Raw genomic sequence first — 144,179 nt, forward strand, 5'->3', positions numbered from 1 at the left:
TGTAACTCGAAAAAATATATTTCATATATATATGAAAAAGGAAAAGAGGATCAATTCTGTGGCTCAACAGGCCCATGCATTGGCTACATTTCTGAACATGGTGGGAGGTAGGCTGAAAACTGGACACATCTGAGTTTATCCCCTGGAGCAGATTTGAGATCCTCTCTACAGAATTAGGACAACAAAATCAGAAGATGAGAACCTGTGGATTGCTTCCAGGCGAATATGGTTTCATAGACCATGCTCCCCTGAAAGGTCACTGTGAACACCCTCAAAAAATTACTACATCCAACTGCTGACTGAGATGAACCTAGCAAAAAGGATACACCATAAAAGACCCGACTAACAGCGCTCCCCCAATCAGCAGGAAGCAGTATGGACAGAACTATGCCCACATTCCCAAATATTGTTTATAATTGTTCTTTTACATTTAAAGGGGGATATACTATAGAGATTTGCATTGATATGGATCTTGGTTTATTGATACAAATTTAAGATCAATTTTGTTATATGTATATGTATTTCTGATCTTGATTAAGGTATTGTGATTTTGTAGCTCATTTGAAATGTAATGTATAATTAAGAAATACAGATTAATAGATAATCATCTATAATAGTCAAGCTTGTTAGTAAGATTTTCTAGATGTGCATAGATATATTTCAGATAGATAGGCATTCTTCATATCTTTCAACAACTACAGAATATGGCATTTAAAATGTTTTAAGAATTTAGGATTATTCATGACAATGAGAAACATCTGCAGCAACAATAACTTTGAGAGGAAGATGGGCATTGAAGAGGCTCCTTAGCCATTTGGGCAAGAAACTGCTCTTGCTTGAACTGCTGAACTGGACATGCAGTACCTGCAGAAAAATGACTGCTGAACTTGCCTAAAAATGAGATGATCCTTCTGGGTTCATGCTTCATGAAAGACTGCAAGACATTCTGCAGGATACAGAAAAAAAGTGACTGAACTGTCTTTAAAATCTCCTGCTTCATCAAAAAGTCTGCCAGATAATATGGGCCTGAAGGTCAAAGATGGATGCCCCAACGGTACAGAAGAACTTTGAGCGACTGTCCAGGCAGTGGTACAATGCACTTCCTGCTTACTTAGGTAATATTATATCCTTCTGGAGTCTTTGATGGAGTTGTATAAATAGATAGTTATAATTATAGCTTTCCTTAGTTATGATAAAAGATAAAGTAGTTATAAATATTGTAACTGCCTTTCTTGCTTGATACCTGTTATATGTAATTTTATTATGTTAACGTTAAAACCTTCCTTTTTATTTAAACAGAAAAGGGGAGGTGATGTGAGAGTACCCTCTGTGCGTTGCTTGTAATGGTTAATCAACAAAGAAACTGCCTTGGCCTGATAGGGCAGAACTTAGGTAGGCGGAGAAAACAGAAGTGAATTCTGGGAGGAAGAAAGCAGAGTCAGAGGGACGCCATGGACCCGTGGCCAGAGATAGATGTGCTGAAACTTTTCTGGTAGGCCACAACCTCGTGGTGATATAGATTGATAGAAATGGGTTAAATAAAGATGTAAGAGCCAGCCAATAAGAAGCTAGAGCTAATGGGCCAAGCAGTATCTTAATTTAAAAAAAAATCCATAAATCCAGGGGAATCTGATGCCTTCTTCTGATTTCTGAGGGCACCGGGCACATAAGTGATTCAAAACATACATGTATGCAAAATGCTCGTAAACATAGAATTAAAGACAAGAAGGTGTGATAGCACAACTCATCTAGACATGTAAAACCTGAAACTGCTCAGTAAGTTCTAGGTTTCAAAGCATTTTAGATTTTAAACTTCTGAATGAAAGATATTCAACCCGAGGAAGACAGATTATTACCTGATTATGTAACCAGTAGGGGGGTGGAAACCATATTGGTGACAAAGACTTTACTGTGGGAAAGAAGTATTTCTAATTGTCATCAAATTGGAAAATACGAAATGATATTCATGTATGTATATACACACATATATATCAATGCACATGTGTATATGAATATGTGTGTAGAAATTCATATTTGCTTTGGACTCATATATATATTTGTGGGTGATCTATGTGTGCGCACTGGTGTGTGGGGGTGCTGACCTGTGCATATGGAGGCCAGAGGTAGACTAGATACCTTCCTTTCCCTTTCTACATTCTGTTCTCAAGACACAGTCTCTGGTTGACCTCAGAGCGCCCCATTTTGGCTAGATTTGGAGGCCATCAAACTCTGGATTTCCGACTGATTCCATGTCACCTCATCCATTTTTTTATATTAATGTGAAGTCTGGCGATCTGAACCCAGGTCGTTTGCTATTGCAGCAGCCACGTCACTCATTCATCTCCCCTAAACCCAATCGTGTATTTTTCTGACACAGATGAGAAACAGAGACTGAAATATCAAGTAAAAAATAGCACTACTGCCCTTTCAGATAATGAAGGATATTTGGGGAAATTCAGACAACTTTAAGTGACTCAATCTTACTGTTAAATTCAGGAATATTTTATTATAAAAATTTTTTTGTGGCGGCGCAAATGAATGTAGACAGATTATATAGATATATACAGCTTTAATAAGGAAATAAACTTACAGGACCACAGGTTCCCGCGGTGTACCGGAAAAGCGGAGCAAAAGAAAAGGCCTGCTGGGCTCACGCCCGGCAGATTTATCCGTAAACATTAGCCCGAGGCGAACACGCCCCCAATGGGTGGGGCTATGTCCCTACATCTCCCCCTTTTGTCTAAATAAGATAAAACCAAACCAAATACAACTATATACAATAATAACAAATAATAAATATAACAAACAATATTGAGAACAAAACTTTTGCTAAACATTCTATCTCAAGGAGTCTAAATAACATAGAGAGTAACTACAATTATATAATCTTCAACTCCGCCAAAGATCTGAGAAGGGAATAAAGATTACTTAACAATCGAGAGATATCCAAAATGTGCAACAATTGACAGAGACAACTGACTACCTGGGCAATCACCCAAAGTCTCGTTTGCAATGTTGAGTCAACCAACTTTGGCTAAGGCCTAACATAACTGGCATACCATTATTAAAGGCAAGGAACTTTCTTAGGACTATCCTACCCTGTCTTGGCAAGATAAGACAATCCTGTTTCATCCACTTAGGGATATTCTGTATCTTTGTCAGAAGTTGAGGTATGGGCTTTTCTTAACCCAAAGGCCAGTTCTGCCAAGAAGACAAGCTCCCAGTGGAGTGTCTTTGGTGCTCAACGTTCTCTTGGGAGTAGAGTGGTGTTGCCAGGAGTAATTGTGTCTCTTTGGCATAGAAATTTTAGGTTAGATTAAAGGCCATTTTCTACAGCTCTTCGAAGAGGCTGAAGATCATACTATCTATACTAAATATAATCTCTATGTAACTAAAAGACCTGATAAACTTAAAAATAAATATGACAAACATATAATTCTCAATACCTATCTAACTTTGAAGACTAAAAGAATAAACAACTATGCAATATATGAAGACAATGATCTTCAACTGTAAACAATGTCATAGTATCAGAGGTAGAAATGTACAATGTAATATGGTAGATGTATCAATACAATATGGACAAAGTTATAAGCATACTCATACAAAAATAGAGGTAGGAACACTCATATTCAATATTCAACATATCAATATACAAGAAACAGTACCAGTACAATTTTCTATAGACAGTAATTCACAAATACCAATCATCCCAAAAAAAACAGTTACCCCCTTCTTCTTCTTCCTCTTCTTCTTCTTCTTCTTCTTCTTCTTCTTCTTCTTCTTCTTCTTCTTCTTCTTCTTCTTCTTCTTCTTCTTCTTTTTTTTTTTCCAAAAAAAAAATATCACCCCATCCCCTCAACCCTAAACCAACCATTAAAAGATGTCCCCAACCCTGAGGGCAAACTCTGTTGGGAGAAGGGATGTCGTCCTCTAAGATTGCTTCTAGCTGACATGGGGGCGACGTTCTTCTTAGGGGGTCCTGTGAAAGCAAATGATGGTAAAATTCCCAAATTAACCTTTGACCTAAGAAAATTATAACTAGTCTCAGAGCGTTTTGAGAAGGTCCGACCAGAGTGTTGTCAAAAATGTGCACCATTCAAAATTGTCTCTTGTAGTTGGTACCAAAAAACAGGTCTAATATTAGCGCTTAAAAAAAAAAAATTCATGACGTCATAAAAACCAGATGAAGTTGATGTTGTGGGGCCCCATCTTCATCCTGGAAACTTCAAAGATTACTGTAGGAAAATTTGTTGCTTGTTATGGGAAATTTAAACATTAACAACAAGGACATATACTGACATATAAAGAAAGACACAGATATGAGGAAAAGCAAAGAAAGTTTAAGACATATATATATATATATATATATATATATATATATATAAATTAATACTTACAGAACAAGTCCCTCCATCAGTAATTAAATATTAGGGGTACCTTAAATTCTTTGAAGATGGATATTTTCCTGTGGAGATAAGAAGAGAACCCTACCCCCAACCTATCTGTATTACTTACCATCAGTATGATTGCCATCCATGTGATTGAATTGTTATTTATCTTTCCCAACTGGCTTCTCTTCATCAAAACGAACCTTTATCAATTTTGTTGGAATCCACAATTTTTCCTCACCTGTGGAGACAAGAGCAAATCCCCTTCCCCAACGCAGCACATCTCCTGGCTTCCATTGTGAGGTCAGCACATCCTTGAAATAAACTGGTTGATTTAGTTCAGTAGACTTTTCCATTATCCAATGTCTTTCTGCAGCCGATGTTCCCTTCTCATTAGCGTTGAGGAAATTCAAGGTTAACAAAGCATTATGTAACCTATTTCTGGGGGTGTTTTCCACCCCTTTCTGTTTGTTCAACATATCCTTTATAGTTTGATTTGATCTTTCTATGACTGCTTGACCTGTAGGATTGTATGGTATACCTGTAACATGCTTGATATTGTAATAATCAAAACCGTTTCATTTTCCTAGAGACATAAGCAGGACCATTATCTGTCTTTATTTGTGTAGGTATACCCATGATAGCCATGACTTCTAATAAATGAGTGATAACTGAATCAGATTTTTCTGAACTTAAAGCCGTTGCCCACTGAAAGCCTGAATACGTGTCAATGGTGTGATGAACATATTTTAATTTGCCAAATTCTGCAAAGTGGAACACATCCATCTGCCAGATTTCATTCCTTTGGGTGCCCTTTGGATTAGCCCCTGCAGGCAGTGGCGTTTGGTTATAGAAAGAGCAAGTAGGGCATTTCTTTACAATCTCCCTAGCTTGTTGCCATGTAATAGAAAACTCTTTCTTCAAACCTTTGCTATTAACATGATGTTTTTTATGAAATTCAGAGGCTTGTAGCACACTACCAATCAATAATTGATCAATTTCTGCATTACCTTGTGCTAGAGGACCTGGCAGACCCGTATGGGATCGGATGTGTGTTATGTACATAGGGCAAAGCCTGTTCCTAATCAAATCTTGCACCTGGATAAACAAAGAGGTTAGTTCTGTATCATCAGGTATAAATTCAGCAGTTTCAATATGTAAAATAACTCTTTCTGCATATTGTGAATCAGTAACTATATTAATAGGTTCTTTAAAATCCCTTAGCACCATAAGAATGGCATATAATTCTGCCTTCTGGACAGAATCATAAGGACTTTGTTCCACCTTACCCAAGTCTTCTGATTTGTAACCTGCCTTCCCTGATTTATTGGCATCAGTATAGAACGTACGGGCTCCAGTTATTGGAGTATCACGGACGATTCGAGGAAGGATCCAAGAAGTTCTCTTTATGAAGTTAAGCCTCTTGCTTTTTGGATAGTTGTTATTAATGTCTCCCAAGAAATTAGCACAAGCTCTTTGCCATGGTTCATTATCTTCCCATAATTTCTTTAGTTCATCAGCAGTGAAAGGCACTATAATTTCTGCTGGGTCTATGCCTGCTAGTTGACGAAGTCTCAACTTGCCTTTTATAATTAACTCAGAGACTTTTTCTACATAAGTTTTCAGTTTCTTACTTGGTTTATGTGGTAAAAAGATCCATTCCAAGATAATATCATCTCTCTGCATTAAAATTCCTGTAGGGGAAATTTTTGACGGTAGTATGACGAGAATACAGTCGAGCTCTGGATTTACCCTATCCACATGTGCCTGTTGTAATTTTTCCTCAATCATCGTCAGTTCCTTTTCTGCTTCAGCTGTTAATTCTCTGGGACTGTTTAAATCTTTGTCACCATCCAAGGTTTTGTTCAAATGAATTATTAGATCAGGTGTTATCCCAATAGCTGGCCGTAGACTGGAAATGTCCCCTAATAGTCTTTGAAAGTCATTAAGAGTCCGTAGGCGATCTCTCCGAATTTGTGCCTTTTGTGTCTTAATTTTTTGTAAACCTATTTTATAACCTAAATAATTAACAGAATCTCCCTTCTGAATCTTTTCAGGAGCAATTTGCAATCCCCATTTTGGTAAAAGTATTTTTATTTCTTCAAACAGTCTGTTCAAGGTATCCATGTTTGAATCGGATAACAAAATGTCGTCCATGTAATGATATACTATCGATTTGGGAAATTTCTTGCGTATTATTTGCAATGGTTGATTCACAAAATATTGGCACAGGGAGGGGCTATTTAACATACCCTGGGGGAGGACGGCCCAGTGGTACCTCCTCGAAGGTTGAGAATTATTATAAGTAGGCACTGTGAAGGCAAATTTTTCTCGATCTTCTTTTTGTAAAGGTATAGTGAAAAAACAATCCTTTAAATCAATAACTATGAGAGGCCATCCTTTTGGCAATAAAGAGGGCAAAGGAATTCCAGATTGCAGAGGGCCCATAGGTTGAATAACCTTGTTGATAGCCCTGAGATCTGTCACCATTCTCCATTTACCTGATTTTTTTCTTAACCACAAATACAGGAGAATTCCAAGGGCTGGTAGATTCTTCTATATGTCCAGCATCTAATTGCTCTTGTACCAACTGTTCTAAAGCCTGTAACTTTTCCTCAGCTAAAGGCCATTGCTTTGTCCATATTGGTTTCTCAGTCAACCATTTTAAAGGCAAGGCTATTGGTATCTCTGAAGGGACATCAATTGCTTGTTCTTGTACAGCCCGAATGGCCGGTTTTCTCCGTTTGTAATATCTTTTAATATTATCCCCAGAAATATAGGCTCTAGAAGTAGCAGGAATGTTAATTTGGGTATTCCATTGTTGTAATAGGTCACGACCCCATAAATTCATTGCAATATTGGCTACATATGGCCTTAATTTTCTTATTTGTCCCTCTGTACCTATACATTCAACCCATCTCGTGCTCTGCCTTACTCGAGATAGGGTTCCAATTCCCAGGAGCTGAACATTTACATTCTGAAGAGGCCAATATGGATGCCAAGATTCTGGGGTAATGATACTTACATCCGCACCTGTGTCCAGCAGGCCAGTAATAAAAATGCCATTTACACACACTCTCAGCTTTGGTCTTTGGTCATTTATAGAAGTTTGCCAAAACACACGGAACTCATCTTTCTGATCATTATTGCTTGTAACAGTAGGCATGGGGCTTTCTAATTGTCCTGACGAGTCACGTTCTCTGTAGTAACTGGAAATGACTGAACCATGTTTGCCATGGGGGCCTGTGAGGCCCCCCTTCTCACGTTTCCCGTCTGTATCAGGTTGCCTTGTCTATCTCTTGTAGACCTGCACTCATTCGTCCAGTGTCTGCCCTTTCCACATCTTCTACATAAACCTGAAGGCTGAGTCCTCCTATTTCTGTTATTTCTAGAAGATGCATTATTATTATTTCTGAAAATCCGTTGTCTACAATTCCTTTTCATATGACCCATTTTGCCACAATTAAAACATTTGGTATTCTGATGTCTCCTTTTACCATTGGAAATTGCTTCTTCTACCCATGCTTCAGTGCCATAGTCAAATGTATCAACATCTAGTGTATGCAAGACCCATTCTTCTAATGGCGCTGATCTGAGCTTTAAAGGTCCCAAAATCCTTTTGCATTCCACATTTGCATTTTCATAAGCCAAAGTCTCGATCATTATACGTCTTGCTTCTGGGTCAGATATCCCTATTTGTACAGCTTTAGTTATTCTTTGTAAAAAGTCACTAAAGGGTTCTCTCTGACCCTGTTTAACTCTGACAAATGATTCCATCCTCTGTCCTGGGTCTTGCACCCTGTCCCAAGCCCTTAAGGCTGCTGTAGTACACACGGAGAGTATGTTTTCATCCAAATTAGCTTGTTCCTGAGGCTCAGAAAATAGCCCCTCTCCCAAAATTTGATCTATGGAAATCTCAATTCCCTTTGCTCTTTCCTGCTGTTCTAAAAGTCTAGCCTCTTGCCTGAATAAGCATTTCCATTTCAATTGCGTTCCACTCTCAAGGACAGCAGAGCTCAGTTGAAACCAGTCATTGGGCGTGACCCTATTCGTCGTGGCCCAAGATCTTAGCATCTCTTTAACAAAAGAGGCATTCATTCCAAAAGTCATTACAGCCTGTTTAATTTCTTTGAGATCATTCATACGGACAGGTTCCCATGTATCTTCCTTGATGACCCTAGGGTTTCTGGAACCAACTACTTTCTCAGTTGTTACAACTGGAAAGGCAGGTAGAACTGTAGGTAGAGCTTTGTGGGAATTGTCCCGGAGGGATTTACCCACAGATTTAGTTAAAATATGCCTTTCTACCTCTTGCTCTTCTTCCTCAGAATTTAGAAATTCCTCAATCTTTTCAATTCTATTCACCATTGCCTTCTTTAATGTCTGAATCTCCTGTCCAGAATTATGTTCTAAAGCCTTCATTGAGGATTCTAAAGTATGAAGTTTGTCCATTAGAGATAATGTCTCATCTTTGGACATAAGTTTTATAGCATATACCGTGCCTTCTTGTATAGATAATCTTTCTGTCAATCTGTCATAAGCTTTAGACAAAATCCGATTGTCACATTCAGCAGTTTTGATTCTCTCAGTTAATGTTTCTGTTCCTACTGAAAGGGACTGAAGCTTACGATCCAAATCAGCTGTTCCTTCTTCCACAGTAATGAATTTCTCCTTAATATCAGCCGTTAATGTTTCAGAAAGGGACTGAAGCTTACGATCCAAATCAGCTGTTCCCTCTTCCATAGTAATGAATTTCTCCTTAACATCAGCCTGTACCTCTTCTAAATTTTTTTCAGTTTGTCGAGTTGTGTTAAACAAAGATCTGTTCTCTGCCTGGAGAACTTCAAACTGATTTTTGAGAAGATTGTTGTCATTCTCAATTGTTTTTAAACGTTCAACCTCGTCTCGTAAAGACTTTATCATATTTCTATTATCAAACCATACAGTACCAAGGAAAACTACGAATCCCAGAAAGATCCATATCTGTGGGCTGACAGACACTTCTTGTAAAATCTCCCACATGGTACAACTGAAAAGGCTGTTAAAGTCTTGAATGGTAATGTTTTCAGACATTTTTCTTATTTATAAAAGAAAATTATGTACCTGTAATGAAGTTTTCCTGCCAGTGGTGGCTAAAGAAATGCACCTGAGTCCACGTGGTCTAAGCCAGAGCCGGTCTGAAACAATTAACTCAAAACAAAAATTATTGTACTGCCTGTTAAGGGAAGGGGTTTGGTGGCTTTTACTTCAAAACCTCGGGTGCTTCACTTAAATCAGGCAGTGAGGGTTTGGAAGAAGCAGGGAGCTATTAACTGCTCTGTGGGGGGTCGCTGCTCTGCGACTGTAGTGGCCTGGAGTGGGGGAAGGGAAAGCGAGCAGGGAGCGCGCTGTAAATCGCCTTCCTGAGCTCAGGCAACTAGCCGGGAAAGGTGGAGCTTGCGCCCCCCCTGTGCCGGGTCGGGGGCAAAATAGCCGGACGTTGGGACACCAAATGTGGCGGCGCAAATGAATGTAGACAGATTATATAGATATATACAGCTTTAATAAGGAAATAGACTTACAGGACCACAGGTTCCCGCGGTGTACCGGAAAAGCGGAGCAAAAGAAAAGGCCTGCTGGGCTCACGCCCGGCAGATTTATCCGTAAACATTAGCCCGAGGCGAACATGCCCCCAATGGGTGGGGCTATGTCCCTACATTTTTTTCTTTAAAAAAATGTTCATACAGTATATTCTGATCATGGTTTTCCCTCCCTCACCTCCTCCAGATGCTCTCCACCTCCCTCCCCATCTAACCCCATGCCTTCTTTCTCTTTCTCTTCAGAAAACAAGCAGGCTAATAAAGCAAACTAGCCTGAATTTTTAAAAACAAAGGTATGAGAAACACACACATAAAAAATACATAAAAATACAAAACTGGAAATCATTATATACAAGAAAAGGACTACTAAAGTTAAAAATGCTCAAGCAAAGCAATATGAGAAAAATCTCCAAAAAAATCAGAGTTCAGTTTGAGTTGGCTGTCAGCTGGTGAGCACGGGGCCTGCCCTTAAGGGGTTAGCTTATATACCCTGTGAGAAACTATTGAAGAAAATTATACTTTCCTTTATAAGTTGTTTTCGATTGGAAATAACTTCTCGACTAGGGTTGTGCCTGCTCTCCCCTCTCAAGTGCTCCAGGGTCTCAAATCAAAGAAAATTTTTGAAGGCAATAATAGACTTATAGCCTTGGTGGTGGCTCATGCCTTTAATCCCAGCACTCAAGAGGCAGAGGCAGGTGGATTTTTTTTTTTTTTTTTTTTTGGTTTTTCGAGACAGGGTTTCTCTGTGGTTTTGGAGCCTGTCCTGGAACTAGCTCTTGTAGACCAGGCTGGTCTCGAACTCACAGAGATCCGAGGCAGGTGGATTTCTGTGAGTTTAAGGACAGCCTGATCTAAATAGTAGGCTTGACAAAGAAACCCTCTCCTGAAAAACAAAACAAAGAAACAGAAAAAACCAACAACAATGACCTTACATACCTAAGAATTGTTGAAATGGAGGAATCCAAGGAAATCAACGTGAATTCTATTTAACATTATACATGTACATGATATCATAATATACATGATATGTTACAGCATGTCAATGAACTAAAAGATATAACATAATCAAAGCATCCATTATTCAAAAACTAGTCCATGAATTCAAGCAATTGTAGACAATATTTCAATAAAAGATTTCACACACACAGATTCAGACAGCTATAAATTGTGAAGCTAAATCTCATGTTTATAGAGTATAAAGCAGAAGAAAAAAGTCAAGAGAATTTTGAACTGCATGACTATTAGCACTGAGGCACACCACTGGCTCTGCTCCTTGGGTACCTGCCACAGTGCATCAAGCCCTGCGCCCTGCCTCACGTCTGGCAGACAGTACTCTGTCCCTTTAAGAGACAAGCCCTGCCTACTCCTGCTGTCTTCCTGCTCACCTTTCTTTCGTCTGAGGAGGCAGCATTCTGTCCTTCTCTGTCTCTCTCTTCTTCTTTCTCTCCCCCTCCCATTCCCTCTTTCCTCCCCATTCCCTTTGTCTCAGTAAACTCCACACTCAAGGTCTATTTGTATGCCATATGTGTCCCTTACCAGCCAAGGTCCCGACTTGCCCTCTTATCATAACATGGAGGATTTGCAATAAATGCATGGAAACAGAGCCATTGCCTACACAGAAAATATTTCCCCCTACAGTAGCAAGAGTTAGTCTCCACTCCAGGTCCCCTGAAAACGCAACACCAGGGGTCTGTTGCTGTCCCTATATTGTCCATCATCATGTGGTCTTTTTTCAAGCACTCCACCCCATTGTTTGTCGCTTACCCCACCCTCGCCAACATCCACAGTGTCAAGGAAAACTCTTGGGTGTGGTCAAAGAGGACCCCATTTTCATTGTGCAGAAAATGTCACCCACAGGGAAGGATAATGGGGTAAGGGATGGACAGCAGCAGAGTCATTTATGGGGCATGTTGGTGTTAGGGTTCCAGAAGTAACCCATAGTGACTGATCTTCAAGGAGCCTAACAGTGCCTGGGTCTGATGCTCCTCTTCCTGAGGCAGCCACTGTGCTGGCCTCACCCCCTGCTTCAGGTAGGCCTTACATCTCTTTGTTCTTCAAAGAGACAGAGACAGACTTCTCCTAACTCTAGCTTAAAATCTGTGTCTTTATAGACACAAGACAATTTCAAACCAAACCTGTACTGCTGACTGATTCCGGTCAACTACTGTAGAAAATCCATAAGAAACTGCCTTATGGTCCTTCCTAGGCAAGGATTCACCCTTTTAATGCTGTATAGTTTGAAAGAAAACGGCCCCCAAAAGGGAGAGGCACTATTAGGAGTTGTGGCCTTGCTGAAGGAAGTTTTTCACTGTGGCAGAGGGTTTTGAGGTCTCATATATGCTCCAGCCACATCCAGTGAGACAGTTCACTTCCTATAGCCTGCAAAATGTAGAACTCTCATCTCCAGCACCATAAACGCCTGCACCCTACCGTATCCCACCATGATGATAACGGATTAGCCTCTAAATTTTAAGCAACCTCAATTAAATGCTTTTCCTCTTCATAAGAGTTGCCAGGGCCATGGTGTCCCTTCACAGCAATAGAAACCCCGACTAAGACAAATGCCCCAAAGAAGTTTTGGGAGCAGAGCTGGGGATGCGGATAAGAGAGTAAAGCCTGGAGATGGTAGCATCCAAATTAATACAAGAATAAAGCCAAAGTTAGGGAGACTGGAATCTTCCCCATCCGATCTTTACAAAACAAAGACTGAGTCCTGAGTGTGTGTGCTGTGTCTTTCCACAATGTCAGAATTTGTCACTTTATGGGGTCCATGGGAGGGAGGGATATGCTTTGCTTTTCTCCATCTAGTGTCTGATAAGACCTTGGGCCTGGTTTACATGATACGGTAGGACTATGCCATGTGCCCTCACAGTTCCAATTCTCCCCCATTGGACTCACAGGGTGGCTCCCTCTCTATTCCCAGGGATAAGTTAACAGCCGTTGCTTGATGGGGTGATTGTGCAATGATGATTTTTCTGGGTCTACCTAGCAGCAGAATGAAGTCAAAAGCCTCTTAGGGCAATGCGCAGTGTGTGTGGAAAAACCTGTATTATACAATTCGAGGTACCTTAGTCCTTCCTCTGATAGGGATCACCTATCAGATAATTTACATGATGATTCCTTACAGAAGCAGGATTACAGTTATGAAATCGCAATGAAATAAGTTTTTGGTTGGGCTCACCACAACATGATGAGCTGCATTAAAGGGTCCCAGCTTTAGGAAGGGTGAGAACCCCTGTAATAAACGGATCCTATTTCTGTTTTAACCGTGTCCCTGGTCTAATCAGAACCGTATATTTTAATGGGTGGCACTGAGAACCCAATTTGGATCATCTGGCGGAGAAACCGAAGCTCAGAGCATGAGTAAGTAAATAATTTTTATTTATTTCTCTCGAAATATGATGGGAACCGTACACTGAAATGGAAACCCGGTTGCCCTCAGAATACGTCAGAACGCAAAGCATGAATTACGGCTATCCAGAGACCCTTATTAAATACAGTGATCATAAGAAATAACGTTAAAAACCCTAAGGACATTAATTTCCCAACGTGCAAGCAGAAAGAGCACACATCCTCACCGCACAGGGACGCACTGCATCCCGCAAGCCGAGACGCTGCTGCAAGCCAGTACCGCTTCACCCCAGAGCCCGGCACGGCGGCTGCAGGGACTCCCGCCGGCACACTTCCGGCGTCGTCGGGGCCGCCTGAGCCGGAAGTCTCGCGAGAGCAGCCGCCGGGCCGCGGAGACTCCTGATAGGCAGGTGGCTGGCATGGCCCGGCCTTGGGCTTCCGGGAGCCGAATGGACCGATTGCTGGAGCGCGATGTGTGTGAGCTCGTCCGGCGGGTCACTGGCCTGCGGGACCAGGCGGACCCCAACTTCCGACTGGCGCTGGACTTCGTGTGGTCCAACTTCAGGTGTGGGGTCGCGGCTGCGGGCGGGCGGGCGGGGGTGCGGCCTCCTGGGAGCCTCCGGCTGCTGCTGTGCCTCGGTCTCTCCGAAGTGCCCCTGCGAGAAACGTGCTTTGAAAACGGAGTCAGCTGTTGATTGATTCCGCTCTCACTGCACATCAAAAGTATTTTTTTAATTGCTGAGAAAATGAATGTTAAGTCTCAGCAACTCCCCTCTTCTTGCTCAGGCCGCTTGCAGATTTCCCCGATTCTGTGTCCTCCTTTCGCATAAAACAAACTCAGGCTCTACTACCGAGCAACACGTAGCATGCCCAGTAAAATTCTCCTTGAACACGGAACAGTTTGTCAAAGTCTGCGATCTTGATTTATAAGCCTAGACATGAGTATCTTCCTAGTTTGCGAGGATACAGAGCTCTCAGGTTCATGGAAAGCATGCCAAGTGTCCAAAATCACAAGTGCAATTTTTAGTTGTAACCTATAATGATTCATAAGTCATGGAACTCAAAAAGTAATTGTGTCTTTAGCAATTTTTCCTCATACTTCTAGCGGCAGGAGACAGGTGTTCATGTTTGAGTTGGGAAAAAATTAAGATGTTGCATGGTATAACAAGCAGTAGCAAAAGCATATCTGTCACCAGGAGAAAAGGTGTCTTTCACGTTGTATTACAACTACTTAAGGTTATTCCCAAGTGTTCTTTATTATTACATTAACGACAGTCTTTGATCCCACTGCTGATGTTTAGGTTCTATTGTTTATGTGTATGAGTGATTTGCCTTTATGTACATGCGTGTGTGTGTGTGCCATTGCCATGTGTGTGCCAGGTGCCCGTGGAGACCAGAAGAAGGTAGCTGCCTTGGAACTGGAGTTGTAGACAGTTGTGGGTACTGTGAATGGAAACTGGGTCTCCCGGAAGAATGGCAAGAGCTCCTAACCTCTGAGCCATCTCTCCAGATCCTTACCAAAGCTTTTTAAATATTTGGTAATTGTACTTGAATATGCTTGCTTTTCTTTGTATTTCATTTTGTGTGTTTAAAACACGACATTACTCAGAGGATGGGTGTTAAGACTTCCACAGGACTTCTCTCTTATATTGAAAAGACAAAGAAAAGCCAGGCATAATGATGCATGCCTGTCATTGCAGCACTCGGGTGGCTCAGGCAGGAGGATTGCTGTGAGTTGCAGGCTATCCTTAGCTTCCCAGTGAGTGCCGAGCCACATAACAAGACCTATCAAAAACCCTAGGAAACTTTGTTATACTGAACGTGGGATCTGGAGAACAGGGTTGTGAGGAGTATCGGGCGTGTGTAGGAATACAGAGAGCTATGGCTCAAGCATGCATGAGCTATAAAGCAGAACTGGCATTAAAAATTGCATTTATCTTTACCAGATTTCATCGTTTCTTGGATGTCAACAGTCACAAGATACAAAAAACAATAGAAGGGTATGTTGAGTCTTTGTATATCTGCATATATTCATTCATTAGTGTGTTTTCATCAAGATCCTTTGCTATCAGTTGATTTTTAAAAAAATATTTTAGGATTTATGAAAAATTCACCATTCATTCTGACCTCGGCAAAGCTGCTAGTTGGAAGAGAATAACCACAGAGTTTCTCAATGCGCCACTCCCTGGTGTGGAGAAAACAAAGGTGAGCCTTCAGGTGTGTGCTCTCCTTCAGGCGTGTGCTCTGTGCTGTGTTCGTTCTTTCCATGCTGTGTTTGTTCTCTATGGTGCGGTTATCATCAGCTCGGCATCTCTTCCAGACATCCCCTGGCTGGAACAAGTTAGCTGTTGTTAGTTGCTGTGAAGTGAGCAACGTGCTCTTGTTTGCTCTTCTCACTTGGTATTTGCTGCAGTTATGAAATACGCGGTTGGCATAGCTTACATCATTGCCTGGTTGCCTTAAACTTTTCAGATAGCACCTGCTACATCCCAAATGTCAGGAGCCCCAAGGTCTCCCTTAGGTGCGGTGATTTGCTACAAGAACTCTTAGAATTTCAAAGTCTGGTATTTTCATTGTTGCGGTTTATTACCATTTACAAATATAGACTGCAGTCATGAGAGACTGTGGAGGTGAATAGAGCAGAAACGAGCACGTATGTGATAGACTGTGCCTTGAGTTGGTGTGAGTTTACTCTGTAAGGCTCACCCAAGACAAAACTACCTAATGCTGTACTGTCTCAGAATGTTAAGTGAGTCTTGGTTGGTGAAATTGAGATTGCATCATTTGTTTGCTAGAGTGAGGTTGTGTGTGTTTGTGTTTGTGTGTTCTTGCATGCTCTCCCTTATTTTTGTTGTTGGTGGTGTTTACTATGTCTTTTGAGAATTTCCTACAATGAGTTTTGACCATGTTCACCCCACACCAAATCCTCCCAGATTCATTCCTTCTTCCCTACCCACCCAATTTTGTGTCCTATTTTATTTTAACCCATCAAAGCGAATTTTTAAAAATAATTTGTTTAGTTTTATATCATGTGCATTGGTGTTTTGCCTGATGTATGTCTGTGTGAGGGTGTCAGATCTTGTTGTTGCCATGTGGGTGCTGCAAACTGAACCCAGGTCCTCTGGAAGAGCAGTCAGTGCTCTTAACTGCTTAGCCATCTGAATCCCCCCATCAAATCTAGTTGTGCTGTCTGTATAGTCGTGGGTGTGTGGCCTTCCACTGGAACATGGTCAGCCTGCTGGCAATACTCCTAAGGCAGTGATAGTGTACAGTCCTTTAATTCCAGCACCTGGGAGGCAGAGGCAGGCAGATCTCTGAGTTCAAGACCCACCTGATCTACAAAGCATGTTTGAGGACAGCCAGAGCCAGAGATATTACACAGAAAATTTCTGTCATGGAAAACCAAAAAGAAAAGAAAAGAAATAGAGAACCAGACTTAATGCCATTTAGATTTCATATCTGTGTAAACATTTGGACTGTGAAGAACGTTTAGAGATAAGAATTTATTGGATGGTAACTCATGTTTTTTGAAACAAGGAAAGTGCAAATGTAAATTACTCTCTCCTGCTGGGTCTACTCTGAGAAATGCTCACGAGCCATCCTCACTTTCTTTTTACAGACGGATACCCATTATTCCATACTGTCCCTCCTCCTGTGTCTGTCTGATTCTCCTTCCAACAGCAGCTATGTGGAGACGCCAAGAGACAAAGAAGTGGGTATGTTATCAGACACAGAGTGATTCATTTCCTAGTAATTGTTTGGATTTTTATTGAAAGTTGTAGAAAATCCTTGGCAGAGCTACACAGAGAAGCCCTATCTTGAAAACCAAAAAATTTTAAAATTGGGAAATTAAATTATTTCTGTTGCTTTGGATGGACTTGCAAAATTTCACTTAAAATGTAAGCTCTGTGTGCTTGGAGAGATGGCTCAGTGGTTATGAACACTGACTGCTCTTCCTGAGGTCCTGAGTTCGATTCTCAGCAGCCACAAGGTGGTTCACAACCATCTGTAATGAGATTTGGTGCCCTTTTCTGACATAAAGGCATACATGCAGGTAGAACTTTTTATGGTGAATTAATTGAAGTGATAAAAGATACGTTAAATTTGGATTTATTGTTTCTATCTTTTTTCTTTCTTTTTTTCCTTTTTAAGACAAAGTTTCACACACACCAAACTGGCTTCATGCTCACTATGTAGGCAAGGGTGGCCTTGAATTTCCTTAAGTTCAAGGATTACAGGAGTTCGCTGCTGTGCCCAGCTAATGCAGCATTAAAGAGCCAGCCTATGGCTTCGTGCATGCGAGGCAAACATCAGACACTGCCCCAGTCAGAAGTGTCTCAATATTTGTTAACATGGTTTTTTGAAGGTATTTTGAGTTTCATGTAGATTTCTTTTCCTGTAGTTTTGTGATGCTTAGGATTTTGTTTGTTTGTTTGTTTTTTTTGCCAGATATTTATGATAAAGCTAATGAGGTTCCTTTGTTAAATTTTAGAAAAGAAAGATGATTTTGACTGGGGGAAATACTTGATGGAAGGTGAAGAGATTGGCCTTGGTCCAGATGTCGACACACCAGTAAGTGGCTGTGGTTTTGACACTGCACATTATATTGTAAGTACATGCCCATTAGGCAGCAGTAGTCTTAGTGTGTCTCTCTGCCATAGAACATGCTATTTAAACAGGACTTCTCTTCACTAAGCCAGTGAGTTTGGCTTCTCAGGTAAACCTTAGTGCCAAACCTGAACACCTGAGTTGGATGGAGAGAAGCAACTTGTGCAAATTGTCCTCTGACCTGCACATGTGAGCCATGGTGAGCAGCTCATTCGTGTGTGTGCATAATACTCAGTGTCTCTGAGTAAAGTTTAATAAAGTCATGCTTTAAAAATTAACTATGGAAGATTTATTAGGATTTTGGGCCAAATCAATGTATGTCAATACACTTACAGATTATGTAATACTGTAGTAGAGCTATTTGGTGTGTTTTTAAACAGAAGAAAAAAAGAAAACTTCTCAGGTTACAGTACCCTTCTATAGAACAGAAAAATGTAGATAGGTCAGTGCAATGAATGTACCCAGTGACTGATCACGTTTAGTTCCTCAAAGAATAGCTGTACCCAGTGACTGATCACGTTTAGTTCCTCAAAGAATAACTGTACCCAGTGACTGATCACGTTTAGTTCCTCAAAGAATAGCTGTACCCAGTGACTGATCACGTTTAGTTCCTGCTGTACTGTAGGTCAAAGAATAGCTGTACCCAGTGACTGATCACGTTAGTTCCTGCTGTACTGTAGGTCAAGGAATAGCTGTACCCAGTGACTGATCACGTTTAGTTCCTGCTGTACTGTAGGTCAAGGAATAACTGTACCCAGTGACTGACCACGTTTAGTTCCTACTGTACTGTATGTAGGTCAAGGAATAGCTGTACCCAGTGACTGATCACATTAGTTCCTGCTGTACTGTAGGTCAAGGAATAGCTGTACCCAGTGACTGATCACGTTTAGTTCCTGCTGTACTGTAGGTCAAGGAATAACTGTACCCAGTGACTGACCACGTTTAGTTCCTACTGTACTGTATGTAGGTCAAGGAATAGCTGTACCCAGTGACTGATCACGTTAGTTCCTGCTGTACTGTAGGTCAAGGAATAGCTGTACCCAGTGACTGATCACGTTTAGTTCCTGCTGTACTGTAGGTCAAGGAATAACTGTACCCAGTGACTGACCACGTTTAGTTCCTACTGTACTGTATGTAGGTCAAGGAATAGCTGTACCCAGTGACTGATCACGTTAGTTCCTGCTGTACTGTAGGTCAAGGAATAGCTGTACCCAATGACTGATCACGTTAGTTCCTGCTGTACTGTAGGTCAAGGAATAGCTGTACCCAGTGACTGATCACGTTAGTTCCTGCTGTACTGTACTATTGGTCAAGAAAATTGAAAAGCAAAACTTACTCTCATAGACACTGCCTCAAAGAAATAGTGCATGCTGAATTCTTTAGAATTCAGAATTATTTCTTGCTATTTCTAGTCTCAGAAATTTGAATTCACATATCCACAAAAAAGTAAAACTGATGAAGTTCAAACTAGGAAAAATTGAGTTTTCTGTAGTCTTCGTGACTGACTCACGGACACTTTCATTTGCACTCTGTCCTTCCTTGTCACCTGTTAGTCTCGCTAGGTCTCTGTTCTGAGATTCGCCTTCATCTGCACTACTCACATACATGTAGATGTCATACTTCAGTCTTGATTTTTATCACCTCAAACTATTCTATTCCCATTATGGGAACTTTGAAAAGACAAAATTTTATTTGGCTTTTGCTTCTCTATGGAACTGTTCATTGTTTTTACAACTAAGTCACTGTAATTGCCACAGCCTCAAGATCTCTTTCTCCTTCACTCAGAACTGGTCTGAAGACAGTGGTGATGAAGACGCACAGCAGCCCTTGAGCAGAGAAGACTCAGGGATACAGGTAGACAGGACCCCATTGGAGGAACAAGACCCCAGCAGAAAGGGAGGACGTCAAGTCGCCTGGGAAGGTATTCTACATGGCTGAGGGCTGGTTTCGTCTCACTAGAGGTCTCAAGTGACAGGTTTAAGACTGCTGGTGTTGTTGAGACTGTTGATAGCCCTGATAAGTAGCAGGTTTAAGACTGACAGCATTGATGAGGCTGTTGATAAGCCCTGACATTGTTAAAGAAACCCTAAACTGTCTTAAGTGCATCCCTAAGAAGTAGCACTGTAGCTTTTATCCCTTATATCACTTCAAATAAGAAAAACAGCACTATGAAATGTAGAATGTAGGGTTTTTCTAAATTTTTGTTATTATTTTATGTGGAGGTGTTCCTTGTTCCTCTGTGTACTATGTGCATGCCTGGTATCCAGAGGTCAGAGGAGGGTATCAGAGCCCCTAGAACTGGAGTTACAGATGGTTGTGATTCACCGTATGGGTGCTGGGGGTCACTCGGGTCCTCTGCAAGTGTAGCCAGTGTCCTTAACCACTGAGTCCTCGTTCCAGCTCTGAAAGACAGGTTTTCAGAAGTAGTTCTAACTGCCTAGTCTGAATATTCTCTTTGTTGTTATTGTGAAACCTCTCTCAGCAAGAGGAGAAAGAGGAGAGTTTATGTTTTACTTGAATGCTTATCTTTTTGTCAGTGAGCAACATGAATTGGTAGAAATTCTAGGAAACTGGAAGATTATAATGTCATCCTATTGTACATATCTTGTCAGCTTTTCTCTGATTCCCAGTTTTATTTCCTCTTTCCTGTCAGCTAGTTTTAACACTTGTTCTAATGTGTTTGCTGTCCATATGTGCCATTGTTTCTGCGTTGTGAAACATGTTGGCTGGTGTGTTAAATTCCATGATTACCAGTAACTTGTCTCTGACCTTTCCTTAGGTCTCTCTCCTGAGACTCGCCCACATTGGTATGGGACTTTCCTTCCTCTGTTCTTAAGCTTCCTGAAGTGTGGAAGGTGCAGTTTCATGATCTCCTCTCATGTTCCCTTTTGATAGACCTCAAGTTACCTGCACAGTCTGGACTTGTGTGAGAATTTGGCTGTGATCCACGTTCCTGCCCCCTTAGTCTCCTAAGTGTTGGATTAGGTCTGCTCCTCTGACTGGTTATTTAAAGTTCATGTACTTGGTGACTTTTCTGTGTATTTCTTGATAACTGCTATTGTGTACTTGTTCCACTGGAGTTTAGGTTGTTTCTAGCTAGGGTCTCTTTGTAACTTGAGCCCATCCTCGTCCCTCCTCCTCCTGAGTGCTGGGATTAGAGAAGTATACCATCATGCCTAGCTTCATCTGGGTTTCCTATCTGTTGCCCTCTTCCCCAGAGCTCTTTTTTGTGTCTGTAAACGGAAACTGCTTGTTTGTTTCCCAGCCATCCGGACCCAAATAATCACACAAAACTTTATTAATTACAACACTGTTTGTCCTATTATCTCAAGCTTCTTAAGTAACTCTTACATCTTAAATTAACCCATTTCTATTAATCTGTGTATTGCCACAAGGATGTGGCCTACTGGTAAGGTCTCAGCTTGTCCTTCCCTTGGGTAGCTACATTTGCCTATTCTCTATATCTCTTCCAGCCTGACTATATTCTGCCTTGCCATAGGCCAAAGCAGGTGTATTTGTTAACCAATAAGAGCTGCAAATATACAGAAGGACCTCCCACATCAGGTGTCAGTTCTTAGGCCTTAGACATTTGGCAAATAGCTTTTACTCTTCTGACTTAGATAAAAAGAGAAACTGTTCTTTTTTTAAAAAAAAAAAAATCAAATGTGAATTTGAGCCACTGAAGAAGTGGCTGAGCACTTACTTAATAGAGCTTGCTGCTCTTCCAGAGGACCTGAGTTCTAAGCATCCAGTGAACTGCTCACAACACCTGTAATCTAGCTCCACAGAATCCAGCACCCTCTTCAAGCTTCCCTGGGTACTGTAGATGCATGTGTGCACACACATACTCACTCACACATGCACATATAAACATATATACACAAATATACATGCACATAAATAAAATTTAAAATCTTAAAAAACATTTCAGGTGGTCAGTGTGTGGTCTTGGGATTTTTGCTTAATACCAACATTTCCCTGTATTTCTATGTTTGTTTTATTATAGTTTCATTTGGGTATGGCTTTTGGTTTTATTTTTTGAGATTATAATATAATCGCGTCATTTTTCCCTTCCCTTTCTCTCTATAAACCTTCCCTTTGTTCTCTTCCAAATCCATAGCTTTTTTCATTGTCATTACATATATAAATACAGCTTACTCTGTATGTTTCTTGTATGTGTGTTTCCAGGGCTAATCATTTAGGGGATGACCAATTGATGTGCTCTTCCCTGGAGAAGACTACCCTCTCCAGCTCTCATCTCATTCCTTAATTGCTTAGAGTTCTGTGTGTGGGACTGAGGCCTCATGAGCTCTCTTGAATCCACATTAGCATGTTTGTTGGTGTTGTCCTTGTTCAGGTCATGTTTAGGCAGCCATGTTGGTGGGACTTTATGTATATATTTTCTGACATTCCTAGAAGACACAATCTCAAAGCAAACTTTCTCTTCTACAATGATCTCTGAGCCTTAGATGCAGTCGGCTTGTAGATGCATCAGTTGCTATTGGGCTCCACCGATCTGCCTTTGGCTGGCTGTGGTTTTCTGTAGTGGTTTCCGTCTCTTGCAGAGAGGTTTCCTTGATGAGGGGGAAGGCTGCACTCATCTGGCTAGAGCCTGGAAAGGATCACGTTTGGATTGTTAGGTCCGAGGTCTACTTCTTTATATGACACCAGGTTGAAGGATCTACTTACTGTCCAATGAGGCAGTTTTTCCAGCAGCATCGTTGTTTGGTGGTTTTATCTTGATTGTATATCAAGCTTTCATTTGTACTTTTTTACAGATCTTCTGTTTGTTATTTTAGTGTTCATCTACCCAGGAACAGACTCTTTGTTTTTGTGGCTTTGTTGTTCTGTCGTAATACATAGCATAGGTATCCCATCCTTTCCTCTTTGTGAACTTAGACTCTTCCATGGACATTTAGAAGCAGTGTGTTAGACAAATCCAACTCGATTTTTTGATTAGCTTAAATTTGTAGAGTTAGCTTGGGGAGGCCAACAATACCTCCATTGTTTCTAATTATATTAAACTTAGAAAAGTTAATTATTATTTGCTTGGAAATTAAACATAGAGCATTGTGAATGCTGAGTAAATGCTATGCCCTGAGGTATATTCCAGTCCTATGAAATTTTTTGGGTTTTTTGTTTGTTTGTTGGTAATATTCTTTTCTAAATTCTCAAGTATTCATCTAGTGATTTCTGCGTGTGCTACAGTTTTTATTGCTGAGAATCTTGAGCAGTTTGTTTTGCTTTGTTTATATAGGGATAGGAGAATACTGTTGGTTTCTGCAGTTTGTCTGTTAGACGTTCTTGGTAAATCTTCATCTTAAATTTGGTAGTTTTTTTTTTCATGTAAGTGACTGGTATTAATCCGCAGACCTTCTAATTTTTAGACCTTGCATCTTCTTTGTGACAGCACAGGTCAGTCCTCTCACTTACAGTCCAGGTAGGGGCCATGTGAAGTCCTCGTAGACAGGGACTCATCCCAAGTGAGCACTTCCTGTCACAAGATGAAAGGACCTAGCACACTATGAAAACTGATACCTAGTCGCTTCTTCTAGCAGATGAGCCAGATAGCCGGAGCTGGCTGGAGCAGCACGTCGTCCATCAGTACTGGACAACCAGGTGCTCCCGGATCCCACACAGTCTGCATTTGCATTCCAATTTAGCTGCTGTCTGGTAAGCTAAACTTTTTGTTTAATATAATGTTAAATGTTTAAAGATTTGCTTTTGGTTTGTGATGTAATCAAGTCCGAATGTTAGTTTTAAACAGCTGTAGTGGAGTACGTATGCAAGCATGCATCGTGTGGTGCTGGGATTGTGGTCGCTGGCCTTAGACACATGAGACGCACAGTTCCGCTGAGCTGAGTCCTGCTCCCTTGAGCAGTTTGTGATTAGTATTGAGTATGGTGAAATTGCTTAATAGTAGTATTTTTATTATCAGTGTAAGTGGACTGGTGTACGCTAATGTATATCTAGTTTCCATTTTAATGTACTTTCTATAAAAATACGCTGATTTTTTAAAAAAGCATTGCATAGTTTTAAGCGTTTGCTTATTGAATGATAAACAATTGTGATTGCTCTGACCATGCTTCACTAAAGATTTCGGTGACTGGAGAATTAATGTGGAGTGCACTGAAGGCATTTCCTGTGTTTATTTGCTGATTGCTGAGTATAAAATTGCAGATATTCATTGAGTCAAGTAATATTACCTAAAAACTTTTCTGTTGACCTTTTGGTGTTTGCTCTTTAATAGGGACCAACACCTGTACAGCAGTGATCCACTGTATGTTCCAGATGACAGGGTGGTGGTTACTGAGACACAAGTTATTCGGGAAACCCTATGGTAAGATCCATTTGCCTGGGAGATTTTATTATTGAGAAGTAAAACAATATTCTTTTTCTTTTAAGGACTATAACCAAGAATTTCCATCTGCAGGCTAGAAATAGGCCTTAAAGATGAAGTTCAGATTTCACTGTGACAATTGTGTGATTTTGATATATTCTTTCCCATTTTAAATAATTGAGATTGAGTTAGACCATCATTTTTGAATATCTTAATTCAGAGCAAGATTTGCTGCATAGTGCGTTGATCTGAAATGTGTCTGTGAGGGTGTCTGTGCTAGTTCCCCAACACTGCAAGTCCAGTGCAGCCTAAGATAGCCCTGGGCCCAGGGGCTCCTGCCAAGAGCTGTCCTGCTCACATTCTGTCAGCATTCTGACTGTTGTAGACATGCAGTGGTCTCTTTGTATCCTCAGGAATGTAGGAGAGGTGTATGTGCGTGCGTGCATGCGTGCATGCATGCCTGTGTGTATGTGTATGTAGGGGTGACTGTTGAAGTTTGTTTGTTTGCTTGCTTGTTGAGACAGAGATTCTCTTTATGGAGCTCGATTTGTAGACCAGGCTGCCCTCAAATTCACAGAGATCCTTCTTCCTCTGCCTCCCAAGTACTGGGATTAAAGGTGTGCGCCACCGCCGCCCAGCTGACTGTTGAAGTTGTAGAGTAATGCTAGAATGTCTTGAGTCTCAGCTCAATCCCATGATGTATGATCTTGTCATCAAGCTGTTTTGTTTCCCAGTTCTGGGTTTTTAAAATAAATTTCTCAGCCATACTTTTAGTGGTGGTTTTAGTAAAATTTGAGTATATTGATCTTTTTATTTCATTTCAGGTTACTTTCAGGGGTAAAAAAGCTGTTTATATTTCAGTTGATAGATGGGAAGGTAACTGTGAGAAGCAATATTATCGTAGCTCATTTGACACATGTAAGTATTTGGATTTATTGTCACTTAAAAATTATAACTAAGCAGTATTTTAAATGGTAATATAACTTTAGAACATTATACAATATCACATTTATTGAATATAGTAAAATTCATTTATTGAATTTTTACAATTATACAATATCACATTTATTGAATATAGTAAAAATCAAAATTAAGTCGTGCATCATTGCAGGGCTTAGCCGGTTCTTAAGTATTATTTGTGACATTTAAGTTTCATTTCATTCTCTCCTTTCTTTAATCTGTACTGAGAAAGCTGTATAGTGTAATGATTTTTCCTGTACTTCCTGTGTGTTTCTGAAAGGTGTAAGTCGTAATTGACGTTCATTGTGTCTTTTGAATATGAGCTAAACTCATGTTACTCTGTCCTGTACCAAAGTTTTAAACAGTTGTAGGAGCAGTCTTTTTCAGTGTAAGAGAGGTTAATGTAAACATCTGTGGAAGATGAGATAGGAATAATTATACCTGGCTTTTGTTGCAGAGCTGTTTGCGATCTGTGCTTGAGCAGATAGCAACATATGGCCAGGTTGTGTTTCGGCTTCAGGAGTTCATTGATGAAGTCATGGGGCACAGCTCTGAGAGCCTGTCACCCGGAAATGGCTCTGGACCTAAGAAGGCTCCTGAAGCTCCATTTAGAACATACCAGGCGTTCATGTGGGCCCTCTACAAGTATTTCATCAACTTCAAAGAGGAGCTCGCAGAGTTTGAGAAGTGCATCATCAGTAGCGGTAGGGAAATTTCATTTAATTCATAACCTATCAAATTCGTTTTGAATATTGTTGAAGTTATTTATTTTTGATAAAAGGTTTCAAAATTATATTGCAAATCAGTAATCCTCATGAATTTGATTTTTTTATTTTTTGATTTTTTTTTTTTGATTTTTTTTTTTTTTTTTTTTGGTTTTTTCGAGACAGGGTTTCTCTGTCCTGGAACTAGCTCTTGTAGACCAGGCTGGATTGATATTTTTTTTAATTGAAAAAAATTTTCGCCACCTCCCCGCCTCCCTTTTCCTTCCCCCTCCACCCACTCCTCTCCCTCTCCAGTCCAAAGAGCAGTCAGGGTTCTCTGCCCTGTGGGAAGTCCAAGGTCCTCCCCCCTCCATCCAGGTCTACTAAAGTGAGCATCCAACAGACTACACTCCCACAAAGCAACAGGATCAAAGTAGATCCACATGCAGTAGGATCAAAACCCAGTGCCATTGTCCTTGGCTTCTCATCAGCCCTCATTGTCCGCCATGTTCAGAGAGTCCGGTTTTATCCCATGTTTTTTCGATCCCAGTCCAGCTGGCCTTGGTGAGCTCCCAATAGATCACCCCTCTGTTTCAGTGGGTGGGCACACCCCTCGTGGTCCTGACTTCCTTGCTCATGTTCTCCCTCCTTCTGCTCCTCATTTGGACCTTGGGAGCTCAGTCCAGTGCTCCAATGAAGGTCTCTGTCACTATCTCCATCCATCGCCTGGTGAAGGTTCTGTGGTCATATGCAAGATATTCATCAGTATGGCTATAGGATAAGGTCATTTCAGGTTCGCTCTCCTCAGCTGTCCTAGGAACTAGCTGGGGACATCTCCCTGGACACCTGCGAGCCCCTCTAGAGTCAACTTGCCAACCCTAAGATGGCTCCCTTAATTAAGATATATACTTCGCTGCTCCCGTATCCACCCTTCCTATATGCCAACCATCCCATTCCCCCAAGCTCCCCCCATCCTCCCCTTCTCACTTTTCTCTCCCCATTTCCCCTTACCCCCATCCCACCCCACCCCCAAGTTTCCAGGTTTTGCCCGGCAGTCTTGTCTACTTCCAGTATCCAGGAGGATAACTAAATGTTTTTTGTTGGGTTCACCTTATTTGTCTTCTCTAGGATCACAAATTATAGGCTCAATGTCGTTTATTTATGGCTAGAAACCAATTATGAGTGAGTACATCCCATGTTCCTCTTTTTGGGTCTGGGATACCTCACTCAGGATAATGTTTTCTATTTCCATCCATTTACATGCAAAATTCACGATGTCATTGTTTTTTTCCGCTGAGTAGTACTCTAATATGTATATATTCCATACTTTCTTCATCCATTGTTCCATTGAAGGGCATCTAGGTTGCTTCCAGGTTCTGGCTATTACAAATAATGCTGCTATGAACATAGTTAAACAAATGCTTTTCTAATATGATAAGGTATCTCTTGGGTATATTCCCAAGAGTGGTATTGCTGGGTCCAGGGGTAGGTTGATCCCAAATTTCCTGAGAAATCGCCACACTGATTTCCAAAGTGGTTGCACAAGTTTGCAATCCCACCAGCAATGTATGTGTGTACCCCTTACTCCACAACGTCTCCAGCAAAGGCTATCATTGGTTTTTTTATCTTAGCCATTCTGACAGGTATAAAATGGTATCTCAAAGTTGTTTTAATTTGCATTTCCCTGATCGCTAAGGAGGTTGAGCATGACCTTAAGTGTCTTTTGGCCATTTGAATTTCTTCTGTTGAGAATTCTCTGTTCAGTTCAGTGTCCCATTTTTTTCATTGGGTTAATTAGCATTGTAAAGTCTAGTTTCTTTCTTGTGTTCTTTATATATTTTGGAGATCAGACTTTTGTCTGTTGCGGGGTTGGTGAAGATCTCCCAGTCAGTAGGTTGCCTTTTTGTCTTAATGACAATGTCCTTTGCTTTCCAGAAGCTTCTCAGTTTTAGGAGGTCCCATTTATTCAATGTTGTCCTTAACGTCTGTGCTGCTGGGGTTATACGTAGAAAGTGGTCTCCTGTGCCCATATCTTGTAGGGTACTTCCCATTTTCTCTTCTGTCAGGTTCAGTGTGTTCAGACTGATATTGAGGTCTTTGATCCATTTGGACTTGAGTTTTGTGCATGGCGATAGATATCGGTCTATTTTCATTCTTCTACAGGTTGACATCCAATTATGCCAGCACCATTTGTTGAAGATGCTTTCTTTCTTCCATTGTATACTTTTAGCTACTTTATCAAAAATCAGGTGTTCATAGGATTGAGTGTTAAAGTCCGGGTCTTCTATTTGGTTCCATTGGTCGACTTCTCTGTCTTTATGCCAATGCCAAGCTGTTTTCAATACTGAAGCTCTGTAATAAAGTTTGAAGTCAGGGATGGTAATGCCTCCAGATGTTCCTTTATTATATAAGATTGTTTTTGCTATCCTGGGTTTTTTGTTTTTCCATATAAAGTTGATTATTGTCCTTTCAAGATCTGTGAAGAATTTTGATGGGACCTTGATGGGGATTGCATTGAATCTATAAATTGCCTTGGGTAGAATTGCCATTTTTACTATGTTGATCCTCCCAATCCAAGAGCAAGGGAGATCCTTCCATTTTCTGGTATCCTCCTCAGTTTCTTTCTTCAGAAACTTAAAGTGCTTGTCAAATAGATCTTTCACTTCCTTGGGTAGAGTTACCCCATGATATTTTATGCTATTTGTGGTTATTGTGAAAGGTGATGCTTCTCTGATTTCCCTCTCTGCTTCCTTATCCTTTGTGTATAGGAGGGCAACTGAGTTTTGAGTTGATCTTGTATCCTGCCACGCTACTAAAGGTGTTTATCAGCTGTAGGAGTTCTTGGTGGAGTTTTTGGGGTCGCTTATGTACACTATCATATATCTGCAAATAATGAAAGTTTAACTTTTTTTTTTCCAATTTGAATCTCCTTGATCCCCTTATGTTGTCTTATTGCTAGAACTTCAAGCACTATATTGATGAGATATGGAGAGAGTGGACAGCCTTGTCCTGTTCATGATTTTAGTGGAATGGCTTTGAGTTTCTCTCCGTTTAATTTGATGTTAGCTGTTGGATTGTTATAAATAGCTTTTATTATAGTTAGGTATGACCCTTGTATTCCTAATCTCTTCAAGACATTTATCATAAAGGGATGTTGAATTTTGTCAAATACTTTTTCAGCATCTAATGAAATGATCATATTGTTTTTTTCTTTCAGTTTATTTAAATGACAAATTACATTGATAGATTTGTATATGTTGAACCAGCCCTGCATCTCTGGGATGAAGCCTACTTGATCATAATGGATAATTTTTCTAATGTCTTCTTGGATTCGGTTTGCCAGTATTTTGTTGAGGATTTTTGGGTCGATGTTCATGAGTGAGATTGGCCTGTAATTCTCTTTCTTAGTTGAGTCTCTGTGTGGTTTTCCTATCAGGGTAACTGTAGCTTCATAAAAGGAATTTGGCAATGACTTCTCTTTTTCTATATTGTGAAATACATTAAGGAGTATAGGTATTAGGTCTTCTTGGAAGTTCTGGTAGAATTCTGCATTGAAACCATCTGTTCCTGGGCTCTTTTTGGTAGGAGGTTTTTGATAACAGCTTCTAATTCTTTGCGACTCACAGGTCTATTTAGATTGTTCACCTTATCCTGGTTTAACTTTGGTATATGGTACTTATCTGAAAAAGTGTCCATTTCTTTTACATTTTTCAATTTTGCGGCATACAGGCTTTTGTAGTAAGACCTAATGATTCTCTGAATTTTCTCAGTGTCTGTTTTTATGTCCCTTTTCATTTCTGATCTTATTAATTTGAGTATTCTCTCTCTGCCTTTTGATTATTTTGGATAGGGGTTTATCAATCTTGTTGATTTTGTCCAAGAACCAACTATTTTGTTTCATTGATTCTTTGGATTGTTTTCTGTGTTTCTGTTTTGTTGATTTCAGCCCTTAGTTTGATTATTTTCAGTCCTCTACTCCTCCTAGGTAAGTCTGCTTCTTTCTTTTCTAAAGCTCTCAGGTGGTCTGTTAAGTCTCTAATGTGTACTTTCTCTGTTTTCTTTAAGTGGTCACTTAGTGCTATGAACTTTCCTCTTAGGACTGCTTTCATTGTGTCCCATTGGTCTGAGTATGTTGTATCTTTATTTTCATTGAATTCAAGGAAGACTTTAATTTCTTTCTTTATTTCTTCCTTGACCCAGGTGTGGTTCAGTAGTTGACTGTTCAGTTTCCATGAATTTGTAGGCTTTCTGGGGGCTGTTGAATTCTAACTTTAATCCATGGTGATCCAATAAGACACATGTAGTTACTAATATTTTTTTGTAACTGTCGAAGTTTGCTTTGTTACTGAGTATGTGGTCAATTTTTGAGAAGGTTCCATGTGCTGCAGAGAAGAAGGTATATTTATTCTTATTTGGGTGGAATGTTGTATATATGCCTGTTAAGTCCATTTGATTCATTACCTCCATTAATTCTCTTATTTCTCTGTTAGGTTTCTGTCTTATTGACCTGTGCATTGTTGAGAGAGGAGTGTTGAAGTCTCCTACTGTTAGTGTGTGCGGTTTTATGATTGCCTTGAGTTTTAGTAATGTTTCTTTTATATAAGTGGGTGCTTTTATATTAGGGGCATAGATATTCAGGATTGAGACTTCATCCTGATGAATTGTTCCTGTTATGAGTAAAAAATGTCCCTCTCCATCTCTTATGATTGATTTTAGTTTGAAGTCAACTTTGTTAGAAATTAGTATGGCCACACCCGCTTGTTCCATATGCTTGAAAAATCTTTTTCCAACCCTTTACTCTGAGTAGATGTCTGTCTTTGTGGTTGAGGTGTGTTTCTTGTAAACAGCAGAATGTTGGATCCTGTTTTCGTATCCAATCTCTTAGCATGTGCCTTTTTATAGGGGAGTTGAGTCCAGTGATATTAATGACCAGTGGTTGTTAACTCCTGGCTTTTTTTTTTTTTTTTTTTTTTTGGTAGTAGAGTTTGTGTGTTTCCCTTCTTCGAGTTGTGCCGGTGAAGGGTCATTAGATGTGTGAGTTATTGTGGGCATTGTTGGAGTCCTTGGTTTGTGATTTTCCTTCTATTACTTTCTGTAATAGAAAGGCTAGATTTGTGGCTACATATTGTTTAAATTTGTTTTTATTCTGGAAAATTTTGTTTTCTCCATTTATAGTGAAGGAAAGATTGGCTGGGTAGAGTAGTCTGGGCTTACATCCATGGTCTCTTAGTTTCTGCAACACATCTAGCCAGGATCTTCTGGCTTTCATGGTTTCCCTAGAGAAGTCAGGTGTAAGTCTGATAGGTTTACCTTTATAAGTAACTTGATCTTTTTTCTTTGCAGTTCTTAGTATTCTTTCTATATTCTGTATGTTTTGTGTTTTGATTATTATATGGCGAGGGTAATTTTTTTTTTTTATCTAGTCTATTCGATGTTCTGTATGCTTCTTGAGCCTTCATAGGAATATCTTACTTTAGGTTGGGAAAATATTCTTCTATAATTTTATTAAATCTGTTTTCTGAACAGTTGAGCTGTACTTCTTCTCCTTCTACCCCTATTATTCTTATGTTTGGTCTTTTTATTGTGTCCCTGATTTCCTGAATGTTTTGTGATGAGAATTTGTTTGATTTGCTGTTTTTGTTGATCAGTGCATTTATTTTCTATATGATATCTTTAGAATCTTGAGTTCTTTCTTCTATCTCTTGTATTCGTTTGGTTATGCTTGTTTCTGTAGTCTCTATTCGTTTACCTAGATTTTCCATATCCAGCTGGCCCTTGGTTTGTGTTTTCTTCCTTGCCTCCATTTCAGTTTTCAAGTCTTGAACTGTTTCCATTATCTGTTTCATTGTTTTTGATTGGTTTCCTAGGATATCATTTACAGATTTACTCAATTCTTCAAACTTTCTGTATTCTACATCCATTTCTTTAAGGGAGTTTTTCACCTCCTGTTTAAGGGCCTCTGTCACTTTCATAAAGTCAGTTTTTTCTACTTCTACTTGATTAAGGTGTTCATGTCCTCCTGTTGTAAGTTCGCTGGGTTCTGGTGGTTTCCTGTTGTTTTTCAGATTGTTGGAGGAATTCTTGCATTGGCGCTTACCCATCTCTTCCTCTGAATGCTCCCCTATGGATCATCTTTTACAGGATCAGGTCTTCTTGCCCACAGATGGATCTTCTGGTACCTAGATCAGGTCTCCTTGCTGGCCAGGTAGCTCGCAAACAAAAGGCCTACCTTGCTTGCTGCAGGCAGGCTATTGAAACAAAGTGACTCCTGCCTGCCTGGTTGCACTCACGACTTGGTCCCAGCACCTAAACAGGCTGAGCTGAGGGATGTTATGTGCCCGAAAAGGGGAGGGAGGCAGAAGAGAGGGGTTTTCTGGATGCAAGCTGGGTGGGGTAGGAAGAGAGAAGCAGTAGCTGGGGATAATAGCCCCTGCAGGAAGTTCAGGAAGTATAAGGGGATGAGGAATGTCTGTGCTCCGTCTCCCGGGCAGCCGTGGTTCAGGAACTCACTCACCCCACTGATGGCTCTCTGGCACCAAGATCAGGTCTCCTTGCTGGCCAGGGCTGTACTGTCTATTTTAAAGAAACATGTTAACAGTTCTTTGAAAATTTTGTACATAATGATCATAATTTTATAATGATAACACTTCAAGGTTCACCCTCTTCCATATTCATTGAAATTTTGTTTGGTGTGTGTGGTGTGTGTGTGTGTGTGTGTGTGTGTGTGTGTGTTTAACCCCATATATAGAATGGGGTAGAAAGAGACAAGCTGAGAGGAGCAACAGGTGGTATGGCTGGAGGTCAGTGTGTGCTTTGTATGCTAAAAGACACCTCAGTTATCCATTTCTGTTTATTTTTGTTCATGCTAAGGGTCAACAGATCTCTTCTGTACTTGTTTCTTGAATGAAATTAGGATGTCGTGGTCATTGTTTAGGAAGGTTTGAGTGTCAGTAAAAGTCAGGAGTAAGGAGAAGGTTCTCCTTTAGGGACATCTGTCTTCAAGCCCAGGTTTTATTGGACCAATTGGACCTAGCAAAGGGCAGGCCTCTTTGAAGCAGTCTGGAATGCTGGTTCTGAAGGAGCACATGGGTGACATGTTGTAAGTACTTTGGAACATCTTTGCAGTTGATTAAAAATCTTCTGGGAAATATATAGTCTAGAGACAGAAGGCAAAATTTTGGCACTCAGGGGAAAATCTTTACTTTAGCTATATACTTGAAATTTCTGGTTTGTGGTCACAGTATTTGGTAGTATGGAAGTAGTCCCACCACAAGGAAAGGAGAGAGGTAGGTGGGGAAGACTCCACCCCTAGGAATAAGCAGAAGGGAGGAAGCTTAGGTTGTTCATTGACAGAAGTACTTATCTGGAGTCAATTTGACTTAGGACTAGTAGATCGAAGCTATGTCTCCCTGAAGTATATATGATTTAAGTTTGAGAAAGAGATAAAGGTTTTAAATAAGTTATCATCATCACTGTTTATGATCTATATTGAAAATCCTTTCAGAGAGAAATCAGAGTGTTTGTAAAATAGCAGGGGTAGACTCATATATTTGAGTCATAGAAAAACTACGGTTTTGAGTTAAAAGCTTGAATACCCCTTTCTCTCTCCATGGGTTTGGACATATATGGACTTTACAATTTTTAGCACAATGAGAACTACTTTTAAGGAAACAGTCAAAGAAATTCACAACTTTGAGCTTCTGATACAGGAGGATTTAAACAGAGATTCTATTAAATTTCCAGCACATGTGGGGATGGGTTAACAAATCCTCACCTAAGCTGAGGAGCATACTTGCTTTAGATGATCACACTTGTAATCAAACTTAGACTAGTTTGAGGAAAATCTAGGATTGGTGTCCACAGGGAACTCCTTGTGGGACTTTCTTTGACTATGTGGAATGAAGTTCATGTTTACGGAATAAGGAGGTGTTCCTGCATGAGTGTGGAGACATTCTGAAGTATATTAAAGGTTTTCAGTGAATATTTGAGTCCCTAAATCATGAGAGTATTGACAAACTACTGTGGAGGTTGCCTGCCAACTTCTTTGTATAGGAATGAATACAGCTGTGACTAAAATGGTATCTCTGTAAATTTGCTTGTATACAAGAGTATTCTTGGTAATTAATATGTAGCTGGTGTTCTCCATAAAGACCTCTGATTAATCAAGTCAATTAGAGAAAACATAGGAGATGGAGCATGATATTAGCTTGACATTTCTTAGAGCTTCCAATGGGCAATGTCAGACAGAAAAGAGAAAAAAATATGATGAAAAAGTAATAAGAAAATGGAGGCTGAGTGAAGGACATGTTTGGTACCTAATTCACCAGACAAGAGGACTGTGCTCACCAGAGATTTAAAGAAAAAATCAATTCAGCAGGGATTGGAAGACTAGTATGGGAGTTTACTAATTCCCAAAGTAAGGCATGATGTTTTCAAGACAGCCTAAGCTTTGGCAGCCCTAAACAATGTAAAATGGAACACAAATTGAGTTTCTAATGTTCTGATGTTATAGAAGTTGATGAAAAACAGACCATGGTTTCTGTCCAGTTACTCAAAAATAATATGGTGAGATTCCTGTGATGCTGTAGGGAAAGTAGTAAAAAGCCTGATGTGCTTGTGATTTTTGGGAGGTGTTAAAGCCTAATCAGCAGTTCGGCAAAAAGTTAAAAGCAGTGGGAAACAGGGAAGTGCAAGAAATTCCCAAGGACCTCCTCTATGGAGGAAGGAGATGTCCTGCAGGGGGAACCAGCTAAGGACTGCACTGATTTCTCTGACTGGATAGCCAAGTTTCTCTGGGAATGAGGACACACTTTCCAATTAAAGGTATTTAATTTCCCTTTTACAGTGCAAAATACTTGGGCTTTGGTGGACATGGAGCTGAGTGAACCTTAAGTCATGGCTACCCACAAAACCAATAGTGGCAATGGGAGCAAGGCATAGGTAAAAAGGACTAAGACTGTCTTGAAGATGGCCAAAATCCCCCCAGAGTAAGCTGTGTACATTTCTCCCCTGGATAATAAACACTGGACATATTTTTGCCTAACCTGAGGAACTCATGGCAGCCAGAGTAGCCTGAAGGAGAGACAGGGGAGTGGCTACAGCTGCAGCTCAGGAAAAGCATCTACCTCATCCATAAAGGCAGGCACAGCTGGCCATGCTTGGACCTGGGTTAAACCAAACAGCTTGAAAGCAGTTTCAACCAAGCCCATGGGAATAAGGGTATACCTAGAGGACATGGAAGGTGTCCCATGTGGTGAAGAACTCAGACAACTGACAGTTAATGAATCTTTTCACACTGCAGTGGGCCTTGCTAATACTTTAGACATTCCCTAAGCAGCTATATCCAAACAAAAATTTGCACTCCCTTTGAGTGATCAAGAGTGGATACTCCCTTGAAGTTACCTTCCAAGTCTACTTGTGATTTGGATAGTGACCTGAGGATTTGCTTTGTTAACTGGTCTGCAAGTGGTTTCAATGCATAACCAAACTTATTTTCCTCTCCCTCTTTTCCTCCCACTCCCCCCACATTCTCCTCACCCTGACCCCCATCTATTCTAAAGTCTGTCATAACACTTGGGAGTAGGACCCCTTGTATCTAGGCTGAGCAATTTATCCTTCTACAGGAAATGGGCTCCAAAGAACCAGTTCATGCACTAGGGAAAATATTGGTTCCTTTGTTAGTGGCCCAAGTCACACAACTGCCACCCACATTTAGAGGACCTAGATCAGTCTTATGCAGGATTGCCAGCTGTAAGTCAGTGCATTCCCACTTGCTGGGTTCTTCCGATTCTGTGGGTTTCCCCACCATGTCTTGGCCCATTTTCTCTTTTATCACTCCATCCTCTCTATGACTGAACTCTATGAGTTGGGCGGAGTGCTTAGCTGTAGATCTTAGAATCTGCTGTTATCAGTTATTGGATGAAGGTTCTATGATGACAATTAAGGTAATCATCAATCTGATTACAGGGGAATGGAGGGCAGTTCAAGAACCCTCTTCACTATTTCTTAGCTTCTTAGCTTGAGTTTTTTTCAAAGCCTGATTACAAAAGTATCTAAAAGACACAGCATCTGAAGAAAGAAGAATGAGAGATCAATCCACACAAGGAGCAAGGATCAATCACAGCCTGAATATTCTTGGGCAGATTATACTTTAGTTAAGTATGATAACCTGACCCAGTCATTGAAAAAGGTCCACAAAAGCTTTTACCTACAAATAGAAAAGAGTTGCAGGTATTCCCATGGCTGTTGGAGGATTGTATTAGTCAACCTTGTCCAAAATAGCTGTCTTCGTTAGAACTTGATAAGGAGTGGTGACACATGAGACTGGGACAAAATGTCTTGTGAGGATTTGAATGCATTGGGATCCTGGAAGGGTATGCTAAACATCTGTGTGCCACATTGCCCCAATGTTCCTTCCTGTCAGAAGTTACCAGAAGCTCAAAAGTGGATACCTAGAGGCTATAGCAAAACACACCAGCACACAGTTCCACTCATAATTTTTCTCAGATATGTAAAGTTGCTTAAGTTTTATACATACTGCTTGCACACAACAGTTTTTTATTTATTTATTTTATTCTTTTTTAATTTAAATTTCTGCCTCCTCCCCATTTCCCATTTCCCTCCCCCTCCTCCCACACATTGCCCCCTCCTCCCACTCCCCTCTCTCTCTCCCCACTCCTCTCCCAGTCCCCATACTTCATTCCCCCTCCCTCTCGATACTGAAAGGCAGTCCAAATTCCCTGCCCTGCAGGAAGTCCAAGGTCCTCCCACTTCTATCTAAGTCCAGGAAGGTGAGCATCCAAACAGGCTAGGCTCCCACAAAGCCAGTTCATGCATTAGGATCGAAACCTAGTGCCATTGTCCTTGGCTTCTCATCAGCCTTCATTGTCCGCCATGTTCAGAGAGTCCAGTTTCAACCCATGCTTATTCAGTCCCAGACCAGCTGGCCTTGGAGAGCTCCCAATAGATCAGTTCCACTGTCACAGTGGGTGGGTGCACCCCTCACGGTCCTGACTTCCTTGTTCATGTTCTCCCTCCTTCTCCTCATTTGGACCTTAACAGCTCAGTCCGTTGCTCCAAATTGGGTCTCTGTCTCTATGTCGATCCATCGCCAGATGAAAGTTCTAAGGTGATATGCAAGATATTCATCAGTATAGGATAGGATCATTTCATGTTCCCTCTCCTCAGTTGCCCAAGGTACTAGCTGGGGATCTCTCCCTGGACACCTGCAAGCCCCTCTAGAGTCAAAGCTCTTGCCAACCCTAAGATGGCTCCCTTAATTAGGATATATATTTCTCTGCTCCCGTATCCACCCTTCCTATATCCCAACCATCCCATTACCCCAAGCTCCCCCCATCCTCCCCTTCTCATGTTTCTCACCCCATTTCCCCTTCGCCCCATGCCACCTCACCTGCAAGTTCCCAGTTTTTGCCCGGCAAAAACATCCAGGAGGATGACTATATGTTTTTCTTTGGGTTCACCTTCTTATTTATCTTCTCTAGGATCACAAATTATAGACTCAATGTCCTTTATTTATGGCTAGAAACCAATTATGAGTAAGTATATCCCATGTTCCTCTTTTTGGGTCTGGGATACCTCACTCAGGATAGTGTTTTCTATTTCCAACGATTTGCATGCAAAATTCATGATGTCATTGTTTTTTACCGCTGAGTAGTGCTCTAATATGTATATATTCTACACTTTCTTCATCCATTCTTCCATTGAAGGCATCTAGGTTGTTTCCAGGTTCTGGCTATTACAAACAATGCTGCTATGAACATAGTTGAACAAATGCTTTTGTCATATGATAGGGCATCTCTTGGGTATATTCCCAAGAGTGGTATTACTGGATCTTGGGGTAGGTTGATCCCAAATTTCCTGAGAAATTGCCACACTGATTTCTAAAGTGGTTGCACAAGTTTGCAGTCCCACCAGCAATGGATGAGTGTGCCCCTTACTCCACAACCTCTACAGCAAAGGCTATGATTGGTGTTTTTATTTTAGCCATTCTGACAGGTGTAAGATGGTATCTCAAAGGTGTTTTAATTTGCATTTCCCTGATCGCTAAGGAGGTTGAGCATGACCTTAAGTGTCTTTTGGCCATTTGAATTTCTTCTGTTGAGAATTCTCTGTTCAGTTCAGTGCCCCATTTTTTAATTGGGTTAATTATCCTTTTAAAGTCTAGTTTCTTGAGTTCTTTATATATTTTTGAGATCAGACCTTTGTCTGTTGTGGGGTTGGTGAAGATCTTCTCCCAGTCAGTGGGTTGCCTTTTTGTCTTAGTGACTGTGTCCTTTGCTTTACAGAAGCTTCTCAGTTTCAGGAGGTCCCATTTATTCAATGTTGTCCTTAATGTCTGTGCTCCTGGGGATATACGTAGGAAGTGATCTCCTGTGCCCATATGCTGTAGAGTAATTCCCATTTTTTCTTCTGCCAGGTTCAGTGTGTTCAGACTGATATTGAGGTCTTTAATCCATTTGGACTTGAGTTTTGTGCATGGCTATAGATATGGATCTATTTTCATTCTTCTATAGTTTGACAACCAGTTCTGCCAGCACCATTTGTTGAAAATGCTTTCTTTCTTCCATTGTATACTTTTAGCTCCTTTATCAAAAATCAGGTTTTCCTATGTTTGTGGGTTAAAATCAGGGTCTTCTACTCGATTCCATTGATCAACTTCTCTGTTTTCATGCCAATACCAAGCTGTTTTCAATACTGAGGCTCTGTAATAGAGTTTGAAGTCAGGGATGGTAATGCCTCCAGAAGTTCCTTTATTGTATAAGATTGTTTTTGCTATCCTGGGTTTTTTGTTTTTCCATATAAAGTTGATTATTGTCCTCTCAAGATCTGTGAAGAATTTTGATGGGATTTTAATGGGGATTGCATTGAATCTATAAATTGCCCTTGATAGAATTGCCATTTTTACTATGTTGATCCTCCCAGTCCAAAAGCAAGGGAGATCCTTCCATTTTCTGGTATCCTCCTCAATTTCTTTCTTCAAAGACTTAAAGTTCTTGTCAAATAGATCCTTCACTTCCTTGGTTAGAGTTACCCCAAGATATTTTATGCTATTTGTGGCTATCGTGAAGGGTGATGCTTCTCTGATTTCCCTCTCTGCTTCCTTATCCTTTGTGTATAGGAGGGCAACTGATTTTTTGGAATTGATCTTGTATCCTGCCACACGACTAAAGGTGTTTATCAGCTGTAGGAGTTCTTTGGTGGAGTTTTTGGGGTCGCTTATGCAAATAATGAAAGTTTAACTTCTTCCTTTCCAATTTGAATCCCTTTGATCCCCTTATGTTGTCTTATTGCTATCGCTATAACTTCAAACACTATATTGAAGAGGTATGGCGAGAGTGGACATCCTTGTTGTGTTCCTAATTTTAGTGGGATGGCTTTGAGTTTCTCTCCATTTAATTTGATGTTAGCTGTCGGCTTGCTATAAATAGCTTTTAATATAGTTAGGTATGACTCTTGTATCCCTAATCTCTCTAAGACCTTTATCATAAAGGGATGTTGAATTTTGTCAAATACTTTTTCAGCATCTAATGAAATGATCATATGGTTTTTTCTTTCAGTTTATTTATATGATGGATTACATTGATAGATTTACGTATGTTGAACCAGTCCTGCATCCCTGGGATGAAGCCTACTTGATCATAATGGATAATTTTTCTAATCTGTTCTTGGATTCGGTTTCCAGTATTTTATTGAGGATATTCGCATCGATGTTCATGAGCGAGATTGACCTGTAGTTCTCTCTCTTGGTTGTGTCTTTGTGTGGTTTTGGTATCAGAGTAACCGCAGCTTCATAAAAGGAATTTGGCAATAATTTCTCTTTTTCTATATTGTGAAATACATTAAGGAGTATAGGTATTAGGTCTTCTTAGAAGTTCTGGTAGAATTCTGCATTGAAGCCGTGTGGACCTGGCCTTTTTTGGTAGGGAAGTTTTTTATAACAACTTCTAATTCTTCGTGACTAACAGGTCTATTTAGATTGTTCACATGGTCCTGGTTTAACTTTGGTATATGGTACTTATCTAAAAAAGTGTCCATTTCTTTTACATTTTCCAATTTTGTGGCATATAGGCTTTTGTAGTAAGACCTAATGATTCTCTGACTTTTCTCTGTGTCTGTGGTTATGTTTCCCTTTTCGTTTCTGATCTTGTTAACACACAACAGTTTTTTTTGTATAGAAAGCATTAAGCCAGTAAGCTACCAATGACAGCCTCAAACAACTGCTTTATATAGGTACCATCTTGGGGTTTCTTTTGCTGTAGTAAAAGCCCATGACTCAAATAAATATGGGTGAAAGGGTTTATTTGGAGTAATGCTGATTATTGGTGTACTCATCGGGACTTGATTTTTTAATACCATCTATGTCACCAGCCAAAAAGTGGCACAGCACACTGTGAGTTGGGTCGTTCCACATGAATCATCAATCAAAAACATCTTCTCAGAATTTCCCACAGGTCAAACTCTTGGTACTTTTCCCAACTGACTTCAGCTTGTTCAGTTGACATAAAATAGCTACCACAGGTGCCCACAAATATTGGCAGGGTTGTCATTTCACAGAAACAGTTGTACAAAACATGGAGGATGATAACCAAGATCAATGATATTTCAACCTATGTTACAGACCTAATGGGACTGGGTTATTGACCAGAATGCATTGTTAAATCAGTAACTAACCAGGCTAAAGAAATAATTCAAACTAGAAGTACACATTGCTTCTGGTTCCCAGAACTCATATCAGGTGTCTGTATCTCTGTCTCTATCCTGTATCTCTGTCTCCATACAATCAGAACCCCAAGTGCCCTCACAAAGCACCCATGCTCAGCTGTACAAATGCAGACTCAAACACATACATATAAACAAAAATTAGAAACTAAACAATGCAAAAGAAGAAAAGAAAAATAAGCAGCCAAATACTCTAAGTTCAGAGAAAACCTTGCATTTGTGAAATAGAAACTCCTTGAGGCCATCAGGTTTCCAACTGAAAATACCAGGGGTAGGCATGTTGTTAGTCAAAGAGATCCTCAAAGCCCCACATAGCATAAAGGTTACTGCCACTACTGTATAAGATAGTAACGTATCCCAGAAGTAGACTGAAGGCGAAGGCGTAAGTCACAAACCATCTCACACTAGTTTGGAATTATGATTAGTAGAATGGTTATTTATTAAAAGGGGAAAAAACTTTCAGATCACCGTCCCAGACCACAGCCCTCTGTGCAATCAGGGAGTCTAGTCGCCGGAGTGGAGCAGGAAGTAAGAGATTGAGGAGGCAAGTGGCAGCTTTTTTAAAGGGAGAGAGAGACCACGCCCCAATGGGCTGGTATCTCGGCGGCTATTGGCTGGAGGAGCGGAAGGACCTCCCGCAACAGTAGACAGTGACACCCTTTTGCTGAAGACACAGCATGATTTATTTTTATGACATAAAGAAATGTAGCTGGAGATAGAGTTGTGATTGTGCTTCACACTCTCTACTTTCTGAGTGGCATTCATATAGTCAGAAACTGTTCATATGAAGTGCTAGAAGCGAATTATCATCAACTGTCCTGCTTCGCTGCTGACATCATGTGCTACAGAACCAGAATTCCATGCAAGACATGCCTGTTGTTGCATAGAGGCTCAACCATCTTGAGTACCACCAATAGATTCTGATTAGATTTAAGATCACTCCTATAGAGCACTATAGTAGGGAATTCACATCTGGTAATATAATCCAGGACAAAAAAATTATCGCTAGAAAAGTTATAGGCCCCAGTGGAGAGTCTTTTTTTTTTCATCTTGATAATGGTCATGGTGTGCCTATCAAGCTGCTTTCTAAATATTTATGCTTTTGCTATTGTTGTCCTTTGTTAGTTTTCCTGAAAGGAAACTTAATTTTGCAGTAGATGGCGTGTTTCAGAGACCCCCAAATCACTGACATCATCCTTAGGAACAAGTCACTGTTGCAGTGTTATACATAGGTGTTTTTATCACTGACTCTAACTTTGAGAATATCACAGAAAAGATGGTAGAAAGAATATAAATATTCAAAGGAATGGAGTGTAGCAGTTTCTCTGAGCAGAAACATTCTCTGATTAAGGGAGCTCCTGAGGCTCAGTTAGGACCTACAAGTCCTGGAGTGCTGAATCAAGATTCACAAAGGCCTCTCTCAAGCTTTTGGAAGTAGTAAACCATTTCTGATGAGAGCATTTTCTGACCAGTTATGTGATATGGAAGAGATTATCTGCCTGTAAATCTAGCAGAGAGCTTCAAGCCCACAGCATTCAGGATTCTTCACTCATGCTGAGGTGAACTTTCTGGTAATACAGCAACATTTGAATCATCTTAGTTGAAGAAACACTGGCCCACTCAAGCATATGGTTCTGGCTGGCCTTGCCCTTCTTCCCAATTCTCTCCACCTTTCTAAAGAATCATTAGATTGTAAATGGGGTTTTATTGTTCCACAGCTGTTCTCAACCATTCAGAGGTTTATAATAATTATAAATCCTGTGCTCAGACTCATTACTAACTAGCTCTTACATTTTAAGTTAACCCATATTTCTTATTTACTCTCTGCCATGTGGCAGTAGCTTTATTAGCATGGCATGTTCATCTCCTGCTCTGTCTGCGTCTGCTGGCAACTCCTCTGACTCTGCCCTTCCTCATCCCATCATTCTCAGTTTGACTTTCTTGCTTAAATTTATCTTTTTTCAGGTATTGGCCAGTCTATTTCTTTATTAACCAATGAGAGTAATACTTATTCACAATGTACAGAGGGATTATTTTACAGCAATTCCCCCTTCTGTCTAATTAAAAAGGAAGGTTTAAACTTTAACATAATAAGATTATATACAATGAAAAAGTCTACTTCTGGGATACGTTACTATCTTATACAGTAGTGGCAGTAACCTTTATGCTATGTGGGGCTTTGAGGATCTCTTTGACTAACAACATGCCTACCCCTGGTATTTTCAGTTGGAAACCTGATGGCCTCAAGGAGTTTCTATTTCACAAATGCAAGGTTTTCTCTGAACTTAAAGTATTTGGCTGCTTATTTTTCTTTTCTTCTTTTGCATTGTTTAGTTTCTAATTTTTGTTTATATGTATGTGTTTGAGTCTGCATTTGTACAGCTGAGCATGGGTGCTTTGTGAGGGCACTTGGGGTTCTGATTGTATGGAGACAGAGATACAGGATAGAGATAGAGATACAGACACCTGATATGAGTCCTGGGAACCAGAAGCAATGTGTACTTCTAGTTTGAATTATTTCTTTAGCCTGGTTAGTTACTGATTTAACAATGCATTCTGGTCAATAACCCAGTCCCATTAGGTCTGTAACATAGGTTGAAATATCATTGATCTTGGTTATCATCCTCCATGTTTTGTACATCTGTTTCTGTGAAATGACAACCCTGCCTGGGTCTGAAAAAGCATAGGATCAAACCGGACTCTCTGAACGTGGTGGACAATGAGGGCTGATGAGAAGCCAAGGACAATGGCACTGGGCTTTGATCCTACTGCATGTACTGGCTTTATGGGAGCCTAGTCCCTTTGGATGCTCACCTTCCTAGACCTGGATGGAGTGGGGAGGACCTTAGAATTCCCATAGGGCAGGGGACCCTGACTGCTCTTTGTACTGGAGAGGGAGGGGGAGGGTATGGGAATGGGGTTGGGAATGAGAGGTGGGGAGCAGGCGGAAATTTCTAATAATAAAAAGTAAATAAAAAAGAACTGAGGAAGGAGAAGAATCCCAGATCAAATTCCCAGAAAATATTTTCTGCAAAATAATAGAAGACTATCATAATAACATCAAAAAGAGATTCCAATAAAAGTACACGATTCAAGAACATAAAATAGATTGTACTAGAAAAGAAAGTCCTCCTGCCCCATGATGATCAAATTACTAAACATGCAGAACAAAGAAAAAAATGAATTAATAAAAGCTAATGAAAAAGACCAAATAATATGTAAAGAACTCTTAATAGAATTACATGTTCTCATTGGAGACTCTAAAAGCCAGAGAGGCCCAGATAGAAGTCCTAAAAACTTTAAAAGATCACAGATTCCAGCTCAGAAAAACTTTCAGTCACCATAGATGGAGAAAACAAGATACTCCTTGATAAAGTCAAATTTAAACATTGTCTATATACAAATCCAGCCCTAGAAATGTACTACAAGGAAAATTCCAACTCATGGAACTAAACTACACCTATTAAAACATGGACAATAAATAATCTCACACTAGCAAAACAAAAAGAAGTGAAGTACACAAACACAACACACAAAATAGCAAAAACTCAGGAATTAACATTCATTGGTCGCCGGGCAGTAGTGGCGCACACCTTTAATCCCAGCACTCGGGAGGCAGAGGCAGGCGGATCTCTGTGAGTTCGAGACCAGCCTGGTCTACAAGAGCTAGTTCCAGGACAGGCTCCAAAACCACAAAGAAACCCTGTCTCAAAAAAAAAAACCAAAAAAAAAAAAAATTCATTGGTCAATGATACATCTTAATATCAACAATAAAAGATATAGACTAACAAAACAGATACAAAAGCAGGAATCATCTTTCTTCCCATCATAGATATTATCTCAGAGTAAATGGTTTGAAAAAGATTTTCCAAGCAAATTTTTTCTCAAGAAATAAATTATTGTAGTCATTCTTATATCTAACATTATAGACATGAAGTCAAAGTTTATCAGCAAGACAGGGAAGGGTATTTCATAATCATAGGGAAAATTTATGAAGATGAATTTCCAATTCTTAACAGTAATGACAAGTCACTAATGGTTATCAAAATAAAGATTACTAAAGCATAAATCACACAGTGACCCTCACACATTTATAGTGGGAGGTTTCAATACCCCACTCACAGCAATGGACTGGTCAGCCAGCCAAAAACTAAATACAGAAATACTGAATATAAAAAAAGTATATTTAGCAAATGGTGCTGGCTTAACTGGATATCAACCTATAGAAGAATGAAAATAGATCCGTATCTATCACCATGCTCAAAACTCAAGTCCAAATGGATCAATGATATCAACATAAAACCAACCACATTGAACCTCATAGAAGAGAAAGTGGGAAGGAGACTTGAGTGCATTAGTACAGGAGACCTCTTCATAAATATGATCCCAGTAATACAGACACTGAGAGCAACATTAATAAATGGGATCTCCTGAAATGAAGAAGTTTCTGTAAAGCAAAGCATATGATCAACAACACAAAATGGCAGACTACAGAATGGGAAAAGATCTTCACTAACCCCTCATTGGATGGAGGACTGATCTCAAATATATATAAAAAACTCAAGAAATTATTCATCAAAAGAATAAATAATCCAATAAATGGGGTCTAGACCTAAACAGAGAACTCTCAACAACTCTCAGCAAATGTAAAATGACTCAAAGACTCTTAAGGAAATGCTCAACATCAATAGTATTCAGAAAAATGCAAATCAAAACAACTCTGAGATTTCATCTTACACCTGTATGGCCAAGATCAAAAACACTGATGATAACTTACGCTGGAGAAGTTGTGGGGAAAAGGGAACACTTCTGCATTGTTGGTGAGAATGCAAGCTGGTACAGCCCCTTTGGATGTCAGTGTGGCGATTTCTCAGAAAATTAGGAAGCAACCTACCTTAGACCCAGCAATACCACTTTTGGGTATATACCCAAAGGATGCTCAATTGTGCCACAAGGAGATGTGCTCAGCTATGTTCATAGCAGCACTATTTGTAATAGGCAGAACCTAGAAACAACCTTAAGGCCCCTCAACTAAAGAATGGATAAAGAACTTGAGGTTCATAGTGGAATGCTACATTGTGGAAAAAAACCATCTTGAAATTTTCTAGCAAATGGATGGATCCAGAAAACATCATATTGAGTGAGGTAACCCAGATCCAGAAATTCAAATCTAATATGTACTCACTAATATGTGGCTTTTAGACAATAAAAGCCTATAATACACAGTCCCAGAGAACCTAGACAATAAAGAGGGCCCTAATCTACACGGGAAGTAGAAAAAGACAAGATCTTCTGAGTAAATTGGGAACCTGGGGATTATGAGAAAGTGTAGAAGGGGAGGGGGAGAAACACAGGGGATGAAAATTATATAGCTCAATTAAAAACAATAAAAGAGAAACTTTATAAACCAAATGTACCTAACAGGTAAAAACAGAACATTTCACCTAACTCAAAAGAATATTCTTATTTTCAGCATCTCACAGAACTTTCTCTTAAATTGACCATATACTTGATCACAAAGCAAATCTCAATAGATACATGAAAATTGAAATAATATCCTGTATAATATCCCATTAAAGCTGGAGTTCAAGAACAACAGAAACAAGAGAAGACTGACAAACTCATGGAAACAGAGTACTCTCTAATGAATGAAAACTGGGTCAAGAGGGAAATTAAGGACTTCTAGAATTCAAGTAAAATGAGTACACAACATGCCCAACTTTATGGCACACAATGAACATGATACTAAAAGAACTTGTTATAGCACTAAGTGCTTACATAAAAATTAAAGAAGTCTCTCACTAGCAACTTAACAGCATACCTGAAATCTCTAGAAAAATAGGAAGGAGGCATATCGAATAGAAGGGGACAGCAGGAAATAATCAAACTGGGGGTAGAATCACACAAAAGAGTAAAAGAGAACAACATAATGAACAAAAAAGAGTGTTTTTTTGAGGAAATCAACAAAACAGATAGACCCTAATCCAAGATAAATAATAGGAAGTAAGAATATCCAACTTAATAAAATCTGAAATTAAAAGGGGGTTATATCAATAGGTATTAAGGAAATACAAAGAATGCCTAGCTCACACTTTAAAAACCTGTACTCCACAAAATTGGAAAATATGGAAGAAACTTATAATATTCTTAATATATCACATTTATAAACTTAAATCAAGAACAGATAAACATTTTAAATACACAAATAATCACAGTGGAAATATAAACTGTCATTAAAAGTCTCCAAATGCAAAATAAAAATCCAAGATTAGCCGGTTTCAGGACAGAATTCTACAAGGCTTTTAAAGAAAATGTAAAATCAATACTCCTCAAATTATTCTAAAAATAATAGCAGAAGGAACATTGAAAAATCAATTTTATCTGGTCACAGTTACCCTGATGCCCAGATCACACCAAGATTCAACAAAGAGAATTGCAGACCATTTTTCCTCATAAACATAGATACAAAAACATTCAAAAATACTTGGAAACTGATCCCAAGAACACATCAAAAACATCATCCACTATGTCTGAGAAGACTTCATCCTAGAAATGCAGAGGTGGTTAAGCAAAATACAAAAATCTGTAAATGTAACCTACAATATAAACAAACTGAAAAAAATGCCATGTATCTCATTATATTATTAAAAGTGCTTTAACAAAATCCAGTGCACCTTAACCATAAAAGTTCTGAAGATAGTAGAGATGTAAGACACATACTTCAACATAATAAAGGCAATTTACATCAAACCTATAACTGACATCAAATTAAAGGGAGAGATACTCAAAGCCATTCCAGAAACATCATAAATAAGACAAGGCTGTCCAATCTCTCCATATCGATTCAATATAGTAATGTTAGAGCAGGAGATACAAGACATCTGAAAGAGATCAAGAGGATACATATATGAAAGGAAAATGTCAAAGTTTCATTATTTGTAGGTGATATGATAGAATGCATAAACAACCCCCAAAAATCCTACTAGGGAATTCCTACAACTGATAAGCACTTTCAGCAGAATGAAAGACCTTCTTTATGCAAATGACAAAAGGACTGAGAAGGAAATCAGCCAAACAACCCCCTTGACACTAGCCACAAGCAATTTAAAAACATTAGACGTGTATTACCAGATATCTGGTAATCATAGAAATCACACATTTAATAATCATCTTTTGAAAGAAATTACATTTTTATTAATCATGTTTGTTCCATCTCCTTCTTACAATATTCTGTCATGCCGGGCGGTGGTGGCACACGCCTTTAATCCCAGCACTTGGGAGGCAGAGGCAGGCGGATCTCTGTGAGTTCGAGACCAGCCTGGTCTACAAGAGCTAGTTCCAGGACAGGCTCCAAAACCACAGAGAAACCCTGTCTCGAAAAAGCAAAAAAAATAAATAAATAAAAAAAATTCTGTCATGATAGAAATTTAAAATTAACAAGCAAACAAACAACCTAACTAGTCACAGTAGGCATAAAAATATTAAAGTATGTGACTTTGTGTTTGCATCTAGGAAAACTAGTGCATTCTGTGACCCATATGTAATCCTTTTTCAGATTTATAGATATAGGACATATAGAGATGTTACACTACACATTACTTATATATTCCTATTTGTATTTCCAATTCCTTACATAGAGCACATATAAGACACCTTCTCAAAACATTTAAATGCAAGAAAGAGGAAGGGAGAAGGGGAGTGATGGGGAGAGCTTGAGGGAATGAGATAGTTGAGGTGGAGGAAGGACAGACATGAGAGCAAGGAAAGAGATATCTTGCTTGAAGGAGCCATTTGGGGGTTAGCAAGAAACCTGACTCTAGAAAAATTCCCAAGAATCCACAAGGATGACCTCAGCTAAGACCCTATGCAATAGATGATAAGGTCCCTGAACTGGCCTTGCCCTGTAGTCAGACTGATGAATATCTTAAATATCACCATAGAACCTTCATCCAGTAACTGATGGAAACAGACACAGAGACCTGAATCGTATCACTGAACTGAGCTCACAAGGTCGAATTGATTTGTGGGAAAAGTGAGAATATGAACAAAGAGGTCAAGACCATGATGGGTTCACCTCCTGAAACAGTTTACCTGAGCTAATGGGAGCTCACTAAATCTAGCCAGACAAGAAAGGAAACCACATAGGTCCAAACTGGTCCCTCTGATTGTGGGTGGCAGTTGTATGGTGGGGCATACTGCAGGGCCACTGGCAGTGGCAAGAGAATTTATCCCTATTGCATGTACTGGCTTTTTGGGAACCTGTCCTCTTTAGATGGATACCTTGCTCAGCCTAGATATAGTAGGGGATTCTTGGACCTTCCTCAAAGAAATGTGCCTCATTTTCTCTGAGGATTGGATGGCGGGTGTGGTGGATGAGTAGATGGAGGGGATGGAAGGAGGGGAAGGAGTGGGAACTTGGATTGGTATATAAAGTGAAAAAAGGTAGTTTGTTTTCTTTTAAAAAATAATTTTGGAAAGCATTTTCTCAATGGAGGTTCTCTCCTTTCAGTTAACTCTAGCTTGTCTCAAGTTGATACAGGCTAGACAGCACACTCCTTTAATTGTTGAAAATCTGAAAGTAAGTTTTTACTCAAGAAGCTGCTTTCGGCCAGTGGCTTAATAGAATATAGCCCAACTGGAAGAGATATTTAGAGAGTAGATAGAGCCATGGAGATGCCACGTAGCACCACCAGAGACAAATCCATGGTATAGAACTTTACTCTGTAAGCCACAGTCACATGGCAATACACAGATTAATGGAGATGGATTAGTTTAGGATATGAGAGTTAGCCAGAAATACGCTTAAGATATTGACTGAACAGTATTGCAGTTTATATAATTTCTGTGATTACTTCTGCTCTGGGCAGCCAGGAACAAACAAGCGTCCTCCCCCAACACTAGATAGTCTTTACCTGTAATGCTAGAGAGAGTATTTAAATTGTAGAAATAGGTGGATTTTTACCCAGATCCCTATATGTATTGCTGAGGCTAGGGCACTTCTTTTAAGGTTAAATAAATTTATATTTCATGGATATCTTCTCTAAATATCCTTAAAAGAATTTTATGACAAATTTTTGGTTATCTTGTTTAAGACACAAAGGTTGATGGTCTGGAATCTGGTGCTGTGTATTTATATTAATATTAAGGTTCTTCTCAATGTAGAACTTAGATTTAAAGTAGTAGTTTTTTAGAGTAGGGTGCTCACGCAGTGTCTTAACACAATTATGCACACATGCCCAACACATAGGATTAAATGATGAAATAGATTCAAACCCTCTAAAACCTTTAGTATAAATTTTGGTATCGAGTGGTTCTATAGAAACAAATGTAATGATGCATTACTCCAGTAATTGTATCTAGAACTGTCTCTCCAATTTGTTTACAGCTACAGGTACAAAATACTCAGCCTACAGTAAGGAATGGACTGGAAAAGCTTACTGTGAAATATCTAAAGAACTGTGTAAAATAAATGTATGGATACTGCTGATTAAACTCTTGTGGAAAAAGAATTTGGTGACTGATAATGAGAACTTTTACATATTTAAATTAAGAAATTTAATGAAGCTAGCTGGTTGCATCTGGTGTTTATGAATATGGTAAAAATGGAGGGAATGACCTCCGACATCAAATTTCCCAGCTCTATAGGCATGTAAACAGCCTAAAGTTTTCTCTATGTTCCCAAGAAAACAAACTATTCTACAACTCTCATAGGGTTTAAATAACTGAGAACACAGCCCAAGTCATCATCATAATATTGGTACATAAGAAAGTGATGTCCCATTCTCAACTGTCAGTCAAAATCAGTTCCTGGTTGGAAAAGAGATTCTGTATCTTAGGGTGGAATGATGTGGGATAACCATATATTACTGAGGCAGTAGAACATTCAGATCCCTTAGTAGTGGATATATCCTCACCTTTACCTCCTAAAATATTTCTTACCTGTTTTTTTTTTTTTTGTTTTTTTTCCCCCCCTGGGGAATTAATTCTCTCTTGTCTGTGGAGCTGACAAAGACCTTTGGTGAAAGAAATAACAATCAACACAAGGGTAATGTACTTAGGTGATCACCTGTCTGTACTTTAGATGGAAGCCAGGATCAAGGTGAGCAGGCAATTGGAGGACAGGAATAAAGTGTGACAAACGAGGATACATTGCTAAAGAACTTGATGAGTCTTCTAATTATTATAATTGGAAGTCTGCATGATATGTGTGAAAATGGTTTTATTGGTATGGGATAATAGAAAAAAAACTAGATCATACTGAGTTATTGACATAAGCCTACTGTATAAAGAATCTAGATTTCTTATTTCAGCTCAATTTTAAAAGGTACCTATGGTTTATTTGATTATTTGCTTGAACCTATGTTATACGATAGTCTCCTAAAGAAGTTTGAAATGTCTGACATGCCTCTGCTTTCTATTCATGAAAGAATCAAGGGAATGACCAAATGGGAAGATCAGAGTGGTTTATCACGTAAAGCACTCCACTCTTCAGTGGAGGTGACCAGAAGACTTTCTTCACTAACCCTGTAAGGAACTGATTTATGGGAAGACCATAAATATATGTGAATATTTACCAGAGTGTATAGGGAAGCACAGACTGAAATTGCATGTCTTCACTGCAATAGGTTAGACTGAATCCTACAGTAGAACGTCTATATGGCAGCACCAAATCGCAAAGGCAAGGTGGGATATTCACCTTGAGAGACAGTGTATGCAAAAAAATGTTTATAAGGGTTTGATTTTGGCTAATTAATCATAATGCTTTCAAAAGTGAAGTAGACAGGAAATCTGCTACGCTCTTGTTCAGTCTCTAAAGAAGAAAAATCAGAGGACAAATGGTTGGTGTGTGGTTTGTCCATTAGTTGGTGTGTGGTTTGTCCATTAGTTAGAAAGGCATCCAGAAGGAGCGTAGATGGAGATCTTGTGGGAACATGACTGCCAGTCCTGATGGCACTGTGTTATTTTCTGATGAGAAATAGACTGCTCTAGCCCAGTCATTAGAGACTCTGCCTCCAGAGTGCTCAGACCTATGTGATGATTTATACACAAGTCCCCCATATGATGGCTAAAGACACTTCATATGGTACCAGGCATCCCTTAGGGGCTATTGACTCTTGTCCTCAAATACTTAAGAGATCCTAGTGCTCTGAGATAAGAAGAAGATAATGGTGATCCTGCTGTGAGGTGTTTAACCACTTGTTTTTTGTTTTTGTAAACTTTCTAATTGCTCTGGGACCAGGATGAATTGATCATGCATAACTATATAATAAGAAAGAGAAACAAGAGAGGGGAGTAAAACAATGTTTTGCTCAGCTGTTGATTCCATAGATAATAGTAATGCACACCTTTAATATCCATCTTGGTAACCTGTCAGCCCGTTCAGCACTGTTTGGCTCTGTTGCTATTAGCAATGAGAATTTGAATAGAGTCTATGTCTTTAGTCTTTCCCAATGGAGTCAAACAACATAAAAATCATGGTCATTGCTGTCATTGTCACTGAAGATCCAGCCTGCCTTCATCTTAGGTGTAAAGACCATCTTATAGTAAATACAAACTAGGTTCATTCCTGTTTATGATTAAACCTGTTTCTCAAGTAGTGGGCTCTGACACACCTGTAACCTTAAGTACAAATGGTTCTGTACTGAGTGCTCCAGGATTGGAAATAATACCTTTGATTTGATTTAGAAGGGTTGTAATTGCTACCTTGTTATGGCTAAGTTTTGTTATCCCACCTTGTAACCTCGTCTTTGTCCTGGAAGACTTTGGGACTAACGCATTATGCTTCTATTCTGCTCTTTATCCCCCCCTCCCCCATATTTTATCCATCAAATCCTCCATTTAGAATCTTCTCCCATGAACTTTAGAAAATCTTGTCTTTCTTACCTCCAATGTTGTCCTCTCAAACCCTCACGTTTGGGGAGGCAACTGTTATACACAAATAAGAAAAGCTGCTTTAATTGCTTATTTTAATTAATTTAACCATGATTATTTGTGTTGTTGGTCTCTCTTTTGCCATCTTTCAGGTTGAAGTACAGCATATGGGGTCATGTGACTATAAAACATTGTCAGGGTAGAATTTATACATGAGGTAAAAAAAAAATGGACGTTCATTTACCAAAAATGAATGGAACATGGAAGTAGCTTAATGCCAAATCCTCCAACAGCAGAGACCAATGCTGAACCCACAGTGGACATCATTCTTTGGATAACCACCTAGTGACTAGGTCTCAGTTCATAAACCTTGGACCATTCAAATTCTGGGAAAGTCAACATTGTAGAATTACTTACTGTATTATAGATATTTATTGTGGGTGTTGATTTGGAATCCCTATGTATAAATCTACTAAAACTGAGATACTTGGTCTACATGATGATGCCATTGTGGTGCTTTAAACATCTTTTTTCCAGTCTAGAAATCCAGAGTCGAGGAAGTGTCATGGTCGCTGTTGTATTTATGATTCCCCACTGTCCTAGAACAGCTGGTTTAATAGAGCAGTAGATTGTCCCCAGCAAAGCCATAGCGATTACCATGGAAGAAGTCCAAGGCTGGCTGACCAGGTTATTCCTCTAGGATCCCTGTGATAGAGTAGATGGCAATCAGTTAGCAGGCACCAGCCAGCCTCAGCCAGCTTCCCCCTTCCTAGGACTGAAGCTCCTGGACAGCAATTTCATATGCAGAAATCAAGCATTGCTTTTTTGAAGCTTCATCGTCTCCTGCTGAGAAAGGCAAACTCACAGACAGGATTACCTTGATGACAGGCTTCCTGCTGAGAAAGGCAAATTCACAGATAGGATTACCCTGTTGATGGGCTTCCTGCTGAGAAAGGCAGACAGACAGGTTGAAAGTTAAAAAAAAATGGTTTTTTTTTTTTTCTGTTTCTTTATTTAAAGAACTTGCTAGGCAAGGATTGATCTCAGTTATCAACCACCTATATGTTGTAGGAAATTGTTGTAAGGAGTCTGTTGATAGTTCCTGGCTGCTCAGCCCCCCAAAACTACACAGAAACTGTATTAATTAAATCACTGCTTGGCTCCCACAACACACAAATATGTAAGTGTAACAAAAATGTAAAGTAATTTTGAAACTCTCTTAAATTTTTATTTTTAAACCATTTGTCTCTCTAAAAATCTAAAACATACAAAACAACTTCAATGAACAGTTTTTCTTACTCTAGGTCCCCCTCCCAAGACAAGCAGCTTCTTGTGCATCCTTTTAGTGGCTACTGTGTGTGCATATGAGAGCTCCCGTATTTCTTTTTACAGAAAACTGTTTTGTTTCATACTGTAGCCCAGTTTTCCCCTCTGCTGTTATCAGTGTAGCTGCAATGATTACCACATATAAACTACAGTAGTTACACATATGTGTAATGGAATTAATAGGTAAGAGAATATATATAATCATATGTGGATTCTGCTAGATTTTTAGTATTTCTCTACAATTAAATATAGGTTCATTTGTGCTCTGTGAGCAGAATCTTGTTATATGTTACTAAACAAATTTGTTCTTCACGAATATGAAAGTATAAGTGTGTGACTTTTTTCCATCTTTAATTTTCTATTTTATTATTAGTACTTTTTTTAACTAAAGACTGAGTAGCACAAAGAGCTCCTGTGTTCCCTTGTTTCTCTCAGTGATAAAATTTTCCATAATTATAGAATCAGCTAGGACACCCAAATGTCACAGCAGCACAGTAGCCAGACCGCAGGCCCAGCAGTATGGGGCAGCGTAGTGCCGTTGTGACGTGCTGCTCTGCCACACGGATAGACCTGAACAATTGTGCTGATGTTCAAGAACCTGACTGAGCCCCACTTTGTAGCTTCCTTGCCCCCCACTGAACTAGGCTTGTGGTAGGGGAGATTGCTTTATATAGTGTAGTGATGAGGCAAGCAGGCCTGCTTTCCTGCCATCCGGCTAGATTATGCCCCGAAATAACAACACACAAACTATATTCATATAAACACTGCCTGGCCCATTATATCTAGCCTCTTCTTGGCTAACTCTCTTATCTTGCTTAACCCATTTCTAATAATCTGTGTAGCACAAAGAGGTGGTGTCTTACCAGGAAAGATTCAACATGTCTGACCTGGCGGCTGGCTCCATCACGTCTGCCCAGAGAGGAGTGGCATGGCGATTGTCTCATTTCCCTCTTCCTCCCAGCATTCTGTTCTGTCTACTCCACCCACCTAAGGGCTGGCCTATCAAATGGCCAAGGCAGTTTCTTTATTAACCAATGAAATCAACACAAAAAGAAGACCCTCCCACATCAATATAGTGTGATTTTAGTTTATGCTCTTTTAAGTGAAGTTGAGTACTTTTCCGTTACATTAAAAGTCATTGTCTTTCCTTTTCTGAGATCTGTCAGTTACCTTATACATTATTTTTGTCTGAGTTATCTTTTCCTCCTTGTCTAATTGGAGTTTCTTCTTTAAGGAAAATGTAATGTTAAAGATACGGTATTATGATATGATGCCAAATCTTTCCTTCCTCCATTTGGCTATGTCTTGCCATATGTCAAAGAAATAATCTTATTAGCATTGTTATTATATGTTGGTCACAGATGTTTTTCTTTGCTGTTGTTTGATTTATATATATATGTTGTTTGATTTATATAACAGATACCACGATAACACTTGCAATTGTGGTGAACAAGTTGGCCCCTCGATTGGCTCAGCTAAAAGTCCTGCACAAAGTGTTCAGTACTGGAGTAGCAGAAGTCCCTCCTGACACTCCGAATGTCGTCCGGGCATCTCACCTGCTTAACACCCTCTACAAGGCCATTCTTGAATATGACAATGTGGGAGAAGCCTCTGAACAAACGGTATATTGTTATTTCTGCCTTATCTGAAGTGCATGATAAAAAGGTTGTGGAGAACCTGTCCTAATTCCTTGATAAATGAGGTTTAAGTTATGGTATGCCAGACAGTTTTTCAAAGTTTTACAGTTAGCTACCAAATTAATGTCTGACTTATTAGTTTTAATTACAAACAAGAGAAGGAAAAAAAATAGAAGGATGAAACAAGATGCAAAAAAATACCACTTTGCTTATATAGATATTTATAATAAACCCTTTTTACATAAAACACACCCACAAATGGTGGTGCATACCTTTAATCCTAGCACTCAGGAGGCAGATGCAGGCTGATCTCTGAGTTGAAGACTAGCCTGGTCTACAGAGCAAGTTACAAGTCATCAGGAGCTACATAGTGAGATTCTGTCTTAAGAACAGAAAGGAGACTAAAGAAAGAGGTCACACAGCAAGTTTCAGGACAGCCAGGACTGTTCAACTGAGAAACTCTCTCTCGAAAATCCAAACCAAACCAAACAAAAAAGTAGTATACCATTGAAGGAACCCAGGGTAGTAACCTGACTGCAGAGATTGAAACAGAAGACATGGGGGAATGCTGCTTACTGCCCAGCCAGCTCAGTTGGTAGAGCAGGGGACTCTCAATCTCAGGGTCATGAGTTCAAGCCCCACATTGGGCACCTTTTTTTGACTGAGGTTTCTGACCCACCCAGTCCAACAGCTGTTCAGTCCCAAGGAAATACACAGAGGTCTACTATATTAATTAAACACTGGTTGGCCTATTAGCTCAGTCTTCTTATTAACTAATTCTTACATCTTAAATTAGCCGATTCTTGTTGTCTGTGTTAGCCACGTGGCTTGGTACCTTCTTCAGCAAGGCATTCTCATCTTGCTTCATCTATGGCTGAGTAATGACTGCAGACCGCACTTTCGTCTTCCCAGAATTCTCCTGTTCTCATTGCCCCGCCTCTACTTCTTGCCTGGTCGGCCTGCTTATACTTCCTGCCTGGCCAACTGGCCAGTCACCATTTTATTAAACAAGTACAAAAAACAATCTTTACAGGGTGAAACCATTGTCCCACAGCAACTCTGTGTGCTTTATTCAACAACCTAAGACCCCATGTCCAGAGTGAAATCACTCCCAATGTAGTCCCTCCATAGCAATCATTCATCAAGAAAATGCTCCATATGCTTGCCTGTAGGGAGTCTGATGGAGGCACCTTCCCAAAGCATGGCTTCCTCTTCCCAGTTGACCCCTTATCAGTTTGACACACAAGCATCACTACTTAACCATGGCCATTTCCTTCTTGTTTATCCCTAGCATCTCATGTTATTGTCACAATATGAAACAGTATAACTTTATAAAGATTCAGTCCCTTTAAAACAAGGCATCTCTAAACATCCAAAATCTCTTAACTATGATCCCTTCATGTATGATCAGAAATAAGCTAATCCTTTTTCCAGTAGAGAAGAACAAGAGCACAGGGATAATCTGAACAATGTAAAATCCAGCTCTTAACTTTACAGTAAACCCTGTGGCTCAGTGCCCTGCATCTGGGATGCAGTTACAGTTCTCTGGGCTCCAAAGAGCGTGGGCCTCTCTAGCTCTTGGGTTGTCCATTTAAAGCACACAGCTCATCTCATAGGTTCAAGTTAACTTCACTTACAGCTGCTGCTGTGCTTGGTAGCTGTCCCTCTGTCTTGGCATCTCTGGTATGCTGGGGTTTCTACTGACTGCACCTTCACCAATGGGCTCCTGCCATCTCTGCCTTCAGGGACTCTGACCCTACCACAAACTCTGTCCATCCTGCAGCCTTCACTACAGCGGAGGCTATACCATAACTAATGGCCTCTCCTTGCTTCTGTGGTGCAAGTCTCAGCTACTCTCCATGTCCTCTTCATACCTTTAAAGCCAGTACATCCTTACATGGTACCAAGTTCAGCTGCCAGCATTCAGTGTAACCCTAGCCCTCTCTGGACCACAGCTTCTGTGTTCTGACCCTGAAGTTTTGTCTCAAAGATGCTGGTCTCCTCTTAATCACAACTGATTCTTCAGCACCAGCTGACTAGACACCACACTTTTAAAAAAAAAAAAAAAAAAAAAAATTATTTAAAATCACTGGCCTATTAGCTCTAGCTTTTTATTGGCTAGGTCTTATATTTTTGCTTAACCCATTTCTATTATTTTACATTTTACCGTGAGGCTCATGACCTACCTGCAAGGTTCCAGCTGGCAGCTTGCATCTTTCTCCTCTGGCAGCTTCATAGCTTCTTCTGACTCTACCTTCTTTCTCCCAGCATTCAGTTTAGTTTTACCTGCCTAACTCTGTTCTGTCTTGTCATAGGCCCAAGCAGTTTCTTTATTCATGAACCAATAAGAGCAATACATAGACAGAAGGAGTTTCCAAAGCATTTCCCATTTTTTGTTTAAATAAAAAGGAAGGTTTTAACTTTAACATAGTAAAATTAAATATAACAAGATAGGTATCAAGCAAGAATTACAGTTACAGCATTTATATCTGTTATCATAGCTAAGGAAAACTATAATCATAGCTGTCTATTCTTCAACTCCATCAAAGACTCCAGAAGGATATAATATTACCTAAGTAAATAGGAAGTGCATTGTAAGCAACTTCCAAAACTCTAGAATTGACAGAGACTTCTCACTGCCTGGACAGTCACCCAAAGTTCTTATGTATCTTTGGAGCAACCATCTTGAGCCTACAGGCTCATAGTATCCAGCAGACTTTTCCATGAAGCAGGAAATTTCAAAGACAGTTCTGACTAAAGGCAGTTTGTCAGTTACTTTCTTCTGTGTCCTGCTAATATCTAGCAGACTCTTTCATGAAGTAGGAACCCCAAAGGATGGTCTCACCTTTAGGCAAGTTCAGCAGTCATTTTTCTGTGGGTCCTGCAAGTCCAATCAAGAAGTTCTGGCAAGAGAAGTTTCTTGCCCAAAAGGTTAACAAACTTTATAAGGAGCATCTTCAATGCCCATCATCCTCTTGGTGCTTCTAGGAACAGATGTGTCTCACTGTCATGAAAAGTCCTTAGTTCTTAAAACATTTAAATGCCATATTCTGTAGTCTTTGAAAGTTTTGAAGAATATCTAGCTTACTGAAATATGTCTCTATATATCTAGAAAACCTAACATGACTACAAGCTTGACTATTATAGATGATTATCTTTTAGCCTATATTTCTTAATTATACATTGTATTTCTAAACGAGCTGCACACACAATACCTTAATCAAGAGCAGAAATATACATATAACAAAATTGACCTTAAATTTTTATCAATAAACCAAGATCCATACCAATGCAAAGTATCCATCTCTATAGCAATCCCCCTTTAAATGTAAACAAGCATTTATAAACAATATTTGGTAATTTGGCATAGTTCTGTCTAAACTGCTTCCTGCATTTTGTTGGGCAAAATATTTTTTTGGTGGTGTTCACAGTGACCTTTTGGGTGGTCTTGGTTCATCAAACCACATCAGTTGGAAAAGATTCTAAAGGTTCTCATCCTCTGTGGAAACAATCAGAACCTCTTCTCCAAAGCAACAAATCCTTAGACCCAAATTTTGAAGTCAAGATACCTCTAAAACATATGTTGATTTAGCTTAGCAGCCCATACAATGAAATGTCTCTCTGTACTTAGTTTATTCATAGTCAAAATATCAAAGAAACACAATAATATTCATAATCCAGACTCTGTGTATATTCCATTTTTATGTACCACACATTCTTTTTTTTTTTTTTATTTTTTTATTGAAAGAAAAATAAATTTGTGGCACCTCCCAGTCTCCCATTTCCCTCTCCCTCTTCCCACTCCTCTCCCCCTCCCCTCACTCCTTTCCCCCTCCCTCTCCAATCCAAAGAGCAGTCAGGGTTCCCTGCACTGTGGAAAGTCCAAGGTCCTCCCCCCTCCATCTAGGTCTAGGAAGGTGAGCATCCAAACTGGCTAGGCTCCCACAAAGCCAGAACATGAAGTAGGATCAAAACCCAGTGCCATTGTCCTTGGCTTCTCATCAGCCTTCATTGTCTCCCGTGTTCAGAGTCCGGTTTTATCCCATGTTTTTTTTTTTTTGTTTTTTTTTTTCAGTTCCAGTCCAGCTGGCCTTGGTGAGCTCCCAATAGATCAGTCCCTCTGTCTCCGTGGGTGGGTGCACCCCTCACGGTTCTGACTTCCTTGCTCATGTTCTCCCTCCTTCTGCTCCTCTTTGGGACCTTGGAGCTCATTCGGGTGCTCCAATGTGGGTCTCTGTCTCTATCTCCATTCATCCTTGCATATGGTGATATGCAAGATATTCATCAGTATGGCTATAGGATAGGGCCATTTCAGGTTTGCTCTCCTCAGCTGCCCAAGGAACTAACTGGGGACATCCCCCTGGGCACCTGGGAGCCCCTCTAGGTTCAAGTCTCTTGCCAACCTTAAGATGGCTCCCTTAATTAAGAAATATACTTCCCTGCTCCCATATCCATCCTTCCTTTATCCCAACCATCCCAATTCCCCAAGTTCCCCCACCCCCCTTCTCACTTTTCTCTCCCCATCTCCCCTTACCCTTATACCACCCCACCCCCAAGATCCCAATTTTTTGCCCGGCAATCTTGTCTACTTCCCATATCCAGGAGGATAACTATATGTTTTTTTTTTTTGGGTTCACCTTCTTATTTGCCTTCTTTAGGATCACAAATTATAGACTCAATGTCCTTTATTTATGGCTAGAAACCAATTATGAGTGAGTACATCCCATGTTCCTCTTTTTGGGTCTGGGACACCTCACTAAGGATAGTGTTTTCTATTTCCATCTATTTGCATGCAAAATTTGAGAAGTCATTGTTTTTTACCGCTGAATAGTATTCTAATGTGTATACATTCCACACTTTCTTCATCCATTCTTCCATTGAAGGACATCTAGGTTGTTTCCAGGTTCTGGCTATTACAAATAATGCTGCTATGAACAGGGTTGAACAAATGCTTTTGTACTATGATAGGGCATCTCTTGGGTATATTCCCAAGAGTGGTATTGCTGGGTCCTGGGGTAGGTTGATCCCGAATTTCCTGAGAAACTACCACAGTGATTTCCAAAGTGGTTACACAAGTTTGCATTCCCACCAGCAATGGATGAGGGTACCCCTTCCTCCACAACCTCTCCAGCAAAGGCCATCATTGGTGTTTTTGATTTTAGCCATTCTGACAGGTGTAAGATGATATCTCAAAGTTGTTTTGATTTGCATTCCCCTGATCGCTAAGGAGGTTGAGCATGTCCTTAAGTGTCTTTTGGCCATTTGAACTTCTTCTGTTGAGAATTCTCTGTTCAGTTCAGTGCCCCATTTTTTAATTGGGTTAATTAGCATTTTAAAGTCTAGTTTCTTGAGTTTTGGATATCAGACCTTTGTTGCCGAGATCAGATCTCCGTACCAGGAGAGCCATCACTGGGGTGAGTGAGTTTCTGACTCGCGGCAGCAGCCCAGGACACGGAACTCAGACGTTTCTCATCCCCCCCCCCATACTTCCCAGTCTTCCTGCAGGGGCTATACTCCCCAGAGGCAGACGGATCTCTGTGAGTTCGAGACCAGCCTGGTCTACCAGAGCTAGTTCCAGGACAGGCTCCAAAACCACAGAGAAACCCTGTCTCGAAAAACCAGAAAAAAAAAAAAAAAAGATCTCTGTGCTGGTTGGGTAGCTCGTAAACAAAGGGCCTACCTTGCTTGCTGCAGGCTGGTTATTGAGACAAAGGAACTACTACCCTCCTGGTTGACCTCATAGTTTGGTCCCAGCGCCCAAGCAGGCTGAGCTAGGGGATGTTATGTGCCCGAAGAGGGGAGGGAGGCAGCAGGGGGGGGGGTTCTGGATGCAAGCTGGGTGGGATAGGAGCACCACACATTCTTAATTTATGTCATGTGAATATTTCTAGTGGTGTCTTAGAGGCATTCTCTGACCTGTCACTGAATCTTCATAAGCCAGGTCATCAACTGCATTGCTCTTTGTTTGTTGTCGAGACAGGGTTTCTCTGTGTATCTCTGGCTGTCCTGGAACTCACTCTGTGGACCAGGCTGACCTCACACTCACAGATCCTCCTGCCTCTGCCTTCTGAGTACTTGGATTAGAGATGCACCACCCCTGCCCAGATCTTCTCTTACTGTTCTTGTCTGCAAAGCTCCTGCCCTCTCATCAAGCTCTAAGTACTCAGTGACTTTTTCATGCCAAAATTCAGAGTCCTTGCTCAGTCCTCCCCAGAGCAGAACTTCAGGTCTCTGACAGCAGGTGCCTACTCTCTGTTCAGTCTGTCTTAATTTGCTTCCTCCTGCCATGGTAAGCACCATGACCAAAGGCTCCTGGGGAGGAGAGGGTTTGTTTGGCTTACACATCCCTGTTACAGTGCATTGTCAAGGAAGCCAGGGCAGAAACTGAAAGCTCCTGGGAGCAGAGCAGAGGTAGGAGGAGGCTTGGAGGAGTGCTGCTTACTGGCTTGCTCTTCATGACTTAGCTTGTTTGTTTTTTTTTTTTTTGTTTTTTTTTTTTTTTAATACAACCCGGGTCACCTGCCTAAGAATGGCCCTACCATCAGTGGGCTGTACCAGTCCATATCTATCAAAATCAGGAATGTGCCCCACAGACTACCTGATGAAAGAATTTCCTCAGCTGAGGGTCCCTCTTCTCAGATGACCCTAGCTTGTGTCAAGTTGACAAAAAACAACTCAGCACAGGAGGTTTCTCCTAGGAATGATGAAGTTTACATTTATCCCATATTTAGATGGATTTCTTAGTAAGAATCTTAAAGTGTATGTTTGAGAATTTCAGCTTTTTTGTTTAATAAAAGGTAGAAATAAAGCCACTTTTAAAGGCATTTTGAAATATTTAAATTTAGTCTTAGCCTAGTGAGAGGAGCTGTGAAGAGTGTGACCAGGCATGCTCTCATCCTTAGGTCTCGCTCCTGTTCTCTCTCTGGGTGGAAACAGTGCGGCCCTACCTACAGACTGTAGATGAATGGATCGTGCATGGACACCTGTGGGATGGTGCAAGGGAGTTCATCATACAGAGGTGAGGATTGTGTTGAGTCCAGGGGATGCTAGGTGGTGACATGGGTTTGACACCACATCAAAACTGAATCTTTGAGGAGTTTCCCACAGAACCGAGAGAGTGCTTGGTGATAGAGGTGTACTGGTACCATAACACAGGCTCACTCTGCAGCATCTTTAGAAAGATGCCAGGTCCCAACCAATGAGTTCTATAGCCGTTCACATCTTCTCATAGCAGTTTATACTTCTCCTATAAGATGAACAACTATTTCATTCTAAGTCATGAACATATGACAGTAGTATAGGATTTTAAGGCATTTATTTCTTAAAATAAGCAGCATATTATCTTAACACTTAATAAAACAAATAAATATATTAATCCATTTATAACAATTTCCCTCTAGTTGACTCCTCTAAACTCATAAAATACAATGGAAAACTTTGTAATGTTTTATTAAAGAGAACTAAATAGTCATATTCTGTTTAATTCCAATTCAGAAAAATATTTCACTTAAATTTTATTTAACTTGAGAGTATTATTTTTGTATACCAAACAGAATGAAGTTCAATGAAAACTACTCTTATTATTCCTGAAGATCATTTTACTAACATTACTGCTAGATTCCCTAGACTAAAACAAAGTAGACTATTGTTTTAAAGGAACATAAATTAACACTTAAAATTCTTTTGAATCTCCATAGGAACAAAAATGTTCCGGTAAACCACAGAGACTTCTGGTACGCAACATACACACTGTACAGCGTGTCAGAAAAGACGGAAAACGAAGAGAAAATGAGTGACAATGCCAGTGCCAGTTCTGGCAGTGACCAGGGTCCCTCCAGCCGGCAGCACACCATGGTGTCCTTCCTCAAGCCTGTCCTGAAGCAGATCATAATGGCTGGCAAGTCCATGCAGCTGCTGAAGAACCTGAACTGTGCCAAGGGCTCTGCATACCAGGCAGCAGCCAGAGGTAGCCTGTTCTTTCTGTCCGTGTCCCTTTGGCTGGTCTCACTGTCCCACTCACTGTTGTTGTCCCCAGACATGGACCAAAACTGTCTGTTTATGTCAGTGGATTTAGCACCTGCTTCTTTGTTGGTTTGGTTTGGTTTTTTGAGACAGGGTTTCTCCTTTAGTCTAGAACTCACTCTGGCTGGTCTGGAATTTAGAGATCCTTCTGCCTCTGCTTCCCAAGTGCTAGGATTAAAGGTGTTGGCTGTCACACTCACACATATCACTCTGTTTTTTTTATAATAATATTTTTCTTTTAAAATTTCATACTTCTATGTGTTGTGGGAGCTGCGGCCTGCGTTCCTGCCACCCAGCTTCCGGCCACCTGGCTAGCTTATACCCCGAAATAACAACACACAAACTGTATTCTTTTAAACACTGCTTGGCCCATTATATCTAGCCTCTTCTTGGCTAATTCTCACGTATTAATTTAGCCCATTTCTAATAATCTGTGTAGCACCCCAAGGTGTGCTTACCGGGAAGATTCTAGCCTACGTCCATCCTGAGTTGGAGCTTCATCACGTCTGCCCCAGAGAGCAGAGTTAAGGCGTATGAGCTCACTTCCTCTTCCTCCCAGCATTCTGTTCTGTTTACTCCACCCATCTAAAGGCTGGCCAATCAAATGGGCCAAGGCAGTTTCTTATTAGCCAATGACCTTCCTCCATCATCTATGCAATATATTTTGCATCCATTTATCTCTGAATTTTCCCTGTTCAGCTCTTCCTTGGGTTCCCCCAGCACATCTCCTTCCCAATTTTGTGTTCTGTTAGTATTTCTTTTGTGACCCACTAAGTCCTATTAGTTCTGCTCATAGGCCCATGGCTGTGGGCACCCCAACACTGACCGTGCCCCTCAGTAACCGTTGGCCTTCGGCAGCTCATCCACTCAGAGCGTGGCCTCAGGAGCCTCTCCCTCAGTTTAACTGGTGGGTTTCATGCAGGATTTTTTTTTTAACTGTTGTAAAAATACAATTTAAGTAATTTAAAGCTTTAGAAGCTGGCTGAAAGATCTTGAATGGGGTCCACATTGTTTTAAATCAACTCAGTGCTCTATCTCATTTTTTCCATATCTACCTTATATATTTTTGCTTTGTGAAAGATTTCCTTTTTAACTAATAAAGTATAATGAGTTTCACTGCGCCAGTGCTAGGAGTGTTTTTTTTTTCAAATTATATTGACTCCAGTAAGTCTTCTTTAAATAGTATGGTAGTAATTTAAGTTTAAGTACTCTTCTTCAAGTATTATCCTGTTCAGACTAAAATTAGCTTTTATAGCAGGATAGGTGATGAGAAATGTTTTGGTTTAACTGAGACTGAAAAGTGGTTTGGCTGTACTATAAAGATAAAAGAGAAACAAAAACAGTGATAGACTTTCATGGATGAGGGAAAACTCTCAGGCTCTATAGATACGAAATTCCTTCTTCTTTTTTTTAACTTATTAATGCCAGATCTTAGCTTGACTTGTTGCCCTCCACTTTTTTTTTATTGAGCTCGACATTATTTTAGGTTATAAAAAATTTTATTTTCAATAGATGCCTTTTAATCATTAAATAATTTGATCAGTATCCATACATGATTTACTGCCTTATAAACACAAGAGAAAATACTTAAAATACTTATATTCTCAGTTAGATATGAGAAATAAAAATCATGCCTAGGAAGAAATATATGCAAAAGAAAAATGCAAAAATTTTTCTTTTTCTTTTCTTTGTTTTTTTTTATGAGGAAACCCATGAGGCTATGAGGTGAAGATTAAATTCTTTATAGACAAAGGTATATTTATAGATTTTTTACTAAATTTATTAAGAATGTTTCTTCTTCATTTTGACAATAATTTCTAAAATATATTGAAATCTTCATGGAACAAATAAAAATACAAAATTACTTTTGTTCAAGTACTAGACTATTTATTTATTCAAGTCTCATCTTCATGAAAGAAAAGTAGGATTTTATTAAATTTTATTGGTTTTCTAAAAACTTTAATGATTGTTAAATATATTAGGAGAAGATTATAAAATTCTTCTAATCCTCTGGCTCTACCCTCTCAAAAAATAAAATAATTAAAAAAAATCACTTTCCGGTAAGGCAGTGAGAAACTGACATACAGAATTAAAGGGAAATATTTTCTGCATATGAGAACATCATTGTCTCATGACTCTATTAATAAAAAGCTACTTAGGGATTTTTACATATTTGTAGTAGCTTAAAACATTATGAAAATTTATTTAGTTTAAAAGGGGCTTTAGATTCTGGGAAATATAAATATGATCTATGTAAATACATATCTCAATTTTTTAATAGAATATATATATTTTTTATTTTTTCATTCAAAAATCTCCACTTCCTCCCCTCTTCCTATTCCCTTCCTACTCCCTCCTCCCCCTCCTCCCTCCCACTCCAGCCTTAAGAGAGGGCAGGGTACCCTGCCCTGTGGGAAGTCCAAGGCCCTCCCCCCTCCATCCAGGCCTAGGAAGGTATGCATCCAAATAGACTAGGGTCCCAAAATTCCAGTACATGCAGGAGAAACAAGTCCCAGTGCCTTTATCAATGGCTTCTCAGTCAGCCCCCATTGTCAGCCACATTCAGAGAGTCTGGTTTGATCACATGCTTGTTTAGTCCCAGTCCATCTGGATTTGGTGAGCTCCCATTAGATCAGGCACTCTGTCTTAGTGGGTGGACCAGCCCCTCACATTTGGTCCTGACTTCCTTGCTCATCTTCTCCCTCCTTCTGCTCTTCAACTGGACCTTGGGAGCTCAGTCCAGTGCTCTGATGTGGGTCTCTGTCTCTATCTCCATCCATCGCTGGATGAAGATTCTATGGTGATACTCAAGATAATCATCAGTATGATAGTGGGGCAAGGCCAGTTTAGGCACCCTCTCCTCTGCTGCCCAAGGGCCTAGCTGGGGACATCCACGTGGACACCTGGGATCCCATCTAGAGCCAAGTCACTTGCCAACCCTAAAATGGCTCCCTTAATGTAGATATCTTCTCCATATCTGCCCTTCCTCCATCTCAGCCCTCCCACTCCCCCAAGCTATCCCCAATTGTTCCCTTCTCACTTCTTTTTCCCCCCTCCCCTTCCCACAAACCCACTCCCAGCCCTACCCCCACCTCCATGCTACCAACTTTTGCCCGGCGTTCTTGTGTGCTTCCAGTTTCCAGGGGTATCTATATATGTTTTTCTTTGGGCTCACCTTGGTATTTGGCTTCTCTATGCTTATGAACTATAGGCCAATGTCCTTTGTTTATGGCTAGAGTCCACTAATGAGTGAGTATATACCACATTCATCTTTTGGGGTCTGGGTTATCTCACTCAGGATAGTGTTTTCTATTTCCATCCATTTGCATGCAAAATTCAAGATGTCATTGTTTTTTACCGCTGAGTAGTACTCTAATGTATATATATTACACACCTACTTTATCCATTCTTCCATTGAGGGGCATCTAGGTTGTTTCCAGGTTCTGCCTATTACAAATAATGCTGCTATGAACATAGTTGAACAAATGCTTTTGTAGTATGATTGGGCATCTATTGGTTATATTTCCAAGAGTGGTATTGGTGGATCCTGAGGTAGGTTGACTCCCAATTTCCTGAGAAACCGCCACAATGATTTCCAAAGTGGTTGCACAAGTTTACATTCCCCCTAGCAACGGATGAGTGTTCCCATTACTCCACATCTTCTCCATCATAGGCTATCATTAGTGTTTTTGATTTTAGCCATTCTGACAGGTGTAACATGGTATCTCAAAGTTGTTTTGATTTGCATTTTCCTGATCACCAAGGAAGTTGAACATGACCTTAAGTGTCTTTTGGCCATTTGAACTTCTTCTGTTAAGAATTCTCTGTTCAGTTCAGTACCCTATTTTTTAATTGGGTTATTTAAGATTTTAATGTCTAGTTTCTTGAGTTCTTTATATATTTTGGAGATCAGACCTTTGTCTGATGTGGGGTTGGTGAAGATCTCCCATTCAACAGGATGTCTTTTTGACAAATGACTGTGTCCTTTGCTTTACAGAAGCTTCTGTTTCAGGAGGTCCCATTTATTCATTGTTGTTCTTAATTGTCTGTGCTATTGGGGTTATACATAGGAGGTCATCTCTCTGCCCATGTGTTGCAGTCTACTTCCCACGTCCTCTTCTATGAAGTTCAGTGTGGTCAGATTTATATTGAGGTCTTTAATCCATTTGGACTTGAGCATTGTGCATGGTGATAGATATGGATCTATTTTCATTCTACAGGTTGACATCCAGTTATGCCAGCACCATTTGTTGAAGATGCTTTCACTTCCTTGGTTAGTGTCACCCCAAGATACTTTATGCTATTTGTGGCTATCGTGGCTATCGAGAAACGTGAAGTTTATCCTTTGTGTATAGGAGGGCTACTGATTTTTTTTTTTTTTTTGAGTTGATGTTGTATCCTACATCACTGAAGGTGTTTATCAGCTGTAGGAGTTCTTTGGTAGAGTGTTTGGGGTCACTGATGTATACTATCATATCATCTGCAAATAACAAAAGTTTGACTTCTTCGTTTCAAATTCGAATCCCCCTTGATCTCCTTATGTTGTCCTATTGCTATTGCTAGAACTTCAAGCACTATGTTGAAGAGATAAGGAGAGAGTGGACAATCTTGTCTTATTCCTGATTTTAGTGGAATGGCTTTGAGTTTCTCTCCATTTAATTTAATATTAGCTGTTGGTTTGCTGTATATTGCTTTTATTATATGTAGATATGAACATTGTATCCCTAATCCCTCCAAAGCCTTTATAATAAAGGGGTGTTGAATTATTTCAGATGCTTTTTTGGCATTTAATGAAATGATCATATGGTTTTTTCATTCAATTTATTTATATGATGGATTATATTGATAGATGTTCGTATGTTGAAACAGCCCTGCATCTCTGGGATGAATCCTACTTCATCATAATGGATATTTTTTTGTTGTTGTTGTGTTCTTGGATTCGGTTTGCCAGCATTTTGTTGAGAATTTTACGTCCATTTTCATGAGTGAGATTGGTCTGTAATTTTCTTTTTTGGTTGAGTCTTAGTGTGGTTTTGGTATCAGGGTAACTGTAGCTTCATAAAAAGAATTTGGTACTGACTCTTCTGTTTCTATTATGTGAAACACATTAAGGAGTATAGGTATCAGCTCTTCTTGGAAGTTCTGGTAGAATTCTGCATTAAAACCATCGGTCCTGGGATTTTTTTGGTTGGGAGGTTTTTTATGACAGCTTCTATTTCCTCATGACTTGTAAGTCTGTTTAAATTGTTCACCTGGTCTTGATTTAATTTTGGTATATGGTATTTATCTAAAAAAATGTCCATTTCTTTTACATTTTCCAACTTTCTGGCATACAGGCTTTTGTAGTAAGACCTAATGATTCTCTGAATTTCCTCAGTGTCTGTTGTATGTCCCCCTTTTCATTTCTGATCTTGTTAATTCGTGTGTTCTCTCTGCCTTTTGATTAGTTTGGATAGGGGTTTGTCAATCTTGTTGATTTTCTCAAAGAATCAGTTGATTCTTTGAATTGTTTTCTGTGTTTCTATTTTGTTGATTTCAGCCCTCAGTTTGATTATTTCCACTCGTCTTCTCCTCCTGGGTAAGTATGCTTCTTTTTTTTTCTAGAGCTTTCATGTGTGCTGTTAAGTCTCTAATGTGAGCTTTCTCTGTTTTCTTTATGTGGGCACTTAGTGATATGAACTTTCCTCTTAGCACTGCTTTCATAGTGTCCCATAGATTGGTTTTGTTGTGTCTTTATTTTCATTGAATTCAAGGAAGACTTTAATTTCTTTCTTTATTTCTTCCTTGACCCAGGGGTGGTTCAGTAGTTGACTGTTCAGTTTCCATGAGTTTGTAGGCTTTCTGGGAGTAGAATTGTTGTTAAATTCTAACTTTATTCCATGGTGATCCAATAAGACACAGGTGGTTACTCCATTTTTTTGTATCTATGGATGTTTGCTTTGATTATATAATCAATTTTTGAGATGGTTCCATGAGATCCTGAAAAGAAGATATATTCTTTCCTATTTGAGTGGAATGTTCTATAGATGTCTGTTAAGTTCATTTGATTGATTACCTCCGTTAGTTCTCTTATTTCTCTGTTAGGTTTCTGTCTGGTTGACCTGTCCATTGGTGAGAATGGAGTGTTGAAATCTCCTGCTATTAGTGTGTGGTGTTTGATGTGTGCTTTGAGTTTTAGTAATATTTCTTTTACATATGTGGGTGCTTTTATATTAGCGGCATAGATATTCAGGATTGAGACTTCATCCTGATGAATTATTCGTTTATGAGTATAAAGTGTCCATCTCCATCTCTTCTGATTGATTTTAGTTTGAAGTCAATTTTGTTAGATATTAGTATAGCCACACCCGCTTGTTTCTTAGGTCCATTTGATTGGAAAATCTTTTACAACCCTTTACTCTGAGTAAGTGCCTGTCTTTGTGGTTGAGGTGTGTTTCTTGTAAATAGCAGAATGTTGGATCCTGTTTTCGTATCCATTTTCTTAACCTGTGCCTTTTTATAGGTGAATTGAGTCCATTGATATTAAGTGATATTAATCACCAGTGGTTGTTAACTCTAATAATTTTTTTTTTTTTTTTTTGGTGGTAGAGTTTGTGTGTTTCCCTTCTTTGAGTTGTGCCATTGGAGGGTTGTTAGATGTCTGTGTTATTATGGGTGTTGTTGGCTTCCTTGGGTTGTGGTTTTCCTTCTAGTACTTTCTGTAAGGCTGGGTTTGTGGCTACGTATTGTTTAAATATGTTTTTATCCTGAAATAACCTTTTTTCTCCATCAGTGGTGAAAGACAGCTTTGCTGGGTGTAGTAGTCTGGGTTTGTATTCATGGTCTTGTAGTGTCTGCAGCACATCTATCCAAGACCTTCTGGCTTTCATGGTTTCCCTAGAGAAGTCAGGTGTTATAGGTTTACCTTTATATGTTACTTGACCTCTTTCCTTTGCAGCTCTTAATATTCTTTATTCTGTATGTTTTGTGTTTTGAATTTCGCTTGTTTTTTTTTTTTTTTTTTTTTTGATCCAGTCTATTTGGTATCTAGCCTGCCTTCAGTTTATGTTTTCTTCATTGCCTCCATTTCAGTTTTCAAGTCTTGAACTGCTTCCTTTACTTGTTTGATTGCTTTTTCTTGGTTTTTCTTGGGTATCTTTGAGGGATTTATTCATTTCTTCTAAGTTTTTAATTAGTCTTCTCATCCATTTCATTTTTTTTCTTTTTTTTTATTACTTTTTTTTATTATTGAAAAATTTTCCGCCTCTTCCCCACCTCCCATTTCCGCCCCTCCCCCCATTCCTCTTCCCCTCCTCTCACTACTTTCCCCCTCCCTCTCCAGTTCGAAGAGCAGTCAGGGTTCCCTGCCCTGTGGGAAGTCCAAGGTCCTCCCCCCCTCCATCCAGGTCTAGGAACGTGAGCATCCAAACAGGCTGGGCTCCCACCAAGCCAGTTCATGCAGTAGGATCAAAACCCAGTGCCATTGTCCTTGGCTTCTCATCAGCCCTCATTGTCTACCATGTTCAGAGAGTCTGGTTTTACCCCATGCTTTTTCATCCTTTCTTTAATGGAGTTTTTCACATCCCGTTTAATGGTCCCTATCACTTTCATGTTACATTTAAAGCTGATTGCTTCTACTACTTCTGAATTGTGTGTTCAAGTCTTCCTGTTGTATGTTCTCTGGATTCTGGTGTTTTCATGTTGCTTTTCAGGTTGTTGGAGGAATTCTTGTGTTGGCGCCTGCCCATCCCTTCCTTCAGCTGCGGTCAGGAGAATCTTGGCGACTTGGTCTGATCTTTGCTGTGACCAACTGTATACTTGGGGGTTTTTCTTGTTCTGCCCTCTCTTAAGTCCCCTCAGCACTGGAGTTGGCTCTCAGATCTACTCCTCCCTGAAGTAGGCTGTGGTGGTGTGGATCTAAGAACCCCATGGATGCAAAGGAATGCTTGGGGGCAAGATGGGATGAGATAAATAGAGAAAGCCCGAAGCCTGGGAGAAGCCCCACTGAATGGCCAGAAAGTTTAGGGGATTGGAGGGTGCCTGTACCCGTTCCTAGGGTGCCTGGTGGGCACACACTTACCTGGTACTGGATGTGAACTCTGCATTTTTCTCAGCTCCTCTCCCTGCCTTTTACCCCTTCAATCCTCCTCCAAGGTCCCCATGCTCCCAATTTACTCATGATATCTTGTCTTTTTCTACTTCCCATGTAGATTAGATCTATGTAAGTATCTATTAGTGTCCTCATTGTTGTCTAAGTTCTCTTGGATTGTGATTTGTGGGCTGGATTGCTTTGCTTTATGTTTAAAAACCACTTATGAGTGAGTACATGTGATAATTGTCTTTCTGTGTCTGGGTTACCTCACTCAAAATAATGTGTTCTAGCTCCATCCACTTTCCTGCAAAATTTAAGATGTTATTTTTTTTTTCTGCTGTGTAGTACTCATCCATTGTGTATATGTACCACATTTTCCTTATCCATTCTTCAGTCAAGGGGCATTTAGGTTGTTTCCAGGTTCTGGCTGTGACAAACAATGCTGCTATGAACATAGCTGAGCACATGTCCTTGTGGCACAATTGAGCATTCTTTGGATATATACCCAAAAGTGGTATTACTGGGTCTTGAGGAAGGTTCTTTCCAAATTTTCTGAGAAATCGCCACAATGACGTCCAAAGGGACTGTACCGGTTTGCATTCCCACCAGCAAGGCAGAAGTGTTCTCTTTCCCCACAACCTCTCCAGCATATGTTGTCATCAGTTTTTTGATGTTAGCCATTCTTTCAGGTGTAAGATGGAATCTCAGAGTTGTTTTGATTTGCATTTCTCTGATGACTAAGGATGTTAGTTAGTTTCCTTAGTCATCAGAGAAATGCAAATCAAAACAACTCTGAGATTTCCTTAAGTGTCTTTCAGCCATTTTAGATTCCTCTGTTGAGAATTCTCTGTTTAGGTCTGTACTCCATTTTTTTTTCTTAAATTATGTGTTCTTTTGGTTTCCAGTTTCTTGAGTTCTTTGTATATTTTGGAGATCAGACCTCTGTCTGATGTGTTGTTAGTGGAGATCTTTTCCCATTCTGTTGGCTGTCATTTGTCTTGTTGACCATGTCCTTTGCTTTACAGAAGCTTTTCAGTTTCAGGAGGTCCCATTTATTAATTGTTTTTCACAGTGTCTGTGCTACTGTAATTATATTTAGGAAGCAGTCTCCTGTGCCAATGTGTTCAAGTGTACTTTCCATTTTCTCTTCTATAAGGTTCAGTGTGGTTGGCTTTATGTTGAGGTCTTTGATCCATTTGGATTTGAGTTTTATGCATGGTGATAGATATGTGTCTATTTTCATTCTTCTACATGTTGATATCCAGTTATGCCAGCACCACTTGTTAAATATGCTTTGTTTTTTCCATTTGATATTTTTTTGCTTTTGTGTCAAAAATCAGGTTTTCGAAGATGTGTGGATTGATATCTGGGTCTTATATTCGGGTTCCATTGGTCCTCCTGTCTGTTCTTATGCCACAAACTTCTTTTAAGCAGTTTCTAACATTGACTTTGTGTGTGTGTGGATCTGTATTTTGTATGACATGTATGTATGTGAAGGCCAGATTGGGCATTGGATTTCCTGAAGCTGGAGTCACAGGCAGTGTGAGCCACTTGAAGCAGGCGCTGGGAACCAAATTCCGGTCCTTTGCAGGAGCAGTATGCTTTCTTAGCCCCTGAGTCTCTTCTTCATCTCCACCCCCAGCTTTATATGTTTGTGTGAGCATATGTGAGTAAGGGTGGTGCGGGAGGACAGGAGAGGGTGGCAGATGCTCTGCAGCTGAATTAACAGGCTTTTGTGAGCATTCTGATGTGGTCACCGGGAACCTCTGCAGGAGCAGTGGGAGCTCTGAGCACTCATCCTTCCAGCCTTGAGACATACCTAAACTGTTTTTGAGAACAAAATCCATCATATGTGTTTGTATTTCAGATGCAGAAAGAAAAAGCTTATATACCCTCTTTCTGGAATCTATACAGTTACGTCTTCAACATGGAGAAGATTCCACTCCACATATTCTTACGGAACAGCAGACAACCAAAGAGAACCTAATAAAGATGCAGTCCATTGCTGAAAGGCATCTGGAGCTAGACGATGCTCACGACCCACTGCTGGCCATCAACTTTGCGAGGTGATACATGCATACCGTGTTTGCAGGGACTGAGATAAGCTTTGAGTAGTGCAGAGTGGGTGGTTGTCATTATTTCTGCCAGCTGGGTCTTTCCTTCTCAGAAATAAACCCTTGTCATTGCTAACAGATGGGTGCTAGACGATGTGTTCACCTGTGCCAGCTGTATAGTCCTCGTTAATGGACATGTACAGATGTCACTCAGCTGACATCTCTGTACCCTGCCCCTAAGAATATCGTAGCTCACCTAGAACATTCTGCCGAAAGTCTGGACAGGCTCCGCACTGTCTCCTGTATTACACAAAAAGGGCCTTAGAATCCTTCTAGGACTAACTCCAGTGGAATGAGCCACACTGCCCTTGTGACTTCATGTCTGATCACCATTCACGGCATAGCACTATCGGAAGGGCTAATCCAGCACTGACCCAGAAAGGTTGTGCTGAGGGAAAGATTTCTTTCTGTAATAACTGATAGTCTAAAGCTAAAGGTGAAAATGGGGCTCTAGGTTTGGTTTATTAGAATTCTGTCAACAGCAGCTCACACAATCAATGCTCATTCATGTTTTAATACTGAAGGTTGTATTTGGAGCAGAGCGACTTTCATGAGAAGTTTGCTGGTGGTGACATTTGCGTGGATAGATCATCAGAGTCTGTGACGTGCCAGACTTTTGAATTAACGCTAAGGTCTTGCCTCTATCCTCACATTGATAGACAGTATCTGCATTGCTGTGGAAACCTCATGCAAACCTTAAAAAGAGATTTCAGGTAAAAAGAAGTAATTTAGCTCTGGAAGTGATCAGTTGTTAATAACCAGTGGATGTTTTCCCTCTGCTTCCCTTATATTTCCTTTCTGTCTTTCTTTTTGGTTTTGTGTCTGTTTGTTTTTGGTACTGAGAGTCAAGTACTAGAGCCTTCTGTAGATTGAGTGTTAAAGTCTATTTCTATTAGAGGATGGAGATGAAGTTAACAGTCTTCCTTTTTAAAGATCAGTTAGCCATCAAGGTTTAAGTATGTTGTAACTAATTCATTATGTGAGAATCTGTGTCAAGAGACACACCAGAAGAATAAAAGAAACCCTCAAAACATATACAGAAACTGTCCTCTCTGGAGAAAAACATAAACCTACTTCTAGAATCTGTGTCAAGAGACACACCAGAAGAATAAAAGAAATACTCAAAGCATATGCATAAACTGTCCTCTCTGGAGAAAAACATAAACCTACTTCTAGTAGATGACTAGCTCTAACTCTGACTTACTCTTGTTCATGTGCAATCTCCATAAAACTCATAAGATTAAGTGTCCTCATTTGCTTTCTCTTGCTGTGATAAAAACAGTGACCAGAAGCGACTAGGGAGGACAGGATTTATTTGGCTTACACTTAGAATTCATCATTGAGGGGGCTGGAGAGATGGCTCAGCAGTTAAGAGCCCTGGCTGCTTTTCCAGAGACCCTGAGTTCAGTTCCCAGTAACCACACAGTGGCTCAGAACCATGTGTAATAGCATGTGATGCTGTTGTCTGTTGTTCAAGTGCACATGCAGAGTGCTCACACATGAAATATACATAAGATAACAACAACAGTTCATCCGTCGGGGAAGGAAGTCAAGGAAGAAACCTGGAGTTAGGAGCTTCTGAAGTAAAGACCACAGAAGAACACTTCTTATAGACTTGCTCACTTTGCTTTCTTATAATCAGCCCAGGCAGAGGTGGCATCACCCACAGTGGGCTGGGCCCTCCTTGTCAATTATGATTCAAGAAAATGCCCCACAAACTTATGAGGCCAAGTTGATAAAAGGATTTTCCCAATTTAGGTTTCCTATTCCAGGACGATGCTATGTCATGTTGATGAAAACTAACCGGCATATTAGGTTAAATACAGAGCTACAGAGAAACCCTTTCTCGAAAAACCAAAAAAAAAAAAAAAAAAAAAAAAAAAAAACAGAGCTTAGTGAGCAGGGTGTTTAATATGGTAGGATCTATATTTTTCCTTAATGCTCAGCAAAAACTGAAATGAAATATTCCAAATAGTAACTAAGTAAATACTTTGGGTTGCGGAATTTTAATTAATTATTTGTTTCAATTTTCATGATTTGTCAAATGTTTTTTAGAGGAATGACTATTTCTGATTTTGGTGACTTTTTTAGACACACCTGTCTGACAATGAGTGTCTGGGCATGACCCTTGCATTGCTGTAGAACTCTACAGTACAGACATACGTGTGTGCTCTTCCATGTCTGACAAATGACTGTCAGGCATGACCCTTGCATTGCTGTAGAACTCTGCAGTACAGACATACATGTGTGCTCTTCCCTGTCTTTCTTTTCAAGGTTGGTGGAGTATTTGCAGGCCATGAGGAATTTTTTCTTGATGGAAGGTGGAGATACCATGTATGATTTCTATACTTCAATTTTCGATAAAATAAGAGAAAAGGAAACCTGGCAGAATGTGTCTCTTCTGAATGTCCAGCTCCAAGAAGCGGTAGGACAGCGCTATCCTGAAGATAGTTTACGGTAACTATGGGGGCACCTCTCACTTTAAGAAGTATAAAGTGAACCATTTGCCAAGAAATCAGCTAATTACCAGTGACCAAAATACCTTACAGAAGCAAGTCCAGGGTAGTTTATTTCAGCTCACAGATTGAAAGACTTGTGTGTTTCATGACAGGGAGGATGTAGCTAAGCTGAGCGATTTTTGTCCTGGACAAAGGAATATAATAATACCATAGTGGGGAGGATAGGAAACAGCGCCAAGGATAACATACTCCTTAGGACATGTCAGGGAACTGCTTGTTCCTGCTGAGCCCACCTCCTAGCTTTCCAGACTCTCCCAAATTAGCTCTCACTTTCTAAAGATCAAGCCACACATATGGAAGACTTCACTACGTGTATTTTATCTTCACTTTAACCCGACAGATTACTTTGCAGATTAGAAACTCAAAGCTGGGAATTCCTGTGGTACCAGGTTCTTGAGGTCTGAGACGAGATCTTTTGAGCCTGGGAATCTGAGGCCAGCCTTTATCTCCAAACAAAACAGAGAAGAGACTAAGGGGGTGGTTCAGTGGGTAAAGGACTTGCTGCAGAAGCCTCAGGAGCACCCACATAAAATAGCCATATGGGCATGATGTTCCAGCTGTAATCCCAGCGCTTGGGAGGTATCAGGTGGTGGGGAGAGAATCTTTAAGGCAAGCTGGCTATCAAGGTCAGGGTCAGTGAGAGCCTTGCCTCACTGGAGTAAAAAGTGATTAGCCTCTGACCTATATACATAGACACACACAAATACACAGACACATTGCACACATGGTACATATATGCCCCTCCCACTCCCCAAAAGTGGAAGAAGGGGAGGGGTGAGTTAAATTGCCAGCTGAGGGGGCTGGAAAGATGGCTCAGAGGTTAAGGACACAGAGTTCACCTGGCAACCACATGGTGACTCACAACCATCTCAACTATCTGTAATGAGATATGGTGCCCTCTGCAGGGACATATCCAGGCAGAACACTGTATACTTAATAAATAAATCTTTTAAAAAATGGCAGCTGATATGGACTGCTCGGTGAGAGGATGAGTGGGTGGAGAGCTGCCTGCCGACTTGTTGGGGATGGCGGCCTCTACTTTCCTATTACCAACCTTCACCAGTCCTCCCTCCTTGAAGACATCTATAGCCTCTCTGGCAGGCCTCCACCACAAGGGACTTGACCCTCAGAATGGTATCCATTACTCACATCAGATGGAGAAAGCTTTGCACTGTCTGACTTCACCTTTGCAGCCTCCTGTCTTACATGTTCAGCCTTACACTGCATCTCACACGGCAGGGGTGTGCAAATGTGTGCTGCTGTTCCTCACTCCTAGACCTTCTTCCGTGGTGTGCGCTCCCTCTCATGACCTAGCAGTCAGTCTGTTTACTCTAGCGAACCTTGTGTTTTCTGTGCCATGCTAGTAGCTCTGCTGACCTCAGATTCCATCATCTGCATAGTAAGCACTTAAGTGGATGTCGATGGAGCAAACCCTGAAAACTACAGTAGTTTCCTCAGGTTTCTGTGCTGTGGAATACATTGGCTGTCATTCACACACTGCCTTTGCCTCTTCCCTGGCCTTCCTATTTTAAAGCATCCATGACCTGCATCAGGGTTATCATCTGCTAGTATCTCAGTAACAGTAGCGAGATCAATCGTTACAGGACCTAGAAATCACATGAGGAAAGAACACCTTCTTGACTGGCACATGGATATTTCTGTTCTGTGTTGCTTTCTCTCTTGAGAAAGCAGTGTTCAAACCCATCCAGTTGTACAGGTAGAACAGTATACAGCAGTGTTCACACCCGTCCAGGTGCGCAGGTAGAGCAGTATACAGCAGTGTTCACACCCGTCCAGGAATGCAGGTAGAGCAGTGCACAGCAGTGTTCACACCCGTCCAGGTGCCCAGGTAGAGCAGTATACAGCAGTGTTCACATCGTCCAGGTGTGCAGGTAGAGCATTATACAGCAGTGTTCACATCGTCCAGGTGTGCAGGTAGAGCAGTGCACAGCAGTGTTCACACCCGTCCAGGTGCCCAGGTAGAGCAGTATACAGCAGTGTTCACACCCGTCCAGGTGCACAGGTAGAGCAGTGCACAGCAGTGTCACACCCGTCCAGGTGCACAGGTAGAGCAGTGCACAGCAGTGTCACACCCGTCCAGGTGCACAGATAGAGCATTGCTAGTACCTGAGCAAATGCAGACCCCACGGCGCATGACCCATGGAGACTTACCAAGGAGCAGTGTTCTAGCCCTCCTGCCAGCACCTGAACTTAAGGCTCAGTCTTTTTGGCCTGACTTTGACGAGAATTAAGCTCCCAGTCTATCCCCAAGATGTCTTTAATTCTAATTAAGTGGCTAACATTGTCAAGTATCTTTTTTATAACAAAACCCATTATTTTTTTTGCATGACAAAGGTTGGGAGTCATGGGGATCTCAAGGCAGCCTACAATTCAGTCAGAGACTGTCTTGGAAACCAGACAGGGTAGCACAAACATTTGGGAGGCTGAGGCAGGGAGGTCTTTGCATTCCAGGTTGGATACATACCAGGACCTTGTCTCTGAAAACAAAATTGCTGGGTGAAGTAGCTCATATTTGTAATTCTAATGTTCTGGAGACTGAGGCAGGAGGATGGCCATACACTTGAGGCAACTTGAGCTTTACAAGGAGACACTGTCTCAAGAAGTGGGCGCAGAGATAAGGGGAACCAAAAACAACTGCCATTCATTTCTAAAACCAAACTCTAGTTCTGAGGTGCTGGAAAATGTAAGTTAGTCTGCATATTTATATTGAATGGAAGTTCTAGGGGCATAGGTTGTTGTGTGGAAATATTATTGTCAGGACCTCAGTCACAGTACCCACGTGTTGTACCCCTGAGGGATGCTCCCTGCCCATGTATCCACGAAAAGTGTTAGAACATTTTATATGAACTTTATATGAATTTTATTATCACAAACTAAATCTGAAATTTCTTCATTTAGTTTATCGATATCATTTGAAAATGTTGATACAGCTAAGAAGAAACTACCCGTTCATATCTTAGATGGTCTTACCCTGAGCTACAAGGTAAGCGCTAATTATTTTTTATAAAAATTGGTTTTTTATTGAGACTAAGTTGTGCATGTAAAATTTTATTTTTGTTTTTGTAGGTCCCATGGCCTGTGGACATTGTTATAAGTGTGGAATGTCAAAAAATTTATAATCAGGTCTTCCTTCTCCTATTGCAAATAAAATGGGCAAAATACAGCCTGGATGTTCTACTGTTTGGTGGTAAGATTTGATTTCAATAAACTAACTCTAATTTGACTTTGGTCCTGGAAAATTTTGTATAGGTTTTCATCTTTTCTAAATGTGAACAAATACCAATCTGGCACAGGAGTATGGCAGCAGGTTTACCAAGCCTACTATGGGAATGAAGTGTGGGGCTGGAGGGGAGCTCACCAATGGAGTGCTTGCTGCTCTTCCAGAGGACCTGTCTCAGACAGCCTGCAGCTACTTCCAACACCAGTGCATACACACAATCACATAGAGCATTTATTCACTGTTGTGAAGAGCTTGGGGCCCTTTGTTCCGTCCCACCTGGCTAACTTACACCCAAAATAATCACACAGAAATTGTATTAATTAAATTACTGCTTGGCCCATAAGCTCTAGCCTCTTATTGGCTAACTCTCACATCTTGATTCAACCCATTTCTGATAATCTGTATGTCACCACGAGGTCATGGCTTACCGGGAAAAATTCAGCATGTCTGACCTGGCGGCTTCATGGCAGCTTGGCTCAATCTGCTGCTTTCTTCCTCCCTGAACACAGTACTGTCTTCTCCACCTATCTAAGTTCTACCGTATCAGGCCAAGCAGTTTTTTATTGGTTAACCAATGAAAGCAACAAATACTGAAGGACCTCCTACACCAATTCACTCATACGATATTCGCTTCCGAATACACGAAAGTAATAAAGTGTCAGGAACTCATAGGATTTATCTTAAGTGTAATAACTTATTAGGAATTGACATCCAAAAAGTTGAGTAAGGGTCTGACGGAATTTGCATCTCAACAGTGATAGCAAGGATTTAATTATCATTTATCTGCCCTCCCTTTGTCTACTCAGTGCTGAGATTAGCGGATGTGTGCCATCATAGCTGGTTTATTCGGTGCTGGGAAGTGAACCCAGAGCCTCAGCATGCTAGGCAAGCACTCTACCAACTGAGCCACAGCTACAGCGTCTTGAAATTTGGTATTTTATCTTCCCAAGGCACAAATGTGCCCTTTAGGTTCCTGCCCTGCTGATACTGCATTGCTCATCTCTTCATGCAAGGGTTCTTATGGCGCTTTCCCTTAATTCTTTTTCTGCCCATTTTCTCCTTTCAACATTTTGTAGAACTGGCTAATACTGCTGAAAGATCTCAAGCAAAAGAAGTCTCTCCACGTGAACAAGATACACTCTCCCAGTTTGGAGCACCGAAAGAGTCACTGAGGCAGCAGATCCATCGCATGTTTCTTTTACGCGTGAAGCTCATGCACTTTGTGAATAGCCTGCACAACTACATCATGACCAGGGTTGGTGTCTGTCCGTCTCCTCAGTTCTTTTGTCCCATGTAGGCAGTAGTTCAAAGAAAACACTGATCTTGTCTTTACAACTACAGAAGAGCCATAGAACACTTAGAGATTGAAAAAAATGAAAGCTAGATGTAATTTCATCATAAAATAGCATGGCAATGAATGGTATATATTTTCAATAAATATTTTTGTTGTTTGAGAATTTCATACAATGTATTTGGTCATATGTGTCTCAGTCCTTCCAGATCTACTTCCTTACCCACAGCTTTGTGTCCTGTTTAGTTTTACTTAACACATGAACTCCACTTGGTGCTGTCCATACATTCCTGGTTGGCGGCACCATCCATGGGCAGTATGCTTGACCTTATACAAGCCAAACTCCTAAAAATCTTGACTCTCCCTCCCTCAAAAGCCATGAGCTGTGCACAGCTGCTCAGATATGGGAACTCATGACTCCCTTCCCACTCTGCTAGAATGCTGACGGGCTTGATCGTCTGTCAGCCCCACAGCTTCCGCAAGCTCCTGCAGGCAGCAGTCCTATCCTGTCTGTCAGACTCTGTTTGCTCTGCCCTCCCTCATCACCTGGCTTTTAGCTGTCTCCTCATTTCCTCCTGCACTGAGAGAGAAGAGGCTGACAGGAAGGGCAGGTAGCTCAGTTGGTAGAGTACTTGCTAAAAAGGCATTGATGATTGAACTTGAATCCCCAGTACCTACATAAAAAATGCTGTGGCTTGGCGGTGATGACGCACACCTTTAACCCCACCACTTGGGATGCAGAGGCAAGCAAATCTCTGTGTTTCAGGCCAGCCTGGTCTACAGAGTGAGTTTCAGGACTATACAGAGAAACCCTGTCTCAAAAGGGCAAAAAAAAAAAAAAAAAAACCCAGGTGTGGTTACACACACCTAAGGAAGGAGGCTTACTAGCCATGCAGTCAGGACAAACGGATAAATGGGTAAGTGCTAATTACGCTCTTGTCTTTCTCTTTCAAGATTCTCCACAGTACAGGGCTGGAGTTTCAGCATCAAGTTGAGGAAGCCAAGGATTTAGATCAGTTGATTAAAATTCACTACAGGTATTTGTCAACCATCCATGATCGGTGTCTGCTGAGAGAAAAGGTGTGTACCAGTGGGGCGAAAGGGCCGTGTCTTCCTACTGTGGGATTTTGAATTCTAAAACTGCTGTCCTGTGCAGTCATCTCTTGGGAAAGGACAGGTTGGATGGGTTACAGATGTGTGCCCACTACCAGCAGTTACATTAAAGAAAATGTAGCTGTACAGAATTAAAAACTTGAATCTGCAGTTAGGCAGTGGGTGTGCACCAATGCATTATGAATATGTAAAACTGATAGTTTTACAACCACTGGGACTTGTGTCTCACGGCCTCTGATGAATATAAATGGCTTTCAGGAGTGAAAACTCGCGTGCCGTCCTGGAATGCAGATTGACATCCCATGTACCTTCCTGTACATAAAAGACAGTCATTGTGATGTGCTTTTTCTGTGATGTAAGTTAGGAGAAAATATCGGTGTCATTGTCCAAATGTGGTCACCAAGCCCATATTGTGTCTCAAACATTGATCTTCAGGTCAGCTTCGTGAAAGAAGCCATCATGAAAGTGCTGAACTTGGCGCTCATGTTCGCAGAAGGCTGGCAGGCAGGCCTAGGAGCTTGGCGGTAAGTGTGTGCTATGTGACGACCCATATTGTGACCATTTCAGCAGGCAGGCCTAGGAGCTTGGCAGTAAGTATGTGCTGTGTGATGACCTGTATCGTGACCGTGTCAGCGCCCTTCTGACAGGCTTCGTTTAAAGAGTCTTTCCAAACCGAGTCCTGGTAATGGTTCACATACCATTGTAAATAAGAATTCAAGTTTTTAATTTGAAGAATGGAAGTATAGTTCATTGGCTTGCCTACCATGCATAAGGCCTGAAATTGAATCCTATGTGCAACCAATAATAGAATTTATTTAGTTAAATTAGATAGCATAAGGTTAGTTTTCTTATAAGAGGCAAAACAGTTTTTTTTAAAAAACGGGGTCTTTTAATTAAAATGAGGGAACAGTCTCAGAGTATAATATTTTATTATAGAAGCCTCCAAATGTATGGAGGAGTATAAAGCCTGTGTGCCTAACCATAGTAGTTTCTGAGGGTGACCAGTTCTGGGTTGTGATCCAACCCCTCACACTCGCTGAGACATTTTAAAGTGAGTTGTGGGCATCACGCCAGGTGCTGTCCAGACCTCCATGTCTGTAGGCTCTAAAAGGCAGTGTGTGTTTATAGAGTGTTTTCACCTGTGTAATATAGAAAGGCAAATGGCTTAAAGTCAGTATACAGGAAGAGGCCAGGAGTCTTTCCTCCAGACTGGCAGGAATGTTGTAGGCTGAAGTGGGCTGTCTCCAGCTATCCGGCTAGGTTAGCCCCCAAAATAACCACACAGAAATTGTATTAGTTAAATTTCTGCTTGGCCCATAAACTCTAACCTCTTATTGGCTAACTCTTACATCTTCATTCAAGCCATTTCTGATCATCTGTATGTCACCATGAGGTCTTGGCTTACCGGGAAAGATTCAGCATGTCTGACCTGGCGACTGGCTCCATGATGACAATCTCTGACCCTGCTTTCTACCTCTCAGAATTTAATTCTCTCTACCCTGCCTACCTGTGTTCAGCTCAATCAGGCCAAGCAGTTTCTTTATTAATTAACCAATGAAAGCAACATATAGATAGAAAGGACCTCCAGTTTGTCCTGTTTCTATGCTAGGAGTTGTACTCGGGACCTTCGTGTGCTGTGTGAGTGGTTTACCACTGAGCCATACTACTAGCCCAGCTATCTTCATGTGTTAATTTGAATATAAATTTCAATGCTTAGCCTCTGTCTCATTTTTTAATTATATGCAATGGTATTTCACTTTGCTGAAATAAAAGTTCATGTCTGATGGACTGGAGGTTTTGTTTGTGTGCCTGGGCTTATCTGAGTATATTTACACAAATATGTGAAAGTATCAGTTGCGAGCTGGTGAGATGACTCAGCAGGTAAAGGGATTTGCCACACAAGCCTGGCAGCCTGAATCCAACCCTTAAGCCCACATAAAGGGAGAGACAAAGCTTCTTGCCTAAAGTTGTGTCCTGATATCATCATGCATGCGATAGCACACACACACATTACTCATAGACATCTTCAGTAGTAGTACACCCAAGAAGAAAAGGGGCTGGGAATGTAGCTTGGTTGTGAAGCACTTGTCCAGGGTGGCCCATGCCCTGAGTGCCATTCTTGGCAATGCAAAAGAAAACAGAAGCCCTTTCTTGCTTGGTGCTGTCCTCTCAGAGTATGCAAAACTCCTTTTCTCTGTAACACTGAGGCAGGTGAGAGAATGGCTACTCCATATGCTCCCTAAATTTCTGTAACAAATGACAGCCAAAAGTAGCGGTGGGGAGGACTTCAGCACCTCAGAGCTGGTGTGGGGACATAAGTCTTAGCCAACTTGGAAAGTGGAGGCTGAAAGATCATGAGTTGTAACATGGACGGGCCTGGCCTGCTTGTTTGGGGTTTTTGTCCCGCCCAGTTCCCCACAACTGTTTAGCCCCAAAGAAAAATCACACATAGGTCTCTATAACTTATAAAGCTGATTGACCCATTAGCTCTAGCCTCTCACTGGCTAACTCTCACATCTTGATTAACCCCCCCCCTTTTTTTTTTTTTTTTTTTTTTGATTTTCGAGACAGGGTTTCTCTGTAGCTTTTTTGGTTCCTGTCCTGGAACTAGCTCGTCTAGACCAGGCTGGCCTCGAACTCACAGAGATCCTCCTGCCTCTGCCTCCCAAGTGCTGGGATTAAAGGCGTGCACCACAACCGCCCGGCCTAAAGATTAATTATTTATTTATTATGTATACAACATTCTGCCTCCATGTATGCCCGCATGCCAGAAGAGGGCGCCAGATCTCATTACAGATGGTTGTGAGCCACCATGTAGTTGCTGGGAATTGAACTCAGGACCTCTGGAAGAGCAGGCAGGGCTCTTAACCACTGAGCCATCTCTCCAGCCCCTGATTAACCCATTTTTATGATCTATGTTAGCCATGTGGCTCAGTCCCTTTTTGTAGTGGGGCAGATGACATCCTGCTGCTTCAGTGGTCTGGGCAGGAGTGGGAGGAATCAACTTCCTCCTTCCCAGAATTCTCCTATTCTCATTATATCATTTCTGCTTCCTGTCTGGTTTTTCCACCTATATTTCCTGCCTGGCCAATCAGCATTTATTCAAAACATGATTGACAGAATACAGACAGTTCTCCCCCACCAATGAGTGAAGGTTAGCCTGGGTAACATAGAGACTCTGTACACCAGTGTTGACGGATGTTTGCATGTTTCGGTGTGGAGCTGTAGACATGGCTCAGTAATTGGGGGGTCACTGACTGTTTTTCCAAAAGACCCAGGTTCAGTTCCCAGTACCGGGACACCTGACACTCTCACACTGATATACAGGCAGGCAAAACACCAATGCATATTGAAAAAAAAAAAATTTTTAATATATCAAATTTGCTTCGAACTAAATACTGCGGTAAGGCTGAGGGAAACTTGTTGGCTCTTGGTAAGTGACTGACAAAGATAGTTGATGAGTTGTTGTATGGGAGACACACACACACACACATCTGCTCACCCCAGAAAGGGAACCCATGACAGACCAAAGTAATGGATGCACCCAAGTCCAACTTGGTGAACAGTGAGTACACGCTGGGGATCTTTTTTTTTTTCTTTTTTTTTTTTTTTTTTGAGGTTTCTTTTTTTTTTTATTCTTTTTTAATTAAAATTTCCACCTGCTCCCCGTTTCCCATTTCCCTCCCCTCCTCCCAAATATTGCCCCCTCCCCCCACTTCCCTCCCCCTATCCCCACTCCTCTTCTCCTCCCCCCACTCCATTTCCCCTCCCTCTCGATACTGAAGAGCAGTCCAAATTCCCTGCCCTGCGGGAAGACCAAGGTCCTTCTATCTACGTCCAGAAAGGTGAGCGTCCAAACAGGCTAAGCTCCCACAAAGCCAGTTCATGTATTAGGATCGAAACCTAGTGCCATTGTCCTTGGCTTCTCATCAGTCTTCATTGACCGCCATGCTCAGAGAGTCCGGAATCAACCCATGCTTATTCAGTCCCAGACCAGCTGGCCTTGGTGGGCTCCCAATAAATCAGTTCCACTGTCACATTGGGTGGGTGCATCCCTCGTGGTCCTGATTTTTTGCTCATGTTCTCCCTCCTTCTGCTCCTCATTTGGACCTTAAGAGCTCAGACCGTTGCTCCAAATTGAGACTCTGTCTCTACCTCGATCCATCGCCAGATGAAGGTTCTAAGGTGATATGCAAGATATTCATCAGTATAGGATAGGGTCATTTCAGGTTCCCTCACCTTAGTTGCCCAAGGTACCAGCTGGGGACATATTCCTGGACACCTGCGAACCCCTCAAGAGTCAAGTCTCTTGCCAACCCTAGGATGGCTCCCTTAGATAGGATATATACTTCGCTGCTCCCGTATCCATCCTTCCTATATCCCAACCATCCCAATCCCCCGGGCTCCTCCCATCCTCCCCTTCTCATATTTCTCATCCCATTTCCTCTTTGCCCCATGCCACCTCACCCGCAAGTTCCCAGTTTTTGCCCTGCAATCTTGTCTACTTCCCCCTCTCCATGCGGATGACTATATGATTTTCTTTGGGTTCAATTTCTTATTTAACTTCTATAGGATCACACATTATATGCTTAATGTCTTTTATTTATGGCTAGAAACCGATTATGAGTGAGTACATCCCATGTTCCTCTTTTTGGGTCTGGGATACCTCACTCAGGATAGTGTTTTCTATTTCCATCCATTTGCACGCAAAATTCGAGAAGTCATTGTTTTTTACTGCTGAGTAGTACTCTAATATGTATATTTTCCACACTTTCTTCATCCATTCCTCCATTGAAGGGCATCTAGGTTGTTTCCAGGTTTTGGCTATTACAAACAATGCTGCTATGAACATGGTTGAACAGATACTTTTGTCATTTGATGTGGCATCTCTTGGGTATATTCCCAAGAGTGGTATTACTGGATCTTGGGGTAGGTTGATCCCAAATTTCCTGAGAAATCGCCACACTGATTTCCAAAGTGGTTGCACAAGTTTGCATTCCCACCAGCAATGGATGAGTGTGCCCCTTACTCCACAACCTCTCCAGCAAAGGCTATCATTGGTGTTTTTGATTTTAGCCATTCTGACAGGTGTAAGATGGTATCTCAAAGTTGTTTTAATTTGCATTTCCCTTATCGCTAAGGAGGTTGAGCATGACCTTAGGTGTCTTTTGGCCATTTGAATTTCTTCTGTTGAGAATTCTCTGTTCAGATCAGTGCCCCATTTTTTTATTGGGTTAATTAGCATTTTAAAGTTCTTTATATATTTTGGTGATCAGACCTTTGTCTGTTGAAGGGTTGGTGAAGATCTTCTCCCAGTCAGTGGGTTGCCTTTTTGTCTTAGTGACAGTGTCCTTTGCTTTACAGAAGCTACTCAGTTTCAGGAGGTCCCATTTATTCAATGTTGCCCTTAATGTCTGTGCTGCTGGGGATAAACGTAGAAAGTGATCTCCTGTACCCATATGTTGTAGAGTACTTCCAACTTTTTCTTCTATCAGGTTCAGTGTGTTCAGACTAATATTGAGGTCTTTAATCCATTTGGACTTGAGTTTTGTGCATGGTGATAGATATGGATCTATTTTCATTCTTCTACACGTTGACAACCAGTTCTGCCAGCACCATTTGTTGAAGATGCTCTCTTTTTTCCATTGAATACTTTTAGCTCCTTTATCAAAAATTAGGTGTTCATAAGTTTATGGGCTAAAATCAGGGTCTTCTACTCGGTTCCATTTATCGACTTCTCTGTTTTTATGCCAATACCAAGCTGTTTTCAATACTGAGGCTCTGTAATAGAGTTTGAGGTCAGGGATGGTAATGCCTCCAGACGATCCTTTAATATATAAGATTGTTTTGGCTATCCTGGGTTTTTTGTTTCTCCATATAAAGTTGATTATTGTCCTCTCAAGATCTGTGAAGAATTTTGATGGGATTTTAATGGGGATTGCATTGAATCTATAAATTGCCCTTGGTAGAATTGCCATTTTTACTATGTTGATCCTCCCTATCCAAGAGCAAGGGAGATCCTTCCATTTTCTGGTATCCTCCTCAATTTCTTTCTTCATTGACTTAAAGTTCTTGTCAAATAGATCCTTTACTTCCTTGGTTAGGGTTACCCCAAGATATTTTATGCTATTTGTGGCTATCGTGAAGGGTGATGCTTCTCTGATTTCCATCTCTGCTTCCTTATCCTTTGTGTATAGGAGGGCAACTGATTTTTTGGAATTGATCTTGTATCCTGCCATGCTACTAAAGGTGTTTATCAGCTGAAGGAGTTCTTTGCTGGAGTTTTTGGGGTCGCTTATGTACACTATCATATCGTCTGCAAATAATGAAAGTTTAACTTCTTCCTTTCCGATTTGAATCCCTTTGATCCCCTTATGTTGTCTTATTGCTATTGCTAGAATTTCAAGCACTATATTAAAGAGGTATGGAGAGAGTGGACAACCTTGTCGTGTTCCTGATTTTAGTGGAATAGCTTTGAGTTTCTCTCCATTTAATTTGATGTTAGCTGACGGCTTGCTATAAATAGCTTTTATTATGGTTAGGAACGACCCTTGTATTCCTAATCTCTCTAAGACCTTTATCATAAAGGGATGTTGAATTTTGTCAAATGCTTTTTCACCATCTAATGAAATGATCATATGTTTTTTTTCTTTCAGTTTATTTATATGATGGATTACATTGATAGATTTTCGTATGTTGAACCAGCCCTGCATCTCTGGGATGAAGCCTACTTGATCATAATGGATAATTTTTCTAATGTGTTCTTGGATTCGGTTTGCCAGTATTTTATTGAGGATTTTTGCGTCGATGTTCATGAGTGAGATTGGCCTGTAGTTCTCTTTCTTGGTTGTGTCTTTGTGTGGTTTTGGTATCAGAGTAACTTCAGCTTCATAAAAGGAATTTGGCAATGACTTCTCTGTTTCAATATTGTGAAATACATTAAGGAGTATAGGTATTAGGTCTTCTTGGAAGTTCTGGTAGAATTCTGCATTGAAGCCGTCTGGACCTGGGCTTTTTTTGGTGGGGAGGTTTTTTATAACAACTTCTAATTCTTCGCGACTAACAGGTCTATTTAGATTGTTCACCTGGTCCTGGTTTAACTTTGGTATATGTTACTTATCTAAAAAAGTGTCCATTTCTATAACATTTTCCAATTTTGTGGCATACAGGTTTTTGTAGTAAGATCTAATGATTCTCTGAATTTCCTCTGAGTCTGTGGTTATGTCTCCCTTTTCGTTTCTGATTTTGTTAATTTGCGTATTCTCTCTCCGCCGTTTGATTAGTTTGTATAGGGGTTTATCAATCTTATTGATTTTCTCCATGAACCAGCTTTTTGTTTCATTGATTCTTTGGATTGTTTTCTGTGTTTCTATTTTGTTGATTTCAGCCCTCAATTTGATTATTTCCAGTCTTCTACTTCTCCTAGGTGAGTCTGCTTCTTTTTTTTCTAAAGCTTTCAGGTGGGCTTTTAAGTCTCCAATGTGTGCTTTCTCCGTTTTCTTTAAGTGGGCACTTAATGCTATGAATTTTCCTCTTAGCACTGCTTTCATAGTGTCCCATAGGTTTGAGTATGTTGAGTCTTCGTTTTCATTGAATTCAAGAAAGATTTTAATTTCTTTATTTATTTCTTCCTTGATCCAGGTGAGGTTCAGTAGTTGACTGTCCAGTTTCCATGAGTTCATAGGCTTTCTGGGGATAGCATTGTTGTTGAATTCTAACTTTAATCCATGGTGATCTGATAAGACCAGGTGGTTACCGATATTTTTTTGTAACTGTGTAAGTTTGCTTTGTTACCGAGTATGTGGTCTATTTTCGAGAAGGTTCCATGAGCTGCCGAGAAGAAGGTGTATTCTTTCCTATTTGGGTGGAATGTTCTATAGATGTCTGTTAAGTCCATTTGATTCATGACCTCCCTTAATCCTCTTATTTCTCTGTTAGGTTTCTGTCTGATTGACCTGTCCATTGGTGAGAGAGGAGTGTTGAAATCTCCTACTATTAGTGTGTGTGGTTTGATGACTGCCTTGAGTTTTAGTAACGTTTCTTTTACATAAGTGGGTGCTTTTATATTAGGGGCATATATATTCAGGATTGAGATTTCATCCTGGTGAATTGTTCCTGTTATGAGTAAAAAATGTCCATCTCCATCTCTTTTGATTGATTTTAGTTTGAAGTCAACTTTCTTAGAAATTAGTATGGCCACACCTGCTTGTTTCTTAGGTCCGTTTGCTTGATAAACCTTTTCCCAGCCCTTTACTCTGAGTAGATGTCTGTCTTTGTGGTTGAGGTGTGTTTCTTGTAAGCAGCAGAATGTTGGATCCTGTTTTCGTATCCAATCTCTTAGCCTGTGCCTCTTTATATAGGTGAGTTGAGTCCATTGATATTAAGTGATATATATGACCAGTGGTTGTTAACTCCGGTCATTTTTCCTTTCTTTCTTTCTTTCTTTCCTTTGGTAGTAGAGTTTGTGTGTTTCCCTTCTTCAAGTTGTGCTGGTGAAGGGTCATTAGATTTCTGAGTTATTGTGGGCATTGTTGGACTCCTTGGTTTGTGATTTTCCTTCAATTACTTTCTGAAGGGCTGGATTTGTGGCTACGTATTGTTTAAATTTGTTTTTATCCTGGAAAACTTTGTTTTCTCCATTTATAGTGAACGAAAGCTTGGCTGGGTATAGTAGTCTGGGCTTGCATCCATGGTCTCGTAGTTTCTGCAGTATATCTATCCAGGACCTTCTGGCTTTCATGGTTTCCATAGAGAAATCAGGTGTAAGTCTGATAGGTTTACCTTTATAGGTAACTTGACCTTTTTCCTTTGCAGCTCTTAATATTCTTTCTTTATTCTGTATGTTTTGTGTTTTGATTATTATATGACGAGGAGATGTTTTTTTTTTGATCCAGTCGATTTGGTGTTCTGTATGCTTCTTGGACCTTCAAAGGAATATCTTTCTTAAGGTTGGGAAAGTTTTCTTCTATAATTTTATTAAATATATTTTCTAGACCATTGAGCTGTACTTCTTCTCCTTCTTCTATCCCTATTATTCTTAGGTTTGGTCTTTTTATTGTGTCCCAGATTTCCTGAATGTTTTGTGATGAGAATTTGTTGGTTATGCTGTTTTCTTTGATGAGAGTGTTTATTTTCTCTATGGTATCTTCAGTGTCTGAGATTCTTTCTTCTATCTCTTGTAATCTGTTGGTGGTACTTGTCTCTGTAGTTCCTGTTCGTTTATTCAAATTTTCCATCTCCATCCTTCCCTCGGTTTGTGTTTTCTTTATTACTTCCACTTCATTCTTCAAGTCTTGAACCGTTTCCCTTACCTGTTTGATTACTTTTTCTTGTTTCTCTTGGTTTTCTTGGGTATCTTTGAGATATTTATTCATTTCCTCTACCTTTTTGTTTGTAATCTCTAATTGGTTGTGGCAGTTTTTCACCTCCTGTTTAAGGTCCTCTATTATTTTCATAAAATTCACTTTTGAGTCGAATTCTTCTAATTCTTCTGGATTAGGGTGTACACTTCTCATTTCAGGATTCCTGGATCCTGGTGATGTCATGTTGCCTTTCAAGTTGTTGGGGGAATTCTTGCATTGGCGCCTGCCCATCTTTTCCTTCAAATGGAGCCAGGAGAGGCCTGATGTCTTGGACCAGTCTTTGCTGTGACTAACTCTCTAGGTGTATCTCCTCAGTGTAGAGGCAGGAACCGTTCCCTTCCAGATGAACTCCTCAACACCAAAACATGGATGCGTGGTATTCCAATGACCCGCGTAAAGAAGGCCGAATGCAAGGGGTCGGGCGGGGTCCAGTAGAACACAGGCGACACTGCAGTACAAGCTGGAGGTGCCTGCGCTCCCTTTCGGGGGTTGCTGAGGCCTGCCCGCTAGGCAGGCACTCACCGCTCTGGTTGGGTAGCCTTAGTGTAGGGGCGTTTGTGCTCTCTACCGGGACCATCCGCCCCAGGATAGTACACACTCACCCGTCCCGATGAAACTTCTTGGCACCTACACAGGAACTCCTGGATGCCCCAATGAGCCAGGGACTAATGGAAGTAGGGCGCAGGCAGAGCAGGTCCAGCAGATCACAGCAGAGACTGCAGCCCCAGCAGCGGGGGCCCGCTTTCCCTGGTGGGGACCTTGAGGCCTGCCCTCTAGTCAGGGACTCACTGCTCTGGGTTGGTAGCCTTAGTGAAATGGCAGGAAACTGTTCCACAGCTAAGGACCTTGCAGACAAGGCAGGCTTGGGGGTGGGGGTGGGGGCGGGTGTGTAGGAGAGAAAGCCCTGCAGCAGGAGCTGGGGGAGGGGCGTTTGTGCTCTCTACCGGGACAGTCCGCCCCAGGATAGCACACACTCACCCGTCCCGATGAAACTTCTCGGCACCTACACAGGAACTCCTGGATGCCCCAATGAGCCAGGGACTAAGGGAAGTAGGGCGCAGGCAGAGCAGGTCCAGCAGATCACAGCAGAGACTGCAGCCCCAGCAGCGGGGGCCGCTTTCCCTGGCGGGGACCTTGAGGCCTGCCCTCTAGTCAGGGACTCACTGCTCTGGGTTGGTAGCCTTAGTGAAATGGCAGGAAACTGTTCCACAGCTAAGGACCTTGCAGACAAGGCAGGTTTGGGGGTGGGGGTGGGGGCGGGTGTCCACGCTGGGGATCTTAACAGGGGTCTGGATGAAGGTTACTTAGAAGAGCCCACCAGGACATGGGTAATGCTTCATCAGAGCTTCCCTGGAGCTCCTGCAGGGTCTGCAGGCAGCTTGACAGAGCCTCCACTCACCTCCTCTGGGCAGCCTCCTTCCCCAGCAGTTATTTACCTAATGTAACGTGGAAGGGGACAGCAGAAAGCTTCCTGGTTTCCACTCTGCCGGACATGTGACCTATTATGAGTCTCCTAGCACCTCCTGCTTTGGGAGGGTGCTGAGTCCAGGAAATGTGTCGACTTAGAGGAAACCCTGTACAATATGAGCATAGTATGAATGAAGTGTTTTCCTGTGTATATTGCTTATTTCCCTATTTAAAAAGACAAAGTCATATCTACTGATGACATGAAAGTAAAAGCTAACCTGTCAGGGAACATATTTCCATGAACGTGGTCTGATGTGACCCTGGGTATTGGAAACTGTTTCCTAAGAAGGGCTGCAGGCTCACTCATTGAATATATACTGTGTGCAAGTATAAGAGCCTGAGTTTAGCCCCCAGAACCCCATAAGAAGGGGGAGTGTGCTGTGTGCACTTGTGATCTTAGTGATGGAAGGGTAGAGACAGATCCTAGGGCATGCTGGCTGTCAGTTCAGGGATAGACCTCATCTCAAAAACCAAGGTGGCATGTACATAGCACTAAAGTGGTTTAAAAATAAAGTTAGGAAAGGAAAGGGCTGGGAGAACGGGAAAGCTGGAGGTTGGAGGTGGAGGCGGGGCTAATCAAAACATGTTATATACATGTAGGAAATACTCAGACAGTTCTTTAAAAAAAAGACTGGGTGTTGGTGGCTAATTTCCTTAATCCCAGCACTCAGGAGGCAGAGACAGGCAGGCAGATCACTGAATTCGAAGCTATCCTGGTCTACAGAGACAGTTCCAGGATGGCCAGGGCTACACAATGGAACTCTGTCCTGGGGGGAAAACAGAAATAACCAAACCAGACAGTGCTGAAGAATAACACCAGTGGTTAACCTTTGACTTCCACATCACGTGAACTTATGCCTGTGTACCCACATAGGCAAATACAAGCACATAGACAAAACATTCCTGAAATATGATAGTTGTGTAACACTAAGCATAATTACTGCTCGTTAGTTTCACACTGAAAATAGTTAAAATGCAACATCTTATGTGCTACGTACTTCACCATTTTCTAAAGGTCTCTTAAATTATTTCAGGTTTTAAGAGTTTTATATCCTTAGTGTATGCTTTACTTTATAAATAATATTTGTTTGTAAAAATACGTATTCAGAACTCAATAAAGGAAAAGAATAAAGGCTCCAGAATTAAGTGCTAACCAGAAAATGGTTGTTTTTATATCTTAACTGAATCTTTCCTAGGGACTAGCAATGTCTCATGTAGCCAAGGCTAGTTTCAGATTTGCTGTGTAACTGAGGGTGATCTTGAACTTTGGAAGGTTTATTTGTTTTACTTTATGTGTATGGGGGTCTGGCCTATATGCACGTCTGAGCACTGTCTCCATGCTGTGCCTGTGAGGGCAGAAGAGAGTCCTGCAATTACATGTAGGTGCTGAGAAGAGCCTGGGTCCTCTGTAAGAGCAGCTACTACTGCTCTTAACTGCTGAGCCCGCTCCAGCCTGCCTCTGCCTCTCGAAAGCTTGGGACTAGAGTGCACCACACCCAGTTTCATGTGGCTCAGGAGAGCACCCAGGGCGTCAGACATGAGGCAAGTGACAGCCCCTAAGGACTTTGCATATTAAACGCTGGATGGAGTACCAGAAGCCTGGGAGCTAAGGCATTAAGATTTTAAGTTCCTGTCAGTCCTAGCCAACATAATAAGACCTTGTCTGTGAAAACTAATGCAAACTAATGTAGACTATGATGTTGTATATTTCATAATCTTTAGGTTTAGGATTATAGAAATTACTTCATTGATAATATAGCCTGTCTATTACTAGTTTCTCTGAATTTAATGTAAATCAAACTTTCCTTTCTTCCTTAGGATGGAGTCTATAGAGAAAATGGAATCTGATTTTAAAAACTGCCACATGTTCCTCGTGACCATTTTAAATAAGGCTGTCTGTAGAGGATCCTTTCCCCATTGTGAGTACACCGTCCTATGGAGTCACCGTGTCATAATCTTATTGTAACTAAATCTGTGTGTCGGTAGCTGTTACTCGTCCCATGGAGAGTTTGCATTTCTCCCATTTCAAAACTGGGAAGTACTAAGCCATGGTTTGAATTGGTGTTGCAGAACTGTGATGGGGTGGGTGAGTACCAGATGGCTGGCACTAACCTGAAGGTCCTGCTCGTTTGTGTGCCTTTTATTCCCGTGGGTTCCTAACATGGAAATGTACGACTTGGAGAGTCAGTTTCTCACTCCTGACTGTCGTGCAAAGCCACTGTAAGATATAGACCCTTAGCAATTTCAGAACTTACAAGACTGTCTTCTTGCAAAGAAGTGTGGATTTTACAGTTCAGAATCTAGGGTGTGAGGGAGCTGAGCGATTTCTGAGAATGGTTGAGGAGGCTTTAGGCTGTGGAGACAGACTAAGTGGTGTCTGCATCCACGCTCTCCCCTTTTTTTAGTAAAGACCGTATGTACTTTGAATCTCTTGTTTATTTGTGCGTACTCTGACCGGAATACACTACTAAACACAGCCAGATGTGAGCTGTGATCTGCCCGCTTAAGCGGTAACATTTATGCATTTGTTCATGTTTGCCCATAGATTAGAATACGACACTGCATTAGGAGCTCTCCTGGGAGTTATGCTGCTTCAGTGAAATGAGTCAACATTTAAGACTCTGAAGTGCCATTTATAGTAACAAATGATGGTTTTAATTAAAACTATAATAGATCTTTAAACACTTTAAGTTTTGAATTCACTGCCTTATTTAAACATTTAAACAAATTTAGAATTAAATTTTAACCTTTTTTTTTTCCTTCTTCCCACAGTGGAATCTCTAGCACTGTCCCTCATGGCCGGCATGGAGCAAAGTTAAATATCTCTAACGTAACAAGTACCTTAAACTTCATCATCGTCCATGTACATTTTCACCATTTGCAGCTGAGAAATAAAAATCTTTTTATTTTATTTATTATCCTATCTAGACAAATGAATTATAGGGATTTTCTCTAGAGATTGTTGCAAGTATGTAGAATTATGAATATAAGGTTTTGTATCTAATTGCACAATATATATATGTATTATATAAAAGTAGATTATCTTATTTGTTTTATTTTTATTTTATATACAAAAGTATTTGCCTGCTTATACATATGTGCACCATGTGCATACTGGATGCCCAGAGGCAATGAGTGGGCAGCAGATTGCCATGCAAGCTTTACATTTACCCGTCCCTAAAGGTGTCCTAGATTTGACTGTCCTTGAAGTATTTAAGCTTTTATGTGCAAAGAAAGGCCCCAAAGGAAAATAACAACTAATATCAGTGTACAATCCCAATTTTACTATGGCCATCTGTCATGCACCAGTGTGTATAATATCTAACCATGTATATACTATGTCAAATAAAATTATGTCTACATTCAGTTTTCCACATTTTTCTTGTGTTGCTCAGTAGACACTGTATAGGGACAGATGAATAATGTAGACAGATAAATTCAGTAAGGATATAGAACTGCACTCTAGCCAGCTAGGTCAAACTGACAGTACTCATCGACCCATAAACTGATCCTAAGCTTATATATATAACACATTCATCAAAGTAGTGTGTAGATTTTGTGCATGAAATAGATATGACGTTTTGTTTTTTTGGTTGGTTGGGTTTGGCTTTGGGTTTTGTTGTTTTGGTTTTTTTGTTTGTTTTGGTTGGTTGGGTTTTTGGGTTTTTTTTGGGGGGGGTGGCTTTTTTATTTAGTTTGTTTTCTGAGGCAGGGTTTCTTTGTTCCAGGAATTCACTGTTCTGTAGCTCACTCTGTAAACCAAGTTAACCTCAAATTCTGAGATGCTGGGACTAAAGGCATGTACCACCAGCTTTGTTTTTGTGTGTGTGTTTGGTTTGGGTTTTTTTGTAGGGGGAAGGAGGGATGTTTGTTGGTTTGGGGTTTTGGTTTTCAACCAAGGTTTGCCTCAAACCTAGAATCCTTCTGCCTCGGTTTCCTAAGTGCTAAAATCACAAGCGTGTACACACACTGTTTTAGTTATGGTTGCTGTTGCTGTGAGAAACACCATGACCAAAAGAAAATTAGGGAGGAAAGGGCTTATTCGACTCGCACTGCCACATCTCTGTTCATCATTGGAAGAAGTCAGGGCAGGAGCTGATGCCAAGGCCGTCGAAGAGAGTGGCTCACTGGCTTGTTTATTATGGCTTGCTCACCCTGCTTTCTTACAGAGCCCAGGACCACCAACTCAGGGGTGGCCCCACCCAGAATGGACCAGATCCTCCCCCATCAATCACTAAGGAAATGCCCTGCAGTCTTGCCTACAGATGGGTCTTATAGAGGCATTTTCTCAACTGAGGATCCCTCTCACATGACTCTAGCTTGTGTCAAACTGACATAAAACTAGACTTACTCTTTAGAAATAGAAGTTACGCTGGGTGGTGGTGGCGCACGCCTTTAATCCTAGCACTTGGTAGGCAGAGGTAGGCAGATCTCTGTGAGTTTGAGGCCAGCTTGGTCTACAAGGAGCAAGTTCCAGGACAGGCTCCAAAGCTACACAGAGAAACCCTGTCTTGAAAGAGAGGGAGAGAGAGAGGAATAGAAGTCACATAAAGTATACTCTGAGTCACAGTGCAAGTAAGATTAACAATAACATGAACTAGAGGTGTCAGGTTTTATAGAATACTGAATCCAAGATCTCATAAAGAGACTCAGGTCAATCAGGGTAATTCTGTGACTAACAGAAAGTAAAATCTGTTAGACTGATGACCAAATGAGGAACAGCTGACGGACTTTCCAACAGGGAAACTAGCCAGGTGGGCCTGTGTCTGCTGAGGTCAGGAGATGCACAGAAAGGCAACATACAAGTCCCCAGGAGACTAAGTACCAAAGCACTGCAGCAAAGCAGGGGACTTTCAGGACCGTCTCCAGGTGCTGCTCCTGTTACCCAGGTCATGGAGCCTGGTATCTGAGTCTTGATCAGATGGGGCCCAGAAGCTCCAGGGCAGCGGATGTTGAATTGCTTGAATTCATTGTTTCAATTTAGTGGTGGTGCATGCCTTTAATCCCAGCACTTGGGAGGCAGAAGAAGACACATCTCTGAGTCTGAGGCCAACCTGATCTACAGAGCCAGCCAGGGATACACAGAAAAACCCTCCTCAAAAAGCTATCAAAGCAACAAGTGAAATTATAGTTCTTATCATACATGTAAGAAATAGGATTTTAAATTCATTCTTTTCATGTAAATCGCCAAGATATCCCAGAATAAGACTTCTTCATTGAATTTTTTAAATCCACCAATCATAGATATGAGTTTTTTCTATGTACTTAACTCTGTTCCCTTTTATATTCTGTTCTTCCAAGATCAGACAAATCAAGTGCATTTGGGGTAGTATAGGGGAGGCTCGTAGGGTGGTTTTACATCTATGTTTGAGTCATGTAATTTTATTTATCTTTCACCTAGATTATTTTGTCTACTCTAGACCTTTTACCTTTCTTTATGAATATTGGGATTAGCTTTTCTAGCTGCCAAAAAGGCCCCAGAAATCTACACACTGAGTCTACAGACCAACGTGGAGTGTGCTGTCTTCTTCACAGTAGTAAGTCTTATCTTTGGACCCATAAACGTGAGGTCCTTGCTCTGTAGTTATGTGTAAACCTCTTTTCAACACTGTTGCTTTCAGCACTTTATCCAGGGTATTCTCTATAATAATGCTGAAGTGGTTTCTTAATTGTTAATATATAAACATAAGTGATTTGTCTATATCAGTCATCTGGAACTTGCTGGTCTTGTTTATCAGCAACAATATTCTTCCATGTGTACATGTTTCCTCTGCTTTTCTACATGTGAGATCATGTAATCAGCAAATACAGTTTTATGTGCTGCACGTGGCTCAGTCCGCAAGCATTAGATAATCTTCAGCACCCACATTAAAAAGTCAGATTATTATTATGTAAGATAATATTACTATAATAAAAATTCATAAAACATGTTGGAGCCCACTGACAAGTCAACCTGGTTACCTGGAGGGGGCATGAGGATTGAGGAAATGGCAGATGGAAGAAACAGACACAGGAAAGATTCAGGAAGGCTGTTGGTCAGTGCCAGACAGCGCAGAGTTTATTTCAGAACTTGCTTTTATTCAGATTTGTAACATGAGGGCCAGCTTGTTGGGGTTTCTATCCTGCCCAGTACCCCACAGCTGACAAGCCCCAAAGAAATCTTACAGAGAGGTCTATATTAGGTTATAAACTGCTTGGCCCATTAGCTCAGGCTTCTTATTAGCTCTTGTAGCTTATATTAACCCATTGTTCTTATCTATGCTAGCCACATGACTCGGTACCTTTCACAGTGGGGTAGGTCACATGTTGCTTCTTCAGTGGTCTGGGCTGAACTGGGGAGAAATGGGCTTCCTCCTTCCCAGCATTCTCCTGTCCCATTGCCCCTCCTCTACTTCCTGTCTGGTTTACCCACCTATACTTGTCGCCTGCCCAATCAGTGTTTATTTAAAACATGATTGACAGAATACAGACAATTCTCCCATACCACTTCCCCCTCTTTAAAAAAAAAAAAAAAAAGAAAAAGAAAAGGAAAATACCTATAGTCGCCTATAGTCCATTTTTTGGGAATGTGGGCATAGTATTCCAGGCACTTCCGGCTGGTTGGGGGTGCTGATAATCTTATGGGGACCTAAAGAAAATTTAGAATTATCATCAAGTCCTGATTGGAGTATCCAGTGAGTCTTGATCACCTCAAACAGCAGTCTTGAATCTGTTTTGGATGTGAACTCTGATATTGGGCCATCTGTTCCTACCAGAGATTTCTTCCTTGATCAAACCTGATTTTTCTTAACTCAGAATGAATCCATAGCCTCTCATTTTCTGTGGAAACAAATGCAAAATCTCTTCTCCAAAGTAACATATCTTCACTCGGGAGGCAGAGGCAGGCGGATCTCTGTGAGTTCAAGACCAGCCTGGTATACAGAGCTAGTTCCAGGACAGATTCCAAAGCCACAGAGAATCCCTGTCTCGAAAAACAAAAGAAAACAAAGTAACATATCTTCTGACTTCAGTTTTGAAGTTAAAGTATTTTCAAAATACCTATGTTGGATTAATTCAGCAGCATTTATAAGCAGATATCTTTTAGCAGCTGTTGCTCCTTCCTCAGCATTCAAGCAATTCAAAGAGCATAATAGCATGCAGTATCAAAATTCTCTGTGTATTTTCCATCTTTGTGGCTTTACTTTAACCTCTATTTCTTTTATTTTTACTTTTTGAGACAGGTTCTCTGTATATCTTTGTCCTGGAACAACTCTGTAGACCAGACTGTCCTTGAACTCACAGAGATCTGTCTGTCTCTGCCTCCCACGTGCTGGGATTAAAGGTGTGTGCTACCACACCTTGAAGTCTCAGAGGTCAATCTACCTCTGCCTCCCAAGTGTTAGGATTAAAGGTGTGTACCACCACACCCAATGACTCTCTTTTTCATTTTTTAAAATCTTTAACATTTAGCCTTCATATATTTTAACACACTGTAAACTATTTAGATGTTTTCTTCAACTCTGAATCATTCTTTTACTGTATATCTTTCTTTTTGTGACTACGTGTGTCTTTAATTTACCAAGCAATATGGGTAGGATTAAAGCCGTGGCTTTGACAGCAAGATCCAGCCCATTCCTTAGCTTTCTGTGATTCCAGCCTCGTGGCGGAGGTACCAGCTATAGCCATGTTTATCACCACAACTCTATGGCGTTTCAAGGTCCCTGCCAGCAAGCAAGCTGCAGCATGCCTGCCTGAAAGAGTCAGAGTTTGCACTGGCTGGACAGCCCAGAAAGCCAGCATTTTAAAATGGTGCAGCTTTTTTTCCTGCTATGGCTGAAAACTGAAAAGCATGTGGTCAGTTTTTCATCAAAACCATTTAAGTGTTTCTTGGCAGGATCTCTTAAAGAGACGCAGGGTCCAAAGAAATCACACAGAAAGGTTTATATTAGGTTATAAACTGATTGGCCCATTAGCTCAGGCTTCTTATTAGCTCTTGTAGCTTATATTAACCCATTGTTCTTATCTATGCTAGTCACATGGCTCGGTACATATCACAGTGGGGTAGGTCACATGCTGCTTCTTCGGTGGTCTGGGCTGGACTGGGGAGGAATGTGCTTCCTCCATCCTAGCATTCTCCTGTTGCCATCGCTCCACCTCTACTTCCCGCCTGGTTGACCCGCCTAATTACTTCCTGCCTGGCCAATCAGCGTTTATTTAAAACATGATTGACAGAATACAGACAATTCTCCCGTACCACAGATTAAAGGCAGAAGGAAGAACAAAGCAGTACAATCAGTTAACCATGTTCCTGCACTGTCCCAAGCGAGCTCACTATCTACCATGTGAGTTCTGCTAACGGCAAGTAGTTTCTTTTTCTATCTGGATGTGCCTTCAGCTGGCATTCACCAGCCTATGCCTTAATAGATAATGTGTTCTCTTATGGGCTTAATGAGAACTTTCTCACAGCTCTCAAGGAGACTGAAACAAGCACGCTCGAACCCAAATGACTTAAGTCAGAATAGACTCCAGATAGAAACTGAGTCACTTGTAGGCCACCACACTTATGATTCCAGTACTGGGGCTCTCTGGACAGTCAGCGTATCCTATTCTACAGATTTGGGTTCTAGTAAGACAGTCAGTCTCGAAAAACTGTGATAAGACCAACAAGATGTCTCAGTAAGTGAAGTGTTTGTCTCTTGAGACTGATAACCTAAGCTTGTTTTCCAGAACCCGTGTGAAGGTAGGAAAGAACTGATACCACAGAGCTGTCTCTTGACCTTCCCACACAATAGTAATTAATAATAATAATTAATAATAATAATAATAATAATATATTGTTGGGAACTGGAAGGGTAACTCAGCAGTTAGCACTCACTGCTCTTCCCAGAGTACCTGGGCTAGATTCCTAGCACCCACATGACAGCTCACAACTCACTGTGGCTCCAGTTCCAAGGGGGTCAACCTTCTGGGTTCCACAAGCATCAGGCACACAGTGTTGCACAGGCATGCAAACAAAACATTCATACACATAAAGAACAATAAAATTCTATTTTAAAAAGTAATTGGCTCCTTCACACTTTTCTTTCCCCATCTCCCCTTACTCCCATCCCACCCTACCCCCAAGATTCCAATTTTTTGCCCGGCAATCTTGTCTACTTCCCATAGCCAGGAGGACAACTCTATGTTTTTTCTTGGGTTTACCCTCTTGTTTAGCTTCTTTAGGACCACATATTATAGACTCAGAGGCCCCCTATCCATAGCTAGAGGAGAGGATGAGGGGAACTTGGGGAAACGGGATGATTGGGGATATAGGAAGGTTGGATAGGGGAGCAGGGAAACTCATATCTTAGTTAAGGGAACCACCTAAGGGTTGGCAAGAGACTTGAACTTGGGGCGGCTACCAGATGCCCAGGGCAATGTCCCCAGTTAGTTCCTTGGGCACCTGAGGATAGGGAACCTGAAATGAACCTATCCTATAGCCATACTGATGAATATCTTGCATATCACCATAGAACCTTCATCTAGCGATGGATGGAGATAGAGACAGAGACCCACACTGGAGCACCGGACTGAGCTCCCAAGGTCCTAATGAGGAGCAGAAGGAGGGAGAACATGTACAACGAAGTCAGGACCACGAGGGGTGCACCCACCCACTGAGACAGTCAGACTGATCTATTGGGAGCTCACCAAGGCCAGCTGGACTGTGACTGAAAAAGCATGGGATAAAACCGGACTCTCTGAACATGGCGGACAATGAGAGCTGACAAGAGGCCAAGGACAATGGCACGGGGTGTTGATCCTACTTCAGGTTCTGGCTTTGTGGGAACCTAGACAGTTTGGATGTTCAACTTCCTAGATCTGGATGGAGGGGGGAGGACCTTGGACTTTCCACAGGGCAGGGAACCCTGACTGCTCCTGGGACTGGAGAGGGAGGAGAAGAGGAGTGGAGGGAGGGGGAGAGGGGCGGGAGGAGGGGGAGGGAAATGGGAGGCGGGGAGGAGGCAGAAAATTTTTTTTTCAATAAAAAAAAAGTAATTGGCTTCCTAGGAGCAGTCCCCAATGTTGACATGCACATCTGTATACATGCACATACCTACACACACAGTAGTTCTTTCAATATGAACGAGTTACTTTATTTTCTCTACCAGTTCTAGCTAGAAACTGTAATAAGCCATAACTAAGAAAATGTCCCTGCATTTGTTCTAAGGGGAAAGTTTTCAGCCTTCCAACATTATAATGTTAGCTCTGGGTGCTGTTTTGTTTTTAATATATATACCTCTTATATGAGAAAGCTCTCTTATAATTCCTATATTGTTGAGTATTTTTATCATAAAAGAATAAATTTTTTAAATTGTCATTTTTTAAAAAAATTATCTTTTTCATTATATATACCAATCCCAGTTTCCTCTTCCTCCCCTCTTCCCATTCCCTCCACATACCCTCCCACTCCACCCCTATCCACTTCTCAAAGAGGGTAAGGCACATTGCTTTGAGGAAGGCCCAAGACCTTCACTACTAATATCTAGGCAGAGCAAGGTATCCATCCAAAGAGAATGGTTTCCCAAAAAGCCTATACAAGCAGTAGGGATAAATCCTGGTGCCACTGCCAGTGGTCCCTTAGTCTGGCCCAGCCATGCAACTGTCACCCACATTCAAAGGGACTAATTTGGTCCTATGTTTATTCCTTCCTTGTCTGGCTGGAGTTGGTGAATTCCCATTAGCCCAGGTAGACTGTTTCAGTGGGTGAACCCATCATGGTCATGACCTCTTTGCTCATTTCTCCCATTCTTCAACTGGACTTTGGGAGCTCAGACCAATGCTCTGATGCAGGTCTCTGCCTTTGTTTCTATCAGTTGGTGGATGAAGGTTCTGTGATGACATTTAACATATTCATCAATCTGACTACAGGGCAAGGTCAGTTTGGGCCCCCTCTCTTCTATTGCTCAGGGTCTTAGCTGGGGTCATCCTTGTGGATTCCTGGGAATTTCTCTAAAGCCAGGTTTCTTGCTAGCCCCATAATAGCTCCCTCAATCAAGATATCTCTTTCCTTGATCTCATCTCTGTCCTTCATTTATCTCAACTATCCTATTCCTTCAAGTTCTCCTCCTCCCTCCCCTTCTCCCCTTCTTGAGTGTTAAATTTTTCTGCCTCTATTGATGACTACAAGGTTGTTGTTTGTCTTTTTTCTCCGTTGTTCTGATGTAGAAAGTCCTTCTGCATATATGTTGCTTTTATTTGTTAATGAATAAAGAAACTGTGTTGGGCCTGTGCAGAGCAGAATAGAGGTAGGTGGGGAAAACTAAACTGAATGTTGTGAGAAAGAAGCCACTGGAGACAAATGCCAAAACTTTACTCAGTAAGCCACAGCCATGTGGCAATACACAGATTAATGGAGATGGGTTAATTTAAGATATGAGTTAGGCAGAAACACATTTAAGCTATTGGTCAAACAGTATTGCAAATAATAAAGTTTCTGTGTGGTTATTTTGGGACTGCACAGCTGAGAACAAACTAGTGGCCTCCCATAACATTGTTCTATGGTATATTGATTGGTTTTTGTATTTTGAAAAAGCCTTTTGGTCCTAGGATAAACCCAAGCAGACTATGATGTCTATGCTCTTGGAATCAATTTGCTAATGCTTTCTTGAAGATTTTTATGTCTTTGAATATTTGGTAGAAATTCCTGAGTAAGGAGTTCAGACCTTAAGCTTTTCTTCAAGCACTATATTGAAGAGGTATGGAGAGAGTGGACAGCTTTGTCGTGTTCCCGATTTTAGTGGGATGGCTTTGAGTTTCTCTCTATTTAATTTGATGTTAGCTGTCAGCTTGCTATAAATAGCTTTGATTATAGTTAGGTATGACCCTTGTATCCCTATCTCTCTAAGACCTTTATCATAAAGGGATGTTGCATTACGTCAAATGGTTTTTCAGCATCTAATGAAATGATCATATGGTTTTTTTCTTTCAGTTTTTTTATGTGATGGATTACATTGATAGATTTACGTATGTTGAGCCAGCCCTGCATCCCTGGGATGAAGCCTACTTGATCATAATGGATAATTTTTCTAATGTGTTCTTGGATTCGGTTTGCCAGTATTTTATTGAGGATTTTCGCATCGATGTTCATGAGTGAGATTGGCCTGTAGTTCTCTTTCTTGGTTGTGTCTTTGTGTGGTTTTGGTATCAGAGTAACCGCAGCTTCATAAAAGGAATTTGGCAATGATTTCTCTGTTTCTATATTGTGAAATACATTAAGGAGTATAGGTATTAGGTCTTCTTGGAAGTTCTGGTAGAATTCTGCATTGAAGCCGTCTGGACCTGGGCTTTTTTTGGTAGGGAAGTTTTTTTATAATAACTTCTAATTCTTCGCGACTAACAGGTCTATTTAGATTGTTCACCTGGTCCAGGCTTAACTTTGGTATGTGGTACTTATCTAAAAAAGTGTCCATTTCTTTTACATTTTCCAATTTTGTGGCATACGGGCTTTTGTAGTGAGATCTAATGATTCTCTGAATTTCCTCTGTGTCTGTGGTTATATCTCCCTTTTCGTTTCTGACCGTGTTCTTTTTTTTTTTTTTTTACATTTTAACTACATGATTTTACATTTTATTATTATGTGTTATTTCACTTAACTGTTGCATTACTTTGGCTTAAAATGTTTTGTTTCCAATGAACAGAATTTTAAAGTACAGTTCAGGGACAACACATGTAAGCATAAAATAAACCCTGTAACTTGGATGAAAGTCATTTAAAATAAGATCAAATTACAAAGGGGGTAAGTTTGAGTTTTGATTAAAAAATATACCCTTGACCAGGTCTGACCAGGTCCCCATGTCCCAACCAAGCATTGACCTTTATTTTTTTGTTGTTATTTTTGTTTGTTTTTTAAATTTTTACTTTTTAAATTTCATTTTACATTTCACAGTTTTCTATCCTACCTTTCCTCCGGACTTGCCTATCTCCCAGCCCAGTACCCATCAACTCCTCCTAATGGGTAAGGGCTCCCATTGGGAGCCAACAAAGTCTGTCACATTAAGTTGTGGCAGGACTAAGTCCCTCCCCCCAGCATCAACGCTGAAGGTGGCATCCCAACATAAGGAATGGGCTCCAACAAGCTAGTTGCATCAGGGATAAGATCCTGGTCCTCCTGCTGGGGGCCGTACAGCCTAAGCTTCACCATTGTCTCCCACATATGGAGGTTCTAGTTCAGTTCCATGGAGGCTTCACAGCTGTTGGCCTAGAGTGTATGAGTTTCCACGAGTTTGGTTCAGCTGTGTCTAGATTTCTCCACCTTGATCTTGACCTGCCTTGCTCATACATTCCCTCCTCCCTCTCGTCTATTGGTTTCCCCTAGCTCAGCCTGTTGCTTGGGTGTGGATCTCTGCATCTAGTTCTGTAAGTTCCTAGAAGAAGGCTCTATGATGACAGTTAGGGTATTCACAAATCTGATTTCAGGGGAAAGCGAGTTCAGACATCTTCTCCACTGTTACTAGCAGTCTTAGCTTGGCTCATCCTTGTGGATTCCTGGGAACTTCTCTAGCAAGAATTCAACCAACAATCTGAAACACAATATGAAACCACCAGAACCCAGTGACTTCACAACAGAAGGTCATGAACACCTTAATCATGAAGAAGTAGAAAAAAATTGACTTTATGAAAGTGTTGACGCCCTTAAACAGCATGTAAAAAATGCCCTTATAGAAATGGATGAGAAGTATAACAGAAAGTTTGAAGAATTGAGTAAATCAGTGAATGATACCCTAGGAAACCAAGGAAAAACAATGAAACAGATAATCAAAACAGTTCAAGACTTGAAAACTGAAATGGAGGCAAAAAAGAAAACACAAACAGAGAGCCAGCTGGACATAGAAAATCTAGGGAAATGAATAGAGACTACAGAAACAAGCATAACCAACAGAATACAAGAGATAGAAGAAAGAATCTCAGATTCTGAAGATACCATAGAGAAAATAAACACGCTGATCAAAGAAAACAGCAAGGCCAACAATCTCTCATTACAAAACATTCAGGAAAAATGGGACAGAATAAAAAAAAACCAAACTAAGAATAATAAGAGTGGAAGAAGGGGAAAAATTGCAGCTCAATTATCCAGAAAATATATTTAATAAAATTATAGAAGAAAACTTTCCCAACATAAAGAAAGATATACCTATGAAGGTTCAAGAAGCATACAGAACACCAAATAGGCTGGATCACACACAAAAAAAACATCCCCTCACCATATAATAATCAAAGCACAAAGCATACAGAATAAAGAAAGAATGTTAAGAGCTGCAAAGGAAAATGGTCAAGTTACTTATAAAGGTAAACCTATCAGACTTACACCTGACTTCTCTATGGAAACCATGAAAGCCAGAAAGTCCTGGATAGATGTATTGCAGAAACTAAGAGACCATGGATGCAAGCCAAGACTACTCTACTCAGCCTAGCTTTCGTTCACTATAAATGGAGAAAACAAAATTTTCCAGGATAAAAACAAATTTAAACAATACGTAGCCACAAATCCAGCCTTACAGAAAGTAATAGAAGGAAAATCACTAACCAAGGAGTCCAACAATGACCACAATAACTCAGACAACTAGAGACCCTTCACCAGCGCAACTCAAAGAAGGGAAACACACAAACTCTACTACTAAAAAGGTGACCGGACTTAACAACCACTGGTCATTAATATCACTTAATGTCAATGGACTCAACTCACCTATAAAAAGGCACAGGCTAAGAGATTAGATACGAAATCAGGACCCAACATTCTGCTGTTTACAAGAAACACACCTCAACCACAAAGACAGACATCTACTCAGAGTAAAGGGCTGGGTTAAGGCTTATCAAGCAAATGGACCTAAGAAACAAGCAGGTGTGACCATACTAATTTCTAACAAAGTTGACTTCAAACTTAAATCAATCAGAAGAGATGGAGAGGGACATTTTCTACTCATAACAGGAAAAATTAATCAGGATGAAGTCTCAATCCCGAATATCTATGCCCCTAATATAAAAGCACCCACGTGCGTAAAAGAAACATTGCTAAAACTCAAGTCAACCATGAAACCGCACACACTAATAGTAGGAGACTTCAACACTCCTCTCTCACCAATGGACAAGTCAATTAGACAGAAACCTAACAGAGAAATAAGAGAATTAATGGAGGTAATGAATCAAATGGACTTAACAGACATCTATAGAATATTCCACCCAAATAGGAAAGAATATAGCTTCTTCTCTGCAGCTCATGGAACCTTCTGGAAAATTGACCACATACTTGGTAACAAAGCAAACATCCACAGTTAGTAACCACCTGTTTCTCATCAGATCACCATGGATTAAAGCTAGAATTCAACAACAATGCTACCCCTAGAAAGCCTACAAACTCATGGAAACTGAACAGTCAACTACTGAACCATATCTGGATTAAGGAAGAAATAAAGAAAGAAAATAAAGTCTTCCTTGAATTCAATGAAAATAAAGAAACAACATACTCAAACCTATGGGACACTATGAAAGCAGTGCTAAGAGCAAAGTTCATAGCACTAAGTGCCCACTTAAAGAAGACAGGGAAAGCACACATTGGAGACTTAACAGCCCACCTGAAAGCTCTAAAAAAAAGAAGCAGACTCACCTAGGAGGAGTAAAAAAATGGAAATAATCAAACTGAGGGCTGAAATCAACAAAATACAAACACAGAAAACAATTGAAAGAATCAATGAAATACAAAGCTGGTTCCTGGAGAAAATCAACAAGATTGATAAACCCCTATCCAAACTAATCAAACGGCAGAGAGAGAATTTGCAAATTAATAAGATCAGAAATGAAAAGGGAAACATAACCACAGACACAGAGGAAATTCAGAGAATCATTAGATCTTACTACAAAAGCCTGTATGCCACAAAACTGGAAAATGTAAAAGAAATGGACACTTTTTTAGATAAATACCATATACCAAAGTTAAACCAGGACCAGGTGAACAACCTACATAGACCTGTTAGTTGCGAAGAAATAGAAGCTGTTATCAAAAACCTCCCTTCCAGAAAAAGTCCAGGACCAGATGGTTTCAATGCAGAATTCTACCAGAACTTCCAAGAAGACCCAATACCTATACTCCTTAATGTATTTCACGATATAGAACCAGAAGAGTCATTGCCAAATTCCTTTTATGAAGCTACAGTTACCCTGATACCAAAACCACACAAAGACACAACCAAGAAAGAAAATTACAGGCCAATCTCACTCATGAACATCGACGCAAAAATTCTCAACAAAACACTGGCAAACAGAATCCAAGAAGACATTAGAAAAATTATCCATTATGATCAAGTAGGCTTCATCCTAGAGATGCAGGGCTGGTTTAACATACGCAAATCTATCAATGTAATCCATCATATAAATAAACTTAAAGAAAAAACCATATGATCTTTTCATTAGATGCTGAAAAAGCATTTGACAAAATTCAACATCCCTTTATATAAAAGTCTTGAAGAGATTAGGGGTACAAGGGTCATACCTAAATATAACCAAAGCTATTTAAAGCAAGCCAACAGCTAACATCAAATTAAATGGAGAGAAACTTAAACCATCCTACTAAAATCAGGAACACGGAAGAATGTCCACTCTCTCCATACCTCTTCTATATAGTCCTTGAAATTTTAGCAATAGCAATAAGACAACATAAGGGGATGAAGGGGATTTAAATTGGAAAGGAAGAAGTTAAACTTGCATTATTTGCAGATGATATGATAGTGTACATAAGTGACCCCAAAAACTCCACCGAAGAACTCTTACAGCTGATAAACACCTTTAGCAAATTGGCAGGATACAAGATCAACTCCAAAAAATCAGTCGCCCTCTTATACACAAAGATATGGAAGCAGAGAGGGAAATAATAGAATCATCACCTTTCACGATAGCCACAAACACCATAAAATACCTTGGGGTAACTCTAACCAAGGAAGTGAAAGATCTATTTGACAAGAACTTTTTTTATTATTAATTTATTTTATTGTTTTTATTCTTTTTTAATTAAAATTTCCACCTGTCCCCGTTTTCCATTTCCCTCCCCCTCCTCCCAAATATTGCCCCTCCCCCACTCCCCTTTTCCTATCCCCACTCCTTTTCTCCTCCCTCCACTCCATCCCCCCTCCCTCTCAATACTGAAGCACAGTACAAATTCCCTGCCCTGTGGGAAGACAAGAACTTTAAGGCATTGACGAAAGAAATTGAAGAGGATACCAGAAAGTGGAAGAATGTCCCCTGGTCTTGGATTGGGAGGATCAACATAGTAATGAAGGCGCAAGTCATAAACAATCCCACACCTTTTTGGAATTGTGATTAATAGGGTGGTATTTATTTAAAAGGGAATAAACTTACAGATCACTGTCCCAGACAACAGCCCTCTGGGCACGCAATTAGGAAGAAGTCTAGTCGCCGGAACCGGAGCAGGAAGTAAAGAGAGCGAGGAGGGAAGTAGCCGCTTTTTTTCAAGGTAAAGATGCGACGCCCCAATGGGCTGGTATCTTGGCGGCTATTGGCTGGAGGAGCGGAAGGACCTCCCGCAACACCTCCCCCTTTTATTTAAGTAAGAGAGTTCTAAACCTACTATGAAATTATATACAATAAGTACAAATATCCTATTCTAACTAGCTTAGGTCTTATATAATAAATAGCTTGGCTAAGTCATGAGTCGAAAGTAACTACATTTATATAGTCTTCAACCTCATCGAAGATCTGAGAAGGGAAATAATGTTACCTGAGTAATTAGGAAGTGCAATCAAACAACTTCTAAAACATGCAACAAATCACAGAGACAACTAGCTACCTGGGCAATCACCCAAGGTCACGTTTGCAGCATTGAAGCAACCAACTTTGGCTAAGGCCTAACATAACTGACATACCATTTTCAAAGGCAAGAAACTTATCAAAACTATCTTACCCTGTCTTGGCAGGATATGACAGTCCTGTTTTTTCCATTCACAGATACTCTGTATTTCTGTCAGTGGTTGAGGTATGGGCATTTCTTTACCCAAAGGCCAGTTCAGCCAAGAAGAAAGGCTCCAGGTGGAGTGTCTTTGGTGCTCAACATTCTCTTGGGAATAGAGCGGTGTTGCCAGGAGCCATTGTGTCTCACTACCACAAAACTCTGAGTTAGATTAAAGGCCATTTTCCACAGCTCTTTGAAGAGGTTGAAGATTATCTATCTATACTGAGTATAATCTCTATGTATCTAAAGAACCTGATTAGTCTAATTATAAATGACAAACTTAGAAAACTATTGATCTATATAATTCTCAATACCTATCTAACTTAAAGACTAAGACAATAAACAACTGTGAAACAAATGAGGACAATGACCTCCAAATATAAACAATGTACAAATATACATTGCAGTATGGTAAATATATATCAATACACAAGCAATATGTAAGTATCTTAATCAGAGCTAGAAATGTACACTGCAATATGGTAAATATATACAATATATATATATATATCAATACAATATATGTCAATACATAAAAAATATTTTTAAACAGAGGTAGAAACATGCATGCATACAATAGTCAATATAATTTCACTTTGTATCAATATATAAGAATCAATACCAATACATTTGTCTCAAAAAATAACTCACAAGTACCAACAAGTACCAATCTATTATCCCTGTTTTTTTTTTTTTTGTCAAATGATCCCTGAGCTTATAAAATTCCTTCCCCAACCCTCAACCATATACCAATTATAATCAACTCCTAAATGATGTCCCTAAACCCAAGGGCAAACTTTACTAGGAAAGGGGACGTCGTCCTCTAAAGTTACTTCCAGCTGTCATGGGGGCAACGTTCTTTCTGGGGGATCCTGTGAAAATAAAATGATGGTTAAATTACAAGATCAATGTCTTTTAAAATTGCAAATAGTCTCTGAGTATTTTGTGCAGGTCTGGCCAGAATTTGTATAAGATGTGCACCATTTCAGCTAACCAAGTTGGGATCGTCTTGTGCAGCTGGTACCCAAAACGGGTCTTGTAGTAGCGCTACATGACGTCATATCAACCAGGTGGAGTCGTTGTTATGGGGCCACATCTTCTTTCTGGAAACTTTAAATGTCACTTCAGGAAAAACTCATTGTTCATTGTGAAAAACTTAAACATTAATCATATAGACATACACACACACACACATATATATATATATTCAATGAAAGGCATGATAGATATATTCAATGAAAAGTATGATAGATATGAAGAAAAGCAAAGATGTTTTCTAAACTCATATTTCTTTTTGTCCCCTATCATGGCTCTTGACATGAGACAGAAACTCCAAAAACTCTGGGTTTTTCTCTTACCAACAGGCTTGGAATTGGAGAGGGACTAAGTCCAACTTCAAAACCAGGTCTATAAATTTAGAAATATGGTTTAGTATATTTTACTTACACAACTTATTCAGTTTTCTTGATAGTCACTATTGGGCAGGTATTTTTCCATCTGTCAGTATCCAAACATCCAGGATCCCTTGAATTTTTCAAAGATGGGTGTTTTCCTGTGGAGATAAAAACAGAACCCTGCCCCCATTCTATATGTTTTTCTTACCACCTGTAGGAATATCATCATTGTGGATGAGTTGTCATTTCTCTTTCCAAGAGGTTTCTCCCCTTCAAATCGAACTTTTATTAATTTTGATGGTATCCACAACTTTTCTTTTCCTGTGGAAAGAAGAGCAAAACCCCTTCCCCAATGGCTACCATTGAGAGGTCAGCACATCTTTGAAATAAATTGGTTGATTTAGTTCAGCAGACTTTTCCATTATCCAATGTCTTTCTGCTGCTGTCGTTCCTTTCTCATTAGCGTTAAGAAAATTCAAGGTCAATAAAGCATTATGTAATCTATTTCTGGGGGGTATTTTCGGTCCCTTTCTGTTTGTTCAGCATATCCTTTATAGTACGATTTGATCTTTCTATAACTGCCTGACCTGTGGCATTTTGTGGTATACCTATAATGTGTTTTATATTATAATAAGCAAAAAAGCGTTTCATTTTCTTAGATACATATGCTGGACCATTGTCTGTCTTTATTTGTGCAGGTATTCCCATGATGGCCATAACTTCCAATAGATGTGTGATTACTGAATCAGCCTTTTCTGAGCTCAGGGCAGTAGCCCATTGAAAACCTGAATACATATCTATGGTGTGGTGTACATATTTTAATTTACCAAATTCCATAAAGTGGAACACATCCATCTGCCAGATTTCATTTCTCTTAGTACCCTTTGGGTTACTCCCTGCAGGCAACGGTGTTTGATTATAGAAAGAACAAGTAGGACATCTCTTTATAATGTCCTTAGCTTGTTGCCATGTAATGGAAAATTCTTTCTTTAGGCCTTTACTATTGACATGATGCTTCTTATGAAATTATGAGGCCTGCAACACACTTCCAATCAATAATTGATCAATCTCAGCGTTGCCTTGTGCTAGAGGACCAGGCAGACCTGTATGGGACTAGATGTGTGTTATGTACATCGGACAAAGCCTGTTCCTGATTATGTCTTGTACCTGGATAAACAATGAAGTCAATTCTGTGTCATCTGGTATAAATTCAGCGGTTTCAATATGCAAGATAACTCTTTCTGCATATTGTGAATCTGTAACTATATTAAGAGGTTCTTTAAAATCCCTTAGCACCATAAGAATGACATATAATTCTGCCTTCTGGACAGAATTATAAGGGCTTTGTTCCACCTTACTCAATTCATCTGACTTATAACCTGCTTTCCCTGATTTATTTGCAACAGTATAGAATGTACGGGCTCCAGTTATTGGAGCATCACGTACAAATCTAGAAAGAATCCAAGAAGTTCTCTTTATGAGGTTAAGTCTACCCCTTTTGGGATAGTTGCTATTAATTTCTCCCAAAAATTAGCACAAGCTCTTTGCCATGGTTCATTGTCTTCCCATAACTTTTTTGTTTCTTCAGTAGTAAAAGGCACTATAATTTCTGCTGGGTCTATACCTGCTAGTTGACGAAGTCTCAGTTTACCTTTTATAATTAATTTAGAGACTTTTTCCACATAAGTTTTTAATTTTTTACTTGGTTTATTAGGTATAAATATCCACTCTAAAATAATATCTTCCCTCTGCATTAGAATCCCTGTAGGAGAAATTCTGCAAGGCAATATGACTAGGTTGCAGCTAAGATTTGGGTTCACCCTATCCACATGTGCCTCCTGTAATTTTTCCTCAATCATTGTCAGTTCCTTTTCTGCTTCAGCTATCAGTTTTCTTGGACTATTCAAATCTTTATCAACATCTAAGGTTTTGTTTAAATGAACTATTACATCAGGTGTTATCCCAACAGCTGGTCGTAGACTGGAAATGTCTCCTAACAACCTTTGGAAGTCATTAAGAGTCTTTAACCGGTCTCGCCTAATTTGTGCCTTTTGCGTTTTAATTTTCTCTAACCCTATTCTGTAACCTAGGTAATTAATCAAATTTCCTCTTTGAATCTTTTCAGGGGCAATTTGTAATCCCCACCTAGGCAAGACTTTCTTTACTTCTTCAAACATCCTTTCTAAAGTATCTTTATTTGAATCAGATAACAAGATGTCATCCATGTAATGATAAATTATGGACTTGGGGAATTGTTTACGAATTATTTCCAATGGCTTATTTACAAAATATTGGCACAATGTAGGACTATTGAGCATATCCTGTGGGAGGACAGTCCATTGATATCTCTCATTAGGCTGAGAATTATTATAAGTAGGCACTGTGAAGGCAAATTTTTCTCTATCCTTTTCTTGTAACGGTATGATGAAAAAACAATCTTTCAAATCAATAATTATAAGAGGCCATCCTTTTGGTAATAGAGAAGGCAAAGGAATTCCAGATTGTAGTGGGCCCATAGGTTGAATTACCTTGCGGACAGCTCTTAAATCTGTCACCATTCTCCATTTACCGGATTTCTTTTTTACACCAAACACAGGAGAATTCCAAGGGCAGGTTGATTCTTCAATATGGTGATCATCTAGTTGCTCTTGCACCAGCTGTTCCAATGCCTGTAATTTATCTTCAGCTAGAGGCCACTGTTTGATCCATATTGGCTTCTTAGATAGCCATTTTAAAGGTAGGGCTGTTGGTACCTATAAAGGTTTGGTATTTGCTGTATGTTTTGTACAGCCTGAATGGCTGGTGACCTTTTCCCATAATATCTCATCATGTCCTTCCCAGAATTATGAGTTCCTGGAACTACAGGAATGTTAATCTGGGTATTCCATTGTTGTAGCAGGTCATGGCCCCATAAATTTATTGCAATATTGGCAATATATGGCCTTAGTCTTCCTATTTGCCCTTCAGGCCCTATGCATTCAACCCATCTTGTGCTTTGTTTTACACGAGATAGGGTTCCAATTCCCAGGAACTGAACATCTACCTCTTAAAGAGGCCAATTCGGATGCCAAGATTCTGGAGTAATGATACTTACATCCGCACCTATGTCTAATAAGCCTTCAATAAAAGTGCCATTTATACAGACTCTTAGCTTTGGTTTTTGATCATTAATAGAAGTCTGCCAAAAATCCTCCATGTGTAATTCATCATTTAGACCAGTAATATTTTTTACAGCAGAAATTGGAGCTTTTAATTTTCTTGGTGAGGCACATTCTCTACTGTGACTGGGAATGACTGGGCCACTGTTGGCTTGGTGGCCTGCGAGAGGCCCCTCAAGGAGTTTCCCGACGGTATCAGGTTGCCTTGTCTGTCTGTTGTTGACCTGCATTCGTTGGACCAATGTCGGCCTTTACCGCATCTCCTACATATACCTGAAGGCTGAGGTCTCCTATTTTTGTCATTCTCAGAAGGGATATTATTCCTAGAAATCCTTTGCCTGCAATCCCTTTTCGGATGTCCTAATTTACCACAATTAAAACACCTGGCAGTTTGATGTCTCCTCATTGCTTTGGAAATCACTTCTCCTATCCAAGATTCATCATTATAGCTAAACGTCTCAACATTCATTGTATGCTGAATCCATTCATCCATAGGTACTGATCTAAACTTTAAAGGCCCAATTATCTTTTTGCATTCTATGTTTGCATTCTCAAAAGCTAGAGATTCAAGAAGTAGTCGTCTAGCTTCTGGGTCTGTTACTTCTATGTCCAGAGCCTTAATTAATCTTTGCAAAAAGTCAATAAAGGGTTCTCTCTGTCCCTGCCAAATTCTGGTATATGATTCAACCCTTTTTGCTGGATCTTGTAGCCTATTCCAAGCATTTAAACCTGCTTGGTGACATAAACACAGTACTTCATCATCATAAAGAGCTTGGACCTGTGGATCAGCATATACTCCTACACCAAGAATTTGATCTTGGGAAACCTCCACATCTTTTGCTCTTCCTTGCTGTTCCATATGTTTGGATTCTTCTCTGAAATAGATTCCAAACATCAAGGAAGGTCCATTATCTAAAACTGCAGACACTAACTGATGGAAATCGTGGGGGGTAGCTCTAGCATTAGAAGCCCAAGTCCTTATCATTTCCTTAACATATGCAGAGTGCAAGCCAAAGGTAACAATAGCTTGCTTAATTTCTTTTAGATCATTCATTGCTATTGGTATCCATCTAGCTTCTCTGACTCCCTTTGAGCCTTTAGAAGTTGATGCTTTGTCAGAATGAATTACAGGGTATGTCGCTAAAACCCTGGGTAAGCCAGTTCTAATAGCTGGTGGTGGCATTGTATCCTGTCCTTGTGCCTTCTTACTCTGTTCACCAGCTCCAATAATTTCTTTAATCATTTCAAGTCTTTTTATCATTGTCTCTCTTAAATCCTGAATCTCCTGAGCTACATGTGTTTCTAGTGATTTCACTGAGGTATCAATTTTTTGGTACCCATTCTGCACCTGTGATTCCAAAGCTTTTGAATCCTGAATCTCCTGACCTGTATTAGTTTCTGGTAAAGATTGTATGGTTCTTAGGAGTGCCATATTTTTCCTAAATAATAGAATATTCAAAGGAATACTGAAACCTAGTAACCAGTATATTAAGTTATCTCCATAGTCATATAAACCTTGCATGAAAAAAACCCATTGTTTCGGTAGCCAAAACAGTAAAATTCATGTTGGAAACGAAAACTGCCATATTACCTATTATCGAGCAGGTGGCGCTGTTGCCAAGTCGCGACGAAAAACGGGGTCCTGTTTCAGTGTCCGCCTAGTATTTGTTAAAAACTGGGAAATGCAAGTTGCTCAACAAAGTAAATGTAATTAAATCAATTCCATACACGGAACCATAAACCCAGAATCCAGGGGTAGAGAAGAGTAACCCGCAAGCTGTGTATGCCTCCACTTTACAGAGTCGTCCCAAGGGGTTGCAGCTTTCAGCAACCGGTAACCTCGTGCTCTGGTTCGCTTCGCTTAAGAGATGTGCTTGCAAGGGAGATTTAAAAACGACTCAGAAAAGAGCAAACCACGTGGGCAGAGACTACGCGGGCCGGTGGAATTTAAATCCACGTAGGGAGGCAAACGATAGGCTGTGTGGGGACTTGAAGTCAATCTGAGGTGTCTAAAGGGAAAATATAAAGAACTGCAGCAAGAAAAGCCACTGTGTGATGATTTATGTTAAACTGCTGGCTCCACGCACAAGGCACAGGCCGCAAGGCACAGGACGCAGCCGAACTGGCAGCCGGCAGCCGAGCTGGGGAAGGAGGGGTCCTAAAACCAAACGTTGGGTGTCAGATGAAGGCGCAAGTCATAAACAATCCCACACCAGTTTGGAATTGTGATTAATAGGGTGGTATTTATTTAAAAGGGAATAAACTTACAGAACACCATCCTAGACAACAGCCCTCTGCGCACGCATTAGGAAGAAGTCTAGTCGCCGGAACCGGAGCAGGAAGTAAAGAGAGCGAGGAGGGAAGTAGCCGCTATTTTTAAAGGGAAAGATGCCACGCCCCAATGGGCTGGTATCTCAGCGGCTATTGGCTGGAGGAGCGGAAGGACCTCCCGCAACATAGTAAAAATGGCAATTCTACCAAAGGCAATTTATAGATTCAATGCAATCCCCATCAAGGTCCCATCAAAATTCTTCACAGATCTTGAGAGGACATTAATGAACATTATATGGAAAAACAAAACCCAGGATAGCCAAAACAATCTTATACAATAAAGGAACTTCTAGAGGCATTACCATCCCTGACTTCAAACTCTATTACAGAGCTACAGTAATGAAAACAACATGGTACTGGCATAAAAACAGAGAAGTCAACCAATGGAATCATATAGAAGACCCAGATTTTAACCAACAAACCTATGAACACCTGATTTTTGATAAAGGAGCTAAAAGTATACAATAGAAAAAAGAAAGCATCTTCAACAAATGGTGCTGGAACAACTGGATGTCAACCTGTAGAAAAATGAAAATAGACCCATATCTATCACCATGCACAAAACTCAAGTCCAAATGGATCAAAGACCTCAATATTAGTCTGAACACACTGAACCTGATAGAAGAAAAAGTTGGAAGTACTCTACAACATATGGGTACAGGAGATCACTTTCTACGTTTATCCCCAACAGCACAGACATTAAGGGCAACATTGAATAAATGGGACCTCCTGAAACTGAGAAGCTTCTGTAAAGCAAAGGACACTGTCACTAAGACAAAAAGCCAGCCTACTGACTGGGAGAAGTTCTTCACCAACCCCGCAACAGACAAAGGCCTGATCTCCAAAATATATAAAGAACTCAAGAAACTAGATGTTAAAATGCTAAATAACCCAATCAAAAAATGGGGCACTGATTTGAACAGAGAATTCTCAACAGAAGAAGTTCAAATGGGCAAAAGACACTTAAGGTCATGCTCAACCTCCTTAGCGATCATAGAAATGCAAATCAAAAGAACTTTGAGATATTATCTTACACCTGTCAGAATGGCTAAAATCAAAAATACCAATGATAGCCTTTGCTGGAGAGGTTGTGGAGAAAGGGTTACCCTCATCCATTGCTGGTGGGAATGCAAACTTGTGCAACCACTTTGGAAATCAGTGTGGCGGTTTCTCAGGAAACTTGTGATCAACCTACCCCTGGACCCAGCAATACCACTATTGGGAATATACCCAAGAGATGCCCTATCATATGACAAAAGCATTTGCTCAACTATGTTCATAGCAGCATTATTTGTAATAGGCAGAACCTGGAAGCAACCTAGATGTCCTTCAATGGAAGAATGGATGAAGAAAGTATGGAATATATATACATTAGAGTACTCCTCTGCATTAAAAAACAATGACTTCTCGAATTTTGCATGCAAATGGATGGAAATATAAAATACTATCCTGAGTGAGGTAACCCAGACCCAAAAAGAAGATCATGGGATGTACTCACTCATAATTGTTTTCTAGCGATGGATAGGGGCCACTGAGTCTATAATTTGTGATCCTAAAGAATCTAAATAAGAGGGTGAACCCAAGGAAAAACATATAGTTATCCTCCTGGCTATGGGAAGTAGACAAGATTGCCAGTAAAAAAATTGGAATCTTGGGGATGGGGTGGGTTGGGGTAAGGGGAGATGGGGAGAGAAAAGTGTGAAGGAGAGGATGGGGGAAACGGGATGATTGGGGATATAGGAAGGTTGGATAGGGGAGCAGGGAAGCACATATCTTAGTTAAGGGAGCCACCTAAGGGTTGGCAAGTGACTTGAACCTTGAGTGGCTACCAGGTGCCCAGGGCAATGTCCCCAGTTAGTTCCTTGAACAGCTGAGTATAGGGAACCTGAAATGACCCTATCCTATAGCCATACTGATGAATATCTTGCATATCACCATAGAACCTTCATCTAGTGATGGATGCAGATAGAGACAGAGACCCACACTGGAGCACCGGACTGAGCTCCCAAGGTCCTAATGAGGAGCAGAAGGAGGGAGAACATGAGCAAGGAAGTAAGGACCACGAGGGGTGCACCAACCCATTGAGACAGTGGGTCTGATCTATTGGGAGCTCACCAAGGCCAGCTGGACTGTGACTGAAAAAACATGGGATAAAACTGGACTCTATGAATATGGCAAACAATGAGAGCTGATGAGAGACCAAGGACAATGGCACGGGGTTTTGATCGTACTTCATGTTCTGGCTTTGTGGGAGACTAGACAGTTTGGATGTTCATGTTCCTAGACCTGGATGGAGCAGGGAGGACTTTGGACTTTTCACAGGGCAGGGAATGCTGACTGCACTTTGACTGGAGAGGGAGGTGCAGAGAAATGGGGGCAGAGGGAGAGGGGAGGGAGGAGTGGGAGGGAAATGAGAGGTGGGGAGGAGGCAGAAAATTTTTTTTCAATAAAAAAATTTAAAAAAAACAAAAAAGTGTATAATTTCATGAAATGCTTTAGTGAGAAATGCACATGTGTTTCTCTGAAAAGAGAAGCAGTTTCCTGAACACCTCAATGCACTGTTAGAAGTGAGATCTGTTTTGTTTTTCTATTTGCAAGCTTTATTTTGAAAGATAATCACGTTCTTATGAAAGTGTATGATTTCATGAAATGCTTAATTGAGAAATGCACATGTGTATCTCTGAAAATAGAAGCAGTTGTTTGAGCCTTGACAAAGAATTGATAAAAGTGAGAGCAGTGTTCCCTTTTTCTGTACAAGCTTTACTGTGAAAGATATTCACATTCTTTCAAAAATGTACTAATTTCATGAATTGCTTCATTGACAAACTCACATGTGTTTCTCTGAAAAGGGAAGCAGTTGTGGAGACATGACAAAGTATTGAAAGAAGTGAAAGCAATGTTCCTTTTCTCTGTTCAGGCTTTACAGTGAAAGATAATCACGTTCTTTTGAAGGTGTATAATTTCATGAAATGCTTTAGTGAGAAACACAAATGTGTTTTCTGAAAGTTAAGCCATTGTTTGAGACACGAGAAAGTATTGTTAGAAGTGAGAGCAGTGTTCCATTTCTCTGTACATCCTTTATTGTGAAAGATAATCATGTTCTTTTGAAAGTGTTTAATATCATGAAATGCTTTAGTTTGAAATGCACAAGTGTTTCTCTGAAAAGAGAAGAAGTTGTTTGCGACATGACAAAGTATTGTTAGAAGTGAGATCAGTGTTCCTTTTCTCAGTACAAGCTTTCATGTAAAAGGCAATAACGTTCATTTGAAAGTGTATTAATTTCACGAAATGAACATGTTAAAGGCCTGTTAGAAGTGAGATCTGTTGTGCTTTTCTTTGTCCTTTACTGTGAAAGACAACCACGTTCTTTTGAAAGTGTTTAATTTCATGAAATGCTTTATTGAGAAATGTACATGTGTTTCCCTGAAAAGAGAAGCAGTTGTTTGAGACATGACAAAGTATTTTTAGAAGTGAGAGCAGTGTTCCTTTTCTCTGTACAAACTTTACTTTGAAAGATTTATCATGTTGTTTTGAAAGTGTATTAATTTCATGAAATGCTTTATTGAGAAACGCACATGTGTTTCTCTGAAAAGAGAAGCACATGTTTGGAACATGTCAAATCACTATTAGAAGTGAGAACTGTTTTGCTATTCTTTGTGCAAGCTTTACTTTGAAAGATAATCACATTCTTATGAAAGTATATAATATCATGAAGTGCATTTTTGAGAAACACACTTGTGTTTCTCTGACAAGAGAAGTAGTTGTTTGGAACATGACAAGGTATTAATAAAAGTAAGAGCCGTGTTCCTTTTCTCTGTACAATCTTTACTATGAAAGATAATCACGTTCTTTGAAAGTGTATAATTTCATGAAATGCTTTAGTGAGAAATGCACATGTGTTTATTTGAAAAGAGTAACAGGTCTTTAAAACATGACAAACCACTGTTAGCAGTGAGATCTGTTTTAACTTTCTTTGTGCAAGCTTTACTTTGAAAGATAATCACATTCTTATGAAAGTATATAATATCATGAAGTGCATTTTTGAGAAACACACTTGTGTTTCTCTGACAAGAGAAGTAGTTGTTTGGAACATGACAAGGTATTAATAAAAGTAAGAGCCGTGTTCCTTTTCTCTGTACAATCTTTACTATGAAAGATAATCACGTTCTTTGAAAGTGTATAATTTCATGAAATGCTTTAGTGAGAAATGCACATGTGTTTATTTGAAAAGAGTAACAGGTCTTTAAAACATGACAAACCACTGTTAGCAGTGAGATCTGTTTTAACTTTCTTTGTGCAAGCTTTACTTTGAAAGATAATCAAGTTCTTATGAAAGTACATAATTTCATGAAATTCTTTACTGACAAAAGGATATTTGTTTGTCTGAAAAGAGAAGCAGTTGTTTGCAACATGACAAAGTATTGTTAGAAGTGAGAGCAGTGTTCCTTTTCTCTGTATAAGCTTTATTTTGACAGATAAATACGTTCATATGAAAGTGTATAATTTCATAAAATGCTTTATTGAGAAACGCACAAGTGTTTATCTGAAAAGAGAAGCAGTTGTTTGCAACACGACAAAGTATTGTTAGAAGTGAGTGCAGTGTCCATTTCTCTGTACAAGCTTTATTGTTAAATATAATCTCGTTGTTTTGAAAGTGTTTTATTTCATGAAATGCTTTATTGAGAAACGCACATGTGTTTCTCTGAAAAGAGAAGCAGTTTTTTGGAACATGTTAAAACACTGTTAGAAGAGAGATCTGTTGTGCTTTTATTTGTGTGTCCTTTACTGTGAAAGATAATCACATTCTTTTGAAAGTGTATAATTTCATGAAATGCTTTAGTGAGAAACACAAATGTGTTTCTCTGAAAAGAGAAGCAGTTGTTAGAGACATGATAAAGTATTGATAGAAGTGAGAGTACTGTTTCTTTTCTCTGTACAAGGTTTTCTGTTAAAAATAATTACGTACTTTCAAAAGAGTATTAATTTCATAAAATGCTTTAGTGAGAAACGCCCATTTGTTTGTCTGAAAAGAGAATCCACAGTTTGCGACATGATGAAGCAGTGTTAGAAGTGAGAGTAGTTTTCCATTTCTCTGTACAATCTTTATTGTGAAAGGTAATCACGTTCTTTTGAAAGTGTAGAATTTCATGAAATTCTTTAATGTCAAAATTACATGTGTTTGTCTGAAAAGAGAAGTAGTATTGATAGAAGGGAGAGCACTGTTCCTTTTCTCAGTACAAACTTAACTTTGAAAGAAAATTACACTCTTTTGAAAGTGTGTAATTTCATGAAATGCTTTAGTGAGAAACGCACATGTGTTTCTCTGAAAAGAGAAGCAGTTGCCTGAACACGTCAAAGCACTATTAGAAGTGAGATCTGTTTTTCTTTTCTTTTTGCAAGCTGTATTTTGAAAGATAATCACGTTCTTATGAAAGTGTATGATTTCATGAAACGCTTAACTGAGAAACGCACATGTGTTTCTCTGAAAATAGAAACAGTTGTTTGAGACTTGACAATGAATTGATAGAATTGAGAACAGTGTTCCTTTTTTCTGTACAAGCTTTACTCTGAAAGATATTCACATTCTTTCAGAAATGTACTAATTTCATGAATTGCTTCATTGAGAATCTCACATGTGTTTCTCTGAAAAGGGAAGCTGTTGTTGAGACATGACAAAGTATTGAAAGAAGTGAGAGCAATGTTCCTTTTCTCTGTACAGGCTTTACTGTGAAAGATAATCACTTTTTTTGAAAGTGTATAATTTCATGAAATGATTTAGTGAGAAACACAAATGTGTTTTCTGAAAGTTAAGCCGTTGTTTGAGACATGACAAAGTATTGTTAGAAGTGAGAGCAGTGTTCCATTTCTCTGCACATGCTTTATTGTGAAAAATAATCACATTCTTTTGAAAGTGTATAATTTCATGAAATGCTTTATTGAGAAATGCACAAGTGTTTCTCTGAAAAGAGAAGCAGTTTTTGGAACATGGTAATGCACTCTTCGAAGTGAGATCTGTTTTGTTTTTCTGTGTGCATTCTTTACTTTCAAAGATAATCACATTCTTATGAAACTGTATACTTTCATGAAATGCTTTATTGAGAAACGCACGAAACGCACATGTGTTTCTTTGGTAAGAGAAGCAGTTGTTTGCGACATCAAAAAATATTGTTAGATGTGAGAGCAGTGTTCCTTTTCTCTGGACAAACTTTACTTTGAAAGATAATCACGTTCTTTTGAGAGTGCACAATTTTATGAAATGCTTTAGTGAGAAATGCACATTTGTTTCTCCGAAGAGAAGCAGTTGTTTGAGACATGATAAAGTATTGATAGAAGTGAGAGAAATGTTCCATTTCTCTGTACAAGCTTTGCTGTGAAAGATAATAATGTTCTTTGGAAAGTGTATAATACTATGAAATGCTTTAGTGAGAAATGCACATGTGTTACTCTGAAAAGTGGAGCATTTGTTTGGAACATGTGAAAGCACTGTTAGAATTGGGATCTGTTTTGCTTTTCTTTGTGTAAGCCTTACTTTGAAAATAATCACGTTCTTATGAAAGTGTATAATTTCATGAACTGCTTTATTGAGAAACACACATGTGTTATTCTGAAAAGAAAAGCAGGTATTTGTGACATGAAAAAGTACTGATAGAAGAAATAGCAATGTTCATTTTCTCTGTACAAGCTTTACTGTGAAAGATATTCACTTTCTTTTGAAAGTGTATAATTTTATGAAATGCTTTACTTAGAACCACACGTGTGTTTTTCTGGAAAGAGAAGCCGTTGTTTACAACATAACAAAGTATTTTTAAAAGTGAGAGCAGTGCTCCTTTTCTCTGTACAACCTTTACTTTGACAGATAAACACTTTCTTATGAAAGTGTATAATTTCATGAAATGCTTTATTGAAAAATGTACATGTGTTTCCTTGAAAAGAGAAGCAGTTGTTTGAGACATGACAAAGTATTGTTAGAAGTGAGAACAGTCTTCCTTTTCTCTGTACAAACTTTGAAAGATTTATCATGTTGTTTTGAAAGTGAATTAATTTCATGAAATGCTTTATTGAGAATGCACATGTGTTTCTCTTTTCAGAACATGTCAAATCACTATTAGAAGTGAGAACTGTTTTGCTATTCTTTGTGCAAGCTTTACTTTGAAAGATAATCACATTCTTATGAAAGTATATAATTTCATGAAGTGCGTTTTTGCGAAACACTTGTGTTCCTCTGACAAGAGAAGGAGTTGTTTGGAACATGACAAATATTGATAAAAGTAAGAGCCATGTTCCTTTACTCTGTACAAGCTTTACTGTGAATGATAATCACGTTCTTTTGAAACTGTACTAATTACAGGAAATAGTATAGTGAGAAACGCACATGGGTTTCTCTGAAAAGAGAAGCAGTTGTTTGCGACATGACAAAATATTGTTAGAAGTGAGAGCAATGTTCCTTTTCTCTGTTCAAGCTTTAATGTGAAAGAGAATCACGTTCTTTTGAAAGTGTATAATTTCATGAGATGCTTTAGTGAGAAAGCACATGTGTTTCTCTCAAAAGAGAAGCAGTGTTATGGAACATGTCAACGCACTGTTAGAAGTGAGAGCAGTGTTCCTTTTGACTGTACAAGCTTTACTGTGAAAGATATTCACATTCTTTCAAACGTGTACTATTTTCATGAAATGCTTCATTGAGAAACGCACATGTGTTTCTCTGAAAAGAGTAATGCGTCTTTGGAAAATGTAACAGCACTGTTAGAAGTGAATTCTCTTTTGCCTTTCTTTTTGCAAGCCTTACTTTGAAAAATAATCACGTTCTTATGAAAGTGTGTAATTTCATTAAATGCTTTATTAAGAAATGCACAAGGGTCTCTCTGAAAAGGGAAGCAGTTGTTTGAGACATGACAAAGTATTGATAGAAGTGAGAGTAGTGTTCCATTTCTCTGTACAGGCTTTACTGTGAAGGATAATCACGTCCTTTGGAAAGTGTTTAATTTCATGAAATGATTTATTGAGAAATGCACAAGTGTTTCTCTGAACAGAGGAGCAGTTGTTTGGAACATGTCAAAGCACTATGAGAAGTGAGATCTGTTTTGCTTTTCTTTGTGCAAGCATTATTTGAAAGATCATCATGTTTTTATGAAAGTGTATAATTTTGTGAAATGCTTTTTTGAGAAATGCAAATGTGTTTCTCTGAAAAGAGAATCATTTGTTTGAGACTTGACAAAATATTGATAGAAGTGAGAGAAGTGTTCATTTTCTCTGCACAAGCTTTACTGTGAAAGTTAATCACGTTCTTCTGAAAGTTAAAATTTCATGAATTGCTTTATAGAGAAACACACATGTGTTTTTCTGAAAAGAGAAGCAGTTGTTTGTGACATATCAAAGTATAGTTAGAAGTGAGAGCAGTGTTCCTTTTCTCTGTACAAACTTTACTTTGAAAGATAATTACGTTCTTTTGAAAGTGTACAATTACATAAAATGCTTTATTGAGAAATGCACAATTGTTTCTCTGAAAAGAGAAGCAGTTGTTTGGAACATGTCAAAGCCTTGTTAGAAGTGAGATCTGTTTTGCTTTTCTTTGTGCAAGCTTTACTTTGAAAGATAATCTCGTTCCTATGAAAGTGTATAATTTCATGAAATGCTTTATTGCGAAATGCTCATGTGTTTCTCTGAAAAGAGAAGCAGTTGTTAGTGACATGACAAAGTATTTTTAAAAGTGAAAGCAATGCTCCTTTTTTTCTGTACAAGCTTTATGTTGAAAGATAATCACGTTCTTATGAAAGTGTATAATTTCATGAAATGCTTTATTTAGAAACACACATGTATTTCTCTGAAAAGAGAAGCAGTTGTTTGAGAAATGACAATGTATTGATAGAAGTGAGAGCAGTGTTTGTTTTCTCTGTACAAGCTTTAGTGTGAAACATAATCACGTTCTTTTGAAATAGTATTAATTTCATGAAATGCTTTAATGAGAAACACATCTAGTTGGAGTTGTGGGCTGTGTTCCTGCCACCCAGCTCCCAGCCGCCTGGCTAGCTCATGCCCCAAAATAACGACACACAAACTATATTCTTTTAAACACTGTGTCCCATTTCTCTTCATGTGTGTTGCACCTTGTGGTGTGCTTTTCAGGAAGATTCTAGCTTACGTCCATCCTTGGTCAGACCTTCATCACATCTGCTCTGGAGCACAGCGGCATGGTGTCTGCCAAAGTGAGGAGAGGAAATGGTGTCTTAGGTCAGTTCCTCTCCCTCCCAGCATTCTGTTCTGTTTATTCCACCCATGTATGTTCTAACCGATGAGGCCTAGCAGTTTCTTTATTATTTAACCAATGACCTTCCTCCATCATTTCCCCTTTTTCTATTTAAACAAAAAAGGAAGGCTTTAACCTTAACATAGCAAAATTACATATAACAAAACAGTTATCAATTAAGAATTACAGTTACAATATTTATATCTACTCTATCTTTTATCACAACAAGGAAAACAACTATAACTATCTATCTATTCTTCAACTCCATCAAAGACTCCAGAAGGATATAATATTACCTTAGTAAATGAGAAGTAAGCAACTTACAAAACTCTAGAAATCACAGATACATCTCACTGCCTGGACAGTTACCCAAAGTTCCTCTGTACCGTTGGGGCATCCATCTTCGACCTACAGGTCCTAGTATCCAGAGACATTTCTATGAAGCAGGAAATTTCAAAGGAAGTTCAGTCACTATCTGCTGTGTCGTGCAGAATGTCTCGCAGACTCTTTCATGAACCAGGAACCCCAAAAGATCATCTCACCTTTAGGCAAGTTCAGTAGTCTTCTCTCTGTGGGTTCTCTGTTTCCAGTTTATATAATAGTCCAGGCAAGAACAGTTTCTTGCCCAAATGGCTATCAAACTCCGAAGGAGCCTCTTTGATGCCCATCTTCCTTTTGAAGTAGATTGGTGCTGCCAGGAGCAGACATGTCTTCATTGTCATGAAAAACCCTAAATTATTAAAATATTTAAAATGCCATATTCTATAATCTTTGAAAGATATGAAGAATGCCTATCTAAAATATATCTATGTACATCTAGAAAATCTAATGTGACTACAAATTTGACTATTATTAATGATTATCCATTAACAACATATATACATTACATTTTTACATGAACTACACAATCACAATACCTTAATCAATATCAGAAATATATATACATATAACAAAATTGACCTTAAATTTATATCAATAAATTCAAACCCATACCGATGCGAATTATTCTTATCATATCCCCCTTTAAATGTAAAAGAACATTTATAAACAGTATTTGGGAATATGGGTGCAGTTATTTCTCTCCAAACTGCTTCCTGCTGAATGGGGGCTCTGTTATTCAGGTCTTTTATGGGATAATCTATCTGCTAGGTTTATCTCAGTCAGCAGTTGAGCAAAGTAATTTTTTGAATGTGTTCACAGCAACCCTTCAGGTGGGCGTGGTCCATCATACCATATTGGGATAGAAGCAATACAAAGAGTCTCATCCTCTGTGAAAACAAAAGAAACTCCTTTCCAAAGCATCATGTCCTTAGATTCAAATTTTAAAGTCAAGGTATTTTGAAAATATCTATCTTGGATTAATTCAGCAGCATTTACAAACAAATATCTTTTAGCATCTGTTGCTCCTTCCTCAGCATACAAACAATTCAAACAGAGCAGAATAGCATATAGTATCATGATTCTCTGTGTATTTTCCATCTTTGTGCAGCTTTATTTTAACCTCTATTTCATTTATTTTCACTTTTATTTTTTGCTTTTTGAGACAGGTTCTCTGTATATCTTTGACCTGGAATAACTCTGTTGATCAGGCTGTCCTTGAACTCTCAGAGATCCTTCTGTCTCTGCCTTCCAGGCATTGGGATTAAAGGTGTGTGCTACCACACCTTGAAGTCACAGAGGTCAATGTCCCTCTGCCTCCCAAGTGTTGGGATTAAAGGTGTGTACTACTACACCCAACTACTTTCTTTCTTCCTTTTTTTTACTTTAAGAACTTTAACTTTTAGCCTGCATATATTTTTAAACACACTGTAAATCATTTAAAGGTTTTCTTTGTCTTGAATCTCTCTTTACTGTATATCTCTCTTTTTCTGACCACATGAGCCTTTAAATTACTGAACAATATGGGTAGGATTAAAGCCATGGCTTTGCCAGCTAGATCCAGCCCATTCCTTAATTTTACAGCCTGTTGGCAGAGAAATCGGCTGTAACCATTTTTATTGCCACAACTCTGTGGCATTTCAAGGTCCCTGCCAGCAAGCAAGCTGCAACACTATATCCACAGACAACACTCAAGTCCTCTCTCTGTAGTCGGCCCCCCTGCCTCAAACAGTCAGAGTTTGCCCTGGCAGAACAGACCAGAACGCCAGCATTTTAAAACAGCACAACTTTTTTCTTGCTAAATCTGAAAACAAACAAGCATTCAGTCAGTTTTTATCAATACCATTAAAGTGTTTCATGGCAGGACCTCTTAATGAGTCACAGGGTTTTGCAGCTAAAGCTGAGTCAGGAAGCCTTTCTTAGATGAGAGCACTTGCTTGCCTCTAGCAAGCAGAGTGGACCCGAGAAATTGCAGCTACAAGAAAACATGCTTTACTCTATTCTTTCCCAAGCTTTCTCAGGCTTTCTGTGGATGCAGTTGTCCACACGTTAGGGGCCATTCTGTAGTGGGAGTAGCGGGCTGTGTTCCTGCCACACAGCTCCCAGCCTACTGGATCACTCTGTCCCAAAATAATGACACACAAACTGTATTCTTTTAAACACTGCCTGGCCCATTTCTATTCATGTGTTTAGCACCTTGAGGTGCACATACCAGGAAGACTCTAACCTATGTTCATCCTGGGTCAGAGCTTCATCGCATCTGCTCTGGAGCCCAGCATCATGGTGTCTGCTCCAGAGAGGAGAGGAAATGGAGTCTTAGCTTACTTACCCTTCCTCCCAGCATTCTGTTCTGTTTATTCTGTCCACCTATGTTCTAATCTATCAGGCCAAGCTGTTTCTTTATTATTTAACCAATGACCTTCCTCCATCAAACACACATGTGTTTCTCTGAAAAAAGAAGCAGTTGTTGGAGACATGACAAAGTATTGATAGAATTGGGAGCAGTGTTCCTTTTCTGTGAACAAGCTTTACAGTGAAAAATAATCACGTTGTTTTGAAAGTGTATTAATTTCCTGAAATGCTTTAGTGAGAAACACAAAAGTGTTTCTCTGAAAAGAGAAGCAGTATATTGCAACATGTGAAATCACTATTAGTAGTGAGATCTGTTTTGATTTTCTCTGTGCAAGCTTTACTGTGAAAGATAATCATCTTCTTTTGAAAGTATATAATTGCATGAAATGCTTTAGTGAGATACGCACATGTGTTTCTGTGAAAAGAGTAGCAGTTTTTTGGAACATGTCAAAACACTGTTAGAAGTGAGATCTGTTTTGCCTTTCTTTGTTCAAGCTTTATTTTGAAAGATAATCACGTTCTTCTGGAAGTGTATAATTTCATGAAATATTTATTGACAAAAGCACATGTGTTTGTTTGAAAAGAGAATCAGTTCTTTGCGACATGACAAAGTATTGATAGAAGTGAGAGCAGTGTTAATTTTCTCTGTACAAACATTATTTGAAAGATAATCATGTTCTTTTGAAAGTGTATAATTTCATGCAATTCTTAGGTGAGAAATGCACATGTGTTTCTCCGAACAGAGACGCAGTAGTTTGGAACATGTCAAAGAACTCTTAAAAGTGAGATCTGTTTTGCTTTTCTTTGTGCAAGCTTTACTTTGAAAGATAATCATGTTCTTATGAAAGAGTATAATTTCATGAAATGCTTTATTGAGAAACGCACATGTGTTTCTCTGAAAAGAGAAGCAGTTGTTTGCAACATGACAAAGTATTGTGAGAAGTGAGAGCTGAGTTCCTTTCTCTGTACAAACTTTACTCTGAAAGATAATCACGTTCTTTTGAAAGTGTATAATTTCATTCAATACTTTAGTGAGAAACACACATGTTTTCTCTGAAAGGAAGCAGTTGTTTGAGACATGACAAAGTATTAATAGAAGTGACAGAAGTGTTCCTTTTCTCTATACAAGCTTTACTGTGAAAGATAATCACATTCTTTCAAAAGTATATTAATTTCATGTAATGCTTTATTGAGAAACGAACATGTGTTTCTCTGAAAATAGAAGTAGTTGTTTGGAACATGGCCATGCAATCTTAGAAGTGAGATCTGTTTTGCTTTTTTTGTGCATGCTTTACTTTGAAAGATAATCCCGGTCTTATGAAACTGTATAATTACATGAAATGCTTTAGTGAGAAACGCACATGTGTTTCTCTGAAAAGAGAAGCAGTTTTTTGCAACATCACAAAGTACTGTTAAATGTGACAGCACTGTTTCTTTTCTCTGTACAAACTTTAGTTTGAAAGATAATCACATTCTTTGGAAAGTGTATAATTTCCTGAAATGCTTTAGTGAGATATGCACATGTGTTTCACTGAAGAGAAGCAGTTGTTTGAGACATGACAAAGTATTTATAGAAGTGAGAGCAATGTTCCTTTTCTCTGTACAAGCTTTACTGTGAAAGATAATAACGTTCTTTGGAAAGTGTACAAACCATGAAATTCTATAGTGAGAAACGCACATGTGTTTCTATGAAAAGTGAAGCATTTGTTAGGAACATGTCAAAGCACTATTAGAAGTGAGATCTGTTTTGCTTTTCTTTGTGCAAGCTTTACTTTGAAAGATAATCACGTTCTCATGAAAGTGTGTATTTCGTTAAATGCTTTATTGAGAAACTCACATGTGTTTCTCTGAAAAGAAAAGCAGTTGTTTGTGACATGACAAGGTACTAATAGAAGTCAGAGCAATGTTCTTTTTCTCTGTACAATATTTACTGTGAAAGATATTCATGTTCTTATGAATATGTATTAATTACATAAAATGCTATAGTGAGAAATGACATGTATTTCTCTGAAAAGAGAAGCAGTTGTTTGCGACATGACAAAGTATTGTTAGAAGTAAGATCAGTGTTCCATTTCTCTGTCCAAGCTTTAATGTGAAAGATAATCACGTTCTTTGGAAAGTGTTTAATTTCATGAAATGCTTTAGTGAGAAATGCACAAGTGTTTCTCTAAAAATAGAAGTAGTAGTTTGAAACATGTTAAAGCACTATTAGAATTGAGATCTCTTTTGCTTTTCTTTGTGAAAGCATTATTTGAAAGAAAATTACCTTCTTTTGAATGTCTATAATTTCACGAAATGCTTTTCTCTGAAAAGAAAAGCAGTTGTTTGAGAAATGACCGTGTATTGATAGATGTGAGAGCAGTGTTTGTTTTCTCTGTACAACTTTTACTGGGAAAGATAATCACGTTCTTCTGAAAGTGTATAATTTCATGAAATGCTTTATTGAGAAACACACATGTTTTTTTCTTAAATGAGAAACAGTTGTTTGGAATATATAAAAGCACTGTTAGAAGTGATATTTGTTTTACTTTTCTTTGTACAAGCTTTACTTTGAAAGATAATCATGTTCTTATGAAAGTGTTTAATTTCATGAAATTTTTATTGACAAACGCATATGTGTTTCAATGAAAAGATAAGTGGTTGTTTGTGACATGCAAAAGTATTGACAGAAGTGAGAGCAGTGTTCCTTTTCTCTGTGCAAGCTTTACTGTGAAAGAAAATCACATTCTTTTGAATGTGTATTAATTTCATGAAAAGCTTTATTGAGAACCGCACATGCATTTCTCTGAAAAGAGAAGCAGTTGTTTGCAACATGACAAAGTATTGTTGGAAGTGAGAGCAGTGTTCCATTTATCTGTGCAACCTTTGATGTGAAAGATAATCACGTACTTTGGAAAGGGTTTATTTTCTTGATATGCTTTAGTGAGAAACGCACAAGTGTTTCTCTGATAAGAGAAGCAATTGTTTGGAACATGTCAAAGCACTCTTTGAAGTGAGTTCTGTTTTGCTTTTCTTTGTGCAAGCTTTACCTTGAAAGATAATCACACTCTTATGAAAGTGTATAATTTCATGAAATGCTTTATTGAGAAACACACATGTGTTTCTCTGAAAAGAGAAGCATTTGTTTTCAACTTGACAAAGTATTGTGAGAAGTGAGAGCAGAATTCGTTTCTCTGTACAAACTTTACACTGAAAGATAATCACGTTCTTTTGAAAGTGTATAATTTCATGAAATACTTTAGTGAGAAACACACATGTGTTTTTCTGAAAGGAAGCAGTTGTTTGATACATGACAAAGTATTAATAGAAGTGACAGAAGTGTTCCTTTTCTCAATACAAGCTTTACTGTGAAAGATAATCATGTTCTTTTGAAAGCATATTAATTTCATGTAATGCTTTATTGAGAAACAAACTTTTGTTTCTCTGAGAAGCAGCTGTTTGGAACATGGCAATGCAATCTTAGAAGTCAGATCTGTTTTGCTTTTCTTTGTGCATGCTTTACTTTGAAAGATAATCCCCTTCTTATGAAACTGTATAATTTCATGAAATGCTTTTTTGACAAACACACATGTGTTTCTCTGAAAAGATAAGCAATTGTTTGTGACATCACAAAATATTGTTAGATGTGAGAGCAGTGTTCCTTTTCTCTGTACAAACTTTACTTTGAAAGATAATCACGTTCTTTTGAAAGTGTATAATTTCATGAAATGCTTTAGAGAGAAATGCACATGTGTTTCTCTGAAGAGAAGCAGTTGTTTGAGACATGACAAAGTATTTATAGAAGTGAGATCAGTGTTCCTTGTCTCTGTACAAACTTTATTTTGAAAGAAAATCACATTCTTTTAAAAAGGTACAATTTCTTGAAATGCTTTATTGAGAAACACACATGTGTTTCTCTTAAAAAGAAACAGTTGTTTGGAACATATCAAAGCACCGTTAGAAGTCAGATCTGTTTTGCTTTTCTTTGTGCAAGCTTTATTTGAAAGATAATCATGTTCTTATGAAAGTGTTTAATTTCATGAAATTCTTTATTGACAAACACACATGTGTTTCACTGAAAGGATAAGTGGTTGTTTGTGACATGCCAAAGGATTGATAGAAGTGAGTGCAGTGTTCCTTTTATCTGTGCAAGCTTTACTGTGAAAGATAATCACGTTCTTTCGAATGTGTATTAATTTCATGAAAAGTTTTATTGAGAACCGCACATGCATTTCTCTGAAAAGAGAAGCAGTTGTTTGTGACATGACAAAGTATTGTTGGAAGTCAGAGCAGTGTTCAATTTCTCTGTACAACTTTTAATGTGAATGATAATCACGTTCTTTGGAAAGGGTTTAGTTTCTTGAAATGCTTTAGTGAGAAATGCACAAGTGTTCCTCTGATAAGAGAAGCAATTGTTTGGAACATGTCAAAGCACTCTTTGAAGTGAGATCTGTTTTGCTTTTCTTTGTGCAAGCTTTATTTGAAAGATAATCACGTTCTTATGAAACTGTATAATTTCATGACATGTTTAATTGAGAAACGCACATGTGTTTCTCTGAAAAGAAAAGCAGTTGTTTGAGACATATATATGTATTGATAGAAATGAGAGCAGTGATACTTTTCTCTGTACAAGCTTTTCTGTGAAAGATAATCACGTTTTTTGAAAGTGTATAATTTCATGAAATGCTTTAGTGAGAAAAGCACATGTGTTTCTCTAAAAAGAGTAGCAGTTGTTTGGAACATGAGAAAGCATTGTGAGAAGTGAGATCTGTTTTGCTATCCTTTTTGCAAGCCCTAATTTGAATGATAATCACGTTCTTATGAAAGTGTATAATTTCATGACATGCTTTATTGAGAAACACACATGTGTTTCTCTGAAAATAAAAGCAGTTGTTTGATACATGAAAATGTATTGATAGAAGTGAGAGTAGTGTTCCTTTTCTCTGCACAAGCTTTACTTTGAAAGATAATCACATTGTTATGAAAGTGTATAATTTCCTGAAATGCTTTATTGAGAAACTCACACGTGTTTCTCTAAAAAGTGAAGCAGTTGTTTAAGACATGACAAAGTATTGAAAGATAGGAGAGCAGTGTTTGTTTTCTCTGTACAAGCTTTAATGTGAAAGATAATCACATTCTTTTGAACATGTATTAATTTCATGAAATGCTTTATTGAGAAATGAGCATGAGTTTTTTCTAAAAAGAGTAGCAGTTGTTTATAACATGTTGTAGACTGTTAGAAGTGAGATCTGTTTTGCCTTTCTTTGTGCCACCTTTACTTTGAAAGATAATCACGTTCTTATGAAAGAGTTTAATTTCATGAAATTCTTTATTCACAAAACCACATGTGTTTGTCTGAAAAGAGAAGCAGTTTTGTTGACATAACAATGTATTGATAGAAGTGAGAGCAGTGTTTCTTCTCTCTGTACAAGCTTTACTTTGAAATATATGCAAGGGTATAATTTCATGAAATGCTTTATTGAGAAACGCACATGTGTTTCTCTGAAAAGAGAAGCAGTTGTTTGTGACATGACTAAGTTTTGTTAGATGTGAGAGCAATGTTCCATTTTTCTGTACAAGATTTACGGTGAAAGATGATCACATTCTTTTGAAAGTGTATAATTTCAAGAAATTAATTGGTGAGAAATGCACATGTGTTTCTCTGAAGATAAGCAGTTGTTTGAGACATGACAAAGTATTGATAGAAGGGAAAGAAGTGTTCCTATTCTCTGTACAAGCTTTATTGTGAAGGATAACAACGTTTTGGAAAGTATACATTTTCATGAAATGCTTTAGTAAAAAATGCTCATGTGTTTCTCTGAAAAGAGAAGCAGTTGTTTGGAACATGTCAAAGCATGTTAGAAATGAGATCTGTTTTGGTATTCTTTGTACAAGCTTGACTTTGAAAGATAATCACATTCTTTTGAATGTGTACAATTTTGTGAAATGCTTTAGTGCAAAACGTACATGTGTTTGTCTGAAAAGAGAAGCAGTTGTTTGGGACATGACAAAGTATTGTTAGAAGAGAGATCAGTGTTACTATTCTCTGTACAAGCTTTACTTTGAAAGATAATTACTTTCTTTTGAGAGTGTATAATTTCAAGAAATGCTTTAGTGAGAAACACATGTTTTTCTCTGAAAATCGAAACAGTTGTTTGGAACATATCAAAGCACTATTAGAAGTGAGATCCATTTTGTTTTTCTTTGTGCAAGCTTTACTTTGAAAGATAATCACGTTCTTTTGAAAATATATAATTTCATAAAATCCTTTAGTGAGAAACGACCAGGTGTTTCTATGAAAAGAGAAGGAGTTGTTTTGAACATGTCAAAGCATTGTTAGAAATGAGATCTGTTTTGCTATTATTTGTACAAGCTTTACTTTGTAAGATAATGACATTCTTTTGAAAGTGTATAATTTCATGAAATGCTTTAGTGAGAAACGCACGTTTTTCTCTGAAAAGTGAAACCATTGATTGGAACATGTCAAAGCACTGTTAGAAGTGAGATCAATTTTGCTTTTCTTTGTGAGAGCTTTACTTTGAAAGATAATCACTTTCTTTTTTAATTATTTATTTATTTTTATTCTTTTTTAATTAAAATTTCCACCTGCTCCCCGTTTCCCATTTCCCTCCCCCTCCCCCCACTCCCCTCCTAGTATCCCCACTCCTCTTCTCCTCCCCCCACCCCATTCCCCCTCCCTCTCAATACTGAAGAGCAGTCCAAATTACCTGCCCTGTGGGAAGACCAAGGTCCTCCCACTTCTATCTAGGTCCAGGAAGGTGAGCATCCAAACAGGCTAAGCTCCCAAAAAGCCAGTTTGTGTATTAGGATCGAAACCTAGTGCCATTGTCCTTGGTTTCTCATCAGCCTTCATTGTCCACCATGTTCAGAGAGTCCAGTTTCAACCCATGCTTATTCAGTCCCAGTCCAGCTGGCCTTGGTGGGCTCCCAATAGATCAGTTCCACTGTCACAGTGGGGGCTGCACCCCTCGTGGTCCTGACTTCCTTGCTCATGTTCTCCCTCCTTCTGCTCCTCATTTGGACCTTAAGAGCTCAGACCGTTGCTCCAAATTGGGTCTCTCTCTCTATCTCGATCCATCGCCAGATGAAGGTTCTAAGGTGATATGTAAGATATTCATCAGTACAGGATAGGGTCATTTCAGGTTCCCTCTCCTCAGTTGCCCAAGGTACCAGCTGGGGACATCTCCCTGGACACCTGCGAGCCCCTCTAGAGTCAAGTCTCTTGCCAACCCTAAGATGGCTCCCTTAGTTAGGATATATATACTTCGTTGCTCCCGTATCCACCCTTCATATAACCCAACCATCCCAATCCCCCAAGCTCCTCCCATCCTCCCCTTCTCACGTTTCTCACCCCATTTCCCCTTAGCCCCATGCCACTTCACCCGCAAGTTCCCAGTTTTTGCCTGGCAATCTTGTCTACTTCCCCATCCAGGCGGAAGACTATACGATTTTCTTTGGGATCACTTTCTTATTTAGCTTCTCTAGGATCACAAATTATATGTTCAATATCCTTTATATATGGCTAGAAACCAATTATGAGTGAGTACATCCCATGTTCTTCTTTTTGGGTCTGGGATACCTCACTCAGGATAGTGTTTTCTATTTCCATCCATTTGCATGAAAAATTCAAGAAGTCATTGTTTTTTTACCGCTGAGTAGTACTCTACTATGTATATATTCCACACTTTCTTCATCCATTCCTCCATTGAAGGGCATCTAGGTTGTTTCCAGGTTCTGGCTATTACAAACAATGCTGCTATGAACACAGTTGAACAGATACTTTTGTCATATGATAGGGCATCTCTTGGGTATTTTTCCAAGAGTGGTATTACTGGATCTTGGGGTAGGTTGATCCCAAATTTCCTGAGAAATCGCCACACTGATTTCCAAAGTGGTTGCACTAGTTTGCATTCCCACCAGCAATGGATGAGTGTGCCCCTTACTCCACAACCTCTCCAGCAAAGGCTATCATTGGTGTTTTTGATTTTAGCCATTGTGACAGGTGGAAGATGGTATATCAAAGTTGTTTTGATTTGCATTTCCCTGATCGCTAAGCTGGTTGTGCATGATCTTAAGTATCTTTTGGCCGTTTGAATTTCTTCTGTTGAGATTTCTCTGTTCAGTTCAGTGCCCCGTTTTTTAATTGGGTTAATTAGCCTTTTAAAATCTAGTTTCTTGAGTTCTTTATATATTTTGGAGATCAGACCTTTATCTGTTGCAGGGTTGGTGAAGATCTTCTCCCAGTCAGTGGGTTGCCTTTTTGTCTTAGTGACAGTGTCCTTTGCTTTACAGAAGCCACTCAGGTTCAGCAGGTCCCATTTATTCAATGTTGTCCTTAAAGTCTGTGCTGCTGGGGATATACATAGGAAGTGATCTCCCATACCCTTATGTTGTAGAGTACTTCCCACTTTTTCTTCTATCTGGTTCAGTGTGTTCAGACTGATATTAAGGTCTTTAATCCATTTGGACTTGAATAGTGTGCATGGCTATAGATATGGATCTATTTTCATTCTTCTACAGGTTGACAACCAGTTCTGCCAGCACCATTTGTTGAAGATGCTCTCTTTTTTCCATTGAATACTTTTAGCTCCTTCATCAAAAATCAGGTTTTCATATGTTTGTGGGTTAAAATCAGGGTCTTCTACTCGGTTCCATTGATCGACTTCTCTGTTTTTATGCCAATACCAAGCAGTTATCAATACTGAAGCTCTGTAATAGAGTTTGAAGTCAGGGATGGTAATGCCTCCAGACGATCCTTTAATATATAAGATTGTTTTGGCTATCCTGGGTATTTTGTTTTTCCATATAAAGTTGATTAATGTCCTCTCAATATCTGTGAAGAATTTTGATGGGATTTTAATGGGGATTGCATTGAATCTATAAATTGCCCTTTGTAGAATTGCCATTTTTACTATGTTGATCCTCCCAATCCAAGAGTAAGAGAGATCCTTCCATTTTCTGGTGTCCTCCTCAATTTCTTTCTTCAAATACTTAAAGTTCTTGTCAAATAGATCCTTCACTTCCTTTGTTAGAGTTACCCCAAGATATTTTATGCTATTTGTGGCTATCGTAAAGGGTGATGATTCTCTGATTTCCCTCCCTGCTTCCTTATCCTTTGTGTATAGGAGGGCAACTGATTTTTTGGAGTTGATCTTGTATCCTGCCATGCTACTAAAGGTGTTTATCAGCTGTAGAAGTTCTTTGCTGGAGTTTTTGGGGTCGCTAATGTACACTATCATATCATCTGCAAATAATGAAAGTTTAACTTCTTCCTTTCCAATTTGAATCCCTTTGATCCCCTTATGTTGTCTTATTGCTATCGCTAGAATTTTAAGCACTATATTAAGAGGTATGGAGAGAGTGGACAGCCTTGTCATGTTCCTGATTTTAGTGGAAAAGCTTTGAGTCTCTCTTCATTTAATTTAATGTTAGTTGTCAGCTTGCTATAAATAGCTTTTATTATACTTAGGTACGACACTTGTATCCCTAATCTCTCTAAGACCTTTATCATAAAGGGATGTTGAATTTTGTCAAATGCTGTTTCAGCATTTAATGAAACAATCATATGTTTTTTTCTTTCAGTTTATTTATATGATGGATTACATTGAAAGATTTTCGTATGTTGAACCAGCATTGCATCTCTGGGATGAAGCGTACTTGATCATAATGGATAATTTTTCTAATGTGTTCTTGGATTCAGTTTGCCAGTATTTTATTGAGGATTTTCGCATCAATGTTCATGAGTGAGATTGGCCTGTAGTTCTCTTTCTTGGTTGTGTCTTTGTGTGGTTTTGGTATCAGAGTAACTGCAGTTTCATAAAAGGAATTTGGCAATGACTTCTTTGTTCTATATTGTAAAATACATTAAGAGTATAGGTATTAGGTCTTCTTGGAAGTTCTGGTAGAATTCTGCATTGAAGCCATCTGGACCTGGGCTTTTTTTGGTAGGGAGGTTTTTTATAACACCTTCTAATTCTTTGCGACTAATTGGTCTATTTAGATTGTTCACCTGGTCCTGGTTTAACTTTGGTATATGGTACTTATCTAAAAAAGTGTCCATTTCTTTTTTTTTTCATATATAAGGCTATATTCATTGGTTGGTGAAATTCCAAGGAAGGTTTCTTAAAATTATCCAAAAACTTATGCATGGTGATTGTTAAGAAGAGACAAGAAATTTACATGGAATGAAAGAAGGAAAAAAAAAGCCAAAAGGAAGAAAAAAATAAGACAAATTATTTTTAGCTCAGAAGTTGCATGCTGTATAGTAAGAGTATATTAAAGGGAAAAATTGAACTTGTTATGAACCCTGTTCTTCAAAGATGTATAATCTAGAAGCGAATTCTGGCTTTTTTTTTTATTGAAAAAAAATTTCCCACTTCCTCCTCGCCTCCCATTTCCCTCTGCCTCCTCCCGCCCCTCTCCCCCTCCACCACTCCTCTTCTCCTCCCTCTCCAGTCCCAAGAGCAGTCAGGGTTCCCTGTCCTGTGGAAAGTCCAAGGTCCAACCCCCTCCACCCAGTTCTAGAAAGGTGACCATCCAAACTCTCTAGGCTCCCACAAAGCCAGAACATGAAGTAGGATCAAAACCTTGTGCCATTCTCCTTGGCCTCTCGTCTTCTCTTATTGTCCACCATGTTCAGAGAGTCTGGTTTTATCCCATGCTTTTTCAGTCGCAGTCCAGCTGGCCTTGGTGAGCTCCCAATTGATCGGCCCCACTGTCTCAGTGGTTGGGTGCACCCCTCATGGTCCTGACTTCCTTGTTCATGTTCTCTCTCCTTCTGCTCCTCATTAGAAGCTTGGGAGCTCAGTCCGGTGCTCCATTGTGGGTCTCTGTCTCTATGTCCATCCATCACTAGATGAAGGTTCTATGGTGATATGTAAGATATTCATCAGTATGGTTATAGGATAGGTTCATTTCAGGTTCCATATCCTCAGGTGCCCCAAGGAAGTAACTGGGGACATTGCCCTGGGCACCTGGTAGCCACTCCAATTTCAAGGTGGCTCCCTTTACTAACATATGAGTTTCCCTGCTCCCCTATCCAACCTTCCTTTATCCCCAATCACCCCGATTTCCCCAGTTCCCCTCATCCTCTCATTTACACTTTTCTCTTCCCATCTCCCCTAACCCCCATCCCACCCCTCCCCCAAGATTCCATTTTTTTGCCCGGAAATCTTGTCTATTTCCCATAGCTCTGAGGATAACTATATGTTTTTCCTTGGGTTCTTTTATGTTTTCCAATTTTGTGGCATACAGGCTTTTTTAGTAAGATCTAATGATTCTCTGAATTTCCTCTGTGTCTGTGGTTATGTCTCCCTTTTCATTTCTGATCTTGTTAATTTGCGTACTCTCTGCCATTTGATTAGTTTGGATAGGGGTTTATCATGTATTAATTGCATGAAAAGCTTTCGTGAGAAATGCACATGTGTTTCTTTTTAAAGACAAGCAATTGTTTGGGACACATCAAAGTATTTTTAGAAGTGAGATCAGTGTTCCTTTTCTCTGTACAAGTTTTACTTAAAAGATAATCACATTTTTTTGAATGTGTAGTAGTGTCATGAAATGCTATAGTGAGAAACTCACATGCATTTCTCTGAAAAGAGATGCTGTTCTGTGGTACTTGTGAAAGCATTGTTAGAAGTGAGATCAGTGTTCCTTTTATTTGTACAAGATTTTTTTTGAAAGATAATCACGTTCTTTTGAAAGTGTATTCTTTTCATAAAAAGCTTTAGTAAGAAACACACATGGGTTTCTTTGTAAAGAGAAGCAGTTTTGTTTGACATGTCAAAATATTGTTAGAGTGAGATCAGTGTTCCTTTTCTCTTACTAGCTTTAATTTGAAAGATAATCACTTTCTTTTGAAAGTGTATTCATTTCAAAAGAGCTTTACTTAGAAACGCACATGTCTTTCTCAGTAAAGTGAAGTACCTGTTTGCAATATGGCAAAGAATATTTATAAGTGAGATCAGTGTTCTGTTTGTCTGTACACACGATTCATTTTAAAAGAATCACGTTATTTTGAAACTGTATTAGTTTCATGAAAAGCTTTAATAAGAAATGCACATTTGTTTGTTTGTAAAGTCAAGAAGTCGATTGCAAAATGTCAAAGTATTGTTAGAAGTGAGATCAGAGTTTTTTTCTCTTTACAAGCTTTACTTTGAAAGATAATCATGTTCTTTTGAAAATGTATTCATTTCATGAAAAGCTTTAGTAAGAAACGCACATGCGTTCTTTGTAAAGAGAAGCAGTTGTGTTTGACATGTCAAAGTATTTTTAGAAGTGAGATCAGTGTTCCTTTTCTCTGTACGTGCTTTACTTTGAATAATAATCACATTCTTTTGAAAGTGTATTATTTCATGAAAAGGTTTAGTGAGAAATGAACATGTGTTTCTCTCAAAAGAGACGCAGTTCTGTGTGATATGTCAAAGCACTTGGAGAAATGAGAACATTGGTCCTTTTGTCTGTACAAGATTTAGTTAGTAAGATAATCACGTTCCTTTGAAAGAGTATTAACTTCATGAAAAGTTTTAGTGAGAAACGCACATGTGTTTCTCTGAAAAGAGACGCAGTTCTGTGGTACATGTAAAAGCACTGTTAGAACTGAGATCAGTGTTCCTTTTCTCAGCACAAGCTTTACTTTGAAAGATAATCAGTTTCTTTTGAAAGCGTATTAATTTCATGAAATACTTTAATAAGAAACGCACATGTGCTTCTTAGTCAAGACAAGCAGTTGTTTGGGACATGTCAAAGTATTGTTAGAAGTGAGGACAGTGTTCCTTTTCTATGAACAAGATTAACTTTGAAAGAAAATCACGTTCATTGAAAGTGTATTAATTTCATGAAAAGCTTTAGTAAGAAACTCACATTTTTTTCCTTGAAAAGAGTGGCAGTTCTGTGGTTCGCGTGAAAGTATTGCTAAAGTTTGATCAGTGTTACTTTCTGTGTACAAGCTTTACTTTGAAAGATAATGACATTCTTTTTAAAGTGCATTAATTTCATGAATAGCTTTAGTGAAAAACACACAGGTGTTTCTCTTAAAAGAGACACAGTTCTGTCGTATATGTAAAAGCACTGTTAGAACTGAGATCAGTGTTCATTTTCTCAGCACAGGCTTTACTTTGAAATATAATCATGTTCTTTTGATAGTGTATTTATTTCATGAAATACTTTAATAGAAACACACATGTGTTTCTTAATCAAGACAAGCAGTTGTTTGGGACATGTCAAAGTATTGTTAGAAGTGAGGACAGTGTTCCTTTTCTATGAACAAGATTAACTTTGAAAGAAAATCACATTCTTTAAAAATGTATTAATTTCATGAAAAGCTTTAGTAAGAAATGCACATTTTTTTCCTTGAAAAGAGTGGCAGTTCTGTGGTACTCGTGAAAGTATTGTTAAGAGTATGATCAGTGTTACTCTCTGTGTACAAGTTTTACTTTGAAAGAGAATGACGTTCTTTTTAAAGTGCATTAATTTCATGAATAGCTTTAGTGAGAAACGCACATGTGTTTCTCTGAAAAGAGATGCAGTTCTGTGTTATGTGTGAAAGCATGTTTAGAACTGAGATCAGTGTTCCTGTTCCCTGTACAAGCTTTATTTGAAAGATAATCACGATCATTTGAAAGTGTATTAATTTCATGAAAAGCCTTAATAAGAAACACACATGAGCTTCTTTGTCAAGACAAGCTGTTGTTTGGGAAATATCAAAGTATTTTTAGAAGTGAGATCAATGTTTCTTTTCTCTGTACAAGCTTTAATTTGAAAGATAATCACGGTCATTTGAATGTGTATTAATTTCATGAAAAGCCTTAATAAGAAACACACATGTGCTCCTTTGTCAAGACAAGCTGTTGTGTGGGACATGTCAAAATATTGTTAGAAGTGAAATCAGTTTTCCTTTTCTCTGTACAAGCTTTACTTTGAGAGACAATCAGGTTCTTTTGAAAGTGTATTAATTTCATGAATAGTTTTAGTCAGAAACGCACATGTGTTTCTTTGTAAAGAAGAGCAGTTGTTTGGGACATAACAAAGTATTTTTAGAAGTGAGATCAATGTTACTTAATTCTGTACAAGCTTTACTTTGAAAGATAATCACGTTCTTTTGAAAGTGTATTAACTTCATGAAAATCATTAGGTAGAAACGCACATGTTTCTGTGAAAAGAGACACCGTTCTGTGGTTCATGTAAAAGCATTGTTAGAACTGAGATCAGTGTTCCTTTTCTCTGTACAAACTTTACTTTGAAAGATAATCACATTCTTTTTAAAGTGCATTAATTTCATATAAAGCTTTAGTGAGAAACACACATGTGTTTCTTTGTAAAGAGAAGATGTGGTTTGGGACATGTCAAAGTATTGTTAGAAGTGACATCAGTGTTCCTTTTCCCTATACAAGCTTTAGTTTGAAAGATAATCACATTCTTTTAAAAGTGTGTTCTTTCATGAAAAGCTTTAGTGAGAAATGCACATGTTTTTCCATCAAAAGAGATGGAGTTCTGTGGGATATGTCAAAGCTGTGTGAGAAATGAGAGTAGTTTTCCTTTTCTCGGTACAAGCTTTATTTTGAAATGTAATCACGTTCTTTTGAAAGTTTATTAACTTAATTAAAAGCTTTAGTGAGAAACGCACATGTGTTTCTCTGGAAAGA

At 39.6% G+C, this 144,179-nt stretch overlaps 1 protein-coding gene across 1 annotated transcript; it reads left to right on the forward strand.

Annotated features, from left to right (window-relative positions):
* Window positions 1–13,740: 13,740 nt before the first annotated feature.
* LOC130865461 (gamma-tubulin complex component 5) lies at window positions 13,741–96,059 on the forward strand. The gene is made up of 23 exons (XM_057756522.1): window positions 13,741–13,886; window positions 15,268–15,321; window positions 15,418–15,526; window positions 16,941–17,037; window positions 17,814–17,893; window positions 19,715–19,850; window positions 23,488–23,602; window positions 24,180–24,269; window positions 25,094–25,187; window positions 25,687–25,933; window positions 55,289–55,491; window positions 62,409–62,524; window positions 63,204–63,472; window positions 73,467–73,665; window positions 74,238–74,426; window positions 75,988–76,170; window positions 79,152–79,236; window positions 79,320–79,440; window positions 80,550–80,728; window positions 81,719–81,844; window positions 82,313–82,401; window positions 94,525–94,625; window positions 95,479–96,059. The coding sequence occupies exons 1-23, from the start codon at window positions 13,741–13,743 to the stop codon at window positions 95,523–95,525; spliced, it is 3,075 nt and encodes a 1,024-aa protein (XP_057612505.1). The 3' UTR covers window positions 95,526–96,059.
* The last annotated feature ends 48,120 nt before the right edge of the window (window positions 96,060–144,179 follow it).

This window comes from Chionomys nivalis, chromosome 23 (genome assembly GCF_950005125.1).
Source record: "Chionomys nivalis chromosome 23, mChiNiv1.1, whole genome shotgun sequence".
Lineage (NCBI taxonomy): Eukaryota > Metazoa > Chordata > Mammalia > Rodentia > Cricetidae > Chionomys > Chionomys nivalis.

Bases quoted from the DNA above. Each gene is read 5' to 3' on its own strand.
- LOC130865461 (XM_057756522.1), top strand. From the start codon at position 13,741: ATGGCCCGGCCTTGGGCTTCCGGGAGCCGAATGGACCGATTGCTGGAG. The intron at 55,492-62,408 runs GTATATTGTTAT...TCTCATCCTTAG, and splicing joins GAGAAGCCTCTGAACAAACG to GTCTCGCTCCTGTTCTCTCT. The intron at 74,427-75,987 runs GTAAAAAGAAGT...TTTCTTTTCAAG, and splicing joins ACCTTAAAAAGAGATTTCAG to GTTGGTGGAGTATTTGCAGG.